This window comes from Budorcas taxicolor, chromosome 1 (assembly GCF_023091745.1).
Source record: "Budorcas taxicolor isolate Tak-1 chromosome 1, Takin1.1, whole genome shotgun sequence".
Lineage (NCBI taxonomy): Eukaryota > Metazoa > Chordata > Mammalia > Artiodactyla > Bovidae > Budorcas > Budorcas taxicolor.
The window spans coordinates 118,949,145-119,093,323 of NC_068910.1; the positions used below are offsets into that span (position 1 = coordinate 118,949,145).

Here is a 144,179-nt window from a genome sequence, read left to right on the forward strand (position 1 = left end):
TACAGCAAGTTTCCCTTGGCTGTCTAATTTTGCCTATGATATGTATATGTTTCAATCTACTCTCTCAATTCACCCCATCCTCTCCTGCCCCCTCTGCATCCACAAGTCTGTTCTCTCTGTCTGCATCTCCTTTGCTGCCCTGCAGATAGGTTCATCAGTTCCATCTTTCTAGATTCTGTATATATGCATTAATATATGATATTTGTCTATCTCTTTCTGATTTACTTCCCAGGTCTCCCACATTGCCGGTGGATTCTTTACCAGCTGAGCCACAAGGGAAGCCCAAGAATACTGGAGTGGGTAGCCATCCCTTTTCCAGTGGATCTTCCCGACCCAGGAATCGAACCAGGGTCTCCTGCATTGCAGGTGGATTCTTTATCAGCTGAGCTATCAGGGAAGCCCCCTGACTTACTTCACTCTGTATAATAGGCTGTAAGTTCATTAGAACTGAGTCAAATGCATTCTTTTTTTTTTAATGGCTGAGTACATATTCCATTATGTTTATATACCACAACTTCTTGGTCCATTTATCTGTTGATGGACATCTAGGTTGCTTCTATGTCCCAGCTATTGTAAATAGTGCTGCAGTGAACATTGGGGTACGTGTGTCTTATTAGCTCAGAACCTGATGCTGGGAAAGATTGAGGGCAAGTGGAGAAGGAGGCGATAGAGAACGAGATGGTTGGATGGCGTCACAGACTCAAAGCACATGAGTTTGAGCAAACTCTGGGAGATGGTGAAGGACAGGGAAGCCTGGCATGCTGCAGTCCATGGGGTCATAAAGAGTCAGACATGACTTAGCAGTTGAACAACAGCAAGCTATATATGCTCATACATGCATGCACCATATAATTCTTGAGAATTATATAAGCTAAAAACATGCGAAGTTTTTGGCACTAGGTAAATGATAAATAAATGCTAATTGCTGCCTTTCCTCCTTCTCTGTTTATATATGCATATATATATATATACTGTTGACAAAATACATATATTTTTATAATATATTTATTTATTTATACATGTATAGATATGATATACAAAGAGATATAAATGTGTGTGTGTTTGTGTGTGTGTATGGTATATCCATGATCAGTAAACTTTTCTGTGAAGAGCCAGATTGTAACTAGTTTAGGATTTGAGGGCCACTCATTCTCTCTCTCTCCTATTCAACTGACAGAGGATGAGATTGTTGGTTGGATGGCATAACTGGCTCAATGGACATGAGTTTGAGCAAGCTCTGGGTGGTGGTAAAGGACAGGGAAGCCTGGTCCTGCAGTCCATAGGGTCACAAAGAGTCAGACGCAACTGAGCAACTGAACAACAACCACATAACTCTTTGCGACTCCATGGACTGTAGACTACCAGGCTCCTCTGTCCATGGAATTCTCCAGGCAAGAATACTGGAGTAGGTTGTTACTCCCTTCTCCAGGGGATCTTCCCAACCTAGGGTTCAAAACCAGGTCTCTTGCACTGCAAGCAGATTCTTTACCATCTGAGCCACCAGGGAAACCCAGTAAGTAGTAGAGTGGTATCTTAAACTCATGCAGTGTAACCTAAAGATCCAGCTGTCTTAGACCAAATGATGGTGCAGCTCCATACAGGCCTTTACTGGATGAAGTCCCATGCGGAAAGGGGGTCTTGGGATTTGTAGCTTCTTAGCCACAAATAGGACTTACAGAAGATGACAGGGTGTTATGCTGTCCAGGTCATTCAGAAAGGTGTATATGAGTGAGTGGGTGTGTGTGTGTGTTCTGGGAAATGTACTGTGATCACTTAGAACTCTAGAAAGGCCATCTTTTGTTTGCTCTAAAAGCAAGGTGAGGCTTATTTCAAGCTTCTCTGGGGTTAGTGTGAGTTTGCGCCAGCACAGGAACATATAAGCATCTGTAGTCACATGGAAATTATTAGTTTACTAAGGTGACACTGAAAATGGCAGAAAGCTAATGACTTTTTATAAGAATCATAGACAGTTCTGGTCTATGGGGTCGCACAGAGTCAGACACGACTGACGTGACTTAGCAGCAGCAGCAACAGCAGCAGCACTGGGCAATTCTGTTCAGTTATGTTCTTATATTTTGAAAATAAGTGTTAGAATTTCTGCCAGCTTGTAGTGTTAACTATGTGTCACCTTTTTGGTAATTTATGATGATCAGAAGTTTACAAATTAAATATTTTACTGAATCTTTCCCAAGGACAAACTTTTGATACAATTTGCTTTCCTATTCCAAAATTTATAGTTAGCCATGGGCAACTGGCTCTTTCAGAATTCTAACATTATACTCATAAGCATTACATCTGAGAAGAAAAAGAATTGAACATTTGTATTCACAATGAAATACATAAGTGGGTGTCTAAAATGAACTAGTATTTTATTAATAGTGCCAAAAGATACTGGATTTGTACATACTACTCTGGGTAAGGATAATTAACTTTTGTAAGTCCCTGTCAGTGGACCGATTTTTTGGTGTGTGTATTTATAAATCTGGTTTCTTCTTTTGTGCAGCCTATTGTATAAACAGCTTAAAAAACTCTGAACCAGGTCAACTCTGTGAGTGTTCCATAGGTGGTTTATTGATCTTTTTAGTTTTAATGATCAGTCAGTAAGTATATATCTTATAGCAATAATTACAACTTAAAAGCATGAGAACAGTTTTATTACAAATGCAATTAAAGAACTGAGGAGATTGTAGCTTAAAAACATCTCTTTGTGGATCCTGAGATTTAAGCTAATTCCTAGTATGAAGTCATACTCAGTGTGGGTGCTTAAACACATTTATACTCTTGCAGTTGGTAAAAAATTCCCAATAAAATGACATATTTAAAAAATGTGTTCATTTTTACTTCAGTGTGCACAGACAAATGTAGGTCCTTCCTTGGATCACCCAGTTTTAGGAAATTCCCAGGGACTTTGTATGTGTGGCGACTGCATCCAGCCAAAAGCAAATTTGTCTTTGAAGCTCATGTTGGGAATCTTAAGTGAAATCTTGATTGCTTCTCAAGCCTAAAATTTATATGTAGATATCCTTTCTATCCTATTGATATTCAAATGTTCATTTTGTATCTTCCAGTCACCCTATGACTGTTTGTAATATCAACAAAGCCTTTTTATGTGCTTTTTGGTTTTGTTCTTAATACCACTAGTGACAAATATACTTTAATACTGGCAAATAACCATCATGGGGGAGTTATTTATACTTTTAGGAATATAATATTTAAAAAATATTTTTCAAGTGTTTATATCTAGGCTTCAGTGTGTCTCAAACTTCAATTTCAAAGAGAGTAAAGAAAAATCAAGTAGAGAAGAAGCGAAAGTTAGCTGATGGTGAACTTATGGATGATATAAATTTATGTGAATCTTAAAATTATAAGGAAGACCAATAAAACTCTCCATGGTTGAACAAACAAGGTGGTAACTGTCTCTTCCCAAAATGTATTTAAATATTTTTCAATTTTTCTGCTGCCTCTTCACATATTAGTGGTTGATAATTATTAATTTCTTTGACATTTATCATGCCAATGTTAATTCATAAATATCTAATATGCCTTAAATAGAGTTGGGAGGAATTTTCTGATATGATGGGCTAAATCTAATGTAGTATTTATTGAGAGAAAATGAATATTTTCACATGAATCCCACTGTTCAGTTCAGTTCAGTTCAGTCGCTCAGTTGTGTCTGATTCTTTGTGACCCCATGGACTGCAGCACGCCAGGCCTCCCTGTCCATCACCAACTCCCGGAGTTTACTCAAACTCATGTCCATGGAGTCAGTGATGCCATCCAACCATCTCATCCTCTGTCATCCCCTTCTCCTCTTGCCCTCAATCTTTCCCAGCATCACGATTTTTTCAAATGAGTCAGCCTTTCACATCAGGTGGCCAAAATATTGGAGTTTCAGCTTCAAATCAGTCCTTTCAATGAACACCCAGGACTGATCTCTTTTAGGATGGACTGATTGGATCTCCTTGTAGTCCAAGGGACTCACAAGAGTCTTCTCCAACACCACAGTTCAAAAGCATCAGTTCTTCAGTGCTCAGCATTCTTTATGGTCCAACTCTCACATCCATACATGACTACTGGAAAAACCATACAGTGGAATCCCACTGTAGTTTATTAATAAACTCTAAGTCTAGGATACACAGAGTGACACTGGAATCTGCACGAAATTAGCAGCAGTTTGTAAGTTGGTCAGTATTTATGTTGGTACTTGATCCCTCTAGGAAGCTGTACGTAAGAACAAACTACCCAGCAACCACCAGGTTTCTTTATAAAATGTATAAAATACATTTTAAAAATGTATTTTTTAATTTTAAAATAATTTTATTTATTTATTTTTGGTTGTGCTGGGTCTTTGTTGTTGTGTGGGGCTTTTTCTAGTTGCAGTGTGTGAGGGCTACTCTTGGTGGTGGTGCCTGGGCTTCTTGTGGTGGTTTCTCTGTTTATGGAGCACAAGCTCCAGGTGCTTGGGGTTCAGTCATTGCAGCATGTGGGCTCAGTAGTTGTGGCACATGGACTTAGTTACTCTGAGGCAAGTGGAATCTTCCTGGACCAGGGATTGAACCTGTGTCCCTTGTGTTGGCAAGCAGATTCCTATCCACTGTGCCACCAGATAAGTCCTTTTATTTATTTTTTATAGTTTCTTTCCTTCTTTCTTTCTTTTTTATTGGAGTATAATTGCTTTACAATGTTGTGTTAGTTTCTGCTGTACAGCAAAGTAAATCGGCAATATGTTTATGTATATCTCTTTCTTCTTGGACCTCCCACCCATCTAGGTCATCACAGAGCATCGAGCTGCGCTCCCTGTGCTACACAGCAGGTTACTACCAGCTATTTATTTTACACATGGTAGTATCTTTGTGTTACTATGTAGATTGGAAATCTTACAAGTTGAGCTAGACTTCAGTTAGTGGCGAGATGATAGTTGAAATGAACGCAAATTCTCTTGGTCATTTTTACATGGACTCTGCTCCTTCCTGTGCCCATCTTCCCTCCACCGTTCCCTGCCTCTTGCTCGTCTTCCACATTAGAATCTCAGTGTTTGGCCTTTCTTCAGTTTGAAATTTAATATATAGTTTAAGAACTCTGCAGAGTCAGAGTTGAGTTTAAAAGAAACTAGTACCCACATTTTTCTGTGATTGTCATACAAAGCTTGATAAAGGCAGTATTTTCTGCCTTTGGTACAAATAATTACTTCCTCTATGCTATTTTTATGAGTTGACTCCATTTTTAATGCTTGGGAAGAATTATTTAGAACTCAGTTTTCCATGACCATGTTTTTAAGCTACATTACGTGTTTCCATCTTTGCTGTTACTAATGAAATTTCTTATTCTATTTGTTCTCTTACAAAAAACATTCTGATCACTTGAACAGGTTTTAGATGTGAGAGTACAGCATCAATTTAAAATCAAGAGTTATATACTGAACATTGTAGTCAAGGGGAACAAAATAAGACAGATCTACATTTATAATTCAGCATTTTATTATTCAAGAAAAGCAGAAATATTTCCAAACTGAATACCTGAATTTTTAAAAACAAATTTATAAAACATCACATAACCATGTGAAAATGTAAATTTACTGCTAAATATGCTATCAGATTATAAACATTTTAAAGGTTGAAACTATGTCTTTTTCACTTCTTTTTTGGGCCAAACCTACAACATAGCATAAAACTATGGATAGAAGTTCATGACATTGTACAGGAGACAGGGATCAAGACCATCCCCATGGAAAAGAAATGCAAAAAAGCAAAATGGCTGTCTGGGGAGGCCTTACAAATAGCTGTGAAAAGAAGAGAAGTGAAAAGCAAAGGAGAAAAGAAAAGATATAAGCATCTGAATGCAGAGTTCCAAAGAATAGCAAGGAGAGTTAACAAAGCCTTCCTCAGCAATCAATGCAAAGAAATAGAGGAAAACAACAGAATGGGAAAGACTAGAGATCTCTTCAAGAAAATTAGAGATACCAAGGGAACATTTCATGCAAAGATGGGCTTGATAAAGGACAGAAATGGTATGGACCTAACAGAAGCAGAAGATATTAAGAAGAGGTGGCAAGAATACACAGAAGAACTGTACAAAAAAGATCTTCACTACCCAGATAATCACGATGGTGTGATCACTCACCTAGAGCCAGACATCCTGGAATGTGAAGTCAAGTGGGCCTTAGAAAGCATCACTATGAACAAAGCTAGTGGAGGTAATGGAATTCTACTGGAGCTATTTCAAATTCTGGAAGATGATGCTGTGAAAGTGCTGCAATCAATATGCCAGCAAATTTGGAAAACTCAGCAGTGGCCACAGGACTGGAAAAGGTCAGTTTTCATTCCAATTCCAAAGAAAGGCAATGCCAAAGAATGCTCAAACTACTGCACAATTGCACTCATCTCACACGCTAGTAAAGTAATGCTCAAAATTCTCCAAGCCAGGCTTCAGCAATACTTGAATCGTGAACTTGCAGATGCTCAAGCTGGTTTTTGAAAAGGCAGAAGAACCAGAGATCAAATTGCTAACATCCGCTGGATCATGGAAAATGTAAGAGAGTTCCAGAAAAACATCTATTTCTGCTTCATTGACTATGCCAAAGCCTTTGACTATGTGGATCACAATAAACTGTAGACAATTCTGAGAGAGATGGGAATAACAGACCACCTGACCTGCCTCTTGAGAAACCTATATGCAGGTCAGGAAGCAAAAGTTAGAACTGGACATGGAACAACAGACTGGTTTCAAATAGGAAAAGGAGTACATCAAGGCTGTATATTGTCACCCTGCTTATTTAACTTATATACAGAGTATATCATGAGAAATGCTGAGCTGGAAGAAGCACAAGCTGGAATCAGATTGCCGGGAGAAATATCAATCACCTCAGATATGCAGGTGACACCACCCTTTATGGCAGAAAATGAAGAGGATCTAAAAAGCCTCTTGATGAGAATGAAAGAGGAGAGAGAAGAAGTTGGCTTAAAGCTCAACATTCAGTAAACGAAGATCATGGCATCTGGTCCCATCACTTCATGGGAAATAGATGGGGAAACAGTAGAAATAGTGTCAGACTTTATTGTTTTGGGCTCCAAAATCACTGCAGATGGTGATTGCAGCCATGAAATTAAAAGGTTCTTACTCCTTGGAAGGAAAGTTATGAGCAACCTAGATAGCATATTCAAAAGCAGAGACATTACTTTGCCAACTAAGGTCCATCTAGTCAAGGCTATGGTTTTTCCTGTGGTCATGTATGGATGTGAGAGTTGGACTGTGAAGAAAGCTGAGTGCTGAAGAATTGATGCTTTTGAACTGTGGTGTTGGAAAAGACTCTTGAGAGTCCCTTGGACTGCAAGGAGATCCAGCCAGTCCATCCTAAAGAAGATCAGTCCTGGGTGTTCTTTGGAAGAACTGATGCTAAGGGTGAAACTCCAATACTTTAGCCACCTCATGTGAAGAGTTGACTCACTGGAAAAGACTCTGATGCTAGGAGGGATTGGGGGCAGGAGGAGAAGGGGACAACAGAGGATGAGATGGTTGGATGGCATCACCAACTCAGTGGACACCAGTCTAAGTGAAATCTGGGAGTTGGTGATGGACAGGGAGGCTTGGCATGGTGCGATTCATGGGGTCGCAAAGAGTCAGACATGACTGAGCGACTGAACTGAACTGAACAACATAGCATGCACTTAGCAAAGTTTTTAAGGCCAATGGGTAACTTTTGAAATTAATTTTTTTGTCAGATTAAAACATGTAAGTAAAACATACATGAATTTGTGATCAATTTTCAACGTATTCCCTACTTTTCTCATTTGAAGACTTTATATCTTCACTGATTTAAAAACATTTAAAAATTATAACAAATCTACCTCTAAAATTTTAGGTAATACTATTTGTTAATAACAAATTAGCTTAAGTCAAGGGTGGAACAGCAAGCAAGCCTATTATTTTAACATTTAAGTAGACTTTTCCAATGGTTTCAAACTAGAAACTATTTTTTCTGAGTATCAGTAAAAAATCACATAGTGCATAAACTTGAACAACTATTATACTATGTTTTCCTTTAACGACACTTATGTAGTGACTTAACAGTACCTAAGGTTATGGAACATAGGAAATAACGTAATTAGCATCTAGATTTTTTAAGATTTCAATCACCATTCTTGTCATTTGTACTTGAAAAACAATTCCTTTTTATTACCCAGAAAATGTTACTCTCATTTTGCTATTCATTGAGAATTAGAGGTTAAATTCAAAGACTGAATCAAATTGTCCTTTCCAAAGGACTTGATTTGGCTTCCAAGGTGGCTCAGTGGTAAAGAATCCGCCTTCCAAGCAGGAGACACAGGTTCTGTCACTGGATAGGAAAGATCTCCTGGAGCAGGAAGTGGCAACCCACTCCAGTGTTCTTACCTGAGAAATCCCATGGATAGAGAGCCTGACGGGCTACTGTCCATGGGGTCGAAAAGAGTCAGACACGACTTAGCAACCAAACAACAAGTAAAACAACAAAGGACTTGAATAGACTGCTGCTGGCAAAATTGTGGCTTTCTCTCCAACCGTAACCTGGCTGACTTAATCAGGCCCATTTCTGGTCACCTGGAATAAGATGTTTATTTCCCTAAAGTAATGAAATTGATAGTATTAGAGGCTACCATTTATTGAGCAGTTATTAGTGCAGGAATCTTTACTAATTATTTTCATATATTATCGCTCCTTCAGCCCTTTCCCAGTCCTAATTTCACATAGAGTAAATCCAAAAGATTTACTGACAAGATGTTCTCTTTTGAAGCTGGTCGCCAATAGCCACCAAGTTTAATTATATCGGAAGTTGCAGGAAAAAGAATGCAACCAGTTGAACTATCAGTATAAAGCTGCCTATCAGACATAATCAAAACGCAGATGTGAATATTTAAATACTTTTTTTGCTATAGCAGAACAAAAAAGAAACAGTTCAATCATATACACTGCAGGAAACTGGGGTGACAAATGTCTTTTCAATTTTCTAAAAGTTGTATAGGAGTAAAAACATACCCTAGTAAATTAGGCTTTTACTATAACAGGCTTGGTTTTTCATTTAGAAAGGCAAAAATAAGATCAGACTTCAAGTGTCTACCTATTTCATCCATTCTGACAACTTTAAATGAAGTAAAGTAGTTTTTTGACTATAACCTTCTGTCATAATAATGTTTTTCTCATACTTCTCTAGCACACATGACTTATTCTTTGCTTTTGTCAATATGTCATAGCATTTCCCTCCTTATTTAACTTGCTTTGTTCTAAACCAACTGTATCAAGTAGATATAATTTCATGAAGCTACTTTTCTAGCAGCATAACCTGACATGTGAGTGGAAACACCAGGTAAACAGAATTTAATTTTCTTAGATTTTGTGGAAATTCAGACTTGCATTTTCTTTAATTTTCCACTGAGTTCTGTGCTCACAAGATAAGTGATCCTTCCTGGGAACTGAGGTTTATTTAGACCACAGGAGCACCTTGGTTTATGAAAACCAGTATAAGAAAATCTACACACAAAAAAGAAGTCGAAGAATTGTTTTTCAAAAGCGATCTTTAGTTTCCTGAATGGATTTGCCAAGGGGTTGCTTCCAAAAGCCAGTTCTAAAAGTACATCTGCTTATTTTACACACCATTAACTATTTGTCAGAGAAAACAGGGCAGAGAAAATTAAAGAATTAGGAATCCACTGCCAATTACAGAGCAATTAAAAATGAAAGCCCTCTGGTGCACGGTGATGACCCAGAGAGATGTTATGGGGAGGGAGGCGGGAGAGGGGTTCATATTTGGGAACGCATGTACACCCATGGTGGATTCATGTCAATGTATGGCAAAACCAATACAGTATTGTAAAATAAAATAAAGTAAAAAAAATAAAATAAAATAAAATTGTGTCTTGCTTCCCACTCAAAAAAATAAAATAAAATATAGAGCTGGAAAATATGAAAAAAAAAAGAAAGCCCTTTTATTTGAAATTATAGTGGAAATAAACATGAAAACATGCTTGCCACACCTAATGATAGAAAAGTCAGCTTAAGATCATGACATTCAGGGTGGGATGATTTGGGAGAATGGCATTCTAACATGTATACTATCATGTAAGAATCGAATCGCCACTCTATGTCTGACGCAGGATATAGCATGCTTGGGGCTGGTGCATGGGGATGACCCAGAGAGATGTTATGGGGAGGGAGGTGGGAGGGGGGTTCATGTTTGGGAACGCATGTAAGAATTAAAGATTTTAAAATTAAAAAAATTAAAAAAATAAAAAAATAAAAACTTTACCCTACAAAAAAAAAAAAAAAGAAGGAACATGACATTCTTGATACCCTCTGAGTTACTGGCTACCCTGAGCTGGGCTGTGTTTGAAGGTCACAGAAGTTGTTATAGTTTAAAGCAGATTTTTGTTCTCAAAGGATTTATAATGTAGTGAGAAGGATCAAATTCATGAATGCTGAGATAGTGGGGAGTAAGCTGCTCTGGAAATGATATTTGATAATATAGTTAGCAATTCTTGGTTAATCAGAGAAATCTTCCAGAAAACAGCTTTTGATTTGTGATCTGACTATTGAAGGGAAATATCGCAAACCGTACAGGACAAACTGAGGTAAGAAAAGCATGCAGTTTGACATCTAGAAATGAGATTTGTCTCTTAACTAGCCATGTGCTTTGGGGGAAGACACTTTACTTCTCTGAGCTATACTTTTCCTCATCTTGAAACAAGACTGATAATCTTTATCTACCTCATAGCACTGTTGGGAAACCAAGTGAGAGAGAGTTGTAAAGTGCTTCACGCAGTCCTCAGCGCAATTTCCCTGAGAATTAGTTGGTATTCTCCAACTTCACATGAAAGGTATCAAGCCTAATCTGATTTAGTCAGATTTAGTGCCTCTAAGCTGAACAGCCCCAATCCACAGGCTGTTCTTCATTAGTGGCAATCATGTTCTCAAAGTCTCTCTTCTCAGCATCCTTTCCACTTCTGGCTGATTTTCCACTAACCTGGATCAGGTACTCCGACTCAGGGTCAGATGTGGATTTATCAGTTCAGTTCAGTCGCTCAGTCATGTCCGACTCTTTGTGACCCCATGAATCGCAGCACACCAGGCCTCCCTGTCCATCACCAACTCCCGGAGTTCACTCAGACTCACGTCCATCGAGTCAGTGATGCCATCCAGCCATCTGGGAAGCCCATTCACTAAGAACTTGATTACTTACTTACTAAGTGCCGAATCGGGCTTCCCAGGTGGTGCTGGTGGTAAAGAACCCACCTACCAGTGCAGGAGACATAAGAGATATGGGTTCGGTCCCTGGGTTTGGAGGATCCCCTCTAGGAGGGCATGGCAACCCACTTCAGTATTCTTGCCTGGAGAATCCCTTGGGCAGAGGAGCCTGGCAGGTTATAGTCCATAAGGTCGCAAAGAGTTGAACACGACTAAAGCGACTTAGCACTCACATGTAAGTGCCCAGCAGCTATAGTGTAAGACCACAAATAGTTTAGTAGTTTATTAGAAGTATAGACAGATGTCAGAGATATTTCAGGTTTCAGTTCCAGACCATAATAAAGCATGAAAGTGAAGTCGCTCAGTCGTGTCCGACTCTTAGTGACCCCATGGACTGCAGCCTACCAGGCTCCTCCGTCCATGGGATTCTCCAGGCAAGAGTACTGGAGTGGGGTGCCATTTCCTTCTCCAGGGGATCTTCCTGACCCAGGGATCGAACCCGGGTCTCCCACATTGGAGACAGACACTTAAAGCATAGATGGCAATAAAGTAATTCTTTGGTTTCCTAGTGCTCATGCAACTTATGTTTATAGTACACTGCAGTCTAAGAAGCGGACAAAAGCATTATGTCTACAAAAATAATGTACTCACCTTGACTATTAATAAAAATATTTTATTGCTAAAAAGTGCTAACCATCATCTGAACCTTTAGTTAGTGGTAATCTTTTTGCTGGTGGAGGGTATTGCCTCAGTGTTGATGGCTGCTGACTGATCAGGGTGATAGTGGTTGAAGATTAGGGTGACTGTGGCCGTTTCTTAAGACAACAATGAAGTTTGCCACATTGACTGACTTCCTTTCATGAATGATTTCTTTGTAGCTTGTAATGTTTGATAGTGTTTTACCTACAGTTGATCTTCTTTCAAAATTGGAGTCTGTCCTCTCAAACCCTGCTGCTGCTTTATCAACTAAGTTTATGTCATATTATAAATCTTTTGTTGTCATTTCAGTGGTCTTTATAACATCCTCAGCAAGAGCAGATTTTATATCAAGAAACCACTTTCTTGGGACTTCCTGGTGGTCTAGCGGTTAACACTGTTCTCTCAATGCAGGGAGCATGGGTTTGATCCCTGGTCAGGGAACTAAGATCCCTCAGGCTGCCTGGCACAGCCATAAATAAATAAATAAATATGGCTTCCATGGGGAAAAAAGAAACCACTTTCTTTGCTCTATAGGAAGCATGTCCTCATCTCTTCCAAGTTTTATCTTGAGATTGCAGAAATTCTGTCACATCTTGCTGTGACTCTGTCTCCACCTCTGAGGCTAGTTCTCTTGCTGTTTCATCTGTAGTTACTTCCTCCACAGAAGTCTTGAACCCTGCAAAGGCACCCATGAGGTTTGGAATCAACTTCTTCCAAACTCCTATTGATTTTGATGCTTTGACCTCTTCCCATGAATCATGCTGCTGCTAAGTCGCTTCAGTCGTGTCTGACTCTGTGTGACCCCATAGACGGCAGCCCACCAGGCTCCCCCATCCCTGGGATTCTCCAGGCAAGAGTACTGGAGTGGGTTGCCATGTCCTTCTCCAATGCATGAAAGTGAAAAGTGAAAGTGAAGTCGTTCAGTCGTGTTTGACTCTTAGCGACCCCATGGACTGTAGCCTACCAGGCTCCTCCATCCATGGGATTTTCCAGGCAAGAGTACTGGAGTGGGGTGACATTGCCTTCTTCGCCCATGAATCATAAGTGTTCTTAATAACGTCTAAAACGGTGACTCCTTTCCAGGAGATTTTCAATTTATTTTCCCAGGCCCATTAGAGGAATCACTATCTATGGCAGTTGCAACCTTACAAAATATATTTATTAAATAGTGAGTCTCTAAAATTGAAATGACTCCTTGACCCATGGACTTCAGATTGGATGCTGTGTTAACAGACATGAAAAACATTAATCTCATTCTACATCTCCATCAGAGCTCTTGGTTAATCAGGTTCATCGTCTATGAGAAGTGATATTTTGAAAGGGCTATTTTCAGAGTAGTAAGTCTCAACAGTCAGCTAAAATATTCAGTAAACCATATTGTAAACTCATGTGCTGTCATCTAAGCTTTCTTGGTATGTTATAGACCACAAGCAGAGTAGATTTAGCATATTTAAGAGACCTAGCAATTCCAGAATGGTGAATGAGCTTTGGCTTTAACTTAAAGTCATGAGCTACATCTTTTTTTTTAAATTAATTAATTTCTTTTTTTATTGAAGGATAATTGCTTTATAGAATTTTGTTGTTTTCTGTCAAACCTCAACATGATTCAGCCATAGGTATACATATGTCCCCTCCCTTTTGAACCTCTCTCCCATCTCCTTCCCCCTTCCACCCCTCTAGTTTGATACAGAGCCCCTGTTTGAGTTTCCTGAGCCATACAGCAAATTCCTGTTGGCTATTTTACATATGGTAATGTAAGTTTCCATATTACTCTCTCCATATATCTCACCCTCTCCTCCCTTCTCCCCATATCCATAAGTCTATTTTCTATGTCCATTTCTCCACTGCTGCCCTGTGAATAAATTCTTCAGTACCATTTTTCTAGATTCCATATATATGCATCAGAATATGGTCTTTATCTTTCTCTTTCTGACTTACTTCCATCTGTATAATAGGTTCTAGGTTCATCCACCTCATTAGAACTGACTCAAGGCATTCCTTTTAATGGCTGAGTAATAATCCATTGTGTATATGTACCACAACTTCTTTATCCATTCATCTGTTGATGTACATCTAGGTTGTTTCCATGTTCTAGTTATTGTAAATAGTGCTGCAATGAACAATGGGATACATGTGTCTTTTTCAGTTTTTGTTTTCTCAGGGTATATGCCTAGGAATGGGATTGCTGGGTCATATGGTGGTTTTATTCCTAGTTTTTTAAGGAATCTCCATACTGTCTTCCATAGTGGCTATATCAATTTAAATTCCCACCACTCTTGGGAATTTAGAGTGTTCCCTTTTCTACACACCCTCTCCAGCATTTATTGTTTGTAGACTTTTTGATGAGGGCCATTCTGACTGGTGTGAGGTGTTGTCTCATTGTAGTTTTGATTTGCATTTCTCTAATAATGAGTGATGTTGAGCATCTTTTCATGTGTTTGTTAGCCATCTGTATGTCTTCTTTGGAGAAATGTCTGTTCAGGTCTTTCTTCCACTTTTTGATTGGGTTGTTTGTTTTTCTGGTATTGAGTTGTATGAGCTGCTTGCCTGTTTTGGAAATTAATGCTTTTTCAGCTGTTTCATTTGCTATTATTTTCTCCAATTCTGAGAGTTGTCTTTTCACCTTGCTTAGAGTTTTCTTTGCTGTGCAAAAGCTTTTAAGTTTAATCAGATCCTACTTGTTTACTTTTTATTTTTGTTACTCTAGGAGGTGGGTCACAGAGGATCTTTCTTTGATTTATGTCATTGAGTATTCTCTTTATGTTTTCCTCTAAGTTTTATGTTTTCTGGTCTTACATCTAGGTCTTTATTCCATTTTGAATTTATCTTTGTGTATGGTGTTAGGAAGTATTCTAACTTCATTCTTTAACATGTAGCTGTCCAGTTTTCCCAGCATCCCTTAAAGAAGAGGCTGTCTTTGCCCCAGTGTATATTGTTGCCTCTTTGCCAAAAATAAGGTACCCATAGATGCATGGATTTATTTCTGGGCTTTCTATCTTGTTTCATTGGTCTATATTTCTGTTTTTGTGCCAGTACCATACTGTCTTGATAACTGTAACTTTGTAATATAATCTGAAGTCAGGAAGGTTGATTCCTCCAGCTCCATTCTTCTTTCTTTTCTTCAGCTATTCAGGGTCTTTTGTGTTTCCATATGAATTGTGAATTTTTTTGTTCTAGTTCTATGAAAAAATTGTCGTTGGTAATTTGATAGGGATCACATTGAATCTGTAGATTGCATTTGGTAGTATAGTCATGTTCACAATATTGATTCTGCCTACCCAGGAACATGGAATATCTCTCCATCTGTTTATGTCATCTTTATTTCTTTCATTAGTGTCTTATAATTTTCTGTGTATAGTTCTTTTGTCTTCTTAGGGAAGTTTATTCCTATTTAATTTTTTTTGTTGCAATGATGGATTGAGTCCTTAGTTTCTCTTTCTGGTTTTTCATTGTTAGTATATAGGTTATTTCTGTGTATTGATTTTGTATCCTGCAACTTTGCTAAATTCACTGATTAGCTCTAGTAATTTTTTGATACTATCTTTATGGTTTTCTATGTGTAGTATCATGTCATCTGAAAACAGTGAGAGCTTTACATCTTTTCCGATCTGGATTCCTTTTATTTCTTTTTCTTCTCTGATTGCTGTAGGTAAGACTTCCAAAACTATGTTGAATAATAGTGGTGAAAGTGGACACCCTTGTTTTGTTCCTGATTTTAGGGGGGCGTGCTTTCAGTTTTTCACTATTGAGAATAATGTTTGCTGTGGGCTTATCATATATGGCCTTTACTATGTTGAGGTAGGTTCCTTCTATGTGCATTTTTTAAAGAGTTTTAATCAGAAACATGTGGTGAATTTTGTCAAAGGCTTTTCCTGCATCTATTGAAATGATCATATGGTTTTTATCTTTCTATTTGTTAATATGGTATATTATTACAGTGATTGATTTGTGTATATTGAAGAATCCTTGCATCCCTATAAAAAACCCAACTCAATCATGGTGTATGAACTTTTGATGTGTTGCTGAATTCTGTTTGCTAAAATCTTGTTGAGGATTTTTCCATCTATGTTCGTCAATGATATTGGCCTGTAGTTTTCTTTTGTGCTGTTTTTGTCTGATTTTGGTATCAGGGTGATGGTGGCCTCATAGAATGAGTTTGGAAGTGTTCCTTCTTCTGCAATTTTTTGAAAGAGTTTTAGAAGGATAGGAATTAGCTCTTCTCTAAATGTTTGGTAGAATTCTCCTGTGAAGCCATCTGGTCCTGGACTTTTGTTTTTTGGGAGATTTTTGATTACAGCTTCAATTTCAGTGCTTGTAGTTGGGTTGTTCATAATTTCTATTTCTTCCTGGTTCAGTCTTGGAAGATTGAACTTCTCTAAGAATCTGTTCCTTTCTTCCAGGTTATCCATTTTACTGCCCTATACTTGTTCATAATAGTCTCTTTTAATCCTTTGTATTTCTGCACTGTCTGTTGTAATCTCTCCTTTTTCACTTCTAATTTTGTTGATTTGATTCTTCTCTCTTTTGTTCTTGATTAGTCTGGCTAAAGTTTTGTCAATTTCTTCTCAAAGAACCAGCTTTTAGTTTTATTAATCTTTACTATTATTTCTTTCATTTATTTCTTCTCTGGTCTTTATGATTCCTTTCCTTCTACTATTTTGTTGTTGTTCTTTTTCCAAGTTGTTTTAGGTGTAAAGTTAGGCTGTCTATTCAATGTTTTTCTTGTTTCTTGAGGTAGGATTGTATTGCTATAAACTTCCCTCTTAGAATGACTTTCGCTGCATCCCATAGGTTTTGAGTTGTCATGTTTTCATTGTCATTTGTTTCTAGAAATTTTTTAATTTCCCTTTTGATTTCTCCAGTAACCTGTTGATTATTTAGAAATGTATTGTTTAATCTTCATGTGTTTGTGTTTCTTACAATTTTTTTCTTGTAATTGATATATAGTTTCATAGCGTTGTTGTTGGAGAAGATGCTTGGTGTGATGTCAATTTTCTTAAATTTACTAAGGTTTGATTTGTGACCCAAGATGTGGTCTAGGCTGGAAAATGTTCCTTGTGCACTTGAGAAGGTGTATTCTTCTGCCTTTGGATGGAATGTCCTGAAGATATCAATGAAATCCATCTCATCTAGTGTATCATTTAAGACCTGTGATTCCTTATTAACTTTCTGTTTTGATGATTTGTCCATTAGTGTGAGTGGAGTGTTAAAGTCTCCTACTATTATTGTGTTACTGTCAATTTTCCTTTTATGTATGTTAGTGTTTATCTTGTGTATTGAGGTGCTCCTGTGTTGGGTGCATAGATATTTACAGTTGTTATGTCTTCCTCTTGGATTGATCCCTTGATCATTATGTAGTGTCCTTCCTTATCTCTTGTAATCTTTATTTTAAGGTCTATTTTGTCTGATATGAGGATTGCTACTCCAGCTTTCTTTTGCTTCCCATTTGCATGGAATATGTTTTTCCATCCTCTCACTTTCAGCCTATATGTGTTTTGAGGTCTGAAGTGGGTTCCTTGTAAATAGCATATATATGGGTCTTGTTTTTGTATCCATTCAGCCAGTCTGTGTCTTTTGGTTGGAGCATTTAATCCATTTACATTTAAAGTAATTATTGATATGTGTGTTCTTATTGCCATTTTCTTAATTGTTTGGGGTTGATTTTGCAGATCTTTTTTCTTTTCTTGTATTTCTTGACTGTATAATTCCTTTTGACATTTGTTGTAAAGCTGGTTTAGTCGTACTGAATTCTCTTAACTTTGCTTGTCTGAAAAGCTTTTTATTTCTCCATCAATTTTGAATGAGATCCTTGCTGGGTACAGTAATCTTGATTGTAGATTTTTCCCTTTCAGTACTTTAAATATATTCTGCCACTCCTTTCTGGCCTGCAGAGTTTCTGCTGAAAGATCAGCTGTTAAATGTATGGGGTTTTCCTTGTGTGTTACTTGTTGCTTCTCCCTTTCTGCTTTTAATACTCTTTCTTTGTGTTTAGTCTTTGTTAGTTTGATTAGTATGTGTCTTGGCATGTTTCTCCTTGGGTTTTTCCTGTATGGGACTCTTTGTGCGTCTTGGAATTGATCGACTATTTCCTTTTCCATGCTGGGGAAATTTTCAACTCTAATCTCTTCAAAGATTTTCTCATACCCTTTCTTTTTCTCTTCTTCTGGGACCCCTATAGTTCGAATATTGGTGCATTTGATATTGTCCCAGAGGTCTCTGAGACTATCCTCCATTCTTTTCATTCTTGTTACTTTATTCTGCTCTTCAGGAGTTACTTCCACCATTTTATGTTCCAGCTCACTGATTCATTCTTCTGCTTCAGATATCCTGCTATTGATTCCTTCCAGAGTATTTTTAATTTCAGTAATTGTGTTGTTAGTTTCTATATGTTTATTCTTTAATTCTTCTATGTTTTTGTTAATTGATTATTGCTTTTTCTCCATTTTGTTTTCAAGGTTTTTGATCATCTTTAATATCTTATTCTAAATTATTTTCAGGTAATTTGTCTATTTCTTCTTCAGTCATTTGGACTTCTGTGTTTTTAATTAGTTCCTTCATTTGTGTAGTATTTCTGTCTTTTTGTTATTTTTTTTTAACTTATTGTGTTTGAAGTCTCCTTTTCCCAGGCCTTAAGGTTGAATTCTTTCTTTCTTCCTTTTGGTTTCTGCTCTCCTAAGGTTGGTCCAGTGTGTTTTTTAAAGCATCATATCGGGTGAGATTTGTGCTGAGTTTTTTGTTTGTTTGTTTGTTTTTCCTCTAATGGGAAAGGCTGAGTGAGGTGGTCATCCTGTCTGCTGATGACTGGGTTTGTATTTTGGTTTTGTTTGTTGTTTAGATGAGGCATCCTGCACAGGGTGCTACTGGAGGTTGGGGTGATGCAGGGACTTGTATTTAAGTGGTTCCCTTTATGTGAGTTCTCATTATTTGATACTCCCTAGGGTTAGTTCTTTGGCCTTGTCTTTCTTTGGGATTGGAATGAAAACTGACTTTTCCCAGTCCTGTGGCCACTGCTGAGTTTTCCAAATTTGCTGGCATATTGAGTGCAACACTTTCACAGCATCATCTTTCAGGATTTGAAACAGCTCTACTGGAATTCCATCACCTCCACTAGCTTTGTTTGTAGTGATGCTTTCTAAGGCCCACTTAACTTCACATTCCAGGATGTCTGATTCTAGGTGAGTGATCACACCATCATGATTATCTGGGTTGTGAAGATCTTTTTTGTACAGTTCTTCTGTGTATTCTTGCCACCTCTTCTTAATATCTTCTGCTTCTGTTAGGTCCAGACCATTTCTGTCCTTTATCGAGCCCATCTTTGCATGAAATGTTCCCTTGGTATCTCTAATTTTCTTGAAGAGATCTCTAGTCTTTCCCATTCTGTTGTTTTCCTCTATTTATTTGCATTGATCGCTGAGGAAAGCTTTCTTATCTCTCCTTGCTATTCTTTGGAACTCTGCATTCAGATGCTTATATCTTTTCTTTTCTCCTTTACTTTTTGCCTCTCTTCTTTTCACAGCTATTTGTAAGGCCTCCCCAGACAGCCATTTTGCTTTTTTGCATTTCTTTTCCATGGGGATGGTCTTGATCCCTGTCTCCTGTACAATGTCAAGAACCTCATTCCATAGTTCATCAGGTACTCTATCTATCAGATCTAGTCCCTTAAAACTATTGGAGAGTGAATAAGTTGGCTTAAAGCTCAACATTCAGAAAACTAATATCATGGCATCTGGTCCCATCACTTCATGGGGAATAGATGGGGAAACAGTGGAAACAGTGTCAGACTTTATTTTGGGGGGCTCCAAAATCACTACAGATGGTGACTACAGCCATGAAATTAAAAGACACTTACTCCTTGGAAGAAAAGTTATGACCAACCTAGATAACATATTCAAAAGCAGAGACATTACTTTGCCAACAATGGTCCATTTAGTCAAGGCTATGGTTTTTCCAGTGGTCATGTATGGATGTGAGAGTTGGACTGTGAAGAAGGCTGAGCACTGAAGAATTGATGCTTTTAATCTGTGGTGTTGGAGAAGACTCTTGAGAGTCCCTTGGACTGCAAGGAGATCCAACCAGTCCATTCGAGAGTAGATCAACCCTGGGATTTCTTTGGAAGGAATGATGCTGAAGCTGAAACTCCAGTACTTTGGCCTCCTCATGCGGAGAGTTGATTCATTGGAAAAGAGTCTGATGGTGGGAGGGATTGGGGGCAGGAGGAGAAGGGGAGGACAGAGGATGAGATGGTTGGATAGCATCACCAACACAATGGACATGAGTGTGGGTAAACTCCTGGAGTTGGTGATGGACAAGGAGGCCTGGTGTGCTGCGATTCATGGGGTCACAAAGAGTCGGACACGACTGAGCGACTGAACTGAACTGAACTGAACTGAGGGTTAGTTCTCTGGTAGGGTCTTAGAGTCAGTTCTCCCACTCCAAAGGCTCAGGGATTGATCTCTGGTCAGGAATGAAGATTCCCCAAGTGATTTTATGGCATTGGGGCCATTTGTTATGGCATTGCTGCTAAGTCACGTCAGTCGTGTCCGACTCTGTGTGACCCCATAGACGGCAGCCCACCAGGCTCCCCCGTCCCTGGGATTCTCCAGGCAAGAACACTGGAGTGGGTTGCCATTTCCTTCTCCAGTGCAGGAAAGTGAAAAGTGAAAATGAAGTTTCTCAATCGTGTCCAACTCTCTGCGACCCCATGGACTGTAGCCTACCAGGCGCCTCCATCCATGGGATTTCCCAGGCAAGAGTACTGGAGTGGGGTGCCATTGCCTTCTCCTGTTATGGCATTAAGTAATATTAAAACACCCCCAAACAAGAAACCAGAGTTGAATCCCAGACAAATGGCTATTACAAAATCAGGTGAATAATGATTAAAGTAATGGAATATGCATATATACATATATACCCATTAGCAAAGTCAAAACAGTCCATCAAAAACAAAGTACACTAGATTCACCTGGCAAACAAAGGAAACCATAAATTATATCTATCAGTTAAGAACAAAACTAAAGCACAAACTGGAAAACAAAATTAAAGCAAGTTGCCAATTGGGGAATAAAGCAATGAAAATACAACTAACAAATATGTTGAGAGGAAAGGAAAGAAAGAAAGAATAGATATGCAAAGTTAAATAGAGGTAGATGAAGATTTATATACATTAAACGCTAACTTCAAGGGGAAAAGATCAGTAGGAACATAAAACAAAGGAATAAATGTAGTAAAAATAATAACAGGTTTAAAAAAATAAAAAAATTAAAAAAAGAGAGAGAAAAAAAGGAAAACTCTACAAAACTGCAAAATCTGAATGTAGAGGCAGAGGTTTATAACAACAATAAAAAATGTGACTGAGGAAAAAAAAATAGCTCAAAATGTTAATTATATTTCATCAGTTCAGTTCAGTTCAGTTCAGTCGCTCAGTCGTGTCCGACTCTTTGTGACCCCATGAATCGCAGCACGTCAGGCCTCCCTGTCCTTCACCAACTCCCAGAGCTCACTCAGACTCATGTCCATTGAGTCAGTGATGCCATCCAGCCATCTCAGCCTCTGTCGTCCCCTTCTCCTCCTGCCCCCAATCCCTCCCAGCATCAGAGTCTTTTCCAATGAGTCAGCTCTTCGCATGAGGTGGCCAAAGTACTGGAGTTTCAGCTTTAGCATCATTCCTTCCAAAGAAATCCCAGGGCTGATCTCCTTCAGAATGGACTGGTTGGATCTCCTTGCAGTCCAAGGGACTCTCAAGAGTCTTCTCCAACACCACAGTTCAAAAGTATCAGTTCTTCGGCGCTCAGCCTTCTTCACAGTGCAACTCTCACATCCATACATGACCACTGGAAAAACCATAGCCTTGACTAGACGGACCTTAGTCGGGAAGGTAATGTCTCTGCTTTTGAATATGCTATCTAGGTTGGTCATAACTTTTCTTCCAAGGAGTAAGCATCTTTTAATTTCATGGCTGTAGTCACCATCTGTAGTGATTTTGGAGACCCTAAAATAAAGTCTGACACTGTTTCCACTGTTTCCCCATCTATTTCCCATGAAGTGATGGGACCAGATGCCATGATCTTCGTTTTCTGAATGCTGAGCTTTAAGCCAAGTTTCTCACTCTCCTCTTTCACTTTCATCAAGAGGCTTTTTAGCTCCTGTTCACTTTCTGCCATAAGGGTGGTGTCATCTGCATATCTGAGGTTATTGATATTTCTCCCGGCAATGTTGATTCCATCTTGTGTTTCTTCCAGTCCAGCGTTTCTCATGATGTACTCTGCATATAAGTTATAGTGCCAATAAAATTGAAAACTACAACAGAGGGGAAGAAAAAGAAAAAAAAAACCCAAAAGAATTTACAGAACAAGTCAAAACATAAAAATAATAAATGTTTTCTTCAATCACTGCTGACTGAGATGTTTCCCTTGCTGGGAGTCACAGTCCACCTCACCTCCCTAGGATGACCTCAAACACTGTGCTCATCTCTGGACCTGTTTAAGGGGCAGCTCAGATTCTAATGTAGTCCTATTCCTGTGTGTTTTTGCCTCCAGAGTCCACAGCTATCAGAACTAGTGCATTTTCTTTTATGGGACCTCTCAATGTCCTTTTATATATTCCATAGACACAGAGTCTGCCTAATTGATTGTGTGAATTTAATCTGCAGGTTGTACAGCTGGTGGGAAGGTTTTGGGTCTTCTTCCTTAGCCGCATTGCCCCTGAGTTTCAATTGTGGTTTCATTTCCACCTCTACGTGTGGATTGTCCACTGGGATTTGCTCCTGAGGCTTTCCTGGAGGACTTGGGTTTGCATCTGTGAGGGCCAGGTGTGGAGGTGGTGCAGCTGCTTGGGTCATAGGGGTTCTGGCAGCACCAGATACCCAAGGATGTTGGTGGCTAGGGCAGCAGGAAATATAGTACCCTTGCATCTGGTCCCATTACTTCATGGGAAATGGATGGGAAAACAGTGGAAACAGTGACAGACTTTATTTTGGGGGGCTCCAAAATCACTGCAGATGGTGATTGTACCCATGAAAATAAAAGACACTTATTCCTTGGAAGGAAAGTTATACCAACCTAGACAGCATATTCAAAAGCAGAGACATTACTTTGCCAACAAAGGTCCATCTAGTCACAGCTATGTTTTTTCCAGTGGTCATGTATGGATGTGAGAGTTGGACTGTTAAAAAAGCTGAGTGCAAAGAATTTGTGCTTTTGAACTGTGGTGCTGGAGAAGACTCTTGAGAGTCCCTTGGACTGCAAGGAGATCCAACCAGTCCATTCTAAAGGAGATCAGTCCTGGGTGTTCATTGGAAGGACTGATGCTGAAGCTGAAACTCCAATATTTTGGCCACCTCATGCAAACAGCTCACTCATTAGAAAAGACCCTGATGCTGAGAAGGACTGAAGGCAGGAGGAGAAGGGAACGACAGAGGATGAGATGGCTGGATGGCTTCACCGACTTGATGGACTAGAGTTTGGGTAAACTCTGGGAGTTGGTGATGGACAGGGAGGCCTGGCGTGCTGCAACTCATGGGGTCGCAAAGAGTCGGACATGACTGAGTGACTGAACTGAACTGAACTAAACTGAGATGCATATGGCAACCAGTATTGGCCAATACACTCCAGTATTCTTGCCTGGAGAACCCCGTGAGAGAGAAGCCTGTCAAGCCACAATCTACAGGGTCACCAAGAGCTGGGCACAACCATAGTGACCCTGCACGCATAGACAGAAGACTTTTTTTGCCTGTGGCAGCTCTGCCCCAGTGAGTTGAATGTGAAGGTGGCACAGCTGCTTGGCTTGTGGGGACCCTGGCGGTGCCAAGTGTGTAGGAACATGGACTGCCTCTGCTGCAGGAGTTATGGCCCTATCAGTCTTTTTTGAGCCTCCTGTAGCTAGAGATCAGAAGGCCTCTTTGGCCAGTCTTTCTCCATAGCTCTGCCCATTCAGGCACAGAGAGGGGGCCCTCTGGCTGGGGTCCTACTCTGTACTTCGGTGCATCAGTCACTTAAAGGAGCACCCTGGGTGGGGTTCTACTCTGTAGTTCTGTGTTTGATGGGCCAGCCTGTCTATTGTTCAGCTGTCCGTGCTGGCGTGTGGGGTGACAGGGATTGTGGTGATGGCACCACCCCCTACGCGTGACTCAACAGTATTGCTTTGCTTCCTTGGCTGCCCGGCTTTCCTCCACAGGCCTTTCCCATGACAGTCTCCTCCCTCACATCCTCTCTCTGTCTCTCTGCAGCCAGCAGCAGCGCTCGCCCTGGGATTGCTCCACAATCCCTAACTCCAGCTCCCAGCCACTGTGCCTTCCAGGAGACCAGCGTCTCTGTCTGGGGTATGTATGGCTGGGGCAAAGACCGTCTGATTCTCATTCTGTTTAGGCTGCCACAGATCAGCTGTTTCAGTCTTAGCCTTAAATGTTTCTCCTCTAACTTAGACAATTGCCCTGATGTGGGGATCGGACCCCGGCTTCAGTTCCCCAACCCGCCGAGGTTTCTTGTTTTTTTTTTTTCTCCTGTTTTTTCCCTTAGTTCTTTCATCCTACCGAGGTTTGCGTGGTTCTATATATTCTTTTACGCTCGTCAGGTACACCTGTCCACTCTCAGCTGGTGTTCTGCATGTACTTCTGTCTGAAGGTGTATTCCTGATATATACATGGAGAGAGAAGAACTTCATGTCCACCTACTCCTCCACCATCTTCTCTCCATGAACTACATCTTGACAAGAGAGTCACCCTGTCCTTTGAATCTTTGAAGCCTGACATTGACTTCTCCTCTTTAGCTATGAAAGTCTTAAATGGGATTGTCTTCCAATATAAGACTGTTTTGTCTGCATTGAATATCGGTTGTTTTGTGTAGCTCATTCATTCATTATCTTAACTATGTCTCTGGATAACTGGCTGCAACTTCTACCTCAGCTCTTGTGCTTCACCGTGCACATCAATGCTGTGGAGATAGCTTCTTTTCTTTAACCTTATGAACCAAACTCTCATAGCTTCAAACTTTTCTGCAGCTTCCACATCTTTCTCAGGCTTCATAGATTTGAAGGGTTAAGGCCTTGCTTTAATTAGGAGATTGGATTAAGAGTATGTTGTGACTGTTTTAATCTTCTCTCCAGACCACTAAAACTTTCTTCATGTCAGCAATAAGACGGCCTCTCTGTCTTACCATTTTTCTGTGCTACTGTAGTAGCACTTTTAATTTCCTTCAAGAACTCTTCCTTTGCAATCACCACTTGGCTTTTTAGCAGAAGAGGCCTAACTTTTGTCATTGCTTGGCTTTTGACATGCCTTTATCATTAAGCATAATCATTTCTAGCTTTTGGTTTAAAGTGAGACCTGTGACTCTTCGTTTCACTTGAATGCTTTGAGGGCATTGTAGGACTATTATTTGGCCTAATCTCAATATTGTGCATCAGGAAATAGGAAGACCCAAGAAGAGGGAGAGAGCTGGAGGAACAGCTGGCCAGTGGAGCAGTCAGAATGCATATAATATTTATTGATTGTTTGTTATATCGGCACAGTGTGTCATCACCCTAAAACAATTCCAATAGTGACATCAAAGATCACTCCTTGTACATCACCATAACAAATTAATAATAATAAAAAGTTGGAAAGAATGTGAGAATTACCAAAATGTGACACAGAGACATAAAGTGAGCAAATGCTGTAGGAAAAATGGTGTCTATAGACTTGCGCAACAAACAGTTGCCACAAATCTTTAGTTTATAGAAAACACAATATCTTCAAAGCAAAATAAAATGAAGCACAATAAAATGAGGTTTAGCTGTAGTTGCTTACATGTCAGTGCATATGTGGGCTTTCATATTAACTTTTCTTGGGTATTACCTTTAGATGTGCAGCATTTGACCCAAGAGAGATGGATGGTGGCTGGAGGTCAAATTTTAATGCATCATGTCAGATTTATTTCTGAGACGTCACTCATTCTGCAGAATCAGAAAATGGTAGAGCTGAAGGGCAGAGTGGAAGGTCACCTACTTTATCCCTCTACCTCTGTGCAGTTCATTGAGTGACCCAAATGTAAATACTTACGTTAATTATACTTACTTTGCTGAGCTTGGTTGTATGCCATTTCCTGCTCTGTCCCTCAGCTGCAAATTCTGTAGCATGACATTTGTTTCACTGATAATTCTGATAACTGCTGTTGTAATGTCATCTCATAAAACATGATCTGGTTTTGTGATTGTAATGGCAGATGCTACAGTTATCTGATTTCTTTCTAAAGATACATTTGGCCTTTGTTTAATCCTCTCTGCTTTGGTTTTCCTGACATCCTAAGGCTGAATGTATCCTGTCAATATATAAAGGATTCTTAGGGACCAGGAAATTGAAACCCTGGACTTCTGGACCTCAAAGCCTCCTTTTTGTTTCCTTTCAGTAAAATTTGCTCTTTAAAAAAAAATTATTTGACTGCTGGGTTTTAGTTGCAGCATGTGAGATTTTTGGTCTTTACCATGGTATGTGGGATCTAGTTTGCTGACCAGGGATCAAAGCCAAGCCCTCTGAATTGGGAGCACAGAGTCTTAGCCATTGGACCATCAAGGAAGTCCCTGTAAAATGTGCTCTTGATAATATTTTTTAAATTGGAGAAAAACAAAGGTGGAGCTGGGAGTCAACTTCATTTTTTCTTTCTATGATAAAGCTTACCTAGACTTAAGATTCCTGGCTTATATTTAAAGTGAACTGAAGAACCAGGCCCTCCAGCATCTCTGTGACCTCCACTGAGATCCAAAAATGCTGGCTGAGCATTCTGCCTCTGACAGACAACTGGCACAATTTTCAGTCTAGTTGCAAATAGACTGCACAAGGCACGGTCTGATGATCAAGTGTGAGTGAGACGTTCCTGTAGCTCCAGGAGCTCCTGAGACCATATATATAATATACATTCTCATAAATATGTATATCCATAAAAATCATTGTTATCATTTGTTCTGTGGAATAATTACAAACAATACAACACAAAGGCATTCAGGAAGCAGTTATTGAGATTCTCATTTATTCTTTCCAAAGTTTAGAATTAGCTGTGTGTAGCTCTATTTGTGTGTGTGTGTGTGTGTGTGTGTGTGTGTATGTAAAAGAGAGAGAGAGAGATTGATTCTTTGTACTCTACCATATAATTTAATAATTAGCATCTTTGCCAGTGATGGAATGGAGAGATTGCTCATTAAGTTTGCAGATGGGACTATACTGGGCAAGCTAACAAGATGTAAAGTTAGTTAATTTTGGAGCTGCACAAAGCAATGGAGAAGTAGATGAGACTGTCACTAAGTGTGGAAATCAGGCTAAATCATGAATGTGAAATAAAGGAACATGGTTTTCTAGGGAGAAGGCTTGGAAATTTAAATGACAAAGTGGAATAAATTTTTTAGAAATGGAGATTGCAGGAAAATGCTCCAGTGAAAATTGAGAAAGGAGCAAGGAAAATTGTTATCCCTTTTAGATATAAGGCTGGAATATAACTGCTAAAAGTTATTAAGAATGTTTGGGGGTTTCCCTTGTGGCTGAGTGCTAAAGAATTCACCTGCCAACTCAGGAGACATGGGTTCAATTCCTAGTCTGGAAAGATCCCACATCCATGGAGCGACTAAGCCTGTGCTCTGGAGCCTGGGAGCCACAACTGCTGAGCCCATGTGCTGCGAATACTGAAGCCTGAATGCTCTAGAACCTGTGCTCCCCAACAAGAGACGCCACTGCAGTGAGAAACCTGCACACTGCAGCTGGAGAATGGCTGCTGATTGTCACAGCTAGAGAAAAGCCTGCACAGCAACGAAGACCCAGCACAGCCAAAAATAAATAAAGTTATGAAAATAAAAAAAAATTGAATAAGGCTTCCTTGGTGGTCCACTGTTAAGAATCTACCTTGCAGTGCAGGGGACACTAGTTAGATTCCTGGTCTGGAAGGATTCACGTGCCTCACTGTGGGCCACAGCTACTGAGCCTGTGTGCTAAACTACTGAAGGCCCTGCACTCTAGAGCCTGTGCTCCCAACAAGATAAGGCATTGCATGAAAAGCCCTCGCACCACAAGTATAGAGTAGACCTACTTTCCATTACTAGAGAAAGTTCATGCATAGCAAAGGCAATGGCACCCCACTCCAGTATTCTTGCCTGGAAAATCCCATGGACGGGGGAGCCTGGTGGGCTGCCGTCTATGGGGTCGCACAGAGTCAGACACGACTGAGCGCCTTCACTTTCAATTTTCATTTTCATGCATTGGAGAAGGAAATGGCAACCCACTCCAGTGTTCTTGCCTGGAGAATCCCAGGGACAGGGGAGCCTGGCGGGCTGCCGTCTCTGGGGTCACACAGAATTGAACATGACTGAGGCGACATAGCAGCAGCAGCAGCAGCAGCAGCATGCATAGCAATGAAGACCCAGTGCAGCCAAAAATAAATAAATAAATATTAAAAAAGAATGTTTCAATAATAAAACATCAGCTAAAAACAGGTGATTACATCATGTCTTGTGCTTGGAAGTTAAAACTCAATTAAATCAGGTGATGCTATGCTTGATTTACATGTCAAATTATATTAATTTATTACCTGGAGATATGCTTTGCTTGTCTACTTTATAACTTCCTCTAAAATATTTCTAATGTTGTAAACAAAGTACTCTGTTTTTAAGGTTTTTATTTTGAAATAATTTTCAGTTCAGTTCATCTTAGTCACTCAGTCTTGTCCAACTCTTTGCCACCCCATGGACTGCAGCACACCAGGCTTCCCAGTCCATCACCAACTCCTGGAGCTTGCTCAAACTCATGTCCATCCAGTCGGTGATGCCATCCAACCATCTCATCCTCTGTCGTCCCCTTCTCCTTCTGCCTTCAGTCTTTCTCAGCATCAGGGTCTTTTCTAATGAGTGAGCTCTTTGCATTGAGGTGGCCAAAATATTGGAGTTTCAGCTTCAGCATCAGTCCTTCCAATGACTATTCAGGACTGATTTCCTTTAGGATTGACTGTCTGGATCTCCTTGCAGTCCAAGAGACTCTCAAGAGTCTTCTCCAATATCACAGTTCATCAGTTCTTCGGTGCTCAACTTTCTTGATGGTTCAACTCTCGCATCCAAACGTGACTACTGGAAAAGCCTTAGGTTTGACTAAATGGACCTTTGTTGGCAAAGCAATGTCTCTACTCTTTAATATGCTGTCTAGGTTGGTCATACCTTTTTTTTTTTTTTTTACCAAGGAGTAAGAGTCTTTTAATTTCATGGCTGCAATCACCATCTGCAGTGATTTTGGAGCCCAAGAAAATAAAGTCTGCCACTCTATTTGACATGCTGCTGCTGCTAAGTTGCTTCAGTCGTGTCTGACTCTGTGTGACCCCATAGATGGCAGCCCACCAGGCTCCCCCATCCATGGGATTCTCCAGGCAAGAACACTGGAGTGGGTTACCTTTTCTTTCTCCAATGCATTTGACAGGAAGTGATGTGATCAGATGCCATGATCTTCATTTTTGAATGTTGAGTTTTAAGCCAGCTTTTTCACTTTCTTCTTTCACCTTCATCAAGAGGTTCTTTGGTACCTCTTTTCTTTCTGCCAAAGAGGGGTGTCATCTGCATATCTGAGATTACTGATATTTCTCCCTGCAGTCTTGATTCCAGCCAGGCATTTCGCATGATGTACTCTACGTATAAGTTAAATAAGCAGGGTGATGATATACAGCCTTGACGTACTCCTTTCCTTATTTGGAACCAGTTCATTGTTCCAAGTCCGGTTCTAACTGTTGCTTCTTGACCTGCATACAGGTTTCTCAGGGGGCAAGTAAGGTGGTCTGCTTTTCCCATCTCTTTAAGAATTTCCCACAATTTGTTATGATTCACACAGTCAAAGGCTTTAGCGTAGTCAATGAAGCAGAAGTAGGTGTTTTTCTGGAATTCTCTTTTTTCTATGATCCAACGGATGGTGGCAATTTGATCTCTGGTTCCTCTGCCTTTTCTAAATTAGTTTCACATAAATTTTCAAAAATAAGTCTCATATAATGTTCATCAAGATTTCCCAAATCTTAACATTTTACCACATTTGTGATTTTCTCTTTTCCTTCTTACTCCCACCTTCCTTCCTTCTTCTGTTTACCTCTTTTTATATTTATACATTTTGAGGGGATCTGTTTGAAAGTAAATCACAAGAATGATATATCTATCCCTCTAAACATCTCAGTGTATATTTCTTAAAAATGAGAAATGATTTAAAATAACCACAGTACTGTAATCAAAATCAAAGTTTAATAATAACATACTACTCTCATCTATTCTGTGTACTTTGATCAAATTTTCCATTTTCCCCACTAATATCTTTAGTACAATAATTTTTTTCTCTGGTTCAGAATCCAATCCATATTCAATAAGTTGTGTTTAGTTGTCATCAGAGTAATACTTTAAAAAACCAAATCTGTTAGTATCACTACCTGGTTAAACATGATGGTTAAACATCATATGATGATTTTGAATTTTTCTTTTTGTTTAAATTCATCTTTTAAATTTACATACAGTCAAAATCACTGTTTTTGTAGTATGGCACTGGCACAGAAATAGAAATACAGATCAATGGAATGGTTAGAAAACCCAGAAATATCCCAACGCACCTATGGTCAATTAATCTATGACAAAAGAGGCAAGGCTACACAATGTGTAATGACAGTCTCTTCAACTAATAATGCTGGAAAAACTGGACAGCTACATGTAAAAATATTAAGTTAGGTCATTTCTTAACACCAAACACAAAAATAAGCTGAAGTGGATTAAAGACCTAAATATGAGATCAGACACTATAAAACTATAGGAAAACATAGGCAGAACATTCTCTGACATAAATCATAGCAATATCTGTTTCAATCCATCCCCCAGAAAAATGGAAATAAAAACAAAAATAAACAACTGGGACCTACTTAAACTCAAAAGCTTTTGCATAGCAAAGGAAACAATAAAACAAAGACAACCCACAGACTGGGAGAAAATGATGTGATTGAAAAGGGATTAGTCTCCAAAATTTACAAACAGCTCATGATGCTTAATAGCACCAAAACAAAAACCCAATCAACAAATGGGCAGAAGACAAATGAACTTACTTACAAAACAGAGACTCACAGACTTAGAGAATGAACTTAAGGTTTCTGGGGGAATGATGGGGAAAGGGATAGGGAGTTTGGGATGATGGACATATACACACTACTATATTTAAAAAGGATAACCAACAAAGACCCACCATACAGCACATGGAACTCTCTTGAATGTTACGTGCCTGCTCGAATGGGAGGGGAGTTTAGGGAGAATCGATCCATATATATGTGTGGCTGAGTCCCTTTTCTGTTCACCTGAAAATGTCAGAACGTTGTTAATTAGACATACCTCAATACAAAATAAAAAGCTTAACCCCCCTTCCTCCAAATCCCTCTTTCTGGTATACACTTCTGTGGGTAAGACAAATGCAGACAGTCGGACCACCATTATAAATATATAGAACTGTTTCCTCACCCCCAGAGATTTCCTTGAGTTACCGTTTTATAGTTAACTTCTCAAGCTACATCCCCACCCTGGCAACCACAGATGTGTTCCTATAATTTAGCATTTTCCATAATGCCATATAATTCAAATCATACAAACCATAGCCTTTTAAGTCTGACTTCTTTCACTGAACACAAGGTGTTTGAGATTTATCCATCTTATGTGAGACAGTACTTTGTTCCCTTTTATTCCATTCTCGATAGCTTTCCAGTATTTGGATGTACTACAGCTTATGTATCAACCAACTGAAAGACATTTGGGTTGTTTCCAGGTTGTGGCATTCATGTACAAGTTTTTATGGGGACAAAAGTTTCCAGTTCACTTGTGTCAATATATGGCAGTGAAATTGCTGGACTATGGGTTAAGTATATGTCTAACTTTATAAAAAATTGCCAGTTTTTTTGTTTTTTCTAAACTGGCTATACCATTTTCATTCCTACCAGCAATAAATGAGAGTTCAAATTACTCTGCATCCTTGAAAGCAATTAACTTTTGTCTCTTTTTTTTCAGATTGAGTTAGTTTTTATTATTGAAAATAAGATAAATATTTTTTTCCAGTTTTATTGAAATACAATAGACATATAGCACCATGTAAGTTTAAGGTGTACAGCATAAAGATTTGACTTTCATCATGGAATCACTGTCACAATAAATTTAGTTGAACATCAATCATCTCATATAGATAAAAATTAAAGCAATAGGAAAAATATTTTTCCTTTGTGATGAGAAGTTTGAAGATTTATTCTCTTAACTTATACACAACATACAGCAGTGTTAGTGATTATTTATCATGTTTTACATTGCACCTCTAGTACTTATTTATCTTATAACTAGAAGTTTACACTTTCTGACTAGCTTTGTCCAATTCCCCTTCCATCCTACTCCCACCTTTGGCAACCACAAATCTGATCTCTTTTTCTATGAGTTTGTTTGTTTGTTGATGTATAATTGACTTACAACATCATGTTTGTTCCTGTTACACAACATAGTGATTTAATATTTCTATACACTTTAAACTGACCATCATGATAAGTTTAGTTACAATCTCTCACCATACAAAGATATTACATAGTTACTGACTAATTTCCCCATGCTGTATACATTTCATATCCATGTCTCATTTATTTTGCACCTGGAAGTTTATACTTCTTCTTAATCTCTTTCACCTACTTTTTTCTTCTCTCTATCCCAATCCTTTCTGGCAAACACCTGTTTTTCCCTCTGTATCTATAACTGTATATATGTTTTGTTATGTTTCTTCATTTGTTTTGTTTTTTAATTTTTCACCCATAAGTGAAACCATAAAGTTTGTGTTTTTCTTGATCTCACTTATTTCACTTAGCTTAATATCTTCTAGATCCCTTTAAGTTGTCCCAGATGGCAAGATTCATTCTTTTTATGGTTGAATAATTCCATTGTGTGTGTATATGTATGTGTGTGTATATATATATGATGGAATATATATACATACACACACATGGTGGAATATTATTCAGCCATAAAAAGAAGATACACACGCCACATCTTATTTATCCATTCACGTATTCATGGGTTCTTAGATTGTTTCCATATCTTGGCTTTTGTAAACAGTGCTACAATGAGCATAGGAGTGTATATATCTTTTCGAATTAGTGGTTTTGTTTTCTTTAGATAAATACTCAGGAGTAGAATTGCTGGATTATATGGTGGTTTTGTTTTTAACTTTTTGAGGAGCCTCCATATATTTTTCCATAGTGGCTGCACCTATTTATTCCTATCAACAGTGCATGAGGGTTGCCTTTTCACCACATGCTTGCCAGCACCTGGTATTTTTTGTCTTGTTGATAGTCGCCATTCTTCTAACAAATGTGAGGTGATACTGATAAAAATAAAATATCCACAGCTATTGCAAGCAGTGCTACAATGAATACAGGGGTGCATATATCTTTTTGAATTAGTATAAACTATAAACCAACTAAATATATGTTGGTTTGTTAATGGCCCTTCTGAGTCTATTGAGTTTATTCAAACTGATCAGTGTCTATACCAGATGGCTGTTAAATATTTGCAATATTTGTCTTGACCATTTCTAATAAGATCCTGCTTTTCTTTCCTGATTCTTATTTTGCCATTTTCTCCCAAACTGTCTGTTTCACTCACTCTTGTCATGAAGCGTGAAGGGGCTTAGAAAGCTAACAATGTAGCCTGCTAACAACATAAACAATGTAGCCTGCTAACAACATAGCTAACGATATAACAGTTTCATAGATGCTGGCAGGAGACACTAAGTTCCTAGTTTAGAGACAAAGGATATCACTGTACATAGCTCAGCAAGCAGATTCATGTTCATGTTGGTTCTTCCTGCTTCCCAAGTCCCACGAGGGTGACGTGGATATAAGCTCAGGTGGATGCCATGCACACAGTGTTTCTCTGAGCTGAAGAAACCCTCAGTCTTATAAGTAAGCTGATAGTAAACTTGTCCATCCTTTGACCTGGAGGAAGATATTACCTTTATGTTTCTCATTAGGGGAAAATATCCTCTTTTGAGAGAGAGAGAGAGAGAGTGAGAGAGAGAGAGAGAGTATTTGTATATTTCAAGATGGTTGGTTGCTATGCAAATATCCCTGGAAAGATGGTCCAGTATAAGAACTCATATGCTGATACAAGATGTCAATAAATGCCGTGGATAATTGTCTCTAAACAACATTGCCCATCTGTCAGTCTATCAAATGGATTATACTTTCTTCAGGTGCCATTGTTTGTACTGTTTTTCTTTTGGAAACATTTCCTTCTCCTTCCTCTGCCTCATCTAATTAACTTTTCATCATTTTGTTGACTATCTTATACTGATCATTTTTCTTTAGTCCCCAGATTAAATTAGCTTTCCCTGTAGATCACTGCACGTTTTATTAAGGGGAACTTAACATACTCTGTGATTGATGTTAGTGTAAGGAGACACAGGTTTGATTCCTGGGTCTGGAAGATCCCCTGGAGGAGGAAACGGCAAGCCACTTCAGTATTCTTGCTTGGAGAATCCCATGGACAGAGGAGCCTGGCTTCCTACAGTCCATGGGGTTCAAAGCGTCAGACACGACTGAGCAACTGAGCATGCACACATGGGCTTAGTTGCTGTGTGGCATGTGGGATCTTCCCAGACAAGGGATTGAACCCATGCCTCCTGCATTGGAGGTGGAAGAGCCCCTGGAGAAGGGAATGGCAACCCACTACAGTATTCTTGGCTGGCGAATCCCATGGACAGAGGAACTTGGTGGGCTACAGAGTCCATGGGGTTGCAAAGAGTCAGACACAACTGAGCAAGTAACACTTCTTTACCACTAGTCACCAGGGAAGCCCCAAAATGGAATGGATGGAAACATTTGATTAAGGTTTATTTACCTCTCATGGTAGATACAGTTTCATAATTGTCAGGGAATGTACTCTTTTGCTTAACTTGAATCTCTGTGGTCTAGCACAGTAACTGGCACATGGTAGATAGTTAATAAATAGTTGTGGAATGAAAAAAAGTATATGTGTTAGGCATGCAGTATTTAAGTTAGCAAGACCTGTGGTTATGCAGTGTCTTAGCAAGTATTCTAGAATTTTCTAAGTATTTGATTTTGTGAAATCACCTGCAAATAATGAGAGTTTGGTCTATTTACTTCTACTGTTTATGCTTCATTTCTTTGGTATGTCTCTGTGTGTGTATGTATGTATGTACAACTAACTGCAGAGTCTAGGATCTCCAGTGTAATGATGCAAGTACTAGTCAGTGGACATTCCTTTTCTGTTTCGACTAAAACAAGTATAGTTCTGATATTTCTTTAAGAATGGCTTTCTAGAAGCTAATGTTAAAGAACTTGAATTTTTAAAAATTAATTTACTTATTTTAATTGGAGGCTAATTACTTTACAGTATTGTGGTTTTTGCCATACATCAACATGAATCAGCCATGGGTGTACATGTGTCCACTCCATCCCTCTGGGTTGTCCCAGAGTACCAGCTTTGGGTGCCCTACTTCATGCATTGAATTTGCACTGGTCATCTATTTTACATATGGTAATATACATGTTTCAATGCTATTCTCTCATACAGTCCCACCCTTGCCTTCTCCCACATAGTCCAAAAGTCTGCTCTTTATCTGTGTCTAAAGAAATTGCTTTTAATTTGTAGTTGGCTAAGATTTTTTTTTTTAATGTATGTTGACTTCTGTCAATCACTTCTTTTCAGTATTTTCTCTTTTAATCTGTTGGTGATTGAGTAGAACAACTCTTACATTCCAAGAAAAAATTATATGTTTAGATATCACTTAGGAAGGTTTTTGTCTGCAAATAACAGAATATCCAATTAAGAGTGAACTTAATAACAAAAACAGACATTACCTCATATTACAAGAAGTCTGGAGTTAATTTTCTCCAAACTGGTTCAGGCTTAGAATGTTCGGACTCAGACCCAAGTCTTGGAGATTCTCAATGTCTTCCTCTTATGATCTTTACATGACTCTAGCAATTCTTAGCCTCATGTTTTCATACAGAAGCCAAAGCCATTATGTACACAACCTTTAAAAGCAAGTCTATATTAAAAAACATCAAACTTAAAATTTGCTTCATTTCAGTATTAATCTACATGCTAATATATTGGTTGAGTAGTATAGAAAAACGTACATCTCAATCATCAAGATATCAATCTAATAGTTGGTGATTACATGTTTAAATGCTCATATTGATGAAGGTTAGGTCTGCATACATTAAAACTCAGTTACATTTTTAACACTTTTAGAGAATCTATGTATATCCTTGAATCATTCATTTAACATCTGAAGTTTTTTCTAAAGCTGTACATAACACTATAATCCGATAAGCCAGATTTCATGAATATAGTTAATATGCTACATGATTATTTCAAACTTCTCGATAAATTTATTTTGTAAGCATCCTTTAAACATGTATTGACATGTAGCTTAATATTTATAAGTTGAAGTTATATCCATTGAAATTTGATATATTTGAATTTATAACTTAATTTTAAAAAGCAGCTTTTTTTGATGGGTTTGGATATATACATCACAACACTAGGACTTAAATTTGAACATTAAATCTATAATTTATAAACATTTATAAATATTGTACTTGAAAAATAGTCTTTTTTTTTTTTTTTTCCTTTGTGAATAGATGTTATTTTGAAGCACGAGTTCAACATATCTCTTAGGATTCTACCTCAAAACTATGTAGAAAATGCTTACCTTTCTTGGAAATATACTTGAATTAATTCTAGCTGAATATTTTAGATATGGCTTATTTTGAAAATATGTAACACTTGGATAATATAGGCAGGACTTCATTATGAATCTTTGTCAAAATATGACATTTTTTGCAAATAAAATCAAGAAGTAAAGAATTAAGTGACAACTAAATGATGAGGATAATAAAAATCTAAAGTGTAAATGATAAAATTGTTATTTATTCAGTGATTTGCATAATGTGGTAACTGCTAGTGAGTATTCTCGAATTTACCAGTAAGTAAAGTTAAATTCAATACTATTTAAGTTTATGTGTCCTTTTGAAATCTGGTATTTTGCCACCCTCTGTTTGGAGGTTTAGATAACCTGAGTGGTTTTCACATAACGACAAAACTTTTTTGAACAAAAAAGTTTAAAGCAGACAAAAATAAACCAAGCAATTTTAGAAATAACCATTTTTAGTGGCCTTATCACCTAAGACGAATTAAATAGCAACTGACACACACATGAGTTAAAAATTAGTGCATGGAAGGTAGACCTGGAGGACTTACGCAGTAAGACACTGAGTGACAGGGATAGAAAATATAAAATACAAGATAGAAAATATAAGAGAGACTAAAATATAGATAGATAAACAGGTCTGTCATAATTGAGGAAAAGAAAGACTGTAAAAGACAGTATCAAAAAAACAATAGCAGAAAGTTTTCTGAAAACAGTCAAAACATTTCACTAATACAGAAAGCTCAAAGTTTGAAAAGAAAGGTAAATAAAAGTAAATCCACATCCACAATAAAGTGGTGATATTTCAGCACACCACAGACAAAGAGAATATCTCAAATACAGTGGAAGGTAAATTCAGATTACCTACTGAGGAATGATGATTAAACTAACATAAAATTGTTTTTAAAACAATGGATGCTAATATGGAAAAGAACAATAACTTTAAAAATCCTGAGGGAAAGTAATTCTCAGCTTGTTTTTTTTTGTTCTTGCTAATAGTTTAACTTTCAAGAATGAGGATCAAGACTTTTTTTTAAACAAACAAAAGCTTAGAGAAGTTACCAGCACAGAGATTCATAAAGGGGGTTAAAAAAATAAAAAAGAACTTCAAGAAGAAAAGTGAACCAGAAAAAAGTCCTATATGTGGGAAGAAGTGATGGGCAAAGACACTGGCAACCATGTAGATGAATGTAACGTGACTTTGTGCCTGTAATGTAAGGAGGGTGCGGCGGCAGTCAAAGTGTATCTTGCAGATCTCTAATGCAGAGGAGTTTAACTGACTGAGACTCTGGTTTCTACACTCTGAAATCCATCACTCAAACTCACTTTTTCCATGCGCTTTTCCCAGCCAATGACAGTGCACAGAGATACTAAGGCAAGCCTGTTCCTGGGAAATAAATACAGGATTCCTTTCAAGAGGATCTTTCACTTGAAGACTCCTACAGCACTTAGAATGCCACTGCCCAAACAACTTCCCCTTTCTCCTTTGTTTAGGGTAATACTTGCTCAGGGCCTGGCTTTTCCAGCCTCTCTCCACTTTTTCCAAGAGAGGTTTCTCCTAATAAAATCCTCACTCATTTAATCCTGCTTTTTGAGGACTTGAACTAACACAATAATATTGTCTAATTTGTTGGGTTAACAACAAAGTCAGTTAAGCCGAGAAAAAAATAAACAAGTCATATATAGAACAAATGCAAAATGATAGATATAAATTTAAGCATATCAATACACTACCCAAAGTAAGTGGATTAAACTTTTTATCAAAAAGCAAAAATCATCAAACCTGATGGCAAAAATTAAATTATATGCCTTCTGAAAGGTACATTTTATTTTATTATTTTTATTATTTTATTTTTCCTTTTTTTTTTTTTTTTCTTATTTTCTTGAAGGAAGTCACCACATAAATAGCAATATGTAAGCCATGGATTCCTTTCCAAAATAAATAAGATTTCATAGAAGACTGACTTTTAATATGCATGATTCTAGAAAACATAGGTTAACACACATTTCAACTATATTAAACAGGTACCTTTACTTTCATAAAGCAATATTCAAATTATGTACTTTTTAGCAACCTATTGTTTTTTTCAGCCATTTATTCTTTTTTATAGTTTTTAATATTATTTTATTTTTTATGTAATTTAATAATATTGTAGAGTAATTAACCTCCAATTAAAATAAAGAAATTTATTTTAAAAATTTACTTTACATTTACAGTTATTACAAAATATTGGCTAGATTCCCCATGTTGTACAACAAAGCATCCTTGAGTCTGTCTTATACCCAGTAGCTTGCACTCTCCATTCCCTTACCTCTGTATTGCTCCTCCTTCCCTTCCCCATGGCAACCACTAGTTTGTTTTTATATCTGTGAGTCTGCTTCTTTTTTGTTAAATTCATGAATTTGTTGTATTTTTTAGATTTCACATATAAATAATATCATACAGTATTTGTCTTTTTCTGTCTGACTTATTTCACTTTAGCATAATACCCTCCAAGTCCATCCATGTTGCTGCAAATGACAAAATTTCATTCTCTTTTTATGGCTAATAGTATTCCACTGTGTATATATACCACACAAAATACATTTTAGATGAAAAGATATACACATATTGAAAATAAAATCATGCAAAATATATACAATGTAAACATTAAGCATATGAGAACTAGAATTGCTGTATTCATACTGGATAAATAAAATTTAACTTAAGGAATATTTCTAGAGACAAAGAGGGACATTTCATAATGCTAAAAAGTCATTACATTAGATGGATATAACAATTAAAAATTAGTATGCATCTGACAATAGAGTGATTGAGAGTACATGAAGCCAAAAGCCAGCTTAAAGAAGAAGTAAGCAGCAGGTCAGAAAGCAACAGTTAGAACTGGACATGGAACAACAGACTGGTTCCAAATAGGAAAAAAGAGTCCGTCAAGGCTGTATATTGTCACCCTGCCTATTTAACTTCTATGCAGAGTACATCATCAGAAATGCTGGACTGGAAGAAACACAAGCTGGAATCAAGATTGCCGGGAGAAATATCAATAACCTCAGATATGCAGATGACACCATCCTTATGACAGAAAGTGAAGAGGAACAAAAAGGCCTCTTGATGAAAGTGAAAGAGGAGAGTGAAAAAGTTGGCTTAAAGCTCAACATTCAGAAAACGAAGATCACAACATCCGGTCCCATCACTTCATGGGAAATAGATGGGGAAACAGTGGAAACAGTGTCAGACTTTATTGTTTTGGGCTCCAAAATCACTGCAGATGGTGACTGCAGCCATGAAATTAAAAGATGCTTACTCCTTGGAAGAAAAGTTATGACCAACCTAGATAGCATATTCAAAAGCAGAGACATTACTTTGCCAACAATGGTCCGTCTAGTCAAGGCTATGGTTTTTCCTGTGGTCATGTATGGATGTGAGAGTTGGACTGTGAAGAAGGCTGAGCGCCGAAGAATTGATGCATTTGAACTGTGGTGTTGGAGAAGACTCTTGAGAGTCCCTTGGACTGCAAGGAGATCCAATCAGTCCATTCTGAAGGAGATCAACCCTGGGATTTCTTTGGAAGGAATGATGCTAAAGCTGAAGCTCCAGTACTTTGGCCACCTCATGCGAAGAGTTGACTCATTGGAAAAAGACTTTGATGCTGGGAGGGACTGGGGGCAGGAGTTGAAGGGGACGACAGAGGCTGAGATGGCTGGATGGCATCATGGACTCGATGGACGTGAATCTGAGTGAACTCCGTGAGTTGGTGATGGACAGAGAGGCCTGGCGTGCTGCGATTCACGGGGTCACAAAGAGTTGGACATGACTGAGCGACTGAACTGAACTGAACTGAAGCAGTTCAGCAGTTATATGTACACCCATCACTTCCCTGATATCTCAGTTGGTAAAGAATCCACCTGCAATGCAGGAGACCCTGGTTCGATTCCTGGGTCGGGAAGATTCCCTGAAGAAGGGATAGGCTACCCATTCCAGTATTCTTGGGCTTCCCTTGTGTCTCAGCTGGTAAAGAACCTACCTGTAATATGGGAGACCTGAGTTTGATCTCTATAATTTTAAAATGTAAAATAATTTCAAATTATTGTCACTATAATTTTAAAATATAAAATCTTTTTTCTTATTTTGTTCAGATTTTTAAAATATAAAGTAATTAAGCTATTCTAAATAAGTTCAAATTCACCCTCTTCAATCTCATCTCCTTTTCTCCCTCCTCAGAGACAACCTCGATGAAGAATTTAGGTTCATAATTTTCCGACATGTGCATGTGGCCTAAAACCTGAGCCTCATTTTTTAGTGCACATAAATATCATACCACGCACATATTTTTGCAGCCATTTATTTTACTTAAATTATCCCCTATGCTATTATGTACAGATCAACTTCATTCATATAACAGCACTGAATAAATATATTTTCTTTGTCTACGGATGAAAAAATAATCTTCTTCACTAGGTGTTACTAAGTGTTACCAAGTAAAACTTAGAGAAGCTTTAGCAAAATGATAAATGCTTGTGTTTTTGGAAAGGCACTCTAATCTCCTTTCAAACATGTCTTACAAGCATATCTTTTAAATAACCTTTTGAAGATTGCTGATATGTGATGAAAAGGTCTGCTTTCCCCTCCCTGTGGAATATTAGGAGATCTACCTGTATGTCACGAGGCTTCTGAGAACCCAAGAAAAGTTTAGGAGGGGTTTTTAAAGGAAGTTGAATGCCATTATTTGTAAATGATAAAGTTTTATTTAAAATTCTAAATCTGTGGTTCTTTTTGTCCAACAGTATCCCGTGGTCAACTGACATTACATTTCCCCCAGCACTTTGCTATTACAAAAATGATGCATAGTGCATATTTTTTTTAAAAATTGTCTATTTATATATGGCTGAGATGAGTCTTCACTGCTGCGTGTGGGCTTTCTCTAGTTGCGGCCGGCGGAGACTCCTCTCTAGTTGCAGCGCGTGGGCTTGCTTCCTGCTGCGGTGGCTTCTAGTTGCAGAGCATGGGCTCTCGGGTGTGCAGGCTTCAGTAGTTGAAGCACACAGGCTTAGTGGCCCTGAACCACGTGAAATCTTCCCAGACCAGTCACTGAATCTGTGTCCCTGAATTAGCAGGTGGATTCTTAACCGCTGGACCACCAGGGAGGTCACATAATGCATATTTTTATGTCTCTTTGGACAGAGTTTCTGTGTAAGAAACTGAAAGTTTCTATAGAAAAACAACTTAGAAGTTGAACTGTTGGGTTAGAAAGTTTAAGTGTTTTGGGGTTCCTTTAAATACTTCCAAGTTGCTCAACTAGTGTGTCTGTTCTAGTTTGTCCTATTTTCAATGTAAGATTTCCTTTTCCTCAACACTCTTGTCAGCAGCTGGTATTGGCAAACATTTAATCTGGTTGCTGAAAGTGGTATCTTTGCTACTTTTTATTTACATTTACATGGTTATTTGTGATATTGTTATCTTTTCTGTACCCTTAATCTGTATAGTCACATGAATAACACACTATTTCAATTTCTTTAACTTTATATAACTTAAATAATACATTTTGATATTGGTAGAAGTCTATGTTCTTTCTATCACGCAACACTGCCTTGATATCCTACTTTTTCCTTTTACTTGGCTCTTTCCACTGTCTTTGTAAAATCTTTTAAGCTTCTGATGGTGAAGGAATGTTTATTAGGCCCCATCTGTATCCTGTATATGGGTTCATTTCTGTAACACCTTTCTTAGCACTTACTAGGGTGTGATACATATAGCAGGTAAATGAATGGATGGATAAACTAGCAGATCTCTGCCTCAGTCTGTCAATGGGTGAGTGAAAGATCTCATTAGGTATGGCCTTATTTGATGCAGTAACTCAAACCATCTATTTCACCAACACCTGGCATCTATGATAATAGGTCCTCTGGTAGCTTTATCAGAGTTCCTGGGAGTAGTGCTATTAAGGCTGGCCGCTGCTTTAGTTTCTAGAACATTATTCCACTGGGTCTTCCTGCCCCAGAGTCAAGAGAGTATCACTGATGAGCTAGGACAGTAAGGCACCATCTCTGAATGATACATAGCACTGGGTATGTGGTCCTTGTACCTTCCCTAATGAACGCAGTTAAAAATGATGAATAATAATAGTGATATGAGCTTAGAGAAAGCTAGACTCAAAAGCAATAACAATAAATAGCAATATTTATTATAATAGTATTATCATTTACCTTGCTTGTTTTTTTACTAGGGGATTTAATCTTTTAGCCTTGAGCATTATCTTTTCTTAACTGCTGAAATGATTTGCCCAAGGATACACAAATGAACTGGTAACTCAATTTTAATGAAATGCAGATCCGTCTACAAATCCTGACCTTCACAGTTTTTTCAGTGCAAACCCCACTTGGAAAGGTACAGCATGCTTTATATAGCTAATTTAAATAGTGGTAAATAGCCCTGAATTTGACACATCGAATTTCTTCATCATCTTTTTAATCATGACAGCCATGTGGCATCACCAAGTTTTTCAAAATACTACCAGGACTCAATGGTTACACCTACATAATTCTAGAAGTTTATAGCTCTTTGTTATATGTTTTACTCTTGCTCCCAAGTCTACTTTGTGAAAGCACTGAATGGATTTACTTCTTGGTATCTTCTTTTGTTAATAATATCTATGGTGAGCTGGAGGCAGAGTTGTACTAACCTAATCAAATCAGTTCAGTTCAGTCGCTCAGTCGTGTCTGACTCTTTGTGACCACCCCATGAACCGCAGCATGCCAGGCCTCCTTGTCCATCACCAACTCCCAGAGTCCACCCAAACCCATGTCCATAGAGTCAGTGATGTCATCCAACCATCTCATCCTCCATTGTTGCCTTCTCCTCCTGCCCTCAATCTTTCCCAGCATCAGGGTCTTTTCCAATGAGTCAGCTCTTTGCATCAGGTAGCCAAAGTATTGGAGTTTCAGCTTCAACATCGGTCCTTCCAATGAAAACCCAGGACTGACCTCCTTTAGGATGGATTGGTTGGATCTCCTTGTAGTCCAAGGGACTTCAAGAGTCTTCTCCAAAACCACAGTTCAAAAGCATCAATTCTTCAGTGCTCAGCTTTCTTTATAGTCCAACTCTCACATCCATACATGACCATAGCCTTGACTAGATGGACCATTGTTGGCAAAGTAATGTCTCTGCTTTTTAATATGCTGTCTAGTTTGGTCATAACTTTCCTTCCAAGGAGTAAGTGTCTTTTAATTTCATGGCTGCAATCACTATCTGCAGTGATTTTGGAACCCAGAAAAATAAAGTCATAGTTCTAGTTTAAAGAATTTTCTAGTTGTATGGACTTTTTTAAAAAAAGAAATGACAACCCATTCCAGTATTCTTGCCTGGAGGAGCCTGGTGGGCTACAGTTCATGGGGTCATGAAGAGTCGGACTCAAATGAGCAAGTAACACACAGAGAGCAAGACAGATGTTGCAGTAAAATTTTTCTTTCTGCCTCAAGTAGTGGTCTGTTAGGAAATAGAGAATTTTGTATTATTGAGCAAAACTGCTGAGGAGGGACTCACAACTCTCATGGGGTAGGTGGAGTCCCTGGTAGTGGAGAAATAACTTTCATCCAGAACAATGAGAAAACAAAAATAGAATACAAAAAGAGTCCAGGGGAAATCTCATTCTGGATTCTGAACTGCAGCCCAATGTGGTGAGACAGTGCAATTTCCAGAGGTACCTCTGAAGTCTAAGATGTGCTTATAGAGAAACTTGCTTTCTTTCTATGAATAACAAAATATTATATAGATGCAATGTGTGTATGTGTTTGTGTGTGTGTGTGTGCTCGGTCACTAGGTCGTGTCTGACTCTTTGTGACCTTATGGACTGTAGCCTGCCAGGCTCCTCTGTCCATGTAGACAAGAACACTGGAGTGGGTTCTCGTTTCCTACTCCAAGGGATCATCCCAGCCCAAGGATCAAACCTGTATCTCCTGTCTCTCCAATATTGACAGTTGGGTTCTTTACCACTGAGCCACCTGGGAAGCCTATATGATGGGATTAGAAGTCATTTTAAATAAATGAATACAAAGAGACTTTCTAGAAGAATGCAAAGATAGTAATAATTCATCCTCAGGAGTATTACCCAGAAGATGGAGCAATCTTCTTACAATGTTTTCATATTCAAAGAGCAGGGATAAGTTTGAATAATCACTTTGCTTGAAACCGTCTCAGAATCACAGATTCCCTATCTGTTGGGACATACGTGATTTTGGATTTCTGTTCTATGATAAAAGGAAGTTAAAATGTAAAAAGAAAGGAAAAGGAAAAGATATCCCCTGTACTAAGATTTATTCTTACATAAATAACCTTAATTATACCAAGAACTCAAGACTCTTAGGCCAATGATAATTAACTTAATAACTACCTTAATTAACTGAACAATTTAAATGTGCCTATACATAAATTTTACAAAGTACACACATCCTATAATTTGGAAGTTAAATTTTATATGAGGCTGATTAGTGTAATTTATTTTCCAGTATCAGCATTCCAGTAGAACATACTTTACAATACATCCAAAGTTCATTTATACCTAATGCTTCATCATTTCTAAATGGTTTTCATTCTGAGTATACCTGTGGCTGGAACATACTGTTTGTGGGAACAAAAAAGAAAACTCCACTTAAAAATCTGTTATCTATACTGTAAGTTTTGTTAGCATTTTAGAATTTATAAAGCACTTCAGTTCAGTTCAGTTCAGTTGCTCAGTTGTGTCCGACTCTTTGCGACCCCGTGAATCACAGCACGCCAGGCCTCCCTGTCCATCACCAACTCCCGGAGTTCACTCAGATTCACATCCATCGAGTCAGTGATGCCATCCAGCCATCTCATCCTGGGTCATCCCCTTCTCCTCCTGCTCCCAATCCCTCCCAGCATCAGAGACTTTTCCAATGAGTCAACTCTTCGCATGAGGTGGCCAAAGTACTAGAGTTTCAGCTTTAGCATCATTTCTTCCAAAGAAATCCCAGGGCTGATCTCCTTCAGAATGGACTGGTTGGATCTCCTTGCAGTCCAAGGGACTCTCAAGAGTCTTCTCCAACACCACAGTTCAGAAACATCAATTCTTCGGCACTCAGCTTTCTTCACAGTCCAACTCTCACATCCATACATGACCACTGGAAAAATCATAGCCTTGACTAGACGGACCTTAGTCAGCAAAGTAATGTCTCTGCTTTTGAATATGCTATCTAGGTTGGTCATAACTTTTCTTCCAAGGAGTAAGCATCTTTTAATTTCATGGCTGTAGTCACCATCTGCAGTGATTTTGGAGCCCAGAAAAATAAAGTCTGACACTGTTTCCACTGTTTTCCCATCTATCTCCCAAGAAGTGATGGGACCAGATGCCATAATCTTCATTTTCTGAATGTTGAGCTTTAGGCCAACTTGTTCACTCTCCTCTTTCACTTTCATCAAGAGGCTTTTTAGTTCCTCTTCACTTTCTGCCATAAGGGTGGTGTCATCTGCATATCTGAGGTTATTGATATTTCTCCCGGCAATCTTGATTCCAGCTTCTGTTTCTTCCAGCCCAGCGTTTCTCATGATGTACTCTGCATAGAAGTTAAATAAGCAGGGTGACAACATACAGCCTTGATGTACTCCTTTTCCTATTTGGAACCAGTCTGTTGTTCCATGTCCAATTCTAGCTGTTGCTTCCTGACCTGCATACAGATTTCTCAAGAGGCAGGTCAGGTGGTCTGGTATTCCTATCTCTCTCAGAATTTTCCACAGTTTATTGTGATCCACACAGTCAAAGGCTTTGGCATAGTCAATAAAGCAGAAATAGATGTTTTTCTGGAACTCTTTTGCTTTTTCCATGATCCAGCGGATGTTGGCAATTTGATCTCTGGTTCCTCTGCTTTTTCTAAAACCAGCTTGAACATCAGGAAGTTCACGGTTCACGTATTGCTGAAGCCTGGCTTGGAGAATTTTGAGCATTACTTTACTAGTGTGTGAGATGAGTGCAATTTTGTGGTAGTTTGAGCATTCTTTGACATTGCCTATCTTTGGGATTGGAATGAAAACTGACCTTTTCCAGTCCTGTGGCCACTGCTGAGTGTTCCAAATTTGCCTGCATATTGAGTGCAGCACTTTCACAGCATCATCTTTCAGGATTTGAAGTAGCTCCACTGGAATTCCATCATGTCCACTAGCTTTGTTCATAGTGATGCTTTCTAAGGCCCACTTGACTTCACTTTCCAAGATGTCTGGCTCTAGAAGAGTGATCACACCATTGTGATTATCCGGGTCATGAAGATCTTTTTTGTACAGTTCTTCTGTGTGTTCTTGCCACCTCTTCTTAATATCTTCTGCTTCTGTTAGGTCCATACCATTTCTGTCCTTTATTGAGCCCATCTTTGCATGAAATGTTCCTTTGGTATCTCTGATTTTCTTGAAGAGATCTCTAGTCTTTCCCATTCTGTTGTTTTCCTCTATTTCTTTGCATTGATCGCTGAAGAAGGCTTTCTTATCTCTTCTTGCTATTCATTGGGACTGTGCATTCAGATGCTTATATCTTTCCTTTTCTCCTTTGCTTTTTGCCTCTCTTCTTTTCACAGTTATTTGTAAAGCCTCCTCAGACAGCCATTTTGCTTTTTTGCATTTCTTTTCCATGGGGATGGTCTTGATCCCTGTCTCCTGTACAATGTCACGAACCTCATTCCATAGTTCATCAGGCACTCTTATCTATCAGATCTAGGCACTTACTATATATCATTTCCAGTGCTTCCAAAGCAGGAGGCATGGGTTCGATCCCCAGTTGGTGAGTTAATATCCCATAGGCCATGTGGTGTGGCCTGAAATAAAGAAACTAATAGTACCATCGTGCATGTGTGTGTGTGCTTAGTCATGTCCAAGTCTTTTACAACCCCATGACCGTAGCCCACCAGGCCCCTCTGTCCATGGGCTTCCCAGGCAAGAATAGTGGAGTGGGTTGCCATTTCCTTCTCCATGAGAGCTTTAAGTTGAAGTCTGGTGATTATTTCATGTAGTCTTATTTGTCAAGGTAGTATTACCTTGAATGTCTTATTTTTTCTATAGATTTGTTTTTCTTTCAATATCCTTGAATTTCTGTGAGTATAATTATAAATTGAAACTAGTGTCAGTGGAAGATTAATTTAGGAGACAATTTTTCAATGTTTAATTAAATTTGTGTACCTTTTTAAATTTACCATGAGGCTGTGATATGATAAGGCCCCAAAGAGAGAGCATTCACTTGTGGTTAAAGACGTGAGGGCAGAGCTGACAGGACTGTAGGGAGAGAGTGCAGGAGGGAGACTATGAGGCATGATCTTCTTGAACGTCTGTCCCTCATCGCCCAGGTGCTCTCTTTTCTGGTTCTAAGTGGCCAGATCTCCATCTTCCCTCTTTAAAGAGAAGAAGGAGAGAAACGAGGGCAACCACAAGAACTCGTTCCTTGGTTCTCACTCCCGGTCCCCAGGTCCCCCCCGGGAAGTGACACGGTCTTAATAAATGCCAACATATGTTTTGTGGCTCGATCCTCTCCCTGCTGGGGAACTCTGTCCAGGACCATCTTCCCCACCAGTGGCCCTTTCTCCCATTTTAGAATTTGAACCCATCCCCTCAACAGAGTGCTGTCTTTTCCAGTAAACTCTGCCAAATGAGCTGCTACATGGTGTGATGAGATCATCCTGGGCTGCCGCCCTGAGGCTATCTGCCTTTTCACTTTTCCTAAGGCTTACGCTTGCCTTAGGCCTTCATGCCTAAGAAATTCTAGGCTTCATGGCAGACATTGCATTTGGAAACAGACTGTTCTCCTGAATTACGAGTCATAAGATCATTTCCACCCATTGTTGGCCTGTAGAACCAAACTTACAGAACCACAAAGCTACAAATAAATGTCAGAAAAAAAAAAAAAAAAAAGACCCAAAAAACTAATAAGTGTGGCCAAGCTGATCTTATGCTTGGTAGTTTTGGGGCCCTCCCTCTTTCCTCCTGAAGGTTGAGTGTAATGCTTGTGATCTTTTCCAGATGGCCAATGGCGATTTCAATGCTTGCATCCAAGTCTGTGAATGTAAAGCCCTTGGTTACCCATCGGTTTCCTCTGGAGAAAGCTCTGGAGGCCTTTGAAACATCCAAAAAGGATTTGGGGTTGAAAGTCATGATCAAGTGTGACCCCAACGACCAGAATCCATGATGTGAATTGAGCTCTGTCGTTGTCCCCACTCTCAGCATGTTGGGGTTCAGTGGTTGACTGGGAGTGGTGGAAGTTTCTTTTGAGTAGTTAGAATAATTAAAATGATTCATTGTAAACAGAGAGCCTTATGCTGGGGAGTTGTACCTTAAAAACACAAGTAAGGAGAATTTGGGGGAACTTGTAGTCAGGATGACCTGTTTATGCTGATCAAAGTTCAAGTAGAGCAGAGCTTGGCAGACAGGTGCTGGGAACTCCCTTTCTTCCTGGAGTGCCTGGAAGTTGAATAAGGAAAGAAATCTGCCCATTGAATTCCTGCTTCTAGTGTGACTGTGGCCAGATGGGAGATGGTAGCTCAGGTAAGAAGAGACCATTTACAACTTTATCAAGACTGAAGTGGCCCCGAAGCTGATTTTCACAAAAATCTGAGCTCCGGGTTGAGGGTGAAAGGGTGTAAACAGTTCTACTTCAGAGCACAGTGCCTCTCCCCCGACATGAGGGCTGTTTGGATTTATGACAAAAGGAAGAATAAGGGATTCACTTTCCTGGATCTAGGATATATACAAATCAAACAAATAAAATCACAGTCTCATGTGAAATCAAAAAAAAAAAAAAAGAAAAAGAAAATAAATTTACCATGAGGCTACAGCTATTGTTTTAAATTTTGCATCTTGTAGCATTGCCTGTACATCTATTTAATATATTTGATGTGGCTAGTGGTTAAGACAAATTTTCTTTATTCTTTCTAAACATCATCTGATTCACAAAAATCTGCAGTTAGAATGACATTAAGTCAATAACTTTTGCATATTTCTATCACTCAGGATGAGTTTTGGCCATGAGTAACAGATACAAAATAACAGTGGATTAATCAAAATAAAAGTTTCCTTCTCTCTTGTGAAAATTAAGAGGTAATCAATTGAAGGCTGGTGGCATATTCCTGGTTCTTGAATTCTAAGGGACTTTGATCTAGGCCATCATCATTTTTACAGGATGCCCTGGTCTTCAGGGTACAAAACTGTGGTGAGAGCTCCCACTGTTGCATCTGTATTCCACACAGCAGAAAAAGGAAAGAACAGAAAAAACAGGAACAAATGATGAATATCAGCTATCATTTCAGAAATTCCCCAAATATTCTGTATGATGCTTGCCATGATATCCAATTTATTCATAATGTGCTCACAAGGTTAAAAACTAGTGACAAGGGAAGCATAAAAAATGTATTTTTAAAATTATGGGCTGCCGTATGTCCAGCCTGGTGGCTCAGACGGTGAAAGCGTCTGCCTACAATGCGGGAGACCCGGGTTCGATCCCTGGGTCAGGAAGATCCCCTGGAGAAGGAAATGGCAACCCACTCCAGTATTCTTGCCTGGAAAAGCCCATGGAAGGAGGATCCTCGTTGCCTACTGTCCACGGGGTCGCAAAGAGTCGGACACGAGTGAGCGAATTCACTATCTATATATCATTTTCATAGAATCCTTTCATTAATATAATTGTTAGAATTTATTCAATCTTTTATCCAGAATAGCTTTTCGCAGGGTCATATGGCCACAAATTGGAGAATTCCAAGAGGAAACAAAATATATCTTTTGGCTCCTGGTTCTTCCAAAATATATTATTTTTAGTAAAGATTCTAGAATTTTTATACAGTAATTCAGCAGGCAAAACTTTTTTGGGAAACATTTTTTGCATTTCCTCTATCTCTTCTTGAGTATTAAAGATTCAGGAGGCATCTACGAATTCAGAGCTAAGAAAGTATATATTTTAAAGATTTAATAGCTTTTAAGAAGTGCAGATTGTTCTTTGCGGCAGAGAAAACAATAATGTAAAAAACTAGCATTTTTCTTTTTAGTTCAGTGAGTGAAATGAAGACTTGGATCACTTTGCAAAATACTATGCCTAAAACTCAGCTGTAGGGCATATTTGCAGACTGTCAGAAAGAACACATTTCACATCTCAAACTTATCATTTTTGCCGTTGTTGAAAATTACAAATACTCAAAACTCTTTGTAGCATTGTAGTCATCATCATTAATATACACTTTGTGCATTTTTGTATACTGTTACCTGTCATGAAAATAAAAACCCAAAAGACTTTAGAAAGTGACCTTGTGTCTATTTCCTATTGCCGAGTAACCAATTGCCCCAAATTAAAACACCAGTGAGTTGTCTCATGGTTTCTGTAGATCAGAAATCTCTGACTGACACAACTCTGCTCAGGAACCCGTGAGGCTGACATGAAGGTGCTGGCCAGTGAATGGGTCTCATTTGCAGTTTGAGAGTGCTCTTCCTGGCTCATTTAGGCATTATCAGACTGCAGCTCCTTGTGATTACAATATGATAGAGGCCCTACTTCTCTTGCTCGCTGTTGACTGGTGTTGCTCATAGCTCTTAGAGGCCACCCTCAGGTTCTACCCTCATCCAAAGGCAATTCAAGACATGGTTATCCAATGAAGAGCTCTCTGATGCTTCTGATAGCTTTTAAAAGTCTCATCTGATTAGTTCACCCTGGGGGCGGGGCCGGGGGGAAGATTCCAATTTGATTCACTTAAAGTCAGCTGAGAATAATTTTATTTGAAAGATATGTTTTGCCACATAATGCAACATAATCATGGAAGTAATATCTTATTGTATTTACAGGTCCTGTTGACATTTCAAGAGGAGGGATTTACATAGCTGTGTACTCCAAGGAGCAGGAATTTTATGGGCCACTTTAGAAACCTGCCCATCACAGACCTATAGTCTCAAGTATATCCATTAAAAAGGATATTATCCTTTATTTAAGCATTTCTATTTTTGAAAAATGGTTGGTGCTGTTCTCCTGGTTAGAGCCTTCTGAGTTTTCTTGGGAATGTTGCCTTCCTTATGGGAAGACACTGATGACACTGACATGTCTGTCAGTCCTGCAATGTTGTTCCCTTCCTCCCTTTATCCCAGGTGTAGGAAGTGTATATAGTAGTGATGGACAATCAGCATTTCATATCCCTTAATAGTGATTTATTTAGAGGCACATGACAAGAGGTTACCAGTTAGAGTGGTTTCTGAAAGTTTGGGTAGAATTAGTAGAAGTAAGTTATCTCTTTCCCCTGAAATTTTTGGATGTGGAATGAGATAATATGTGTGTGAGTAGCGTCTGTGTGCTTGTCTGGTTGGCAGGTGTGGAGTGGGTGGCGGTGGTGACAGTTTTAGCCACTTGCTTCAAGTCTTCTTTAAAATGTTTGTATTTATGGATTTAAAGTACACATTTTATGATGAAAGTATTAATTATCTTTCATATAAAATTTCCATTGTCTTTCTTTTAAATTTATAAGTGTTTAATTTGGCACTTTCTTGGATTGGGTTCCTTGGGAAGCAGTCTGCAGAGACGCACACAGATTTGGAGAGAAGGGTTCTCGGCAACAGTATCTGTGAGTGAATGTTAGTCAGGATTGTCCTTCAGATGTGACCAGAACAGCACCAAGGCATGCTCCAGGGAGTTATCTTGGTGTCAGTTTAAACAATCGCTCACAAGCACGTTCATGAGCAAAACAAAGATTTTTACATATTGTGTCCATTCTTTTATGTCTATCCACATGCCTTTTTCTCAGACTTCTCTGTCTTTTTCATTCCATGCCCCATCCAACCAGCCAAGTCATTTGTTGTTGCTCATGAAACCATGCATATCACAACCTTGGGACACTTTCTACACAAAGCAGATGGCTGGGTGCACACTGAAGCTCTGTCCATTAGGAGGGATTTCACTGTGGTTGTTTGCAAGGTCATTTGTGAGTGACATGCAGGAGCTGGTAATTTTCAGCTTGTACACATATACTGAGCCATGAATCATGAATCCATAAGGGAGGAATTTCTGGTATTTCTAATTCACCTAATGAAGTTGATTACTTTCTTTGTGTTTCCAAGGTCATCTGAGCAGCATGGTAGCACAGTCTCCTAAGGTCCTTGCAGAGCATTAAACCTTGTGTCATAGGATGCATGTGGGCTAAGTTGCTTCAGTCTTGTGTGAGTCTTTGCCACCCCATGGATTGTAGTCTGCAAAGCTTCTCTGTCCATGGGATTCTTCAGGCAAGAACACTGGAGTGGTTTACCATTTCCTTCTCCAGGGAATTTTCCTGACCCAGGAATTGAACCTGTGTCTCTTGAGTCTCCTGCATTGGCAGGCAGGTTCTTTACCACTAGTGCCACTTGGGAACAGTGTCATAGGATAGTGCTCCCACATTAATAGTTTCTTCCTTATCCAACTTTATGTTCCATACCCCCTGGCTCCCTTTTCTAGCATCTGGAGATACAGGTCTCCATGTACTTTCCCAGATTCTGCTAATGCATGTGGTATGTGATCCCCATTTCAGGTGAGGGAGTGAGTGAGTGAAGAGTGAAGTCGCTCAGTCGTGTCCGACTCTTTGCGACCCCATGGACTGTAGCCTAACCAGGTTCCTCTGTCCATGGGATTTTCCAGGTAAGAATACTGGAGTGGATTGCCATTTCCTTCTCCAGGGGATCTTCCCGACCCAGGGATGGAACCCAGGTCTCCCACATTGTAGGCAGAAGCTTTACCATCTGAGCCACCAGGGAAGACCCACATCTCAGGTAGTCTGCTTCAAAAGTGCCTTGGTCCTGAAGGGGATCGGAGTTGTTTACCAGTTACTGCACCTTCAGCAGGCATCCTTTTATGGCAGGGTCATCTTTCACTGGCAATTTTTTTTCTGCTTAATGGAGCACATTTATATAATAATACTAATAACTACCATTTATTTGCCATATGAATGTTTGCCATATGATATGTCCAGCAATTTATGAATTATTAATTTTTATACATAAGCTTCAAGTTATGTTATAATTTTATAAATATAGAAACTAAATTTTAGTGAATTTCAATCCTTTACTCATGGCTATACACATAGCTAGTATTTAAACTAAGGTTAAAATAACTCAAAAACTCATAATTCTTTGTTTTTTTCTTTCAAATTTTATTGAAGTATAATTGATTTATAGTTATATATTCTGGGGTACAGCTAAGTGATTCAGTTATACATATTCTTTTTCATATTCTTTTCCATTATGATTTGTCACAGGATATTAAATATAGTTCCCTGTGCTATACGGTAGAACCTTGCAAAGCTCATACTTTTATGCTATGCATTGCTTAACTTAAAGAACTTCATCTTTTTCTTTTGGCCATGCTGTGCAGCTTGTGAGAGCTTAGTTCCCTGATCAGGGATTGAACCTGAGCCCCTGGCAGGGAAAACGCTGAGTCCTAACCAACTCGACCGCCAGGAAGTTCCTGAAATTCATCTTTTAAAATTTTTATTTACTGATTTAATTTATTTGGCTGTGGTGGGTCTTAGCTGTGGCATGTGAACTCTTATTTGCAGCATGTGGGATCAAGTTCCTTGACCAGGCATTGAACCCAGGCCCACTGCATTGGGAGCTCAGAGTCTTAGCCACTGGATCACAAGTTCAAGTTCCCTGAACTTCTTCTTTTTAAAATAAATTAATTCTGGGCCTGGTTTTCAATTATCAGGGCAGTAAGAAACAATGTAAGTTTTGCTTTGGGGGCTTCTCTCTCTTACGACTCTGTAAGACTTGAACTGGGGCAAGCGGAGATGAGCAAGTGACCTGGTCAACACCCATATTATCTTTGTCATTACCATTTTGTATTCTGTTGCGTGTTGCTTTTACACATGTTGGTCTTCTGTTGTTTTTCTGGCAGGAGTGTGCTGGGCCTGCTCAGAGATCTCTATTGTAGTGGTTCTTCTGGCTCACACAAGACCTGATGCTTCTCTCCAGGTCTAGATCCTAGAGGCCAACCTCAGCGATCCCTCTCCATCTCCCCTTTGGGACCCTGTGCAGCAGGAACATAAATCTCCTCTGCTTGCCAAAAATCCAACCCCATCTAGCTCTAGGTCTGAAGGAGGCTCATCCTCTCATTTCTTCCAGGTTTCTTTCTTTCCCTTCATCTCTCCTCTTCCCTTTTAAATGAAATTCAGCCCTATTGCTTCATTAAAGGTTTTATAAAACAGAAGTCGTTAGTTCTCTCCTGGAGCAAAAGAAATTCTTACATGCTAGGACTGAAAAATCTTGATTATTTTCTTCACGGTGGGGAAAGATAAAAATATACCAAAATCGCTTCCAGTCTTTTGAATTTTGTGCATCAATGAGAACAGAACAGTAAAAAAAGATTAGTATCTCAAATTATCCTGCCACAATTACAATACCTTGAAATTTGGTAAGCATATTAACTGACATCTGTTCAGTGCATAGAAGGTACCAGGCACAGGTGCTTTCTGTTTTGTTTGTTTTTGTTTTTTGACTTTGGCTTTGGTTTATTGACATCAGAGCACCCTTTGAAAGTAGTTAAAAAACAAAAACATACACAATGAGAACGGAACTGGATCCAGGCTGCTGCCACCTGACCCCACGAGAATTCCTCCAATCAAGCTGAATTTGTACAAAATGCAAGAGGAGAAAAATGAGGCAATCTGGTGCTGAGTCAGGGAGGAGTCAACTGGCAGAAGAGCAGTTGAAGGAGTGGGCAGGTCATGCCTCCTTCTTGTAAGTGTGAGTGCAAACTGCACTGCCCTGGGTGGGTGTCAGGATGGGTGTCCCATCAACTATTTTCTGCACCAGGGTTCCCTCCTGTCTGTTCCGCTTCTGCATGTGAACAAGTTTGCCTCCATCCAGCACATCACAGTGGATTTGACCTTCCTGTCATCTGCTGGTGTCTCACCAAACTCCATTCCCAGCTTGAAGCTGATCTCTGTGTTCTTGAAGATGCTGTGTGTTTTCATGGTGATTGTGTCTCCATTCACTTCAGTGATGTGGTAGGTTGGTCATGGTGGCAAAATCCACCCTGAGTGACTTCAGGTAGTCATTGAAATTCTTGCCGTCCACTAACTTCCAGATGCCCATGAAGGTGTCCGCCAGGGGGAGGCTGGGCAAGGCTGAGAAGGAGACAACAGAGTAGGCATGCAAGGATTCTGGGGCTGGCCCAGGGACTGTTCTAAGGTTGTTTGTTTTCTTACTTCAATTTTTCTTACAACAACACATGAGGCAGATACTTCCATTATACCCATTTTATACATGAGGATGCTGAGGTTTGAAAGGTTAGGTAACCTGTGCTAAATTACTGAGCTACTGAATAGTAGATCGAGAGTTAAACCTCAGGCAATTGACTCAAGCATTTCTGCTTGTATGCATTGTGGTATTTGCCTTTCATATTAAACACAGCAACTGGAATCAGATAGTTTGCTGATTTGAAAAAGCTTTTGTTTGGCTTTTGGTTTTTTTAAATTGAAGTATAGTTGGTTTACAATGTTGTATTAATTTCTGGCATACAGCAAAGTCATTGACATATATATAAATTATATAATATTAACTATTCTTTTTCAGATTTTTCCTATTTTAGGTTTCTACAAGATATTGAATATAGTTCCTGTACTATACAGTAGGACCTTGTTGTTAAGAAGTGTTTTTGAGTATAAATATGAAGCATTTTAGATGTGGCTCAAAAATTGAGAATTGAGTCCTTTCTTGCTTAAATTTGGACTAGACACTTAGAAGTGTTCTAATCACTCAGCTAGACAAATATATTTCAACTTTATGTTTTGACCTTCCACTGGTAATTTTGTAAGACAAACTTTGCTTCACCAATATTTGCTAAAAGGTTTATCGAGAAAAAATGGAGGTTATCTATATATGAATCTACATCCATATCTATCTGTCCATCTGTCACTATAAATTATTTCAGTGAAATTATTTTAGCCATTGACAACATGGTTCATTCTCTATTACTGAAATCACCATAAGCTAAGTAAAAGTACTTGATGAAAATCACAGACTCTTGTTCTCAAAATTCTTTTCAGAACTGACCAAAACTACCACATTAAAACAAGCAAAACATTAAAGCAAAAACAAGACCGGGAGCTGATTGTGGCTCAGATCATGAACTCCTTTGCCAAATTCAGACTTAAATTGAAGAAAGTGGGGAAAACCACTAGACCATTCAGATATGACCTAAATCAAATCTCTTATAATTATACAGTGGAAGTGAGAAATAGATTTAAGGGACTAGACCTGATCAACAGAGTGCCTGATGAACTACGGACAGAGGTTCGTGACATTGTACAGGAGACAGGGATCAAGGCCATCCCCAAGAAAAAGAAATGAAAAAGAGCAAAATGGCTGTCTAAGGAGGCCTATAAATAGCTGTGAAAAGAAGGGAAGTGAAAAGCAAAGGAGAAATGGAAAGATATATCCATGTGAATGCAGAGTTCCAAAGAATTGCAAGCAGAGGTAAGAAAGCCTTCTTCAGCGATCAATGCAAAGAAATAGAGGAAAATGATAGAATGGGAAAGACTAGAGATCTCTTCAGGAAAATTAGAGATACCTAGGGAACATTTCATGCAAAGATGGGCTCAATAAAGGACAGAAATGGTATGGACCTAACAGAAGCAGAAGATATTAAGAAGAGGTGGCAAGAATACACAGAAGAACTGTACAAAAAAGATCTTCACAACCCAGATAATCATGATGGTGTGATCACTCACCTAGAGCCAGACAAACTGGAATGTGAAGTCAAGTGGGCCTTAGAAAGCATCACTACGAACAGAGCTAGTGGAGGTGATGGAATTCCAGCTGAGCTATTTCAAATCCTAAAAGATGATGCTGTGAAAGTGCTACACTCAATATGCCAGCAAATTTGGAACACTCAGCAGTGGCCACAGGACTGGAAAAGGTCAGTTTTCATTCCAATCCCAAAGAAAGGCAATGCCAAGGAATGATCAAACTACCACACAACTGCACTCGTTTCACACGCTAGTAAAGTAATGCTCAAAATTCTCCAAGCCAGGCTTCAGCAATACGTGAACGATGAACTTCCAAATATTCAAGCTGGTTTTAGAAAAGGCAGAGGAATCAGAGATCATATTGCCAAGATTCATTGGATCATAGAAAAAGCAAGAGAGTTCCAGAAAAACATCTATTTCTGCTTTATTGACTATGCCAAAGCCTTTGACTGTGTGGATCACAATAAACTGTGGAAAATTCTGAAAGAGATGGGAATAGCAGACCACCTGACCTGCCTCTTGAGAAATCTGTATGCAGGTCAGGAAGCAACAGTTAGAACTGGACATGGAACAACAGACTGGTTCCAAATAGGAAAGGGAGTACGTCAAGGACGTATATTGTCACCCTGCTCATTTAACTTCTTTTTTTTTTTTTTTTTCTCATTTAACTTCTGTGCAGAGCACATCATGAGAAATGCTGAGCTGGAAGAAGCACAAGCTGGAATCAAGATTGCCGGGAGAAATATCAATAACCTCAGATATGCAGACGACACCACCCTTACAGCAGAAAGTGAAGAAGATCTAAAAAGCCTCTTGATGAGAGTGAAAGAGGAGAGTGAAAAAGTTGAGTTTAAGGTCAACATTCAGAAAACTAAGACCATGGTGTCTGGTCCTGTCTCTTCATGGCAAATAGATGGGGAAATAGTGGAAACAGTGGCTGACTTCATTTTTTGGGCTCCAAAATCACTGCAGATGGTGATTGCAGCCATGAAATTAAAAGACACTTACTCCTTGGAAGGAAAGTTATGACCAACCTAGATAGCATATTAAAAAGCAGAGACATTACTTTGTCAACAAAGGTCCATCCAGTCAAGGCTATGGTTTTTCTAGTAGTCATGTATGAATGTGAGTTGGACTATAAAGAAAGCTGAGAGCTGAAGTATTGATGCTTCTGAACTGTGGTATTGGAGGAGACTCTTGAGAGTCCCTTGGACTGCAAGGAGATCCAACCAGTCCATCCTAAATGAGATCAGTCCTGAGTGTTCATTGGAAGGACTGATGTTGAAGCTGAAACTCCAATGCTTTGACCACCTGATGCGAAGGGCTGACTCATTTGAAAGGACCCTGATGCTGGGAAGGATTGAGGGCAGGAGGAGAAGGGAACGACAGAGGATGAGATGGTTGGATGGCATCACCGACTCAATGGACATTAGTTTGGGTAAGTTCTGGGAGTTAGTGATGGACTGGGAGGCCTGGTGTGGTGTGGTTCATGGGGTCACAAATGGTCAGATAAGACTGAGCTACTGAACTGTACTGAACCACATTACAAAATAAAGTCAGAATCAGGAGTGACTTTTGTTGTGTTCTTATTTGCTTACATTTTTGCAGTGGTTCCTTGGATAATTTCTGCTTCCCTTCAGGAAGGATAGATTATGAAGGAATAAAAGCACTAAAAGGTTTTTTGAGAACACGTTTCGACATATACTATATGTAAATTGCCTGGCACAATGCTGGAACTCAATAAACATTAGTTAATTTCCATGCATTTCCTTAAAATGTGCTTCCCACTATGCTGTACACCAGAAAATAACACAATATAGCAAATCAACTATACTTCAATAAAAAAAAAATTGAAAGAAAAGAAATAAAAGGGTTCTTGGGATTCAGAGAATTAAGACTTTGACTTTTATGTTGGATCTTGTCATTTATATTCTTTCTTGCTTTTCTAGTCTTTGTCCAATAAGTGGTTTGCTGTCACCTTGGTAGAGACTGTGTAAGGAGAAACTAATGTCTGTAAAGTGATCTCTAGCACCTATTGGATTTTCTCCCATTATTTACCGCTTCCACAGGTGATTGAAGGTTGTGAAGAATACACAGGGATTCTTCAAGGTTACTGGGATGTCATCCAGTCAGCTGGGAAGGTCTTTGTCTTTGTGTTTCTCTGACTTACTCTGGCTCTTTCTGTCACCTTATAGTTGGAAGCTTGTCTTAGTCTATCCATTAGCATAAAGGTGTGCAGAGTTAATGATAAGTAAACAATATGCATTTTATGTGTTTTACAGGTAATTACCTTTCTTTTTCTTAGGTAGAACAATCTGACTGTACTTATAACTGTTATTTGAATACATTTTAAAAAATTGCTTTAGCCATTATTTCAAGCACTTGTAAAGTTGCCCCCTAAGAATCCAGCTAAAAGGTCTATGCATTTCGATTCATGGCAGTGCTTCTGGGCATTCTCCTGTTTTAGAAAAACATAAATACCTGCCAAGGTGCAATGGGCAGTTTTGGAAAAGTAATGACTACTCTGTTCCAATCAGTCTTATGCAAGTCTACTGTTTAATTCTCTGATCGGAAGCAATTGCGTGCAGAAGACAGAGAAAATCCCTCTGGCATGAAAGGCTGTTTCCCAGTACTGCTGCCCCATTCAGTAGATCACATTTGCACAAAAATAGTTTGACTTTCTCTGCATTGTTCCTCCTTCTCTATAAGAGAAACAATACAGCACTGTGGTTCAGTCCTTACATGAAACTGGGTCAGATCTTGCATTCTATCTTTAAACTGTGTGTGTGTGGGGGTGGGGGGGTGGGTGGGGACGGGGGTTGGGTGGGGGGGTGGGTGGGGATAGGGGTTGGGTGGGGGGGTTGGGGGGTGGGTGCTAAGTTGGTTCAGTCATGTCCAGCTCTTTGCAACCCCATGGACTGTTGCCTGTAATGCTCCTCTGTCCATGTGATTCTCCAGGCAAGAATACTGGAGTGGGTTGCCATACCCTCCTCCAGGGGATCTTCCCAACCCAGGGATTGAAACTGCATCTCTTACGTCTCCTGTGTTGGCAAGTGGGTTCTTTACCACTAGTGCCACCTAGGAAGCCCCTTTAAATTGTGTGATACCAGTCACATTTCTTAAGTGTTTTGAGCTTCAGCTTTCTCATCTATTCAGTTCTTAACTAAGTCATCTTACAAGTTAATTGACCAGCTCTATACACAAATGGACATACAGTAAACCATTGCATGGCCTGATTATTAAGATTATTTTTTCATTTCCATCTGCAAAATTGTTCTACAGTTGTCTCATGAATGCTTTAAGTTCCACATTTGAATGTAAATCCCTATAGCTTCAAGTAGATATTCAATATGGTCTATGTCCTTAGATGGGAAAGTTGATGAAAGCAGGTAGGAAGGAAATTGTAGGTCTTGGGCTACAATTGTTTCTTCTCATAGTTATGATGGAAACAGTGTCAGACTTTATTTTTGGGGGCTCCAAAATCACTGCAGATGGTGACTGCAGCCATGAAATTAAAAGATGCTTACTCCTTGGAAGGAAAGTTATGACCAACCTAGACAGCATATTCAAAAGCAGAGACACTACTTTGCCAACAAAGTTCCGTCTAGTTAAGGCTATGGTTTTTCCAGTGGTCATGTATGGATCTGACAGTTGGATTGTGAAGAAAGCTGAGCACTGAAGAATTGATGCTTTTGAACTGTGATGTTGGAGAAGACTCTTGAGAGTCCCTTGGACTGCAAGGAGATCCAACCAGTCCATTCTGAAAGAGATCAGCCCTGTGTGTTCTTTGGAAGGAATGATGCTAAAGCTGAAACTCCAGTACTTTGGCCACCTTATGTGAAGAGTTGACTCATTGGAAAAGACTTTGATGCTGGGATGGGTTGGGGGCAGGAGGAAAAGGGGACGACAGAGGATGAGATGGCTGGATGGCATCACCAATTCGATGGACGTGAGTTTGAGTGAACTCTGGGAGTTGGTGATGGACAGGGAGGCCTGGTGTGCTGCAATTCATGGGGTCACAAAGAGTCGGACATGACTAAGTGGCTGAACTGAACTGAACTGAACTGATAGTTATGGTGGGTTATTTTGAGACACCCATATTCTCTTACCAGGTTGCTGCTGCAACTAAGGACAAGTATTTGGAAGAATGGCTTTTGAGGTAGCAGTGCTGATCATAGTTATGGAATTTGATATTTTGTTTCTTGAGGCCAAGTTGTCTATGGAGCCAGTTGTTTGAAAGTCGAGCTCTGTTCTCATAACATCCACACTCTGGTTAGTGATTGAACCACTGCTTTCTGAAAGCTGTCGCTTTTGTTACAAGTTGAACTGCATGAAGAAAGAGCCAGAAAAGTCATTAGAGTTCATGAGTTCAGGGAGACCACAGAAGGGTTTTGACTGAGCTTTCTTCATTGTGCATGAATAGCTGCTAAGTTTTGAAGGCTTAGGATATTATGTGGTTTCTCAGACTGACTAAAGTTGGATGAATTATAACTTTAAATTTGCCAGAGGACAGGGTGACATTTTTTTCTTTTTTGATATTTTATTTTCAGTTTCAGTTTTTCTATTTCTAGATGAACTCCTTTAATCAAATGGAAGGACTTGAATATTTTCTTTTTTTTTATACAAGGAGACAAGAAGGGTCCAAAACCAAGAATGGTAAAAATATTTTCATATCTTGCTGATTCTGACCAAAAAGCCAAAAAAATATCAAGCCCCAAATGACCAATAAAAACATGTATGGCAGAAAGTGAAGAGGAACTAAAAAGCCTCTTGATGAAAGTGAAAGAGGAGACTGAATAAGTTGGCCTAAAGCTCAACATTCAGAAAACGAAGATCATGGCAACCGGTCCCATCACTTCATGGGAAATAGATGGGGAAACAGTGGAAACAGTGTCAGATTTTATTGTTTTGGGCTCCAGAATCACTGCAGATGGTGACTGCAGCCATGAAATTAAAAGATGCTTACTCCTTGGAAGGAAAGTTATGACCAACCTAGACAGCATATTCAAAAGCAGAGACATTACTTTGCCGACTAAGGTCCGTCTAGTCAAGGCTATGGTTTTTCCAGTAGTCAAGTATGGATGTGAGAGTTGGACTGTGAAGAAAGCTGAGTGCTGAAGAATTGGTGCTTTTGAACTGTGATGTTGGAGAAGACTCTTGAGAGTCCCTTGGACTGCAAGGAGATCCAACCAGTCCATTCTGAAGGAGATCAGCCCTGGGATTTCTTTGGAAGAAATGATGCTAAAGCTGAAACTCCAGTACTTTGGCCACCTCATGCGAAGAGTTGACTCATTGGAAAAGACTCTGATGCTGGGAAGGATTGGGGGCAGGAGGAGAAGGCGACGACAGAGGATGAGATGGCTGGATGGCATCACTGACTCGATGGACGTGAGTCTGGACGTGAGTTGGTGATGGACAGGGAGGCCTGGCGTACTGTAATTCATGGGGTTGCAAAGAGTTGACACGACTAAGTGACTGAACTGAACTGAACTGATATGACTTAAAGCAATGGTTTGTAAATAATGGATGACCAGTAACTCTTAACTCTTGTTGTTACTTGTCCTTGTACTGAATTCTCTTGGTATATACTATGAGTTTGATTAAATGGAATATTAATTACTCCACTTAACAAATGTGAGCACTGAGAATGAGAGGAGTTAAATAACTTGCATGCTCAAGAACGCTCACTGAGTAAACAGGCAGGATACATTGCAATGCAACCTTATTATGGTTAAATGCATGTTCTTACCTCCTACACTATACTTCCTCTCAGACCAGCATTTGAATTCATGAGTTTGTTCTAATCCAAGGTCTGATCCTCAGTTCTGTACACTTAAAAATGCGATCTGTCAGCATACCAAGAGTGGGTTTACTCTCTAGGTTCACAGAGACCAGTACATAATACAGAGAATTTATTTTTTAATTTGATATGTGTGAGTTAGTTATTTTTTTCTATGGAAAGTTACAAAAGCCCAGACACAATACAAGCTGCCTTATGCCAAGCAGACTAAACCAATATAAAAATTGTTGGCTTCCATAACTGGAAAGAACACTGTTGCCTTCAGAGATAGCTGGATTCAGATATTAGATTAAGTAGTGTAGATATAACCTATCTGTTGGCATTGTTTTCCTCTGCATTAGCTTTGTTCTTAGTCAAGTAAATACGGCAAAGTTGACTATGGAACTCCAGACTTAAGTTCTAGCCATTTAGCAGCTGCCATAAAGAACATGTCTCATTCCAAATATTTGCAAATAGTTCTAGTGGAAGTCTTGGGGCTGATTACTATTAGTCTAGATTTTGTCTCTTACCATCACCCAACCAACCACAGAAACTTGGATTTGTCTAGGCCTAAGTCAAGATCCCCTGGAGAAGGGAATGGCAACCCACTCCAGTATTCTCCTGTGGGAAATCCCCATAGGCAGAGGAGCCTGGCAAGCTACAGTTCATGGGGTCACAAAGAGTCAGACATGACTGAGTTACTAACACAAAAACATACACACAAAGTTACATTCCTAATTTTATGTCTGGAATGTTGAATCATCCAGCATGGACTGAAGGAAATAAAAATGCTTTCATCAAAAGAAGCCTGATAAAATGTCAACTCAGCAAGAAGAACAGGTTCTCATACAGCATGTCACACAATCTTAAATGCTTGGCATGAATAGAGGATTTTTCCAGGTGAGAAGTTGTTCATGGAAAGCTAAATTGCAAACAGAGGTTGTTCAGTGAGTATGGACCTGAACACAAATCCATAGTTGGTTTGAGGTTAAATTGTGTCGAGATATGATAGCTTAAAAATCTCCATAATGAAGTCATGCATGGAATAGATTTCAGAAAGGTGGAGTCTGTGGACCAGGGAAGAAATCCTCCTTGACTGCCATTAGTTGTGGGACTACTACAGGTCTTTCACCTCTTTGTTCCACCAATTTCTGTACTCCACACTGACTGTGTTAGTTAGGGTTCTCCAGAGAAACAGAATGAATAGTTATGTATTTATATTGGCAAATATAAAGAGAATTAATATAAAGAATCGACTCATGCAATTATGGACGCTAAAAAGTCTCAAGCAGTGGCCACAGGACTGGAAAAGGTCTGTTTTCATTCCAATCCCAAAGAAAGGCAATGACAAAGAATGCTCAAACTACTGCACAGTTGCACTCATCTCACACACTAGTAAAGTAATGCTCAAAATTCTCCAAGCCAGGCTTCAGCAATATGTGAACCGTGAACTTCCAGATACTCAAGCTGGTTTTAGAAAAGGCAGAGGAACCAGAGATCAAATTGCCAACATCCACTGGATCATGGAAAAAGCAAGAGAGTTCCAGAAAAACATCTATTTCTGCTTGATTGACTATGCCAAAGCCTTTGACTGTGTGGGTCACAATAAACTGTGGAAAATTCTGAAAGAGATGGGAATACCAGACCACCTGACCTGCCTCTTGAGAAATCTGTATGCAGTTCAGGAAGCAACAGTTAGAACTGGACATGGAACAACAGACTGGTTCCAAATAGGAAAAGGAGTACGTCAAGGCTGTATATTGTCACCCTGCTTATTTAACTTAAATTCAGAGTGCATCATGAGAAACATTGGGCTGGAGGAAGCACAAGCTGGAATCAAGATTGCCAGGAGAAATATCAATAACCTCAGATATGCAGATGACACCACCCTTATGGCAGAAAGTGAAGAAGAACTACAGAACCTCTTGATGAAAATGAAAGAGAGTGAAAAAGTTGGCTTAAAGTTCAGCATTCAGAAAACTAAGATCACGGCACCTGGTCTTGTCTCTTCATGGCAAATAGATGGGGAAACAGTGGCTGACTTTATTTTTCTGGGCTCCAAAATCACTGCAGATGGTAACTGCAGCCACGAAGTTAAAAGATGGTTACTCCTTGGAAGGAAAGTTATGACCAACATAGACAGCATATTCAAAAGCAGAGACATGACTTTGTCAACAAAGGTTCGTCTAGTAAAGGCTATGGTTTTTCCAGTGGTCATGTATGGATGTGAGAGTTGGACTATAAAGAAAGCTGCACGCCAAAAGATTGATGCTTTTTAACTGTGGTGTTGGAGAAGACTCTTAAGAATCCCTTGGACTGCAAGGAGATCCAACCAGTCCATCCTAAAGGAGATTAGTCCTGAGTGTTCATTGGAAGGACTGATGTTGAAGCTGAAACTCCAATACTTTGGCCACCTTATGTGAAGAGCTGACTCATTTGAAAAGACCCTGATGCTGGGAAAGACTGAGGGCAGGAGGAGAAGGGGATGGCAGAGGATGAGACAGTTGGATGGTATCTCTGACTTAATAGACATGGATTTGGGTGGACTCTGGGGGTTGGTGATGGACAGGGAGGCCTAGTGTGCTGTGGTTCATGGGGTCACAAAGAGTTGGAGATGACTGAGTGATTAAACTGAACTGAACTGACACAGTCTCAAGATATGCAGGGTGAGTGGCAAGGTAAGGACCAAGGAGAACCAATGATTTTGTTCCCGTATGAGTCCAAAGACCTGGCGCGTAGGAGAACCTATGGTGTAGTTCCATTTGGAAGGCTGGCAAGTTCAAGACGCAGGATGAGCCAAAGATTCAGTTCAAATCCAAAGACAGGGAAAAGTCAATGTCACATTTTGAAAGCAGTCAAGTAGGAGAATTTTCCCTTGCTTGTGTCAGTGTTTTTGTTCTATCCAAACTTTTAACTAATTGGTTGAGGCCTACTGATATTAAGGAGGGTAATCTGCTTTTCAGTCTACCTATTTAAATATTAATTTTATCCAAAAATATTCTCAGAGAAACACCAAAAATAACATTTGACCAGATGTCTGGATATCTCATGGCTCAGTCAGGTTAACATGTAGGATTAACCATCGGGCTAACCATTCCCCTTTTCTGCAAAGACACAGTGAAGAGCAGTTTTCCACTTTACTAAATGTTGATGATTGCTCACGTCTCTCTTTCTAAGATTAGAAACAAGGCAACTTGTTTAAAATTTTGAATCTGTCTGCTCTTTAATAAAAATTTTACAGGTGAGCTCTTGGCTTACTTCCTCCCGTGGCTCTCTGGTGTTTCTAATATTTAATTCATAGAATGCATTGCTTATTTCCAAGTTTTCAGAAGTCCTCATGGTAAAAACCATATTTAGTTTGTGCTAAATGAGAAGATTACATTCAGAAACCTAAGATCATGGCCTCTGGTCCCATCACTTCATGGGAAATAGATGGGGAAACAGTGGAAACAGCATCAGACTTTATTTTGGGGGGCTCCAAAATCACTACAGTTGGTGACTGCAGCCATGAAATTAGAAGATGCTTACTCCTTGGAAGAAAAGTTATGACCAACATAGACAGCATATTAAAAAGCAAAGACATTACTTTGTCAACAAAGGTCCATCTAGTCAAGGCTATGGTTTTTCCAGTGGTCATGTATGGATGAGAGAGTTGGACTGTGAAGAAAGCTGAGTGCCAAATAATTGATGCTTTTGAGCTGTGGTGCTGGAGAAGACTCTTGAGAGTCCCTTGGACTGCAAGGAGATCCAACCAGTCCATCCTAAAGGAGATCAGCCCTGGGTGTTCATTGGAAGGAATGATGCTGAAGCTGAAACTCCAATACTTTGGCCACTTCATGCGAAGAGTTGACTCATTGGAAAAGACTCTGATGCTGGGAGGGATTGGGGGCAGGAGGAGAAGGGGATGACAGAGGATGAGATAGCTGGAAGGCATCACCAACTCGATGCACATAAGTTTAGGAACCCTGGAAATTGGTGAAGGACAGGGAGGTCTGGCGTGCTGCAATTCATGGGGTCGCAAAGAGTTGGACACGACTGAGTGACTGAACTGGTCAGAAATGAGATGATATGGGCTGGGTGAGCAGGGGCATCATGTACAGTGAAGAGCTTCAAATCCAGTTAGTAGCCGAAATGGCTGCAAGTGGAATTATTAGTAAATGTGATTAAATAAAATCTAACAATATGGTTAAAATTTCATAAGAATAAAAGATGACTTACTAATGATATTAATACATAAGGTCGTTTTTTCATGTCACTAGTGTGTTACATTGAAAAATGTTTGGAAAGACATAACTTTCATTAATTTGGATTTGAAACACCCTATGTTATATTCTTTAGACATATAAAGAGAAAAGATATTTGTTTACTTTTATCAAAACCACAATAATTTCTTGGAATACATAATTATATATAATACATAATAATTATATAATAAAAGCAAAATAATATTTACTTTCTTGGAGGAGGGAAGGAGAAGTTATGGGTTTGAGAAGTCCAACTTGGTAGGGCTCAGAGATGTTTGCTTTATTTTTGTACTTCACGGCTCATATGTCATGTATTTTTTTATACTAAAACTATGTGGCATAAAAATTTATTTATTTTTAATTGGAGGATAATTGCTTTACAATGTTGCATTGGTTTCTGCTATACATCAGCGTGAATCAGCCATAGGTATACATATGTCCTCTCCCTCATTAGCCTCCCTCCAACATCCCACCCCATCGCACTCCTCTAGACTGACCACACTTGATCTCCCTAAGTCATACAGCAAATTCCCACTGGCTGGTGAGCTACAGTCCATGGGGCTGCAGAGTCAGACACAACTGAGCAATGAGTGACTAACACTTCCGTCTAATGTGTATGTTTCAATGCTTCTCTCTTAACGCGTCCCCCTGTCCTCTTCTCCTGCTGTGTCCACACGTCTGTTCTCTGTGTCTCTGTCTGTATTACTGCCCTACAAACAGGTTCATCAGTACCATAAAATTATGTACTTTTAAATAACTTTATTGAATCATAGCAAACTTCAGATATTTAGCATTTTGGTAGGTGTGACATATGTGTACATTTGGTAAAATCACAGCCGCTCTAAAGACAGTGGAGACATCGTCATCCCAGTAGCTCAGTTCTGCTCCCTTTAATCTCTCCTGCTTCTCTCTGTCCTCCACATCTTCATGCAACCACTGATCTGCCTTCTGTCACTGTAGATTAGATTGCACATTTTCCAGAAGGTTATATAAACAGAATCATACATGCATACACATATACTCCTTTTTTCTTTGATAAGGGAATCTGACTTTCTTCATTAGGGGTAATTGTTTTGAAAAAAAATAGTTTCCTTGGGATAAAGAATTATAGGTTGACATGTTTTGTTTTTTCTTTCAGGGGTTTTAAGATATTGCTTTCTGGTCTTTTTTGTATTGTTTTCAGTGTGAAATATGCTGCCATCCAAATATGATGTCAATAGGACTTGTGTGCCCGTGTATATAACATGTATTTTTTTCTGTTTTTTTCCAACAAAAATTAAGCTTTTTATTTATTTATTTTTTAAATTCATGCAGTTAATTTTTATTATTATTATTTTTTACTTTACAATATTATATTGGTTTTGCCACACATCAACATGAATTTGCCACTGGTGTACACGTGTTTCCTATCCTGAACCCCCCCTCCCACCTCCTTCCTCATACCATCCCTCTGGGTCATCCCAGTGCACTACTTTTTTAAATTAATAAAGTAAAAGTGAGAGTCATTCGGTCGTGTCTGACTCTGACCCCATGGACTGTAGCCTGCCAGGCTCTTCTGTCCATGGAATTCTCCAGGCCAGAATACCAGAGTGGGTAGCTATTCCCTTTATCTTTGCAACCAAGGGATTGAACCCAGGTTGCCTACATTGAAGGTGAATGAATTCTTTACCAGCTGAGCCATCAGGAAAGCCCAAGAATACTAGAGTGGGTAGCCTATTCCTTCTCTCGGGGATCTTCCAGATCCAAGAATTGAACTGGAGTCTCCTGCATTTCAGGCAGATTCTTTATCAGAGCAATTTGATTTGATGTGTTTTCACATAATTTTCCACATCTTTTTGTGCTTTTAGTTTTTTGGATCTATGCATTTGTAATTCCTTTTTTCTCTTTTCTTCTAATTGGGATTCTAATTGCATGTATTACAGATTGCTTGAAATTGCCCCACAGCTTATCAATTCTCTTTTTTTTGTTTGTTTATTTGTTTTTTTTTAGTACATACTCACAGTTTTATTGTGGATAGTTTTGATTGCAATGTTTTTGAGTTCATCAATCATTTTCTTTTGCAATGTGTTTTCTCCCATAACACAATGTGTTTTCCTCTCAGACATTGTCTTTTCATCTCTAGAAGTCTGGTTTGTGCCCATTTTTAAAGGCTTTCTATGCCTCTGCTTCACATATTCAGTCTTTCCTCCAGATTCTTAAATTTACAAAATGCAACTAAAATAACATTCTTTTTCTACAAATTCTCTCTTCTGTGTCATTTCTGGGACAGTTTCTTTTTTATTGAAGCATAATTGCTATAAAATATTTTGTTAGGTGTACAATCCAGTGATTCACAATTTTTAAATTTGATTCACAAATTTTGTATTTTTATAAAATATTGTCTATATTTCCTGTTTTGTATGGTGCATCCTTGTAGCTTATTTTATATCTAATAGCTTCTACTTTTTAATCCTCTACCTCTTATTCTGCCTACCTCCCTTCTCTCTCCCCACTGGTAACAACTAGCTTATTCTCTATATCTGGGAGAGTGCTTCTTTTTTTATTATATTTAATAGATTTTTGTATTTTTGGATTCCACATATAAGTGATATCATACAGTATTTTTCTTTCTCTGTCTGACTTACTTCACTTAGTATTCCCTTTAAGTCCATCCACATTGCTGCAAATGGCAATATTTCATTCTCTTTTATGGCTGAGTAGTATTCCATTTGGAGAAGGCAATGGCACCCCACTCTAGTACTCTTGCCTGGAAAATCCCATGGGGGAGGAGCATGGTAGGCTGTAGCCCACGGGGTCGCGAAGAGTCGGACACGACTGAGCGACTTCACTTTCACTTTTCACTTTCATGCATTGGAGAAGGAAATGGCAACCCACTCCAGTGTTCTTGCCTGGAGAATTCCAGGGACGGGGGAGCCTGGTGGGCTGCCGTCTATGGGGTCGAACAGAGTCGGACATGACTGAAGCGACTTAGCAGCAGGAGCAGCAGCAGCAGTATTCCATTGTGTTTGAGTGTGTGTAGTTTATTTTTGATATGTATCCAGGAGTGGAATCGCTGGGTCATATGGTAGGTCTAGTTTTAGCTTTTGAGAAACCTCCATACTGTTTACCACAGTGACTTTACCAATTTACCTTTCTACCAGTGATGTGCAAAAGTTGGGGCAATTTCAGTCGATTGATTCCTCTCATCATGAACCTTTTTTTTTCTTCTTTGCATGCCTGGTAATTTTTTACTAGATGCCAGACATTTAAATTTTTACCTTTTTTGGGTGATAGATATATTTATATTCTTTTACATACTCTTGAGCTTTGTTCTGGGACATGGTTAAGTTACCTGAAAACAGTTTGATCCATTTTGGTCTCACCTTTAATTTCTATTAGGTGGGACCAGCGATACTTTTAATCTGTGGCTAATTTTTTCCAGTGGTGGTGGTTTAGACCCTCAGCCGTGTCCAACCCTTGTGACCCCATGGACTGTAGCCTGCCATGTTCCTCTGGTCATGGGATTTTCCAGGCAAGAATACTGGAATGGGTTGTCATTTCCTTCTCCAAGGGATCTTCCCGAACCAGGGATCAAACCTGCGTCTCCTGCACTGCAGGTGGTCTCCTGCATTGCAGGCATATTCTTTACTGACAGATTCTTTTTTCTAGTACTAAGGCCAAATTGCTCTGACTGCTCTATCCAATGCCCTGTGCATTATGAGCTTTTGGTCTGTAGCTGGTGTGAACTGCTATATTCCTGGCTTTGTATGGAAAAAAGCTAGAACTAGAGTGAGGTGAGCAAATTATCGAGTGCATTAAAAAAAAAAATTCACATGTACTATTAATAGAAGAACATTTAAAATTTTAATCAAACTTTTGAAGTAATAATAAATTCGGGTGTAAGAAACAGTACAAAGAAAACCCACATGCCCTTTCCCTTTATTGAACCTGATAGTACTGGGTTAGTGAAAAAGTTCCTTCGAGTGTTTCCATTACACCTTGTGGAAAGATTTGGCCAACCCAATAATATTTTATGAACAATAGGACAAAATGACAACCAGGATATTGACATTGATGCAGTTAAGATACAGGACGTTTGTACTGCCACAAGTTTTCTTCTTGTCGTCCAGGACCTTTTTTGAGTGTTGGCTCTGGGCAGTGCACCTGTCAAGGGTGAAAAATCTAAGGCGGCACTCTGAGGCTCATCCAAGTGCAGGGTCTGCACCTGAGCTTGTGTGCCTTCTAAAATTTTGTGTCCTAGACACCATGTTCCCTTTACATAGTCCTAGTTTTGGTTTGATGAGGGGTCATTTAAATGCAAGGATCAGCAAATTTTTTAAGGATGTAGATAGTAAATATTTTAGGCTTGGTGAGACATACAGATTCTCTTGCATCCACTCAACTCTGCTAGTTTAGCACGAAGTAGTCATTAGAGCATATGAATGATATGTTTGACTCCAATAAAATTTTATTTACAAAAACAGATGGCTGACCCGCTGGCTGAAGTTTGCTGATTCCTTCTCCAATCCCTTGGGTGCCCTTTCCCCAGCCTTGGGTAGTTTCTTCACATGCATGTGCTAATTGGCACATAACTGGGTAATTGAGAGAGACTATGTAGATTTTCAGAGATTTTCTTTGTTCAACTCTCTTTGCTCCCCCAGTTTCTCTTGCAAACCCTAGTTACCTTGGTTTCCTTTCCTTCCTGCCTCATCTCTCCTAGTCAGGGAGACCACCTGGTTCTAACTGAGCTCTGTGTCTCATGGCCTCTTCATTGACTGACACCCAGGATCTTAGTGGATATCATTTCACATTTTATGTACAATTTTAAATTTATTTCTGGTGAGAGAATAAATTCAGTCCTTATTACTTCTTCTTGACCAAATGTGGAAATCTCTAGTATTGTGTTTTGAAATTAGATTGTGCTATCATCTCCTGTTAGAAATGAGACAGATTATTTGTATAGAATTCAACAGGGTATCCCTCCCTCCTGGCTCAGTGGTAAAGAATCTGCCTGCCCAGCAGGAGACACAGGTTTGATCTCTGGGTTAGAAAAATCCCCTGGAGAAGGAAATGGCAATGCAATTCAGTATTCTTGCCTGGAGAATTCCATGGACAGAGAAGCCTGGTTGCAGAGAGTTAGACATGACTTAGCAATTAAACAATAAAAAATAACAATAAAAATAGAATTTAATATATTCAGAATCCATTATTTAACTAACTTTATGGACTTATCAAGTTATCATAGACTTCCAGAGTTTTGATTTTCTCATTTGTATGAAGAGGATAATAATATCGGTCTCACAAATTTGTTAGAAAGTTTAAATGAATAAATGAGAAAACACCTATGTATGTCTTACTTGTAGTAGGCATAAAAACGTTTAATTCACTTTCCCGAGTTTGATGCATTGATTAACTAAAACTGGAATACAATTTTTTACGACTATGTTCTGAGGTTGGAAGGATGCTGAGGGATGTAAATACACAGAAATTATATTGCTGTTCTTTTAATTGTACTGCCCATGTTTGGGAGTTGAATAGTGATAGGAAACAGCTTTTATTTTACTTTTCTCCCTATGTCCCATAAAAAGGAGTTTAATTAAAGTAGTATCACATTTGACATTATGGATTTTCATTGGTAAAATGTCCGTTTATGTTTCTTCCCCAGTTTTTAATTGAATTAAAACAATTTTTTTGGCTGCACTGCACAGCATGCGGGATCCTAGTTCCCCAACCAGGGACTGAGTCTATGACTCCTGCAGTGGAAGTATAGGGTCTTAACCACTGGACCCCAGGAAAGTCCCTTAATTGAATTTTTTTAACTGGTGATTTTTTGAGAATTCTTTGTATACTCTAAACCTAAGTCCTTTGTCACATATTTTCTCCTATTATACAGCTTGTCTTTCATCTTCTTAACAGAATCTCTCACAGAGCAAACTTTCCTTTTGAACTTTGATGAAGTCCAGTTTATTAAGTTTTTTCTTTTGTGGATCAGACTTTTGATATTATTTCTGAGGACTCTTTACCAAGCCTTAGATCCTCAAAGTCTTCTCCTATGTTATCTATTTTTTATAGTTTTATGTTTTACATTTAAAGCTGTGATCTTTCAGATTTTATATAAGGTTTGAGGTCTGCATTAAGGTTCATTCTTTTACTTATGGATGTCCATTTACTCCAGTACCATTTATGAAAGATATTATACATATTCCATTAAATTTCTTTTATACCTTTGTAGAAAATTAATCAGCCATACTTGTGTTGGTCTATTTCCGGATTCTCTATGACATTCCAGTGATGTACATGTCTATCCATCTGTTAGTACCACACAGTCTTGATTGCTTTAGGTAGGCTATAAAATAAACTTTGAAATCAGGTAGAAGAATTCTTCTCATTCTATTTTAAAAAATCATTTTATATAGAAGAGTCTTGTCTACTAGACATTTCAAAAAGTTTTACTGGAATTTTGATAGTGATTATGATAAACCTTAATCATTCTGGTCATCCCTATATGTTGTCTTCCAATCCATGATTTTTGGTGTCTGTGTGTTCATTGCTAATATATAAAAATACAACTGATCTTTGTATGTTGACTTTATATTATCCTGTGACCTTGCTGAACTCACTAAACAGCTTAAAAAATTTATTTGAATTTCCTTAATAGATGCTCACGTCATCTGCAAACAGGGACAGTTTTACGTCTTGCTTTCTAATCTGTGCTTGCAAGTGCCCCAGGAGATGCAGTAGATGTGGGTTCGATCCCTTTCTTCTCTGTATGCCTTTTCTTCCCTTCACTTGCCATAATGCACTGGCTAAAACTTTCAGAACTATGGTGAATAGAGTGAGGAGAGCAGACATCCTGTCTTGTGATCTTAGGGAAAGCTTTTAGTTTTTCACCATTAAATATGATGTTGCCTTTGTTATTCAGTTGCTACACTGTGTCTGACTCTTTTATGACCCCATGAACTATGGCCTGGCAGCCTCCTCTGTGCATGGGATTTCCCAGGCAAGAATACTGGAGTGGGTTGCCATTTCCTTCTCCAGGGGATCTTCCCACCCCAGGGATGGAACCCATGTCTCCTGCATTGGCATGCAGATTTTTACCACTGAGCCACCAGGGAAGCCCAAATATGATGTTATCTGGAGGCTTCTTGTAGAGGATTTTCATCAAGACGAGAAAGTTCCTCTCTATGTCTAGTTTGAGAGTTTGTAGTTTAAATAGGTAGTGGGTGTGGCCAACTGCTTTTTCTGCATCAGATAATAATGGTCACGTAATTTTTCTTAGCCTATTAATATGGTGTATACATTGATTCACTTTTTAATATTGGACTATTCTAGCCTCCTCAGAGTAAACATACTGTACGGTCATGGTACATAATTTTTAAAATTTATTGCTGAAGTCCATTTGTGTCAGGTGGGGTTCTCACTTGAATTCCATTGACACTGGTGGTAGAGGGGTGCTCTTTGTTGTTCCTGGGTGAGGGTGGGAGCGAAGCTCTCCATTAATAGCTAATTATTACTATTACTCTCCAAGAATGCATTCACTAATAGTGGTCTTGCTGGGAGTGGCATGGTTTTTCATCATTCCCCACATGGCCTCTCTAGCACTGTTGTGCAGTGGTACCGTGTTACTACTGAGTGTTGGCAAAAGACCTGATTCTCCACTAGGCCTCATCTGATACCAGCTCAGCAGGAAGCCACAGAGGCATCAATACCTCTGGGTGGGTGTGGAAGACCAGGTTTCCCACATGGTTTCCACTGATTCCACAGGGAAGGACATTTGACCATTCATAGGGGCAGAAGTCCCTTAACCTTTCTTAGCCTTCGCTGGAACCTCCCTGGTAGAAGAATTGGGGTGGCTTGCTATAACCTGGTGAGGCTAGAATTCTAGATTCCTCACTTGGCTTTTGGCAGAGCTATGGATGGGGTCAGTTTTTTTTTTTTTTTTTAATGTCTGGCTGGAGTAAAATGGTTATTGTGTAATTGTGTAATTCAAAAAATTATCTTGATAATTTACCCCTTTTCTGAGTATTTGGCTGGATTAGGGAGGCATTTTCTTGGGGAAATTATTTGTGCCTGTTGTTGCTTCTAGGTTGCCTATGGTTTCAGCACCCAGTCTGGGATATATGAGGAGAGGGAAAAAACACAGGGAACTCATTGCTCAGAAGTACCCATGCCTCTAGTTGCTGAAATATTTCTTTGGTTCTAATGTGCTTACTTCTGTGCTTTTTCTTCCCTCAGGCTAACGTTTTAGCATTCTCAAGTTTTCTAGGTCAGTTGTCATTTTTCCATCTGCTTCCAATTTTTCATATTTTTCTGTTTAGCATCTCCTGATTATTCCTGTCCTTGTGGATTTATTTCTAAAAAGTATTTTATTTTATTAGATTTCCACAAACACTATGGATTTTATTTTTAAGGTTCTATTATAAGTTGCAATTTTTCAAAAGTATTATTTTGTGCAAGTCTTTTATTGAAAATATTTTAGATCCATTCTCTCTATGCCAGTGGCTCTATAGCATTGTGTCAGCAAGTCAAAGTTCATTAGGAGTTAGAAACCATACAAGTTACTTTAAGAGAGGGAATTCAACATTAAGAATTGTTGGCTAGATATTTAGAACTGAGAAAAACAAAAAAAGAAACACAATCGTATCATGGAAATAGCAATTGTAACAAGTAGCTACCATTTGTAGATTTGGAAGAAGAAAGGAAAAGAGATAGAATGATTAAAACTTGGATGATTACAGAAGGGGCTCCGTGAAGCTTAAATCTGGGCCTCGCAATTGGAGGTGCTTGTCAGATGGCCTTGATGTCTCTAAACTCAGAGACATCAAGGTGAAGTTGGGACTCAGCCCACAGAGGAGAATTATGGCTGGCTCTTCCTAAGTTCATTGAGGGCACATAATAAGGCATATGGTGCAAGTGTTGGTAACACTGCAAAGTAGATTCAGTTGAGGCCATGAAACAAACCACTATTGCTTGGCTGAGGAAGCAAGCCTAGGGTGATGCTGAGAGAAACAAGATGAGCAGATGAGAAAAGGTGGGCCCCTTGTTTATCTTCCATTTTTGAGGTCTTCCTCTAGTATCTCCTATTTGCAGAACTTTCCAGAAATATGATTTGCAGAGTTTCTACTCTGCCCTAGAATGAGAGAGCAAATTATAGAAGTTGGATTTGAATTTAGCTCAAAAATGGCTCCTTCCAGCTGGTTTATAGATTGTGTGATGTCCTTTGAGTTGCTCCCTCTTGACAACTGAACTCACACAGTGTGATACACTGTGATTACACTGTTTTCATCAGTCACATTTTTACAAATAGGTAGACTCATTCATCGGAGAAGGCAATGGCACCCCACTCCAGTACTCTTGCCTGGAAAATCCCATGGGCGGAGGAGCCTGGTGGGCTGCAGTTCATGGGGTCGCGAAGAGTTGGACACGACTGAGCGACTTCCCTTTCCCTAAAAATGAATATAATTGTCTTTATTTTTGTCTTAAAGTATTTACATTCCTGAATTGTTCACATAATTGCTTATGTTTTCTGATTGTTTTGCTCAAAGATACTCTCTTATTCGTTCTTCACAGTACATTTATGATACAGAAGAGGTAAAGTGTTTCTTATTTTACCTATGTGAAGTTACAGCCACAGTGAAATTCTTTTTTTTTTAAATATATAAAATTTTATTACAAAATTTTTTTAAAAAAAACAAAACGCAACATTCTCATTCTAGAAAACCCAAAAGTTGCTATTGATGCTAATTTCTATGAGTTTGCTGTGCTACCATACACAAGTCAAGAAATTAAAGAAACCATTAAATATTTAGAAACATTTAACATCAGAAGCTTGAAACTCTAACTGTATGTAGTAGCCCCTCAAAAGCCACAACTTGCATCTATAAAAAAGTATTTTCTCTACAAAGAATCTTATCAGCTATACAAAAATCCGTACAGTTTTTATACTGAAGCTAATATTGAGCTGCACTTGAATTCACATTCTTAGCAAAACAATTGCCTGAGCACACACGCACACTCCACACACATCATTACAAGATAGCCATTCATTCCTCGTCTTCCTCCTCCTCCTCATCTTCTGGTTCATTTTTCTTCTTGGAGCCTGTCGGCCTGCCAGGGCCCTTTTTCCCCGCTTCACTCTTGCCCTTGGCAGGGTATGCAGCAATATCCTTTTGGTATTTCTCCTTTAGCTTAGCTGCTTTCTGTTCATACGGCTGTTTATCTTTGGCTGACTGCTCAGACCACATTTCACCCAGTTTTTTTGCAGTATCCCCAGTGGATAAGCCAGGGTGTTCACTTTCGATCTTTGGGCGATGTTCGGAGCAAAACAGGAAGAAGGCAGATGGAGGCCTTTTCGGAGCGTTGGGATCTTTTTTCTTTCCCTTCTTGTCACCTCTAGGAGGGACATAATTTTTCATCTCCCTGTCGTAGCGAGCTTTGTCACTTTTTGCCATGTCTTCGAACTTGGACTTTTCCTTGGCCGGCATGGTCTTCCATCTCTCGGAACATTTCTTGGAAAACTCTGCGAAATTGACTGAGGAGTCGGGGCGCTTCTTCTTGTGCTCCTCGCGGCAGGTCTGCACGAAGCAGACGTATGAAGACATCTTGCCGCGCGGCTCGTTGGGGTCGCCCTTCCCCACGATGCTGCTGCTGCGGCGGAGGCTGCCTGTCCACCTGGTGAAAGATTTTCCTCCGAGTTCCGCGCAGCGGCCGCTTCTGACCGCTACGCTGCTGCCCTGGCTCCGGCGTGAACTGGTTCCTGAAATTCTTTTTAAACTTTTTATTTTATTTTGAAGTATAGTCTGTTAACAGTGTTGTGACAGTTGCAGGCGGACAGCAAGGGAACTCAGCCATACATATCCATGTATCCATTCTCCTCCAATCTCCCCTCTCATCCAGGCTGCCACATAATGTTGAACAGACTTTCATGTTCTTTTCAGAAGGAGCTTGTTGGTTATCTATTTTGAATATAGAAGTGAGAGCCACAGTAAAATTATGTGATGTCCAAACCGACGTAGCTGAAACCAAAAATCAGGTCCTCTGGGTCCTATACCAGTGAATTTAGAATATGTTTGTTAATTTCATCTAGTCTAATGGCTTAAATACCTTCTCTCTTGTTAATGTACTCTCTCATATGTGTTTTTTCACCCTAGACTTTGTATTCTCTCAAATGTATGTTTTCACTCTAGACCTCTCCCTAACTGCAGCTCTCATCTTAGTATGTCTAAAAAGAGTTCAGAGCTTTCCTCCTTGAAACTCATTCTTCCAGCAATCTTGCCAACTTCAATCAATGACAGTCTTACTCTTCCAGTCCTCAGGCTACAGACTGGAGCAGTCTTTGACTCTTCTATTTATCTCTCATCTTCTAGTCAATCTAATAGCAGATTTTGAAAAAATATAATCAGGTTCCAATATCTTCTCACAATCTCCAATTCTAACCCTCCCATCTAAGCCATCACCATCTCTTGGCTTGGATTATTTCAATAGCCTCCTATCAGTTCAGTTCAGTTCAGTTCATTTCAGTCACTCAGTCGTGTCTGACTCTTTGCGACCCCATGAATTGCAGCACGCCAGGCCTCCCTGTCCATCACCATCTTCCGGAGTTCACTCAGACTCACGTCCATCGAGTCTGTGATGCCATCCAGCCATCTCATCCTCTGTCGTCCCCTTCTCCTCCTGCCCCCAATCCCTCCCAGCATCAGAGTCTTTTCCAATGAGTCAACTCTTCGCATGAGGTGGCCAAAGTACTGGAGCTTCAGCTTTAGCATCATTCCTTCCAAAGAAATCCCAGGGTTGATCTCCTTCAGAATGGACTGGTTGGATCTCCTTGCAGTCCAAGGGACTCTCAAGAGTCTTCTCCAACACCACTGTTCAGACACTGTTTCTACTGTTTGCCCATCTATTTCCCATGAAGTGATGGGACCAGATGTCATGATCTTCGTTTTCTGAATGTTGAGCTTTAAGCCAACTTTTTTGCTCTCCTCTTTCACTTTTATCAAGAGGCTTTTTAGCTCCTCTTTACTTTTTGCCATAAGGGTGGTGTCATCTGCATATCTGAGGTTATTGATATTTCTCCTGGCAATCTTAATTCCACTTGTGTTTCTTCCAGTCCAGCATTTCTGATGATGTACTCTGCATAGAAGTTAAATAAGCAGGGTGACAATATACAGCCTTGACATACTCCTTTTCCTATTTGGAACCAGTGTGTTGTTCTATGTCCAGTTCTAACTGTTGCTTCCTGACCTGCATACAGATTTCTCAAGAGGCAGGTCAGGTGGTCTGGTATGCCCATCTCTTTAAGAATTTTCCACAGTTTGTAGTGATCCACACAGTCAAAGGCTTTGGCATAGTCAATAAAGCAGAAATAGATGTTTCTCTGGAACTCTCCTTCTTTTTCCATGATCCAGAAGATGTTGGCAATTTCATCTCTAATTTAATCACTAAGGGTGGCCGAGAGGAGCTACCCCACCTCCGAGGTCAGGGGCAGCGGCCTAGAGTGCCAGGCTGTGACGGCCCAGGAATGGTGGAGAGGAGCTACCCTGTGTCGGAGGTCAGGGGTGGCGGCCGAGCGGAGCTACCCTGCGTCTGAGGTCAGTGGCAGTGGCTGGGAGCAGACACCCCACGTCCGAGGTCAGGGGAGGCCAGGAGAAGCCACCTCGTGCCCGAGGCCAGGGGCAGTAACCCTGAGGAGCCACCCCGAGCCTGAGGCCAGGGGCAGCAGCTGGGAGGAGTCACCCACGCCCGAGGCCAGGGCCGGCAGCCGGAAGGAGCAACCCCGAGGAGCGGTGGCTGAGCAGGCACAGGAGGGCCTAGAGGAGCTATCCCAGGTTGAAGGTCAGGAACCACAGCGGTAAGGAGATACCCCTTGTCCAAGGTAAGGAGCAGCAGCTGTGCTTTGCTGGAGCAGCCGTGAAGAGATACCCCACGCCCAAGGTAAGAGAAACCCAAGTAAGATGGTAGGTGTTGCAAGAGGGCATCAGAGGGCAGACACACTGAAACCATACTCACAGAAAACTAGTCCATCTAATCACACTAGGACCACAGCCTTGTCTAACTTAATGAAACCAAGCCTCCTAGTAGGATTCCCAGTTTCCTCTATAGTCCCTTTTTTGTCTATTTTTAAGGAAAGAAGTTAGGCAGCAAGTGTAATCTTACTAAATTTTAAGTCTGAACGTTTTGCTGTGTGGCTCAAAATCTTCCAGTGTCTTTTTGTTTTACTCAGAGTAAAAGACAAAGTCATTTTGGGACCCCACCAAGTCCTAGGCAATCCAGCTCACCTGGAGTTAGCTGCCATGAACAACCACACAACTCCAGAGGGTGTCACCATAGAGAGTACCACTTCCTCCTTTCATCTCTCTGGACTTTCCTTTTTATTGTTTCTCTTTTCATTTATTCTGTCTGGTCCTCTCAACATACTTACTAGTACTCAGACTTGCCAAATGCTCTTCACAGCCATTGCCCTGCTGTTCTTTGTGCTTCCTCTTCAGCGCTATGCATGGCTTCTTCCATGCATTCAACAGGTTTTGATGTAAAAGTGTTGTCTCTGTAAATTCTTACTCTGCCCTTTTTAAAAACGCAACAAGAGTCCTGCTTCTTGTGGACCCTAACCTCTTTCCTGTTTTATGTTTTCATAGCACCTACCCCTATGTGTCTGTGCTCAGTTGCTTTAGACATGTCCGACTCTGCAGTTCCAGGGACTATGGCCTTCCAGGCTCCTCTGTCCATTGGACTTCCCAGGCAAGAATACTGAGTGGGTAGCCATTCCCTTCTCCAGAGGAACTTTCTGACCCAGGGACTGAACCCATGTATCTTGCATTGTAGGCGAATTCTTTACCCACTTTGCCACCTAGGAAGTGCACTTAACCCTATGTATATAACAGCATTGTAGGCAGATTCTTTACCAACTGAGCTATCAGAGAAGCCTATAACATACAACATTGTATGTTAAATGTTACTTATTTATTTTCTGTCCACATTCAAACTAAACTATAATGACTCAAAAGAAGGATTTTTGTCTAGTTTATAAGTGGTGTGCTCCAATACCTAGGACTGAGCATAACACATATTTCACTATAGATGCAGTAATCTTATATCACACACTATCTGCATAACTATAAAAATTGATCTGTCTTAATATAACTGAAAAAGAATATATAACTTGAAGTTCTAAAAAGAATGAGAATCTGTACCAAGTTGCTAATTTAATCTGCTAAGGTATGGCATTTATAAGATGGAAGTTATATTGCATTGAAAATAATATATTTGTGTTAGTAAATCTGCGTCATATTGCCAAATTTGAGTAATATCTAAAAATCTTATGGACAGTTGCCTTATTCATCACCATCACAATTTGGAACTTCCAAGGTTATTTAGTCAATGTGAGTCCAATAAAAAAGAAAAAAATATTGTCCTCTGCTATCTGGGAGACTAGTTTTTCCATGTTTTAAAGAAAGTGTACCTGCATGCAATTTTAGGATTCATTAATAAAAACAAATTAATTAAGAAAGAAAAATGTTTTGAGGCAAAATATGTATGTCACTGGAAAATTTAGCATATTGATAAAGCTGTGGTTTGTTGGCTTCCCTGATAGCTCCGTTGGTAAAGAATCCACCTGCAATGCAGGAGACCCAGTTTGATTCCTGGGTTGGGAAGATCCCCTGGAGAAGGGAAAGGCCACCCACTCCAGTATTCTGGTCTGGAGAATTCCATGGACAGTCCATGGGGTCGCAAAGAATCAGACACAAGTGAGCGACTTTCACTTTCACTTTGGGCTTCCCTGATAGCTCAGTTGGTTAAGCCTGGAATGCTGAGTTGGGAAGATCCTCTGGAGAAGGGATAGGCTACCCACTCCAGTGTTCTTGGGCTTCCCTTGTGGCTCAGCTGGTAAAGAATCCACCTGCAATGCAGGAGACCTGGGTTTGATCCTTGGGTTGGGAAGATCCCCTGGAGAAGGGAAAGGCTACCCGCTTCAGTATTCTGGCCTAGAGAATTCCGTGGACTGTATAGTCAGTCCCTGGGTTGCAAAAAGTCACACGACTGAGCAACTTTCACTTCACTATAGTAGAATGAAGTAAAAAGTTATGCTGCTTACTTTGGCAAAGACACATTTAAAAGGAATGGTAAAATGCAATGCAAACTTCAAGGTGAACTTTGGAATTACAGGATGTTGCCATGATTGATGTGCCAGGCTTGTTAGTATTCCCAGCCCAGTTGCTACATAAACGATGTTCCCTCTTGTTCTTTGGTTCTGGCATTATTAATTGAAGATGTGTGGGCTATCTGTCTTGAATGGATTATAAGAAATAAAGGAAACCATGACCTATAGAATGCATTTTCTGTTGATAATATCAAGCAAATTAAACAGTGCAAAGTGGAAAATATATAAAATTCCATCTTTCATGGGTCAGAAATAGGGAAAATATAATAAGCTCTAGAATGTATTCAGGACATCACAAATAAGGCATCATAAAGCATCCAGCATGTTGAGGTGTGGCACTATTATAGGGCTTGTGCTAGCAATTTATGTCAAGCCAAAAATTAACACTGGAAAATAAATTTCTCTGGACACTATCTTTGTAACTCGACTCATTATATTGCTTGCATTTCTTAAAACTACTACTGGTTTGATAAGGTTAATTTAATTAGAAAGTAATCTGCCAGAAATAAATGTCTAATAACTGAGAAATGAGATTATTAATGCTTTGGGGAAGATAGGAAATGTGTAAAATGACTGCTGAGAGGGTCAGTTGGCCTCAGCAAATGTTCTTTTTTACTGTGTTGTTTCCAGATATGGGTAGTAATGAGTGTGCTAACCATGTCAGTTTTCACTGACCTAACTTAAATTTCACACTGTAAGAGCTTCGTTTTGTTAAGATGGAGATGCTGCTGCATTTCAGAAAACCGGGGGTTTCCTCTGATGGTAGAAAAGGCATAGTTAGCTTGTTTTTCTCATGTTTACAGGATGCTTTAGAAAAGCTTTTGGCAGGGCCAAATGAGACGGAAAAAAAACTTCCTTTGACTATAGATGCTTTTCTTTGTTCAGTTTTGTGATGAATGATATACTTGCTGTACTGATTGCCTTTCATAAATGTGTTAGCATTAGGTGCTGATAAAGTAATCAGTAGAAATTCTGTATCTCAGCATCCCTTTTAAAATTTGTATTCAATTTAATAGCAGGTGAAATTCCTTTTTTTTCCTCAAAAGTTTAGTTCAGCTTTATTCAATTTTTTCAGTAATAGCTCAATTCCCATAATATAAAAAGGAGTCTTTTTCTGTTAATTGATTTTATATTTCACCTTGTGGATTGGAAAGTACATATGTTCTTCCTTCCTAGGGCCACACAGCCATGCATGTGACAATTTACAAGGACCTAGAAGTCAGAGTGCGTTGAGATTATAACTAGGAAACTAACTGGGAGATGGTGGCGGGATAGGGATTGAGATTGAGCATGTGGGTAAAGTTAATTGCCCAGGAAAGGTGGCAGGGGGCAGGGGAAATCTGAAGGTCAAGATGAATGAACCCATTGTCCACAGTATCATGACTACAGGCATGAATCCAGGGTAGGAGTCAAGAAATCAAAGTGAGTCAAATCCAAGGGGCCATCCCAAACTACCACAAAGCAAGGGTGTGGACATGGAGATTGATGAGGGACATGGACTGTAAATCTGGTTGGTGGTTCTTCTCCCTGAACATACATTTTTGTACCTGGAGTGTTAAAAAGATGCCATGTCTTCCCCCACCCCCCCCGCCTTTTTTCTTTTTTTTCGAGTATAGTTACTTTACCCTGCTGTCAGTCTCTGCTGTACAACAAAGTGAAGCAGCCATATGTATACCTGCATCACTTCTTTTTTGGATTTCTTTCCCATTTAGGATACCAGAAGCCATCCAGTAAAGTTCCCGGTGCTGTACAGGAGGTTCTCATTAGTTACCTTTATAAATAGTAATGTATATATATCAGTTCCAATCTCACCCTCTCCCTTCCCCCTTGGTATCCATTCATTTATTCTCTATGTCTGTGTCTCTGTTACTGCTTTGCAAATAAGGTCATCTATACCATTTTTCTAGATTCCACATATATGTGTTAGTAATTTTTACACTGTTAATTAATCAATTCAGTTCAGTTGCTAGGTCATGTCCAAATCTCTGTGACTCCATGGACTGTAGCATGCCAGGCTTCCCCATCCACTACCAATTCCCAGAGCTTACTCAAATTCATGTCCATCGAGTCAGCAATGCCATCCAACCATCTCATCCTCTGTTGTTCCCTTCTCCTACAGCCTTCAGTCTTTCCCAGCATCAAGGTCTTTTCCAATGAGTCAGTTCTTTGCATCAGGTGGCCAAAGTGTTGGAGTTTCAGCTTCAGCATCAGTCCTTCCAATGAATATTCAGAACTTATTTGCTTTAGAATGGACTGGTTGGATCTCCTTGTAGTCCAAGGGACTCTCAAGAGTCTTCTCCAACACCACAGTTCAAAAGCATCAGTTCTTTGGCACTCAGCTTTCTTTATAGTCCAACTCTCACATCAATATGTGACTACTCGAAAAACCATAGCTTTGACTAGATGGACCTTTGTTGGCAAAGTAATGTCTTTGCTTTTTAATATGCTATCTAGGTTGGTCATAGCTTTTCTTCAAAAGAGCAATTGTCTTTTAATTTCATGGCTGCGGTCACCATCTGCAGTGATTTTTCAGCCCAAGAAAATAAAGTCTCACACTGTTTTCATTGTTTCCCCATCTCTTTGCCATGAAGTGATGGGACCAGATGCCATGATCTTCGTTTTCTGAATGTTGAGTTTTAAGCCAGCTTTTTCACTCTCCTCTTTCACTTTCATCGAGAGGCTCTTCAGTTCTTTTTCACTTTCTGCATAAGGGTGGTGTCATTTACATATCAGAGGTTATTGACATTTCTCCCAGAAATCTTGATTCCAGCTTATGCTTCATCCAGGCTGGCATTTTGCATGATGTACTCTGCATATAAGTTAAATAAACAGGGGGACGCTATACAGCATTGACTTACTCCTTTCCTAATTTGGAAGCAGTCTGTGGTTCCATGTCCAGTTTGTTGCTTCCTCACCTGCATACAGATTTCGCAGGAGGCAGGTCAGGTGGTCTGGTATTCCCATCTCTTTCAGAATTTTGTTGTGATCCACACAGTCAAAGGCTTTGGCATAGTCAATAAAGCAGAAATAGATGTTTTTCTGGATGTCTCTTGCTTTTTCTGTGATCCAATGGATCTTGGCAATTTGATCTCTGGTTCCTCTGCCTTTTCTAAATCCAGGTTGAATATCTGGAACTTCATGGTCCATATACTGAAGACTGGCTTGGATAATTTTGAGGATTACTTTACTAGCATCTGAGATGAGTTCAGTTGTGCAGTAGTTCGAACGTTCTTTGGCATTGCCTTTCTTTGGGATTGGAATGAAAACTGACCTTTTCCAGCCTTGTGGCCACTGCTGCTGCTGCTACTAAGTCACTTCAGTCGTGTCCGACTCTGTGCGACCCCATAGACGGCAGCCCACCAAGCTCCCCCATCCCTGAGATTTTCCAAGCAAGAACACTGGAGTGGGTTACCATTTCCTTCTCCAATGCATGAAGGTGAAAAGTGAAAGTGAAGTGTCAGACTCCAAGCTACCCCATGGACTGCAGCCTACAAGGCTCCTCCGTCCATGGGATTTTCCAGGCAAGAGTACTGGAGTGGGTTGCCATTGCCTTCTCCCGTGGCCACTGCTGAGTTTTCCAAATTTGCTAGCATATTGAGTGCATCACTTTCACATCATCATCTTTTAGGATTTGAAATAGTTCTACTGGAACTCCATCACCTCTACTACCTTTGTTTGTAGTGATGCTTCCTAAGGCCCACTTGACTTCACACTCCAGGATGTCTGGCTCTAGGTGAGTGATTACACCATCATGATTATCTGGGTTGTGAAGATCTTTTTTGTATAGTTCTTCTGTGTATTATTGGCCACCTCTTCTTAATATCTTCTGCTTGTTTTAGGTCCATACCATTTCTGTCCTTTATTGAGCCCATCTTTGCATGAAATGTTCCCTTGGTATCTCTAATTTTCTTGAAGAGATCTCTAGTCTTTCCCATTTTATTGTTTTCCTCTATTTCTTTGCACTAATCACTGAGGAAGGCTTTCTTATCTCTTCTTGCTATTCTTTGGAACTTTGCATTCACATGGGTATATCTTTCCTTTTTTCCTTTGCCTTTAGCTTCTCTTCTTTTTTCAGCTATTTGTAACTCCTTGTCAGATAGTCATTTTGCCTTTTTGCATTTCTATTTCTTGGGGATGGTCTTGATCACTGCCTCCTGTACAATGTCACTAGCCTTCATCCATAGTTCTTCAGGCACTCGTCTATCACTAATTTTTGATTAATTTTGATTTTTAAGAAACATTGCAATTAAATATTTATTGATCTTGATTACCGTGTTTTTTGTGTCCTTTTAAAATTTGCATCCATGTCCAGGCCCTCACTTTTCTTATTCCCTCACTCTGATAACTTGGGAAGCACATACATTAAAAATTTTATTTAGGGAAAATGAATATACTTTTGGCTTTGCATTTCTCAATCATGAATATAATCTTTATTCATGATTTCTTTTATGTCCTGTAATAAATATTTTTCTATTTCTTTTATGAAGGCCTTACACATTTAAAAAAAATTCTAGAACTTAATGATTTTTTTTTGCTCTTTTAAGAGTGTTTTTGTTATATTTAAAAATGTTTATTTTGCAGATCATTTTTTTATGATTCTGAAAAATTTAATAGGTCATAACAATTTTTTTTTCTATGAGTGCTTAGGTGACATTGATTTGAACACAGGTTTGCAGCTCATTCTTATATCAGTAATTTTTTTCATTTAATAAACATATCTCAATACCTTCTATGCATCAGACATTGTTCTAATTACTTTGATGTAGTAGTAAACAAAACTAGTGAGGAAAGCCGCAAAATAATCAAAGTCAATAAAAAGCAAAGATCAAGCATAAAAAGGTCATGAAAAAAAACAAAAACAGAGTGAATTGAAAGAAAATGATATGATGTGGGGCTGAGATTGGGTTGAGATTGGGCTGAGTTGCCTGTAATTTGGGGCTTCCCTGGTCACTCAGAAGGTAAAGAATCCACCTGCAATGCAGGAGACCTGGTTTCAATCCCTGGGTTGGGAATATCCTCTAGAGAAGGGAATGGCAATCCACTCTAGTATTCTGGCCTGGAGAATACACATGGACAGAGGAGCCTGGTGGGCTACAGTCCATGGGGTTGCAAAGAGTTGGACACAACTGAGCAACTAAGCACACAGAGCATGTAATTTGAGGCCTGACTGTCAAAAAGAAGGCACATATCTGAAGGTCTCAGAACCATGAGAGCTCCAAGGGATAACTGAATAACATCAGAAGTGTATTTAGGCATCTTTGCCCTTTAATTCGTTAGGTTTGCTCCATTCTCCAGAACATGTCAGACTTTATTTTTGGGGGCTCCAAAGTTACTGCAGACGGTGATTGCAGCCATGAGATTAAAAGATGCTTACTCCTTGGAAGGAAAGTTATAACCAACCTAGATAGTATCTTGAAAAGCAGAGGTATTACTTTACCAACAAAGGTCTGTCTAGTCAAGGCTATGGTTTTCCAGTGGTCATGTATGGATGTGAGAGTTGGACTGTGAAGAAGGCTGAGCACCAAAGGATTGATGCTTTTGAATTGTGGTGTTGGAGAAGACTCTTGAGAGTCCCTTGGACTGCAAGGTGATCCACCAGTCTATCCTAAAGGAGATCAGTCCTGGGTGTTCATTAGAAGGACTGATGCTGAAGCTGAAACTCCAGTACTTTGGCCACCTCATGCGAAGAGTTGACTCGTTGGAAAAGACCCTGATAATGGGAGGGATTGGGAGCAGGAGGAGAAGGGGATGACAGAGGATGAGGTGGCTGGATAGCATCACTGACTCGATGAACATGAGTTTGAGTGAACTCCGGGAGTTGGTGATGGACAGGGAGGCCTGGCGTGCTGCGATTCATGGGGTCACAAAGAGTCGGACCCGACTGAGCAACTGAACTGAACTGAAATGAACTGAACTGAACTAGAACCTGAAGCTCCTTTCTTACTGTGTTTCCCTCATTTTACCTTCTTAGTCACTAAAGCAAAAATACTTATTGAAACTACTTTCTCACTTTCAGCACTAAAACATCTTTGAAAATTAAATTTTTGATATTCTAGCAGTGAAAAGTTTGAAATTTTAGAAATATCATTACAATAGCACCAAAAAGTGTACATTTAGGTATGGATATTACAAAATGTATTCAAGATCTGTATGCTGAGAACAAAAAGATACTGATAAAAGAAGTCAAGGAGTGCTATGTCATACTCATGGACTGGGAGAACTGATTTTGTTCATACCTTAATTGATCTGTAGAATCAGTATAATGACATTCAGAATACCTGCAGGACTTTTTATAGAAATTAACAAGTTGATTTTAGAAAAACAAAGAAATGAGAATGGACAAACAATTTTGAAAAAGAACACGTTTTTAAGATACAAAAAGATGCTCTAAATCATTATTCATTAGTGAAGTACAACTTATAACTGCACTCAGGTCTCATTATCCACTTAGTAGAATGGCGAAGGTTAAAAACAAACTAAACAACTGACAGTCTTAAGTCTTGGTGAGTATGGAACAACTGTGTTGCTGGTGGGAATATGAAATGATGCAGCCATCTTGAATAACAGTTGGGGAGTTTCTTGTATAGTTAGTTCAGCATACCCTTATCATATCATGAATCAATCCCATTCCTAACTGCACACTCAGAAACATGTATGTGAATATTTATAACAGCTTTTAAAATATTTACTCCAACATGGAAAAAACCCAAGGACTTACCAAGTGGCTCTAGTGGTAAAGAACCCACCTGTCAATGCAGGAGACTTGAGAGACTCAAATTCCATCCCTGGGTAGGGAAGATCCTTTGGAAGAGGGCACAGCAACCTACTTCAGTATTTTTGCCTGGAGAATCCCATGGATAGAGCCTGGTGGGCTACCATCCATAGGGTTGCAAAGAGTTGGACACAAGTGAAGCGACCTAGCAGCAGCAGCAGCAGCAGTAGCAGCAAGACACAACACAAATACTCTTCAGTGGGGACTAGTTAAACCAACTGTGATATATCCATACAATGGAATCCAGGTCTCCCTGCTATTTGAGAGTTCCTATGGGACCTTCTGTAAACTAGTCAATATGGTGTAAAGAGTGGTAGCAATTACCTTAAGACACATATTACTAACAGATACACAAAATAAATTGAGATAAAGTCTAGAGACTAATAGTCACAGTTCAAAGCTACAGCAGCTTGCTGCAGAGATGCTGTGTCTAGGTCAGGGGAAGGAGCTTGGTGGGGCCATTCCCAGCTCTGGGTACAAGCTGCCTCTGTAAGATCTTGCTACAAAAAAACACTGAATAGTATTTACTTTTCACCTTTTTTTTTGTAAAAGCAAAATTCTGTTTTGAATTTCTTTTGGTTAGTGAAAACAGATACTGGTGTAGGTTTTTTTGTAAGAGGGAAGAAGTATAAAGCGAACTTTGAGAACCGGGTGTATATCTATATTTCTAGATTGTATACCTGTATACAAATTACACAAAACAAACTAGATGAATCTCAAATCCATTTTACTAAGCAAGAGAAGCCAAACTTAAATGGCTATGGACTGAATGATTCCACTTATGTTACATTCTGTAAAAGGTAAAACTGTAGAAAGAGAAAACAAACTTGTGATAGCTGGGGACTAGTTGTGGGGAAGGGGTTTATTATAATGAAGCACAGGGGCATTCTTTGGAATGAAGAGACTGTTCTATATTTTGATTGTAGTGCTGGTTACATGAATATATATATTTGTTGAAACTTGCAGTGCTAATTTTCTAATATGTAAATTATGTCTTAGTTTAAAAAAATAAGAAAAAACGAATTATACAGATACTAGAATATGTTTTGTTTGTTTTGCTGTGTGTATTTATGTAACAACTCAGTATAATAAAATTTGGTGATCTGTCAAACTTTATTAAATTTTTTGTTTTTACTTCCTTAAATCTAAAAGCCTGGAATCCATTGGTTTAGATGGGCTCAGCAATCTGTTTTAACATTTTTCAGGTGACTCTGATGCACATTAATGTTTGAGGGCCAATAGCATAGTTCCTCTGGAGAAGGCAATGGCACCCCACTCCAGTACTCTTGCCTGGAAAATTGCATGGACAGAGGAGCCTGGTGGGCTGCAGTCGATGGGGTCGCTAAGAGTCAGACACGACTGAGCGACTTCACTTTCACTTTTCACTTTCATGCATTGGAGAAGGAAATGGCAACCCACTCCAGTGTTCTTGCCTGGAGAATCCCAGGGACGGGGGAGCCTGGTGGGCTGCCGTCTATGGGGTCGCACAGAGTCGGACGTGACTGAAGCAACTTAGCAGCAGCAGCAGCAGCAGCAGCAGCAGCAGCATAGTTCCTCTGCTTTATGTGGAGTCACTATAGTACAGATTTAGAAGTAAAACAAAGCTGCTTTTGAATTCTGGGACTTTTACTGTGTAAGGTATCTTAATCCACCAAGTTTTAATTTTTCTCATCTCTAGAATGAGGATTTAAACATCTACTTCTTAACCTTGTTGTGAGATTTAAAAGGAATAATGTCAGTAAAGTTTTAGTACAGAATCTAGGATGTAACACAAAGCTCAATGAAGGGTGTATGTGTGCCCAATTGCTTAGCTGTGTCCGACTCTTTGCGACCCCATGGACGGTAGCCCCCTAGGCTTCTCTGTCCATGGGATTTCCCAGGTAAGAATACTGGAGTGGGTTGCTATTTCATACTCCAGGGATCTTTCCTGCTCCAGGGACTGAGCTTGCCTCTCTTGCACCTCCTGCACTGGTGGGTGGATTCCTAAACACTGTACAACATGGGAAGCCTGTCATCAGTGAAAGGGTTGTGTGTGTATGTGCTTAGTTACTCAGTCGTGTCTGACTCTTTGTGACTCTATGGACTGTACCCACCAGGCTCCTTCATTCATGGGGATTCTCCAGGCAAGAATACTAGAGTGAGTTGCCATGCCTTCCTCCAGGGGATCCTCCCAACCCTAGGGATCAAACCCAGGTCTCTCCCATTGCAGGCGGATTCTTTACTGTCTGAGCCACCAGGGAAGCCTTTGTTTTAAATGTTGCCCGAGTCACTGTCTTGAATTTTTGCTTTTCTTTTTTTTTTGTTGTTGTTGTTGTTGTTGTTGTGTGCACAATCAGATTCATCTTAAGCAGGTATTCCAAACGGCTGTCCTGCTATTTCCATTGCAGTTACACAGGCAAGGGGCTCATAATTCCTAATTGGATTTTTTCTTTTTCCTTAGTGTATTTTATATGTTTTTTTCTTTTTCTTAGATGAAACTATTTGAACAGAGAGACTATGGCTGGTACTTTGGAGGCAGAATACAGAAAGGATATCTTTGTTTAAATATTTACATTTTAGTCAATCATTACTTGAGCTTTTGAGGACACTGAATCAAACTCAATTTAAATGAGAAATTAACTAATGTAAGGTTTCCCTGGTGGCTCAGTGGTAAAGAATCCTCCTGCCAATGCAGGAGACATGGTTTGATCCTTGATCTGGGAAGACCCCACATGCCGTGGAGCAACTAAGCCCATCCAAGTTCTCTGTGCTCAGTCATGTCTGACTCTCTGTGGCCCCATAGACTGTAGCCCGCCAGGCTTGTCTGCCCAAGGAATTTTGCAGGCAAGAATACTAGAATAGGGTGCCATTGCCTACTCCAGGGAACTTCCCAACTCAGGGATTGAACCCACAGCTCCTGCATTAAGTGGGTTCTTTACTACTAGCATCACCTGTGCCACAGCCATTAGGTCTGTGCTCTAGAGCCCAAGCTCCTCAAAAAAGTCACCACAGTGAGAAGCTCAGACATTGCAAGGAAGCGTAGCCCTGGCCCTCCACAACCAGAGAAAAGCTGCTGCAGCAACGAAGACCAGCACAGCTATAAATGAATAAAATTATATTAAAAAAAAAATCCTAAGGCAGAATGGGTGTCCCAGGTGGCACTGGTGGTAAAGAAACCTCCTACCCCTGCAGGAGACATGGGAGACGTGGCTTCGATCCCTAGGTCAGGAAGATCCCCTGGAGGAGGGCATGCAACCCACTTCCAGGGTTATTGCCTGGTGGGCTAAGTCCATAGGGTCCCAAAGAGTCAGACATGACTGAAGCGACAGCATGCATGCACGCAAGGCAGACTATTCAATAGCAGACATGAGTGTCAAACCTGGTTCTTGTGATTCACGGTCTATTTCCATAATCATACTACAAGTAAAAATACAGTGTGTCTGTTGAGGAGAGGGAAGTTGATTGAAAAATAAAATAGAGAACCTAAGGAAGAATGTATAACCATCAAAGGTGGGTAGATAAAGTTTTGAAAAGTGCTATGTCTCAACTTGTAAAACAAAGGGAATTAATTTTGAGCCAGCGTATCCATTTGGAACTACTTTCCAAGGATTTCCAGGGAAAATGATTTTTTTTGCAGTTAGAGTTGAGAGATACTTGATATTATTCTTCACTTTCTGTTTCCTGCAGGTGGCAAGTGCTTGCTTAATTATTTATATGACTCACTAATGCAGCCAGTTTTCAAATAGGAGAGACCTGCCAAGATATTACACCCTGTCATTTTCACTCAGTATTCTGGGGATTTATTTCCTTTTCCTTGATTGGGAAGGTATTAGAGATAGCAGGTCTATTTCCCTTTTGAGCATGTATACTTGCTACTGACTCCATTGAATTTGAAAATAAAAGTGGAATCTTTTGCACTGATGACTTTAGATTCCACCTTGACTCGTTCTGCCTTGCATGGCAACTGCTAAATGCTGTAACAACAGCAACCACAACAATAATAGCTATAATAATAAATGAATACTAGTAGAGGAGTTCTATCTGACATATGGTTATCAAACAAAGTGTAACCTTCTCGAAGATAATTTATTTAGAGGAAGTGGTTGCAATGTCTTCCACACTGTGGACAGGTAGAAAGAAGAAGTTTCTTTTGGAAAAGACTCAGTAATACTTTGGAGAAGAAAATGGCAACCTGCTCCAGCATTCTTGCCTGGAAAATCCCATGGACAGGAGGAGCCTGGCAGGCTACAAGCCATGGGGTCGCAAAGAGTCGGACATGACTGAGTGACTATCACTCACTCACTCAGTAATACTTGGATGTTTGTTTTTTCTTCTCCACAAAGTGGGAGAAAACGTACTAAAGCAGTGAATATTTCTCCAAACCATCTTATTAATAGTTGGAGTAGTTTGTCTAAGAGGTATCTTAGCTCAATTCTAATTCACTGAGATCTGTGATGCTTTATCATCATTTCATCAGTTTTCTCCCAAGCAGTTCTGGGACACACTGTATACCTAAGGACTTTGTAAGAAAATGTGTTCTTCTCATTTGGTGTTGTGGAAGCCAAGGAGGGGAGCTGTTCAGACCTATTTACAGAGAGAACTCTTTGTGATATACAGGGCAGGTGGTTGACAGCCTGTCTGTGCAGCGCCTTCGGGACCCTCTTGGGCTTAAGTTCCAGCTGCGTGCATGTCTGTCTGCTCAGTTGCTCAGTCACGTCCGACTCTTTGCAACTCCATGGACTGAGCCCGACAGGCTCCTCTGTCCATGGGATTTCCCAGGCAAGAATACTGCAGTGGGTTGCCATTTCCTGCCACAGGGGATCTTCCTGACCCAGGGATCGAACCTGTATCTCCTGAGTCTCCTGCACTGGCAAGCTAATTCTTTACCACTGAGCCACCTGGGACACTCTTGCTGGAGCTGAGGGCCCACTTTTCCAGGAGGTCCACAGTCCATGGTCGAACATGCTGGGACTACCAGGGCCTGGCTATTTCTACTTAACATGAGATGAGGTACCTCTAAAGGGAAGTCTTTGCTTCAGAGCTCTCCACTGGGCTGACTTAGATTTAGGCTGATCTGTTTGACAGTTTGAGGTTTTCCCTGCCCAATCTTAATTCCCTTTTATCTTTCATGGGTGTTACCTCCTGGTAAACCATTTGCATTTCTAACTTCTCAGCATCTGTTTCCCAATGGACATGGGACTGGCTGCTCTAAAAATTCAAACAAGATAATAGTATTTACATTAAAGAATAAAATTCCCTTCCAACAGCATTTTTTCATATTTCACTCTCTGTCCCTAAACTACATAACTCAGCATTTACATGCCCAGTTATTTTACACAGTAGGATCTCTCAGTGAAGTGTGGCGGTTAAGAGCACAGACCAGGACCTGACCACTGGATGAAGCAGTCTTCATTCACAAGTTATTAACTATATGATTTGGACAGGCCTCAGCTCCTTCATTTGCAAAAGCATGAAGTAATAATGCTACCTCATATGAATATTAGTAAGAATAAATGAATTATTATACATCAAGTATTTCGAAGAATATCTGTCACAAATAAGTGCTTTGTGAGCTTGCAGTAGTATGGCTCTGAAACCTTGCTTTCACACTTAGCAATATACTGTGGACATCCCATCTTGCTTATCTACTTCTTTTTTTTTAAGGTAAGGAAACAGGTACTTTTCTCAAATAGAATAATGATTTTTTGGTCTGACTTTTTAAAACCATTTTTTAAATTAAATTATGGTTAATTTACAATGTTGTGTTCCATATGTATAGCAAAGTAATTCAGTTATCAGTTCAGTTCAGTTCAGTCGCTAAGTCGTGTTCGACTCTTTGCGACCCGATGAACCGCAGCACATCAGGCCTCCTTGTCCATCATCAATTCCTGGAGTCCGCTCAAACCCATGTTCATAGAGTTGGTGATGCCATCCAACCATCTCATCCTCCGTCATCCCCTTTTCCTCCTGCCTTCAATCTTTCCCAACATCAGGGTCTTTTCAGATGAGTCAACTTTTCGCATCAGGTGGCCAAAGTATTGGAGTTTCAGCTTCAACATCAGTCCTTCCAATGAACACCCAGGACTGATCTCCTTTAGGATGGACTGGTTGGATCTCCTTGCAGTTATACATATATACAAATTATCATTTTTTAGATTATACATATAAGTGATATATGGTATCTGTTTTTGACTTACTTCACTTAATATGAGAATCTTTATTTTTTAAACAGCTTTATTGAAGTATAACTGTCACATAACAAACAACATTTAAAGTATGCAATTTGATGAGTTTTGATATTGTGCACTTGTGAAATGATCATTGTTATCAAGACCATGCACTTCACCCCCAGAGTTCCTCATTATCCTTTCCTTCTACTGTTCCTTATTACCCACTCCCCAGGAAATGGCTGCTCTGTTTTTAGTCATTATAGTTCAGTTTGCATTTCCTTGATTTATATCAGTTCAGGTCAGTGGCTCAGTCGTGTCTGACTCTTTGAGACCCCATGAACTGCATCACGCCAGGCTTCCCTGTCCATCACCAACTTCTGGAGCTTACTTGAACTCATGTCCATTGAGTCAGTGATGCCATCCAGCCATCACATCCTCTGACATCCCCTTCTCCAGCCTTCAGTCTTTCCCAGCATCAGGGTCTTTTTCAGTGAGTCAGTTCTTCACATCAGGGGCCAAAGTACTGGAGTTTCAGCTTCAGCATCAGTCCTTTCAATGAATATTCAGAACTGATTTCCTTTATGATGGACTGGTTGGATCTCCTTGCAGTCCAAGTGTATACCTGTGGTGGATTCATGTTGATGTATGGCAAAACCAATACAACATTGTAAAGTAATTAACCTCCAATTAAAATAAGTAAATTTACATATATATATAAAAGAGTCTTCTCCAACACCACAGTTCAAAAGCATCAATTCTTTGGCGTTCAGCTTTCTTCACAGTCCAACGCTCACATCCATATGTGACTACTGGAAAAACCATAGCTTTGACTAGATGAACCTTTGTTAGCAAAGTAAGTGTTTGCTTTTTAATATTCTATCTAGATTGGTTATAGCTTTTCTTCCAAGATACAAGCATCTTTTAATTTCATGGCTGCAGTCACCATCTACTGTGATTTGGGAGCCTCCAAAAATAAAGTCTCTCACTGTTTCCACTGTTTCCCCATCTATTTGTCATGAAGTGATGGGACCAGATGCCATGATCTTCGTTTTCTGAATGTTGAGCTTTAAACCAACTTTTTCACTCTCCTCTATCACTTTCATCAAGAGGCTCTTTAGTTCTTCGTTTCTGCCATAAGGGTGGTGTCATCTGCGTATCTGAGGTTATTGTTATTTCTTCTGACAATCTTGATTCCAGCTTGTGCTTCATCCCCTGGCATTTCACATGATATACTAGGCATATAAGTTAAATAAGCAGGGTGACAATATACAGCCTTGTCGTACTCCTTTCCTGATTTAGAACCAGTCTGTTGTTCCACATCCAGCTCTAACTGTTGTTTCTTGACCTGCAACAGATTTCTTAGGAGGCAGGTCAGGTGGTCTGGTATTCCCATCTCTTGAAGAATTTTCCACAGTTTGTTGTGATTCACACAGTCAAAGGCTTTGGCACAGTCAATAAAGCAGAAATAGATGTTTTTCTGGAACTCTCTTGTTTTTTTCAGTGATCAAACAGATGTTGACAACTTGATCTCTGGTTACTCTGCCTTTTCTAAATCCAGCTTAACACCTGGAAGTTCACATTTCACTTACTGTTGAAATTACTAGGTTTATATAAATGGAATCATATAGTATATACTATATTTTGCCTATTTATTATACAATATATACACCAAAGTGGGTTTTGTTTTTTTTTTTGGCCCGTGAATATCAGTTATTCTACCACTGCTTGTTGAATAGACTCTTTTTCTCCCTGTGCCTATTTTTATGTGAATATCACACTGTCATGACTAATATACCCTTAGAATAAGTCTTGAAATCAGAATGTGTTCACTCTCTAAACTTGTCCTTCCTTTCCAGACTTGTTTTAGCTTGGGGAGATGACTTTATGGATAAGTGGCAAAGGAAGAATTTCACTTATTGCATTGTATATTAAATATTGCATTATTTTAAGCTTAATTAGAATGTCACTTTTATAACATACACTTAGCCGAAGAAGATATATAGTTGACAAATAAGCATTTTAAAAGATGCTGTATATCATATGTCATCAGGGAAATGCCTATTAAAACAATGCAATATGAGATACACAACAATTAAAGTGGCCTAAATCCAGATTACTGACAACACTAAATGCTGGTGAGGATACACAGCAAGAGCTACTCTCACTTATCACTGATGGGACTGCAAAATGGTATAGCCCCTTTGGGGGACAGTTTGGCAATTTCCTGCAAAACTAAACATATTCCCAGCATAAGATTAAGCAGTTGTGCTCCTTGGTTTTTACTCAAAGGAGTTAAAAATTTATATAAAAACCTGCATATGGATGCTAACAGCAGGTTTATTCACCATTGCCAAAACTTGGAAACAACCAATATGTTCATCATAGGTAAATGGATAAATAAATTATGGTACAACCAGGCAATGGGATATTAGTGCTAAAAAGAAAAGAGCTATCAAGCCATAAAAAGACATAAAAAAGACTTAAATGCATATTACTAAGTAAAATAATCTGAAAAGGCTGTACACTGTAGGATTCCAAGTAGACAATATGAAAAAGGCAGAAGCTATGGAGACAGTGAAAAGATAAGTGGTTGCCAGGAGTTGGGGAATAGGCAGAGTACAGAGGATATTTTTAGGGCTGTGAAAATAATCTGTATAATACTGGATATATGTCACTTTGTATTTGTTCAAACCCATAGAATGCACAACACTAAGAGTGAACTCGAAGACCAGCTGTGGACTTTGGGTGCTTATAATGTCCACGTAGGTTTGTCAGTTAAAACAAACTATCGCTCTGGTGGAAGATGTTTAAAATGGGGAAGATTATGCATCTGTGGGAGCAGGGGTTATGTGGGAAATCTCTGTACCCAAGGACCTTCCTCTAAATTTTGCTCTGATCTTAAACCTGCTCTAAGACATAAGTCTTAAATCAGGGGAGCTTTCTCTGGGTCTTGGCCATGGCATTGTTGAACAGAATTGCTTCATTACAGTGGCATTTGTGATGGTGTCAGGGACTTCTCTGCTTGCTGAGAGAATTTGTTGACATGTGCAGTTCAGTCAGTCATTGCTAACTCAGATCCTCTTAGTATGATATCAGAGACCTCAGCCTTCTGATACACCACCTGTCTCATGGCAGAGTGATGGGGAGCTCAGGCACTGCTGGGGACCACCTTCAGCCCCTTCAACAGAGAACATGCCTCTGTGTCTTCAGTGCCTGGGCTTGCAGTGCTGCTGCTCAGACCATGCCCTGTTGGGAGCCTGTTGTCTCCATGACTCATGGTACTCACTGTTCAAAAGCCAAAGTGCTGCAAATAAAGAAACTCAACCCCAAGTGGATTCCAAGTGTGGAGGATATAAAGTCTCCCAGAGCTTTAGTGGTGGATGGGAGGAAGGGAGATGGCTGAGACTGGAAAGAAGGCTGCGGGTGAGAATGTTGGAATTCCTGCTGTTGGTGTGGTCTTTAAAAAACCAGTTGGAGATAGCAGGCTGGCTAGAGGGAGTAGACCCAGCCTCCAGTTGACTGGGAGAATGTTCTTAGGTTCATTTTCTTTTTTTTTTTCCACTGGTAGGAATCTTTATTTTATTTTATTTTTTTTAAAGTTTTTATTTTTACTTTATTTTACTTTACAATACTGTATTGGTTTTGCCATACATTGACATGCTGTTACCATTTAGGAAGAGAGGATCAAGGATAACCTCAGAGACTGGTTGCTGGAATGTCCTAGGTAAGGCTGAAACTAATCAAAGTGTCTGGACTAGCAAGGACGTCTGCAAGTGAATGATTGACTAGCTAAATATGAGGATAAGCAGCTGAGAAACAGGACTAGATTATAGCAAATACATGTGTATCTGGTGAAGGAGGTTCATGGATCAACAAGGATTAACACAGTCACTGGAATTGACGTAGTTTAATCAGGGAAAAAATATACTTCATAAATAAGTCATTTAAAGGATCATTTAATTTAATATGCTCAAAAACACATAATTATGTTCAAATTGATTCTACAAATACCTAATCCTGGGGAGCTGGGAATACAGCAATGAGTCAAGCCTAGGACCTTGCCTTTAAGGAACTCATAAAAAGTGGGGGATATATCTTGTTCTCTCTCTTCTTCATGCAGCTGTGCTGAGCAACAGATGTGGATTAGGAATCTCAAATCCATCAGGGGCTGTTCTGGAGCAGGCCTTTATTGTTTATTGTAGAGTTAGACAGGAAGCTCATTATGGAAAACCAGCCAAGTGCTTTGAGGTCTTTTTGCCTTCTTTCTCCTCCCTCTTCCTCTGATGGCCTGCCTGAAGTTGACAGAGCATAAAAGCTATCAAAAGTATGCTGTTTAATGTAGCTCTCAGAGCAAACTTTTTTTTTTTTTTTTTTCTGCTTACTATGGGTAATTGTTCCTTTCTTCTTCTTGTTGCATTTAGTGCCTCTGATTTCCCAGCTTTAATGATCTGGCAGTTTTCATTCTTAGGTAGGAAGGAAATGATACAGGAACTATGTAAACAAAGAGATAAATAACTAAATGCAGTTTAATTATTACATTTATTAATACTTATTGCATTTACAAAAGGTAAATTTTGCTCAACACGTAGATTAGAAATACTAGTTGACCAATGTGTTTGTAGATCATAATTAGACGTGGCTTACCTTTCTCACATTTTGAGATAAAAATCGTTATATTTATCACAGGGACTTAAACCTTTCAAGGGACTGTCTAAAAGCATTGGGAGAATTAGAGAGGCTTCCACATCCTACTGAAAGCACTTAATTCAATAGCCCTGGGTACTTTTTTAAAAGATTTTTTTAATGTGGACCATTTCTGTAAAAGTTTTTATTGAACTTGTTACAATATTGCTTCTTCTTTATGTTTTGGTTTTTTGACCTTGAGGCATGTGGGATCTTAGTTCCCTGACCAGGGATGGGAGGAGAAGTCTTAATAACTAGACCACCTGGGAAGTCCCCCAGCTCTGGCTACTTAACAAAGGTCACTTGGTATGTTTTGGACTATTTGCTTCTTCCCATCACTCAGTTCCACTTCCAAACTTGCAAAGCCCATGGAATTCTATTTTGCCTAACTAAACTCCTATAGGAAAACTGAAAATTTCCTTCACAATTATAAATAATAAGAAAAGTAAATATTATAATATGCAATATAAATCCTCTACAAATTTATGATTCCAAGAAATTCTCCCCTTATATTTACAAGGGAGGTGATATGTGTCAGATGGGGAGACTGTCAAGAGACCCCTTGACAAAGCACATGTATGAAGCCTGTGCAGAAAATAAAGCTGCAGTTTGCAAATTCCTATGTTGAAGGCTTAGCTGTTCTATGAATGAAATCGGCATGCTGTGAGGTGTCTCTTTCCCATCATAACTCTTCAGGTTTGGCATTACTAGCCCTATTTTGCCAATGAGGAAATTGAGACTTTGAGCAAGGAAATAACTTGCCCAAGGTCCTGTGTTCACTAAGTTGTAGGGAGAACTTCAAACCCGTGACTCTCTTGAGCATCCTGTCTATCTCCCCGTATTCCCGGCCATCTGCTAAATTTCAAGAACTCTGTCTGTATTGGGCAGATTTTATGAAAAACCTTTGTTTATTTCAATGAAGGATTCTGTTGTGTGTTCTCTGGAACATTTTGAAGGATCCGTCATTCAGACTGGCATGGCCATGACAGTCACTGAATCTTTCAATCAGGCAAGGTCATAGATTTTCAAGAGAATGTCTATATCCTCTTTATTCTTGTTTTTGAGGGCTAATATATTCATAATATTTAATTTATTAAGGTCAGTCCAAATCCCACAAATAATGCAGAGGGAATATAAATAGATTTTATTGACCATATTCTTTGTGCCTCAATTACTGGTTAATAAAATTCAAATACAGATGATCTAGTACTATATTACACTTAATATTTGATTTGTCTCTGCTTAGATTTAATATAAATATTTAAAAATTAAACTCCTGTAGAAATAAAATGCATATATGATTTGTTTTATATTAAAAATATCTATATATCATGATATATAGCTGTCAGTTCACAGTGTGACAGTACATTAAAAATAGGAGTAATCAATACAATTTTCAGTTTTTAGGAAATATATACTGATATTGAAGCAAGTTGCTTTCTGTTTATGTTTTCCTCATTTGATTCAGCATCTTGGTCAATCGCAAGTTTTCCCTATTGTAATTTCTCCGGCTCCAATATGAAAATATCAATGATTATTTGTCACCAATTAAACTGATTCTTAGAGTTGACGACAGTATAATTTTGAGGGAAGATAGTGTACTATATAGGTATAGCTATAGAAATGAAAGAAGAAAATATGTCAAATTTATTTCCAATAAAAGAAAATAAAGTGTGTATAATTGTACATTATTGGTAATTTACATTCTGAAATTTTCAAGGTAGAAAAAACTGTAGAGGCCAAATGTCAGGGTTCCTTGTCTCATCATACATGTGTATACATATATAAGTGTATACATATATAATCTTTCTTCTTATATACTTATGTCTCCTCTCCATAATTTTCCATCATTAAAAATTAATTCAATACACTTATACATTATTTACTTCTGAGTTTGCCATGATAATAATTATCAAGTTAAGTAATATTTTTAGTGGCTTACTCTGTCTCCTTCAGAGGACCTCACAATTGTGTGTGTGCAAATCCACAACAACAGAAGGTCAGGCAACTGCATTTTTAACTACTCAGTTATGCATGTAGAATGATGCATTTGTATTATCTCTATGCTTGCAATTCAGAAGAGTCTTTCAAATGCCCAGTTTAAGGACATTCAAATTACAAAAAACAAAGTCAATTTTTTATATGCTATATTCAATGCAGAATCATCAGATTTCTTTTGCCTGGTGAGGGGCAGCTCAGCACAGAGAAAAATACTTAGCCACTATTTGTTAGCTATTTGACCTGATTTACTCACATGGAAAGTGGAGATAATAAAAGCTACATGCAGATTTTTTTGGTGATGGTAAAAAATAAGATGTTAAATTAACCAATACTTAGAAACTGCAGTGTACTAAAACACAGAGCAAAGCAATTAACACAGTATCTGTCATAGAGTAGGCACTTAGTGAATGGGAACTTCTATTAATCACTTAAAGTTTCCGAAATGATTTTTTTTTTATACCTTTTGGTTCATTTGTTTTCAGCAGTGCACTGGTACTATAGTGAAGTCTGCCTTGTAACCTATTTCTGCCATGGTTTGACTGTGTAGACTCATGAAAATTTACTTGGTAGTTTTAGTTCTTAGCTAAGCCATTTACTTTCTTCTGAAATCATGTCTTCTTTAAAATACCCATTCAAATACCCAGTCATGTCCAACTCTTTGCTGAGACCCCATGGACTGTAGCCCACCAGGTTCCTCTGTCCATGGGATTCCCCAGGCAGGAATACTGGAGTGGGTAGTCATTCCTTCTCCAGGGGATCTTCCCCATCCAGGGATCAAACCTGGGTTTCCTGCACTTCAGGTGAATTCTTTACCTGCAATGTGTCTGAGCCACATGGGAAGCCCCAAATACCCATAAACTAAATGAAAGCCAAGCAGCCCTTTCCCTTTTGGAATTTAAAAAAATTTGATATTTCATTTTTTTAAGGGCAGGAAAGAAGATATGAGTATTCTTTTTCTGGCCAAACATTGTATTTATGATTGAAGAAGTGGAAAAAGGAAGTGAGTTGATTGGAGAAATAGTGACGTATAGAGCTGATAGATGACTTGAGATGAGACATCAGTGGCCTGGATGGTTTGATTTAAACTAATTGCAAGACTGATCCAAGCTTTGCTTAAGATGATCTTTCTTTAACTCTGGCACTTTAAAGAAAACAAGGAAAGGAAGGAAAATTAGATCCTAGTTTATGCTCTTATAATTGGTTATTCCTGGGAAGCAAAGATGCCTACTCAGCTTAGTGTGTTCAGTAAATATTACTAAATGAAGCTGGGCAGGTATGTTTGCATTACGTATGATGTTAGACACTGGGGAATCAAATGGATCAGATGCATTCATGGACCTTGTCATATTGTTAGCTGTTTATAAGTGTGCACAGTTTGGTGCATTGGGCCATATAATAGCTCCCTAGCCATAAGCTCCTTGAGGACAGACTGTGTTTTATGTATTTTTATGTTCTTCGTAGCTTTCAGTGATCCTCACAGAGAGCAAACTCTTCATAAATATTTGTTAACCAACAGCCTGCCTGCTTGGCTGAATACATTAAATAAAACCTAATTTCCAGACATTTTACAGCCCTTATTTTCTGTTTTCCAGCTTTCCTTTATTCATGGTTCAGGAAGAAAGCATCTTGATTTAAAAGCTGCCTGTGATGTTACATCAGTAAAAGTCCCACAAGCGTTAAGGCTCTGCCCTCTCCACGGTGCAGCCCATCTTCACAGCGGGGTGTTCTCTAACTCTGAGCAGTTAAGTCTGATTTCTTTCCAATACCTTAACTATCTTTCTGTCCTGCATGCTTGCTCCTAATTAACCGAAGGTGAAGGACTGTGGCAGTGTTGCCTCTTCTGTCAAATCTACTTATTTATTCTTCCTCACACAACTTGCAAACCAGAGGATCAAGGACAACTCCTAGTGGGGGTCCACAGGAGGCGGGGGGGGGGGGGATACATCTAAGAGGCAATAGTTGCAGCATGGGGATATTAAGGTAGCATGTGTTTTATCTATTGGCTGGAAACATGAGACCTGCAATCGAAAGAACTAGATTTGAATTCTGCCTCTGCCTTTTGCTGTTTTGTGTGACCATAGGGAAATGACTTATCTATTCATCCCTCCTCCCTTTAATCTTTGTTCTTGGTTGAAAAACTTGCAGAAAATGCTTAAACTCTTGAACTTCAGTTTATTTACTGTCAAAAAAATGCAGATGGCCAACAGGCATGTGAAAAGGTGCTCAACATCACTAATCAGGGAAATGCAGATCAGAACCACAATGAGATACCACCTCACATCTGTCAGATGACTAGCATCAAGAAGAATGCAAATAATAAGTGTAGGTGATGATATGGAGAAAAGAGAATCCTCGAACACTGATGGTAGGAATGTACATTGGTACAGCCACTGTGGAAAACAGTATGGAGATTTCTCAATAAAACTAAAAAAAGATCTACCATATGACCCAGCAATTCCACTTGTGGGTATATATCCAAAACAAAAACAAAAGCACTAGTGTGAAAAGATATGGGCACCCCAGTGTTCACTGCAGCATCGTTTAGAATTGCCAAAATATGGAAGCAATCTAAATGTCCATATGTTGACACTTTGGTTTCTTTAATTATTAGGATCAGCCAGGACTACATGTGGCATTAAACATCATGCACTTTGTACAGAAGAGAAAAAGGATGAAGAAAAGGACAAAGGAGGAGGAATAAGAGCAACAGTGAAAACTTGTAATAAAAACTCTTTTCTTAATTTATAGGTAAATTTCCGCATTGTTACAGTCAGCTGCCCCTCCCAGCCCTCGAAGTTCCAACCAAAGTGAGGGGGTCACCAGATGACTCAGCCAGGTGTTCTGAGCTCCCTCAGAGGCTGCTAATAGAGGAAGCTCATGGGTTTAATTCTTTTGTAAGTATGGAATACTACTCATCCATAAAAAATAATGAAAAATTTGCCATTTGCAGCAACACAGTTGGACTTGGAGAGCATTATGCTAAGTGAAATAAATCAGACAAAGCCAAATACTGCATAATATCACTTATATATGGAATCTAAAGAAATACAACAAACTAGTGAATATAACAAAAAACAAGCAGTCTCACAGATATAGAGAACAAGCTGGTGGTCACCAGTGGGGAGAGAAGGAGGTGTAACCTAGGGATGGGATAATGGGTGGTACAAACTATTGAGTATAGGATGGGCTACAAGGATGTGTTGTACACACAGAATGTAGCCAACATTTTATAATAACTGTAAATGGAGTATATCCTTTAAAATGTATATGAAATTTAGAACATTAAATTCAGAAAAATAGCAGCATCTCTCATATAGATTTGTTTTAAAGATTAAACAAATCTATGTGCTGTTGTTTCTACCTATATCATTTCTGTGTTATAATCCGTTGTGAAGTGAGTGAGTGAAAGTCACTCAGTTGTGTCTGACTCTTTGCGACCCCGTGGACTGTAATTCTCCAGGCCAGAATACTGGAGTGGGTAGCGTTTCCCTCTCCAGGGGTTCTTCCCAACCCAGGGATCAAACCCAGGTCTCCCACATTGCAGACAGGTCCTTTACTAGCTGAGCCACCAGGGAAGCCCATTGTATGATCTTTATATGGTTCTTTATAATTCATTGTATGGCTCTTTATATGTCTTCATGACTATTTTACAACTCAGTATCAATATCTATTTTTCTACCTCATTCACCCCAATATCATCTGAAGTGAATCTCCCTCACTTCCTTTCTGTCTCTGTCTCTCTTTCCTTTCTTGTTATTCTTGTTCTTGTAGGTGCTGGGAGTTTTAGGTTTAAGCTCATCTAGACCCCAATTTCCTTGTTGCTTTGCCTCTGTTTTTGTTCACCACTCATAGTGTCCTTTCTTTTTGATTTTCTGAATTGGAAACTGAATATTTGAATTTGATGGAAAGTAAATCTACTATAATTCAGAAAGTGCCATCTGTGTGAAACTCCATCAATAACTACAGAAAATATACAGGAATATAAATCAGCAGAGTTCTCCTTTCTGTTCTAATTTAAACTTATTTTGGATACTTCTTGGATCACACAGCTTCTGAGGTCTTAAACTATTAATCTGATGGTTTTGATACTGAATCCAAGCTCACACTGCTTGCTGCATGACAGGCCAGTAAACCAACAGATTACTTTCTGGGGAAAGGAATAGTAACTTTATGTGGAAAGCCAGCAAACCAAGATGATAGTAGACTCTTGTCCTAAAGAATCATCTTCCCCAGTAAAAATTTGGGCTCTTTTATATTAATACTAAAACTAAAATTATATTAATACTAATACTCTTTTATATTAATACAGTTCTCATTCTGACCAGACTCTGGAGGGGCTGTGTTAATTTCTTCCTTCTTGCTGCCAATAACAGGTAACCCTGGTCAGGATGTTTCCTGTGAGCTAAGCACAGCTATTTTAGCCTAAGATCCATCACCTAGGAGGCCGGTTCCCTGGGAAGGACCATCATGTATAATTTAAGCTGATAGGCAACATTCCTTTAGCAGTTAGGCTATAAGAGAATACCAAGGTTCTTCTCTATTACATATTGAATTGTGTAACAAGACCATGCCCATTTTGCTGCTAAAAAACCTTCTGATACCAGTACTCTTCATTTATACAGCATCCTGCTTAGACGTGAGTTTGATTCAGGGGCAGCAGTTGCACCAAGTCTATTCTCTAGGAGAGCAGAGCCCTTCATGTTGCTCTTTTCTTATAGAGCAAATGTGAGAGGAGCCCTGTAAGGCAGATAGCCTGAGTCTGAGTGTGAAACCTCTTGAGCTTGAGTGAGATTGCTCTGAGAGATTCTAGAAATGCCTGCATTCCAGCTTCTGGAAACCTTGGGGGAAGTAGAGCTTACTGGGAGTAGGAGCTATTGGTCCCATCTTGCTCATTGCCAGGAAGCTCAGAATCACCTATGATCACTTAATGGACAATCTTGTGTGCCATCCACAAGTAGTTAATTATGATATCTAAGATTAGTACCTAGTAAAGTAAGAGTCCCTTGGATCGCAAGGAGAACAAACCAGTCAATCCTAAAGGAAATCAGTCCTGAGTATTCATTGGAACATCTGCTGCTGAAGCTGGAGCTCCAATACTTTGGCCACCTGATGAGAACTGACTCCTTAGAAAGACCCTGATGCTGGGAAAGATTGAAGGAAGGAGGAAAAGGGGGTGACAGAGGATGAGATGGTTGGATGGCATCACCATCTCAATGAACTTGAGTTTGATCAAGCTCTGAGAGTTGGTGATGGACAGGGAAGCCTGCTGTGCTGCAGTCCATATGCTAAAGCTGAAACTCCAATACTTTGGCCACCTCATGCGAAGAATTGACTCATTGGAAAAGACTCTGATGCTGGGAGGGATTGGGGGCAGGAGGAGAAGGGGACGACAGAGGATGAGATGGCTGGATGGCATCACTGACTCGATGGACGTGAGTTTGGGTGAACTCTGGGAGTTGGTGATGGACAGGGAAGCCTGGCGTGCTGCAATTCATGGGGTCGCAAAGAGTCAGACATGACTGAGTGAGTGAACTGAACTGAACGGACTGAATAACTGGTAATTCACTAATGATCATATCTAACAATGGCCAATTAATAACATCTAATGACAACTTATAAGATCTTAATAAAATTGAAATTAAATTGAATATGAAATGAAAATCATGTTAATAATGTGGGGAAATAATATGAGATGCACTGAAAGCCAGATTCAAAGGTTTAGCATTGCTGTGGTAGGAAATGAGGATCCAAAGAGGGTTTTTGAGTCAGAAGGCAACATTCGGGGATTACGGGTCTAGTGGCAATAATTGCCTGGGCAGGAGATGGTGAGAGTGAGGGGAAGCTGTTTTAGTGAAAGTAGCTCAGTCGTGTCTGACTCTTGCGACCCCATGGATTATACAGTCCATGGAAATCTCTAGACCAGAATACTGGAGTGGGTAGCCTTTCCCTTCTCCAGAGGATCTTCCCAACCCTGGGATCGAACCCAAGTCTCCCACATTGCAAGTAGATTTTTTACCAGCTGAGCCACAAAGGAAGCCCAAGAATACTGGAGTGGGTAGCCTATCCATTCTCCAGTGGATCTTTATGACCCAGGAATCGAACTGGGATTTTCTGCATTGCAGGCAGGTTCTTTACCAACTGAGCTATCAGGGAAGCCCAGCTGTTCTACAGCCTGGACTAAAAGCAGTAATGGAAGAAATAGAATCAATATCAAAAGGAAAAGATAGACAGGAATTGTGACCAGCTGGAATCCAGGGATCTGAAGGATTGCAACATGGTTCCTTTCTAGAGTGTAACAGGTTAAATTTAGCCAGTTTGTGAGGGTCTGATAGAAGAGAATATTAAACGAGCTTCTTTTCTTTAAAACTTTCTATTTTGTATTGGGGTATAGCTGATTGAGAAACAGTATTTTGATGTAATATTTTCAGGTGAACAGTGAAGGGACTCAGCCATATATATACATGTATCCATTCTCCCCTAAACTCTCCTCCCATCCAGGCTGCCCCAATATTGAGCAGAGTTCCCTGAACTGTACAGCAGGTCCTTGTTGGTTATCCACTTTAAATATAGCAGTGTGTACATGTCCATCCCAAACTCGCTAACTATCCCAAAGGAGCTTCTTTGGAAGGTGAGGAGGCTAAGTTTCAGACACAGGATGGATCATTGTAGTAGAGAGAATTCACTGAAGGAGTACTTAGGAAGATATAAGAAAGCCCAAAGGTAAACTTCAACAATTTCTACAGGATTTTCATTTTGTTTTTAGGTTTCTGGAGTCAGACAGACTTGGGCTTTAATCCTGTTCTTCTCTGTTATATCTTGTACTAGTTCCCACGTTTCTTAGAGCCTTAGTTTTCTTATCCATAACCTGGGGAGGGGATCATAACCTACTGCTGTTCAATCGCTAAGTTTTGTCTGACTCTTTGTGACCCCATGGGCTGCAGCACACCAGGCTTCCCTGTCCTTCACTGTCTCCCCTAGCTTGCTCAAACTCACGCCCATTGAGTCTTTGATGCCATCTAACCATCTCACCCTCTGTCATCCCCTTCTCCTCCTGCCCTTGTAACCACTACCCAGGACACAATTTGAGAGTAAATGTGTTACAGTATGGGCTTCCCAGGTGGCGCTTGTGGTAAAGAATCCGCCTGCCAATGCAGGAGATGTAAGAGAAGTGGGTTCGATCTCTGGCTCGGGAAGATCCCTTGGAGGAGAACATGGCAACCCACTCCAGTATTCTTGCCTGGAAAATACCGTGGACAAAGGAATCTGGTGGGCTACAGTCCATAGGGTGGCAAAGAGTCGGACATGTCTGAAGCGACTCAGTATGCATGAACGCATGTTTCATGGTATATAAAGGTGTATAGCAGTGTTAGGCGTGGAAAGTACTCAGTAATTGGAATATGATAAAAATAATACATGTTCAGCCCCTTGTGGTTAGAAGTGAGTATTGGGGAGTATTGAAATTGAATTGGAAGTGGGAAAACTGAAGGAATTTCCTATCTTCCTCTACCAGGTCTGGAACTTTAAAAATTACGCTATCTGCTTTTTTGAGTATAACATTTGAATTATTGTTTAGGTGAAAAGATTTTGGCTTTTCACCCTGATCATGGAGACTTCTTAAATCCCTTAGAGATTTAAGATTCAGGTAGTGGACCCTGAAAGGGAAAGTAGACCATAATGATGAACTAGTCATAAAATCCATCATTAATTTGTCCACTTTGATAGAGGTTATTTATTGAGATCAGTGCAAGTTTCACTGTTTCCGAGTCCCTTCTGTAAAGGGAAGCTACAAGCTTCATCATTCACTGAAGGATTTAAAAATTACAACTCCTGAGACCTGACAAAATACTTTTCTGCCCAATGACTGAAATAAAGTGCAAATAATAATGCTGCATTACTTCCCCAGGACATCATATGGAATAACTAGTCAATAAATGTCAAGAGTATAAAAAATAATGATTGAACATGAAATAAATGCTAAGCATTATTGTTATTTATTTTTTGCCATCATGACTCTGTCATTTTGGTGGCCTAGACCTTCTTTTCCTACAGCTGCACAAATGCATTTGGTAATTATGAGAATTAATCAAGCCCCAAACTAGATCGTGGTGGTGGCAGACATCCTTAATTACAGGCAATGGAAAGCGAAGGTCACTGCTGGTTTGAATCCAGCATAGGTCAGTGCAGCAAAAAAAGCCAGTAACAGCTGATTATGATTTTGTGCTTTGAACAGAATGAATTGCTGCCTCAACCCAATTTTTTAGTAAACAGGCATCCTGCATCCAAGCTAACAATCACTAAAAGGACCAACTGGCTCCTTTATGGTGGCCTCAATAAACAAGGGTTCTTCACCCTGGCTACCCCCAAAGAGCTCTGTAAGTGCCAGTACCCAGACAGCACCTGGGCCAATTATGTCAGGGTCTCCAGGAGCAGGAACTTGGCATTGTTTTTTTTTTTTTGGCTGTTCTGGGTCTTCATGATGCTCTTGGGATTTCTGTAGTTGTGGGAAATGGGGGCTACTCTCTAGCTGCAGTACGTGGGCGTCTCTTTGCAAGGGCTTCTCTTGGTTCGGAACACAGGCTCTAGGGTGCATGGGCTCAGTCGTTGCAGTTCGCAGGCTCCAGAGCACAGGCTCAGTAGTTGTGGCTTAGTTGCTCCACAGCATGTGGGATCTTCCCAGACCAGGGATTGAACTTATGTCTCCTGAATTGCAAGCAGGTTCTCAACCACTGGACCACCAGGAAAGTCCGGTATTGGGGGTTTAAAAAATAATTCTTCAGGTGATTCCAGTGTGTACTGATATTTGTATACCACTGCTCTGTGGGAAGGGAAAGCCAAAATCAGCTCCTTTTCCTTCCTCAGTACATGTTTCCTTACAACAGCTTTTCAACGAACCACAGCCTATGGCAGAAGGGTTTATTTCAATGATGCCCAAGTAAGGTAAGGCCTGAAGTTAAAAGGTAGGCATCAGTTTATTTGGATACCTAGTTGATAGCTCTGAGGACCATTATGTTACTTTAAAAAAAAAAAAGATTTGTGATCCCAGCCCCAGCCACCACTTTGATATTTGATGCTGGAAGCTGCCTGCAGACTTGGACGTCTGAGGCCTATAAAAGCTTTCTGAGGTTTCTATACTTATATCTATTTATCACCCTGTTGATGCACAATTTAGTTCTTTGCCTGAGGACAGGAAAGCTTTCTCACTTACTGACTTTATATGAGCAAGACAAATGCTTGATTTTTCACCTGCCATCCTCAATTCAGGTCAATGAACAAGAGGTATTATGCCTCCTCACCTCGGAGAACTGAATGATAAGTGACAAGAAAGCATGGGCTACAAGCCACCACAGATACTGAGTGTCCTTGGAAAGGAAGCTAGGTGAATCATGGAGAATACTTCGTATCGCAGGTGCTCTAGAATTATTCCAGATTTTGCCAGTTCAATAGTGTCTTCTCTCTCCATTTTGTCTACAGTGCTGTTATTTTTTATTCAAGAGACAGTCAGGTGACTGACAAGGATGAGCAAGCACAGGCACACTTCTGTCTGGCTCCCTAGAAGAGCTCTGTGTCCGACCACAGTGATTGCATCCAGTGTCTGAAGTTCAAGCGCTCCTGAACTGCTAAACCTGGAAAAGGATCTTCTGTACAACTAGATTTAACTTACTGTCCAGGAATAAATTTTAGTATTATTCTGAAAGCAGGCATCTGATCTTTTCTCTAGACTCTGAAAAACTCATAGAATTTCAGAAGAAGAAGAAATTCAGCTTTTTTATTTTTGGGGTGAGAAAACTGAGGCCCAGAATCACCCAGCTGGTTAGCGGGGAGCCAGAGTTCAAGCCCAGGTCTCCTAACCCCCACCAAGCACTTTTCCCACCACTGTCACCCACCTTTAAGAACCACCCCACCTGTGCTGCCTACACTGCTTCAGAGCACTTACCTGACAGTGACCACAGGCTGAGTGACTGACTTATGAGGGGCCTTGCTCAGGGAATGAGATGATGCCGTAACACCTTTCCTGTGTTTGGGGGCAGGGGTTTGCCTTTTTTACATTAAAATTTTGCAATTAAGAATTTTTCTTTTGGTAAAATATCTGAGCTCTTCAGAAAAATATGAGGTTGGTACAGTTACATAAGAAACCGATCTAGGATGCTCAAGAGGAAGGGGATACATGTATACTCATGGCTGACTCACGTCGTTCTACGGCAGAAACCAACGAAACATTGTAAAGCAATTGTCCTTCATTTAAAAATAAATTAAAATAAACAAACAAAAAAGAGCTTCAGGCTGTCAAGGCAATGGAGGTGATGAGATTCCTGATACCCAGTGGGTTCATCTCTCTTTTCATCACCCATTCATTTTTCACACACCATCAACGTGGTGGCTCAGAGCCATATTCTTCAACCCTAAAAGAATGCAATTTAGGGAACCAGCAAAGTATTACTCAGCCTAATTATCAAGAAAGTTTTTTTCAAACTGTGAAAGAGAGCAAAATGTTAAAACATGAAGGATGATGCATCACACAGCAAAAGAATTGTTTTGTTTTGTTTCCATATCACTTTCCCATCAACTCTGCTTTCTTAAATGACCAGAAAAGCTACTTTATGGGGGAAAATGTATTTTCTTCAAGTAAGTCCATGCTCCTATTAAAAAAAAAAAAAAAGAAGCTGATCTAATAATGAGCTTGTAGAATTGCAGCATACTAGGTGGGCTGCCGTCTATGGGGTCGCACAGAGTCAGACATGACTGAAGCGACTTAGCAGCAGCAGCAGCAACAGCCTGAATTTACACTGGATAGAAACGTCTTTTCACTAAAACTATTGCGCTGCTACTAATATCCTTTAATGTGTAAAATTAAACACTTTGACGTAAGATGCCAACAGTAGTGTTTTTGCTTTTGTAATTCAGCTTATACTTTAAATTTTGTACATACATTACAAATGACTCCAAACTAATGGAGAGTAAAGGCAAGCATTTATATTGTCCTTTGGACTTCTCTGGTGGCTCAGTTGGTAAAGCGTCTGTCTACATGCGGGAGACCCGGTTTTCATCCCTGGGTCGGGAAGATTCCCTGGAGAAGGAAATGGCAACCCACTCCAGTACTCTTGCCTAGAAAATCCCATGGACGGAGGAGCCTGGTGTCCATGGGGACGCAAAGAGTCAGACACGACTGAGCGATTACACTTTCACTTTTCTAAAGAAACATGGATTAAGTCTATATATAAACATTTAGTATTCCAGCAGTACATCATCATTAAATTTTCTGATTTTTTTGATTATGTCAAATTGCTTCCATAATGCTTAATTTCCCAACATCTGATGTTGGTTTGTAAGGAAATTACAAATTACAACAGCTACTTGAGTGGCGTATACAAGTGCATCACCATACACTTGTATATTAGGATGTAATTGCCTTTCTTCCAAGTTCTAATTTTAAAGTATAAAAAAAGGGCTGCAGTAAAGGATAGACAGAGAACTCATATCAAACCTACGTTCTCATGGATCTTATATACTGGTGGGGAAATATGACAATAAACAATATAATGTGGGGTCAGAGATAAGGGATATCAAGAAAACCTCAGCAGGGCCTGAAGGGGTGGAATTGACGGAAATACTTTTTAGAAAAGTCTGATATGGTGACTCTTGGCAGGTATTTTAATAAAGAGACTAAGAGAGTTACATTGATGTCTGGTGGAAGGGCATGTACAGCTTCAGTTCAGTTCAGTTCAGTCACTCAGTCGTGTCCGACTCTTTGCGACCCCGTGAATCGCAGCACGCCAGGCCTCCCTGCCCATCACAAACTCCCGGAGTTCACTCAGATTCACATCCATCGAGTCAGTGATGCCATCCAGCCATCTCACCCTCTGTCGTCCCCTTCTCCTCCTGCCCCCAATCCCTCCCAGCGTCAAAGTCTTTTCCAATGAGTCAACTCTTCACATGAGGTGGCCAAAGTACTTAATAAACAATAAATAATAGTTTAATGTTTTTTGAACAATTTCAGTGAGGCTTCTTCACTCCCAAGTTTACTAATTGGAGTTCCTTGTTGCAAGTGACAAAAATTTAATTTAGTTAAAGCAAATTGGATAATTTACAGATGCTCAAAGAGGGATGGAAAATTTGGTGCAGACTTGTATAGAAAAAGTGCTGTCAGTAAGAACTAGAACCCAAACAGCTAGAACTCCTAACCATGTTGAATAGGGGATCTGAGCTTTTGCAGCAGCTGTCTTAGCCAGCAGAGAACATGCTCTGGTCTCTACTTCTTCATATCATCTTGCTAGTGGAAATATAGAACCACCAAATCTGATTAGTGAAGTTTAGGTGGTATGCTCTGGTCTTCATTACAAAGCTATTCCCTTCTCCAGGGGATTTTTCCAAACCAGGGATCAAACCCAGGTCTCCTGCATTGCAGGTGGACTTTTTACCATCTGAGCCACCAGGGAAGCCCCATTACAAAGATGCAGGATGGCGAATGGTGAGCATTTTCAACTTCTATGATAAAGGAATTCCCTTACCACAGGAAGGGCTTTATTTGCTGAGTACTCATAAAGGACTGCAAATACTGCTACAGCAGGGTCTCCAACAAGTCCAAACACTTTAACAGTAATCATCTTTTCTTATATTGTCCCCAGTCTCAAAGAGGTTAATATTGCTTTGATATTTATAAAGATGACCTGTTTATTTAAAATAATTTTCAGAGTAATCACTATGTTTGCATAAACTTCAATACTCAGATGACCTAAGTGGGGTCTGATGTGATATGAAAAGAATTTCACTTCAGCTAAAGAGATTTAGACTGTACATATGATTGGGGATGTGTAGTTTATCATTGAAATAGATTATTGGTTTGTTGCTGAATAAATAGGGCTTCCCTGATGGCTCCATGGTAAAGACTTTGCCTGCAATTCAGGAGACAAAGATTCGATCCCTTGGTCAGGGAGGTCCCCCAGAGGAGGAAATGGCAACCCACTCCAATATTCTTGACTGAAAAATCTGGTGGACAGAGGATCATGGCAGGCTTCAGTCCCTGGGGCCCCAAAGAGTCAACAGGACTGAGTAACTGAGCACACACACACATGCTGGATAAATAAGAGAAGATTGGAATAGATGCAGTTTGTGTATGTAAATATGTTGGGTATATGTAACTGGTTTCACTTTTCTGGGAGAAGCGATTCAATACCATCCAAGTTAACATTTAAATCTCAATCGTTCTAATACCTAAACCATTCTTTGGGGCCTCAGTCTACTCCCATATATTGAAGTCTTCTACGTACAAATACTTTGCTATTTCCTCCTTTAATTCTCAATTGGATCTCAAAACAACACTGAATAAGCTGAGTCTCATAAAATCATTTATGAACTTAACTGTAAGTTTCTACTTTTAAGCCTTATACAGAGATTTGGAGCTGTTTAATCAGTTCAGGTCAGGGGAAAACACCATGTCTATACTTTCACGGTGCTTATCAAGACTTCCTCCATGGGTCTTTGTCTTCCTAGAATCATCACCATAAACAACAATGAAATCTCCCTCTTTTGCCTTCAATCAAAAAGTTAAAACCCCTCCCTCACATCCATAGACACAAATAGACATTTGCAGGTGACACTGCACAAAAAGAAGTCCAGTATAAATTCAGCTAAGACATTCTGATACTTCCACACTGACAAACAATAGAAAACGGACCTTGTGATGATTTAGCTGTACAAATTGGATATGTTTGTTTCATTCAGTAACTTAGTTATCTTTTACTCAAGGCTGCGCAGATGATCAGGTGGTGTCCAAACTCCCCAAGATCCCTGTTCCAGAAGTTATTTTCAAGTAAAATTGGAAATTAATGGGCTTTTGATTTCAGTTCAGTTCAGTTCAGTTCAGTTGCTCAGCAGTGTCCAACTCTTTGTGACCTCATGAATCGCAGGACGCCAGGCCTCCTTGTCCATCACCATCTCCCGGAGTTCATTCAAACTCATGTCCATTGAGTAAGGGACGCCATCCAGCCATCTCATTCTCTGTTGTCCCCTTCTCCTCCTGCCTCCAATCCCTCCCAGCATCAGAGTCTTTTCCAATGAGTCAACTCTTCGCATGAGGTGGCCAAAGTACTGGAGTTTCAGCTTTAGCATTATTCCTTCCAAAGAACACCCAGGGCTGATCTCCTTCAGAATGGACTGGTTGGATCTCCTTGCAGTCCAAGGCACTCTCAAGAGTCTTCTCCAACACCACAGCTCAAAAGCATCAATTCTTCGGCACTCAGCTTTCTTGACAGTCCAACTCTCACATCCATATATGATCACTGGAAAAACCACAGCCTTGACTAGATGGACCTTTGTTGGCAAAGTAATATCTCTGCTTTTGAATATGCTATCTAGGTTGGTCATAACTTTTCTTCCAAAGAGTAAGCGTCTTTTAATTTCATGGCTATAGTCACCATCTGCAGTGATTTTGGACCCACAAAAGATAAAGTCTGACACTGTTTCCACTGGTTCCCCATCTATTTCCCATGAAGTGATGGGACCAGATGCCATGATCTTCATTTTCTGAATGTTGAACTTTAAGCCAACTTTTTCACTCTCCTCTTTCACTTTTTTCAAGAGGCTTTTTAGATCCTCTTCACTTTCTGCCATAAGGGTGGTGTCATCTGCATATCTGAGGTTATTGATATTTCTCCAGGCAATCTTGATTCCAGCTTGTGCTTCATCCAGCCCAGCGTTTCTCATGATGTACTCTGCATAGAAGTTAAATAAGCAGGGTGACAATATACAGCCTTGACGTACTCCTTTTCCTATTTGGAACCAGTCTATTGTTCCATGTCCAGTTCTAACTGTTGCTTCCTGACCTGCATATAGGTTTCTCGAGAGGCAGGTCAGGTGGTCTGGTATTCCCATCTCTTTCAGAATTTTCCACAGTTTATTGTGACCCACACAGTCAAAGGCTTTGGCATAGTCAATAAAACAGCAATAGATGTTTTTCTGAAAGTCTCTTGCTTTTTCCATGATCCAGCATATGTTGGCAATTTGATCTCTGGTTCTTCTGCCTTTTCTAAAACCAGCTTGAGTATCTGGAAGTTCACAGTTCATGTATTGCTGAAGCCTGGCTTAGTGAATTTTGAGCATTTCTTTACTAGCGTGTGAGATGAGTGCAATTGTGCAGTAGTTTGAGCATTCTTTGGCATTGCTTTTCTTTGGGATTGGAATGAAAACTGACCTTTTCCAGTCCTGTAGCCACTGCTGAGTTTTCCAAATTTTCTGGCATGTTGAGTGCAGCACTTTCACAGCATCATCTTTCAGGATTTGAAATAGCTCAACTGGAATTCCGCCACTTCCACTAGCTTTGTCTGTTAAAATGTGCCATTAACAACAGGAATGTAACTTCTTGATTCAGATCAGAAACAGATAAATAAAGCAGAAAAGTCATCTCTTTCCTAACTGAACAGCTTTGCTTAGCTGTTTTTAAACTATTAGTAGCTTGAGGGAAAGTGAAATAAATTCTCAGCCACATATCATTTAATATTTTAATTAAAATTTTTGCTTTTATTGAAGTATAGTTGATTTACAATGTTTTAATTACTGCTGTACAGCAAAGTGACTCAGTTATATATATATATATATATAATATATTCTTTCTCATATTCTTTTCCATTATGTTTATCACAGGATATTGGATATAGTTTTCTCTGTTATACAGTAGGGTCTTGTTGTTTATCTGTTCTATACATACCAGTTTGCATCTGCTAATCCCAAACTCCCAGTCCATTTCCCTCTCACTTGCCTCCCCCTTGGCACCAGCAGTCTATTCTCGCTCCCTGATTCTATTTCTGCTTCATAGATAGGTTCATTTGTGTCATGTTTTAGATTCCACATATAAATGGTATCGTATGATTTTTGTCCTTCTCTTTCTGACTAACTTCACTTAGTATAATAGTATCTAGTTGCATACATGTTGCTGTAAATAGCATTATTTTGCTGTCTTTAATGGTTGAGTAGTGTTCCGCTGTGTATACATACCACATCTTCTTTATCCGTTCATCTGTCTGCGGACATTTAGGTTGTTAACATGACTTGACTATTGTGAATAGTGCTGTTATGAACACAAAGGTGCGTGTATCTTTTTGAATTATAGTTCTGTCTGGATATATGCCCAGGAATGAGATTGCTGGATCATATAGTAATTCTATTTTTAGTTCTGGGGAACCTCCATACTGTTTTCCATAGTGGCTTTACCAACTTACATTCCCACCAACAATATAGAAGGGTTTCCTTTTCTCCACACTCTCTCCAGCATTTGGTATTTGTAGACTTTTTAATAATGGCTGTTATTACTGACATGAGGTGGTACCTCATTATAGCTTTGATTTGTGTTTCTTGAGTAATTAGCATACTGAGCACCTTTTCATGTGCCTATTGGAATGTGTTGTACTTATATGTGTAGGTTTTTCAAAGAAATCAAACTACATTAAAAAACTTAAAATTAAAAAAAAATTAATTTGATTTTTCCATTTTAACAGTGTATCAGAAGAAAGAAGGTTTTGTACCAACATTTCATAGAAGAGATTGAGTTGCTGGGAGAGTGTGACATAGTAAAAGATGACCAAACTGCTTCTAAACTGTAAGTCTCTGGCTTAAACTCTTCTTTCAGTCTATACAAAATTTAAAATATGGATCTCTGATATATATGTTCCTATCCTTTACATGTTAGTAATCTGATAACATCTTATATATGTGCTTTCCATTTTGATTTCTTATTATTTAAATCACTTGAAAAATGCTTTTCCATATCTAAATGTCTTACTCATTTGAATCTTGAATATAGTATTTTGTGTAGCATGAATGCATCTTGGGGTTTACAGGAAACACAGATTCACATAGTATGAAATTCAGTGTAGCAGTTCTATCTTAGACTCTGAATGTTATACATCTCGCATTTATCTTGCTCCTAGAGAGTGTCATGTGCCAGCTTAATTGACAGTTTACTGTTTGCTTTGAACTAGAAGCAGATATTGTTGTTTATGCTATATGCAGAGTCATCAGTAAGTATTTCAAGCTCCCCTTGTAAAACCTACCTGGTCCTGGTATTTCTCAGTTTTTTTAGCTAACGAATATGATTTGTCTTCTCCAAATAATTATACAAATCATACCGAGTTAACAAATTTTAAAGACCCCCCAAATTTTGCCTTTGAGACAATGGCAGCTTCATATTGCTATACTTTCTCCTCAAAATCTAATACTGCATAGTTTTTTAAAAAAATAAACATTTTTTCCCTCTACTATATGTTATGTATATCAGAGGAATTTGTGTCGCTTTAAAGATACTATATTTTCACAACAATACTCCTGTGATGTAAATGGGAAAATATTTTAATATTATTTATATTATCATCAACAAATATTGTTTGGGGTTTTATTATGCTAGGGAAGTAGGAAGCAAAGATGTTTAAGGCTGGATAAGCCTCTCAATTATATGCTGGATGGAACAGAGAAGACTTACTAAAAGTTAAATAATAATGCAGAATATACGCTAAGTATATTGAGTGAAGCTCATGTTACAGAAACACCTCCTCTTACAAACTTTCAAAGTAGGAAACATCATTGATAAGAACTATGCTATTGGCCAGAGCAAAGGAATGCTAGCCCAGGATGCCAACAGCAGATGGTGTTGATGGCCTCTTATTCCTCAGTTTGGCCTCATAAGTAGTAGGGATTTCAAACAGCCTTTCAGAACTTGATTGTAAGTATTACAAATGTCAAAATAATTCAGAAACAAATACCAAAGACTGAACCAGTTGGAGAATGTGGGTCTTAGATAAAATTTAATGGAAGAGACGTATTAGTAAACAGCAGGAAAATGGAATGAATAGGAAATGAGAGATTAAAAATGTGAATGATCATTTGGGGAATGGTGGCTCAGATGGTAAAGACTCTGTCTGCAATGCAGAGACACAGGTTTGTTCCCTGCACTGGGAAGATCCCCTGGAGAAGGGAATGACAACCTACTCCAGTATTCTTGCCTGGAGAATTCCATGGACAGAGGAGCCTCGTGGGTTGCAGTCCATGGGGTTGCAAAGGGTTGGACATGACAGCAAAAAAAAAGAAAAGGCAAACTTGGTAAGATTAAGTTTAGTGTGTCTTTAGATGTTTAATGTATCACAGATTGGGAGAGATAGATAGAGGGCAAGCTTTTAAACTTTTTATTTTATATAAAGTATAGCCAATTAACAGTGTTGTGATAATTTTAGGTGAACAGCCAAGGGGCTGGGCCATGCATATGCATGTATCCATTCTGATAGAGGGCAGTTTGAGAGATTGAAAGCAGAGACTGATATATGAGAAAAAAAATGTGTTAAATGTTTGGGATCCTTTTCTGAGAGTCTGTTGAAATCAAGGAGACCAGTTAGAGATGAGAAAGGAAGGGAATGACATTTATTAAATATCTGCTATATTCTGGTTATTGTGGGATGTGCTTAGCATATGGCTCTTCATTCGACTTCGGAAACTGCTGTCAGAATCTAAGTAGAATGGCACAAGCTCACAGACAAGGATAGTATTAATGGAACTGGAATGAAACAATTTTAAATTGACAGAATCTGAAGCCTGATTCTAGGGGACAAAAGAAATATAGGCCAAGAACATCTCAAAGTCTATGAACTGAGTTTGAGGCACAAACGTTGGGGTGCTGGGAGGAGGAAGGAAAATAGTAGAGATGACAGAGATAAAGAGTTTGAACTGAAGAAACTGGGACATGCAGAGGAATAGATACCCAGGGATGACACATTTTTAGTACTAAAGGTAAAACTTTCACCAAAGAGCCCTGTTTATAATTCATATCCCCCAGATTCTAGTTTTATAATTTAGGTCCCCCAGCTTCCAGGGGGGCTTCCCTGGTGGTAAAGAACCTGCCTGCAATGTGGGGGGCCCAGGTTCGATCCCTGGGTCAGGAAGATCCCCTGGAGAAGGGAATGGCTACCTGCTCCAGTATTTTTGCCTAAAGAATCCCGTGGACAGAGGGGCCTGGTGGGCTATAGCCCCTGGGATAGCAGAGTTGGATATGACTAACACTTTTTTCTTTTTCAGCTTCCAGGACTGTCATCCAAGGACTAATTTGGCAGCTAGGTAATAAGGATAAGAGAATTTTCTAGGTTGGTGGAAAAATGAGGAGAGACATGGATTTATGAATACCATACATGCAGGGGTCAATGTAGAAATGAATATGAAATTAGAGTTTGGGTTGGGCAACTGAAAAACTGGGTTGGAATGATGACACAATTTTTGGAGTGTCTTAGTCTGTTCAGGATGCTGCAGCAATATACCATACACTGAGTGGTTAAACACCAGACGTTCTTTTCAGGTAGTTCTGGAGCCTGGGAAGTCCAGTAATGTTGCTGGCATGTCTGAGATCTGGTGAGATCCTGCTTTCTGGTTTGCAGAGAGCTGTTTTTTCACTGTATCCTCATATGGCACAGAACAGAGACAGAAGGAACTTCTTTTGGGTCTTTTCTTATAAGGTCACTAATCCTATTTATAAGGGAATCGACCCTCAAGACCTAATTACCTTGCAGAGTCCTCATCCATACTATACAATGGAATTAGGCTTCAACATTTGAATTTTTAAAAGGGAACACAAACATGCAGTCCCTAATAGAAGGCCTTTAATCTAGGTTATAGAGTCTATGCTCTATTTTGAAATTGTGTTTTTGAGAAAACAAAGTAGTAGAGGGTAGGGAGTGGCAGGGCGACAGCAGTGCTGTAGCAGGATTAATGCACTATTGGGTATAAGACAGGGTGGTACTAGGACTTCCCTGGTGGTCCAGTGGCTAAGATTGTGCACTTCTAATGTAGGAGCCCCAGGTTGGATCCCTGGCCCTAGTGACTCAGATGGTAAAGAAACTGCCTACAATGCGGGAGACCTGAGTTTGATTCCTGAGTCTGGAAGATCCCCTGGAGAAGGGAATAGCAACCCATCCCAGTATTTTTGCCTGGAGAATTCCATGGACAGAGAAGCCTGGTGGGCTACAGTTCATGGGGTCACAAAGAGTTGGACACGATTGAGTGACTAACACTTTCACTTTGAGGGAACTAGATTCCACATGCCGCAACAAAGACCAGGTGCAGCTAAATAAAATAAACAGAAAATTTAGTATTAAAGAAGAAGGTGTTGCCATAATTTAAGAACAGGTTAATGTATACCCAAATTGAGCAATGAGAGTAAAAATGAGGACAGAGAGAATCAGGAATATATTTGATGGCCGAATCCAGTCACTTGCATTTGGCCATAGGTTAGAAAGCTTATTGAGAGTTTTTGCTGAATATTTTCTGAGGTATAAAAACAACTGTGTAATGTGGCAGTGAAATATGGTGGCTGCAGGACCCAGATTGTTCAGTTTGTTGCATCTGTAAATCACTGTGTAAACACCTTGCAATGGAAAACTCTCTGAAGTCAGACACAAATTGTGTACAACAGAGACAGAAGATATACGTTACTCTTTAAAAATGAACAATTTCGTAGTAAAAGTATTGGGCACAAAAATATTAATTAGAAATGAGACAATTCACCCACAAGGATCATCAACTGTATCCATGTCTAATTATGCTGCCACAGATTAACAATCACTTTGAAAAACCAATCACAACATTTTACATGTGTCAGAGATATATTTTATTCAATGTCTGGTTTTTATACACGTTATAATTTAAAATGTTACAAATTGCTGTAATTAGAAAAACTATACTCCCATACATTTTTTTTTCCAGAAAAAAAATGGTTACTGGTAATTTTAAGGTGTTATAACCATTCCATTTTAACTGAGATGAATATCACAGGATAGCAGAAGGTGGCAAACTTTTCCAAGGGAAATATCTTGGTACCTTGAAATTCAGCAAATGCTGTAAATGCATAGGTGTCAAAGTGTGTGGTACATATTTTTTTTTTTTTTACTGTATAATTTAGCTAATGTCTTTACTGCTATCAGTAGAAGTGCATATTTCAACTTTTTTACTAAGTTAGAATCCAAAGCAATAGAATTTCTGAAGAGTTTTTGTTGAAAATTAAGGGATGATATTTGTCCTACAGGATAAATAGGTGAGAGAACAGTGAAGTGTCCTAAATCTGTGGGCTTAAGGATGAGCACAGCACTATGTCATTTTGATCTCCTGCACAATTTCTCTTCATGAATAGTCCTGGAGGATCCCCAGGGCCAGCTTATGGGGCTGGTGGGAAAAAAAAAAGGCCTCTCCCATGATGTGTCCTATAGAAGAACTGAAAGGTTTAGAGGTAAAGGCTAGTTTCTGTGACCCATCCATGTTGCTGCAGATGGCATTATTTCATTCTTGTTTTTATGGTTGAGTGATATTCCATTGTATAAATATACCACATCTTCTTTATTCATTCATGTGTAAATGGACATATAGATTGTTTCCATGTCTTGGCTATTGTAAATGGTGCTACATTAGGGTGCATGGGGACTTCCTTGGTGGTCCAGTGATTGAAAATCCACCTTCTGGTGTAAAGGACGCAGGTTCCATCCATGATCAGGAGACTAAGATCCCATGTGCTTCTGGGCAACTAAGCCCACATGCCATAACTAGAGAAGTCCATGAGCCACAGCTATTGAGCTCAAGTGCTCTAGAGCCCATGATCTGCAACAAAAGCGTGCCCAGCTAGAGAAGCCCATGTGCCACAGTGAAGAATTAGCACAGCCAAAATTTAAAAAAAAAATTAAGGTGCATGTATCTTTTCAAGTTAAAGTTTTCTTCTTTTCTGGATAAATGCCCAGGAATCATGTACTTTATAAATGGCAGATCTGGGATGAGAATCTGGATTTAAAAAATCTTATTCCTAAGCACTTTTCACCACACGTTCTTCCTCTTATGAAAGACCATCAAAGAATGGTGAATTGGACACGAGTCACTTTGGCTGTTCATAGTATTACCTGTACTAACCTGTCCTTTGGTATTTGCTATGAAATAACTCATTGAAATTCACTGTTGTATTTGTTGTAGGAGTTTCATATAAAGTTGTTGTTCTTAGAATCCCATAAAGTTTCCTTGAGGAGGACCAGCAGTAATATTAAAGAATCTGATGAATTGCATTTGGGTGTCCCTGGCTTCCTTTATTTTTCCAGACATTCTTTTTTTTTTTTAATGTATAAGTAATTCATTTGTTTCTGTTTACATATATAAAGAAATATATAGTTTATTAATTTAGAAATATCAATTTATTCTAATAAAGCTTTTGTTTTTTCAGTTGTTTTATTTTTTAGATTCTACATGTTTTAAGAAGAAATTTAGTTCAAAGTATTCACATGCATCTTTGCCATCAATACCTTTATAATCAAAAGACAGTTTTCCAGAAAATGTCCATAGAATGTAAGTATAAATTATAACCCTAATCCACTTCTAATCACAGCACAGCATCTTTTTCAACCTATAGATCTGGCAATACTTAGTGCCTCATCCTGTCAGGATCAATGTTAACAGTCTCTTAATTTATAAGAATATGAAAAACAGGTTGGTGAGGGTGGAAGAGATGAAATATGCAGAAATAATATTAAGACCATCATACAAAAGAAAGTTCACTAAATATAAGCATCCTGAGCTTTGAAGCTCAGTGTCAGTGGTTGTCCTTATGGAAGATAGATATGCTCTTTCTTCATTCTCCTGATACCTGGGGGTTGAGAATCTATCCAGAGCCTCTGGAATAATCTTTGGAGAACTTTTATACCAGATGCAATGCACAAACATCATTAGCAACCCCTTAGAAAAGCAAAATCATTTATTCCCACAATGGTTCATCACAGATACCCTCCTGTGTGGCCTTACACTCCTACTTAAAGCAATATGTGTGATTGTAGTGAGTTCATTAGTAGGAAAGATTACTTTAGATTGATTGGGTAGCTTTTAAAAATTTTATTGGAATATAATTGATTTACAATATTGTGTTAGTTTCAAGTATACAACAAAGTGAATCAGTTACACATATACATATATCTAGTCTTTCATAATTTTTTTTAGATTCTTTTCCTTTTTAGGCCATTCCAGAGAATTGAGTAGAGCTGTCCATGCTACACAGAAGGTTCTTATTAGTTATCTATTTTGTATATAGTGGTTTGTATATGTCAATCCCAATATATCTCTCCTCCATTTATCTGCTTATAACCATGTTTGTTTTCTATACCTGTGACTCTACTTCTGTTTTGTAAATATATTAATTTGTACCCTTTTTAGATTCCACATATAAGCGATAGTATATATTTGTCTTTCCGAATCTGACTTACTTCACTCAGTATGACAATCTGTAGGCTTGTCCATGTTGCTGCAAATGGCGTTATTTTGTTCTTTTTTACGGCTGAGTAATGTTCCATTGTGTACATGTACCACATCTTGTTTTACATTCCTCTGTTCGATCCACATCCTTTAGTCGCCAAGTTGTGTCTGACTCTTGTGACCCCATGGACTGTAGCCTGCCAGGTTCCTCTGTTCATGGGATTTTCCAGGCAAAAATCATGTAGTGGATTGCCATTTTCTTGTCCAAGGATCTTCCTGACCCAGGAATCGAACCCAGATCTCCTGCATTGCAGGCAGTTTCTTTACCGACTAAGCTACGAGGGAAACCCTGATCTACATCCTACAGTAATGAAAATAAGAACAAAAATAAACAAACGGGATCTAATTGAACTCAAAAGCTTTTGCACAGTGAAGAAAACCATAAACAAAATGAAAGGAAATCCTCAAAATGGGAGAAGGTATTTGCAAATGAAGCAACCGACAAGGGATTAATCTCCAAAATATGCAAACAGCTCATGCAGCTCAATGTAAAAAAAACAAAAAACAAAAAAACCACTAAACAACCCAATCAAAAAATAAGCATCTAAATAGACTTTTCTCCAAAGAAGACGTTGTTGTTCAGTGACTAAGTCATGTCTGACTTTGCGATGCCATGAACTGCAGCAAGCCAGGCTCTCTGTCCATCACCATCTTCTGGAATTTGCTCAAAGTCATGTCCATTTAGTCAGAGATGCTACCCAGCTATCTCATCCTCTGTCGTCCCTTTCTCCTCCTGCCTTCAATCTTTCCCAGCATCAGGGTCTTTTCAAATGAATCAGCTCTTTACATCAGGTGGCCAAAGTATTGGACTTTTAGCTTTAGCATCAGTCCTTCCAATGAATATTCAGGGTTGATTTCCTTTAGGATTGACTGGTTTGATCTTGCAGTCCAAGGGACTCTCAAGCGTCTTCTCCAATAGCACAGTTCAAAAGCATCAATCCTTTGGTGCTCAGCCTTCTTTATGGTCCAACTCTCACATCCATACACAACTACTGGAAAAACATACAGAAGACATCAGTTCAGTTCAGTTCAGTTCAGTCGCTCAGTCCTGTCCGACTCTTTGTGACCCCATGAATGGCAGCACTCCAGGCCTCCCTGTCCATCACCAACTCCCAGAGTTCACTCAGATTCACATCCATCGAGTCAGTGATGCCATCCAGCCATCTCATCCTCTGTCGTCCTCTTCTCCTCTTGCCCCCAGTCCCTCCCAACATCAGAGTCTTTTCTAATGAGTCAACTCTTCACATGAGGTGGCCAAAGTACTGGAGTTTCAGCTTTAGCATCAGTCCTTCCAAAGAAATCCCAGGGTTGATCTCCTTCAGAATGGATTGGTTGGATTTCCTTGCAGTCCAAGGGACTCTCAAGAGTCTTCTCCAACACCACAGTTCAAAAGCATCAATTCTTCGGTGCTCAGCCTTCTTCACAGTCCATTTCTCACATCCATACATGACTACTGGAAAAACCACAGCCTTGACTAGAAGGACCTTAGTTGGCAAAGTAATGTCTCTGCTTTTGAATATGCTAACTAGGTTGGTCATAAATTTTCTTCCAAGGAGTAAGCGTCTTTTAATTTTATGGCTGCAGTCACCATCTGCAGTGATTTTGGAGCCCCCAGAAAATAACTGTTTCCACAGTTTCCCCATCTATTTCCCATGAAGTGATGGGACCGGATGCCGTGATCTTCGTTTTCTGAATGTTGAGCTTTAAGTCAACTTTTTCACTCTCCTCTTTCGCTTTCATCAAGAGGCTTTTTAGTTCCTCTTCACTTTCTGCCATAAGGGTGGTGTCATCTGCATATCTGAGGTTATTCATATTTCTCCTGGCAATCTTGATTCCAGCTTGTGCTTCATCCAGCCCAGTGTTTCTCATGATGTACTCTGCATATAAGTTAAATAAGCAGGGTGACCATATACAGCCTTGATGTACTCCTTTTCCTATTTGGAGCCAGTCTGTTGTTCCATGTCTAGTTCTAACTGTTGCTTCCTGACTTGCATACAGATTTCTCAAGAGGCAGGTCAGGTGGTCTGGTATTCCCATCTCTCTCAGAATTTTCCACAGTTTCTTGTGATCCACACAGTCAAAGGCTTTGGCATAGTCACTAAAGCAGAAATACATACACATGGTTAAAAAACACACGAAAAGATGGTTAACATCAGTAATTATTAGAGAAATGCAAATCAAAACTACAATGAGGTATCACCTCACACCAGTCAAAATGGCCATTATAAAAAAAAATCTACAAAAAAATAAAAGCTGGAGAGGATGTGGAGAAAAGGAGACGTTGCTGCACTATTGGTGAGAATGTGAATTGAAACAGCCGCTACGAAGAACAGTGTGGCTATTCCTTAAAAACTGAAAATAAGAGTTGACCCAACAATCCCACTACAGGGCATATACTTGGAGAAAATTATAATTGAAAATGATACATGCACCCCAGTGTTGCAGCCCTTCTTAACAGTAGCCAGGGTATGACTGGGTAGTTTTAAACCTGAATCTTTTTTGTTGCATTGTGTAATTCTATTATAAATAGAAGTATTTGAAAAAGGCTTACCTCTGGTCAGTTTCCATGCTATTATGTCAAAGGAGTGGAGTGTAACAGACGTCACTTTAAGTGTTGGGCTGCTGGTGATTTGACAACATCCTCTTCAGTTCTGTCTAAATTTTGTGAGATATGCACTTGCCAATTTTATATATTATATATAATGTATATATATAGGTAACTCTATATATGATGTCAGTGAAAATTCATCCTCTGTTATTGTTACTCGGATCACACCTGGAAGTTGGTGCTCTTATATGTTCTGTTGGTGTACATTCATAATCTCCACGTGTAATCACTTGCTATGTTGCTTTTAGTTTTAATTTCTGTCAAAGTTATATATACACAAAGTTTAAAGAGACCATTAGTTCTTACAAGGTTTGTTATGAAAACCAGTAGTGTTTTCTTCATAAAGCAAGTTGCCTTGCTTTATGTGGATTATTTCGGGATATATTTCTATGTCACTGAGTATCACACTTTATTGCCACGTATTGGTTTGTTAATTTTCGGCATGACTTACTGACTTCAAACGAGGAAATTTTCAGCTTTGCTCTTTTTAACCACTCCTGGTCTCCACAGCACAAATGCCACTTCCCAGGCCATGTCCTTTTGATAAATACAGTTGACAATTGAGCCAGGTAGTGAATCTTGATAATTTTGCTTTCTTTGCACAACTTTATGTATTCTCTCACAGTCCTATTGTCTGAATAGCCTCTCAAGATGTTGAACTATGTGAGGTGTTCTATCAGTTTCATCATCTTAAGGAAATCTCTCCCTGGAGAACTTTCTGCTGTGTTCCTATCTGGATTGTTTTCCTTCTTTGCTTGGGGGACAGCTGTTACTATAGAAACTTCCTTCACCATCACTTTAGAATTCCTTTTGACTCTAGTGAGTATGTACCTTTTCCTTAGTTTCTTGTTTTCCTCTTTCTTGGTTTCTTGTTTTCCAGTTTCCTGGCTTACTCCTTTATTTTAATGAAGAGCATACTCTCATAGAAAGGAGACGGGGTTGGGGGGTAAACTTCAAAAATCCTACTTATTCAAAATGGTTTTTATTTTCTGTCTTAATTTTGAGCCTGGCTGGGTAAAGTTACTGCTCTATATATTTAAGGTTCTAATTGTGGCTCTTGAAGTGTGTTGATAGTGTTTAGGTGTGACCTGATTTCTATTGTTCTCTTTGTCACTAGGGAACTGAAATTTTTGTGATAAAATACCTTAGTGTAGGTATATTTTAATCCACTGTTCTGGGTGTTTCAATCTGAAAAAAGCAAATCCTGTAGTTTGGGACACTTTCTTGAAAACTTTATTATTTTTTCTATTTTTTGTGTTATTTTTTTCTCTGTAATTTTTTCAGAGATTAGACCTCCTGAACTAGTTATTTTTGTCATTTCTCTTAATTTTTATTCTCTTAATATTTCTGTTCTTCTTTCTGAGAAATTTACTGAATTTTATCTTTCAGTACTTTGACTGTGTTTTTCACTTCTATGATCATATGTTTGATTTCACAGAGCTCTTTTTGGGAGCTTGTTTTTGGAATGCTCCTAACAGCACTGTTTCTGTCTGTGCAACAGTTTATCTTATCGCTTTGAGTATATTAATGACTTTTCTTCTCTTTGTATAGTCTTTCCTCCAAATTGTCATTTTCTTCATCAGAGGCTTTATTCAGATGTTGGTAATTTTTGTTTGCTGCTCCCATTTAATAGTAGAAGTCTGAAAAGCCATTTCAAAGGTCTGAGGGTGAAGGTAGGGCTGGTATACCATGAGTTTTACTATAGCATGATATGGCTAGGCCTTTTTTTGGGTCAGCCTCTAATGTTGGTATCTTTTAGGTCTTTCCTCTTAACTAGTAAGGGTCTCTGAAGAAGACTCATCATATCTACTGGATGGAAAGGTCCATCAGCTGCCAGCATTCTGAGATCTGAGTAGAGAAAGTAGACTGGGGTCCAAGAATCCAGGAGGATGTGATACTTCATCTCTCTGGATTTGGTGTCATACTTCTACCCTCACCTGTATCACCCTCTCTTAAATCCAGAAGCTCTTTTTTTTTTTTTTTTAAACTTCTCTAATACATAAAATCTCAGTGATTTGCTGACTTAGGAAAGAGGATCTGAAGAGCTGCTCCTTCAAGTCACCCTTCTCATTTTAGGATTCTCTTTATCATCATTTCCACAGTGAAATGGTGCTATCAGCTTTTGAGCCTTTTGAGGATTCTGTTGAATAAATAAGATTTATTTTTGGCTTTTTCCTCCCCTTCTGCTTTAGGATTCAGTTTCTCATGTAGTTTATGTTATTACCACTAGCCCATCTCTTTCAGAATTTTGCCACTCTTACCTCTTATTCGTCCATCTTTTGCTCTTAGGCCCTAAAGTCTCTATTCTATTATTTTTGTGGGGTTTGAGAAGAAAGCAAAAGTAGATTTGTGTGCTCAAGTCTCCATTCTAACACCTAGAGGTATCAACATTAATATTTATCTATAACCCTCTTGTTATATTGTATATATTTCTGTGTGCTACCTTAAATTCTTTTTTAAGGAGGAAAAATGAATAAAATAAATTGATTACCCTGATTAGAGTTCTAATGTGTCTAAATTCTTCATCTATACCAGATAATCTTTTGCTTTACTACTGCATATGAAAATGTGAATTATATTCATTTAATTATTTAAAATTCACCTTATTTTTAAGGTTTTGAAGCACACCCCAATATCTCCACTTATGTGCCCTTAATGGGAACATTTCCTACTTCATCACTGATCCTAGAGCTGACTTTTTCCAAAGCCTGTGTGCCTAGTGTCACCTCATCACTTTTAGTCAGGCAAATTGACTTTCCTCCTGGAAGAAATCCAGGAAGTGGAGCCTGAAAGTGTACTCTAGGTTTAGCTGTGCCAAATATGTTTCACTTTGAGATATTAGCTGTTCACTAACAGTAGGAACTTGGTTGTATTAGGAAATGACAAGAGTTTAATTGATTTTTAAAAACTCCCTTTTAAGTGTATTCTCACTAACAACCACAGAGGTCTGGTCCTTTTCCTTGCAGTTCATGTGTGGAAGTGGTAAATGTGTTAGTTGCTCAGTTGTGTCTGACCCTTTGTGACTCCATGGACTGTAGTCCACCAGGTTCCATGGAATTCTCCAGACGAGAATATGGAGTGGGTTGCCCTTTCCTTCTCCAGGGGATCTTCCTGATCCTGGGATTGAACCAGGTCTCCCACATTGCAGGAAGATCCATTACCATCTGAGCTACCAGGGAAGCCTCTGGAAGTGGTATGCACAGCTTATAAGTGAAGGATGTGTGTCATCCAGTGAAAAGTGTATGTACTGAGCTGTCTCAGGGTAGTCTGGTGTTAGGAAACTTCCTAGAAATGTTCTGTATTCAAAGAAAAAATATTTCTGAGGAGTTAATGTTAAATCATGGCTGATCCCCTGAAACTTTGCTTTGATTTGAGATAATGCAGAAAAAGGCATTTTTAAGCTGGAGAAGACTCCTGAGAGTCCCTTGGACAACAAGGAGATCAAATCCAGTTAATCCTAAAGGAAATGAATATTCATTGGCAGGACTGATGCTGAAGATGAGGCTCCAATACTTTGGTCACCTGATGCAAAGAGCTGATTTATTGGAAAAGACTCTGATGCTGGGAAAGATTGAGGACAAGAGGAGAAGGGAGCAACAGAGGTTGGGATGGTTGGGTGGTATCTCTGACTTGATGGACATGAGTTTGAGCAAACTCAAGGGGATGATGATGGACAGAGAAGCCTGGTGTGCTGCAGTCAATGGGGTCTCAAAGAGTTGGACACAACTTAGTCACTGAGCAACAACAACGAAGCAGAGAACACAACACAAAGTTTAAAATGTTCTTACATTTATTATTTTCTATGCTGAACTTTGAAACATTTTTTATTTTATCTACATTACTTTAAAAAGCTACATTTGGAAAAGGTAATGAGAGTAATTTTGTTTAAGTTTGGGGTTCAATCAGTTCTGTGAAAGTCCATTTTAAAGAGAGGCTGGAGGTTCAGACTACTTTGACATTTACATATGTGTGGGCCTGGATGAGGAAACAAGAAACAAGAAGCAGGAAGCAAGTATGTGGGCTTTCAGACCTTCCCTCATCTGAAATGTGTGTTTGGAAGAAAGGAATTTAACAGGCAAAATTTTATTCATAAACATTAAAGAATGATTCAAGATGAATCATAAGCACTTAAGATTTTGCTAAAATATTTTTGGTGTTAAAAAAAAAAAAGATTTTACAAAATTCATCTGGGCAGCAGCCACGTGGATAAAAAATCACAAGTGGAGGTCCTGAAAGGATAGAATGACTTCAATATCTTATACACGGAAATCAAGAAGCTCTTGGACTCAATAAACTGATTAAATGCTGGCAGTGCAAAAAGACATTTCATCTTTACAAAATCTAGTATCTCTGATTTAATGAGATATTTGTTTCAAGGGCTTCCCTGGTGACTCAGTGATAAAGAATCTGCTTGCCAATGCAAGAGATGCAAATTTAATCCCTGGGTTGGGAAGATCCCCTGGAGAATGAAATGGCCATGCACTCCAGTATTCTTGCCTAGAAAATCCCACAGACAGAAGAGCCTGGTGGGCTACAGTCCCTGGTGTTGCAAAAGAGCCTGAGATAACTTAGCGACTAAACAACAACAATGTGTTTCAAAGCAAAAGTGTTTAATCAGAAAACACTTGGTATGTAATTTGTGTTTTTTCTTTTTAATGTTTAAAATTCATTTGCTTTTTACTTGAAGCATAATTGCTTTACAGTATTGCATTGGTTTCAGTGGAACTGGAAGCAATAAATGGACAAGAAATTACCCTGTCAAAATTACAGATAAATGAAAACAATGCAAATATAATTTTATTTATGTTCACAGCTTTGAATGGTGTAAGTGTTTAACAGATCTGCTATGTTATGATTACTAAAAAAGCTTTTTTTGGTCAGTTTTTTTGAGGCATAATTTGCATAAATTAACATTTAAGTGTACAATTTAATGATTTTTAGCAAATATGTTCAGTGTGTAGTCGCCACAGTCATAATGTAGAACATTTCCATTGTCCCAAAGAATACTTTTAAGATCCACTTCAGTCAATCCTTTCCTTCAGCCTCTGGCCATCACTCATCTACTTTCCATATCTATAGTCTGCCTCTTAAGACATTTTATGTAAATAAGAGTATAAAGTCTTTTGTATATGGCTTCTTTCATTTAATAATGCCTTTGAGATTAAGCTGTGCTTGTGTCTGTATTAGTAGTTTATTTTTATTGCTGAGTAATACTCCTTTGTATGGATGTACCATAATTTATTTATGCATTCACAAGTTGATGGATATTTCAGTTCTTTCCAGTTTTTGGCAATTATAAATAAATCTGTTATGAGTTAGTCTTTGTGTGTGCACGTATTTTTGTTTCTCTTGGGTACATTTCTAGAAGTAGAATTATTGAGTCATATAATAAGTATATGCTTAATGCAACCAAGCAACTGCTAAACTGTTTTCTAAAATGACTAAAAGGAAAAATGTCTATTTTGCTTTTCCAGTGGCAATATATAAGAATTCCAGTTGCTCTACATCCTCATCAAAACTTGATATTGGACAGTCTTAACCATTCTAGTGAGGGTCTGGTGGTTCTTCATTTAAGTTTTAATTTCTATTTTCCAGGTGCTAATGATATTGATCATCCTTCATGTGCTCACATACCATTTATATCTTTTCTTTCGTGACGTGTCAGTTCTAATATTTTGCCCGTTATTTTCTGATGATCTGTTATCTTCTAATTATTGAGCTTAAGAGTTCTTTATATACTGTAGACCCCAAGCCCTTTAAAATATACATATTTATAGTTTCTCCTAGTTTGTGGCTTGTCTTTTCATTTTTTTATCAATGTCTTTTAAAGAGTAAGATATTTTAATTTTGATAAAATCCAGTTTATCAAGTCTCTTTCTTTTAGAGGTTGACCTATTTAAGACATTTTTCTTCTTTAAGAAATCTTTGTCTAACCCAAGGGCCTACCCAGTTTTTTTTTTTTTTTTTCCTAGAAGTTTCATAGTTTTAGATGTTACGTTTAAGTCATTACACATTTTGAGCTTATTTTTTGTGTATGATATAAGGTAAAGTTTTAGCTTCACATTTTTTTATATGTAAAGAGCTCTTAAGCTCAATAATTAGAAGATAAATAAATCATCAAAAAATAATGGGCAAAATATTAGACCTGACATTTCACCAAAGAAAAGACCTCACACTGGTCAGAATGACTATCATTAAAAAGTCTACAAACAAATGCTAGAGAAAGTGTGAAGAAAAGCTAACCCTCCTACACTCTTGGTGAGAATGTAAATTGGTATAATCATTATAGAGAACAGTATGGAGGTTCCATAAAAAACTAAAAAGAGTTACCATAAGACCCAGAAATCCCATTCTTCAACATATATCCAAATATGATAAAAACTGAAATTCAAAAAGATGTATTCACCAAATGTTCAAAGCAGCACTATTTATAATAGCCAAGACATGGAAGCAACATAAGTGTCCATAGACAGATGGATAAAGACGTGTTATCAACGAAGGAAACTATAAGCAATGTGAAAAGACAACCTTCAGAATGGGGGAAAATAATAGCAAACAAAACAACTGACAATCAATCTCAAAAATATACAAGCAGCTCCTGCAGCTCAATTCCAGAAAAATAAATGACCCAATCAAAAAATGGGCCAAAGAATGAAACAGACATTTCTCCAAAGAAGACTTACAGATGGCTAACAAACACATGAAAAGATGCTCAACATCACTCATTATCAGAGAAATGCAAATCAAAACCACAATAAGGTACCATCTCACGCCAGTCAGAATGGCTGCTCTCTAAAAGTCTATAAGCGATAAACGCTGGAGAGGGTGTGGAGAAAAGGGAACCACTGTTGGTGGGAATGCAAACTAGTACAGCCACTATGGAGAACAGTGTGGAGAGTCCTTAAAAAACTGGAAATAGAATGGCCATATGACCCAGCAACCCCACTGCTGGGCATACACACTGAGGAAACCAGAATTGGAAGAGATGTGTGTACCCCAATGTTCATCGCAGCACTGTTTATAATAGCCAGGACATGGAAGCAACCTAGATGTCCATCAGCAGATGAAAGGATAAGAAAGCTGTGGTACATATACACAATGGAATATTGCTCACCCATTAAAAAAAGAATACATTTGAATCAGTTCTAATGAGATGGATGAAACTGGAACCTATTATACAGAGTGAAGTAAGTCAGAAAGAAAAACACCAATACAGTATACTAACACATATATACGGAATTTAGAAAGATGGTAGCGATGACCCTATATGCGAGATAGCAAAAGAGACACAGATGTAAAGAATAGTCTTTTGGACTCTGGGAGAAGGCAAGGGGGGGATGATTTGAGAGAATAGCATTGAAACATGTATATTATCATATGTGAAACAGATTGCTAGTCCAGGTTCAATGCATGAGACAGGGAGCTCAGGGCTGGTGCACTGGGATGACCCTGAGACATGGGATGGGGAGGGAGGTAGGGGGGTGGTTCAGGATGGGGGACACATGTACACCCATGGCTGATTGATGTCAACGTATGGCAGAAACCACTACAATATTATAAAGTAATTAGCCTCCAATTAAAATAAATTAATTTTTTAAAAGCTGTGTTTTACATAATAGAATACTACTCAGCCATTAAAAAAATGGAATAATGCAATTTGCAGCAACATAGATGGATCAAGAGATTATCATACTAAGTGAAGTAAATCAGACAGAGAAAGACAAGTAACATTTGATATCACTTATATGAGAAATCTAAAAAATGGTATAAATGCATTTATTTACAAGACAAATAGACTCATAGACACAGAAAAGAAACTTATGGTTGCCAAAGGGAAAGGAGGATAGGGATACATTGGGGATTTGAGATTAATAGATACATACTACAATGTATGAAATAGATAAACAACAAGAGAACTCTAGAGAGAATGGCACAGAGAACTATATTCAATGTTTTGTAATAAGCTATAATGGAAAAGAAGGACTTCCCAGGTGGTTCAGTGGTAAAGAATCTGCCTGCCAATGCAGGAAACACAAGAGATGTTGGTTCAGTCTCTGGGTTGGGAAGATCCCCTTGAAGAGGAAATAGCAACCCACTCCAGTATTACTGCTTTGAGAATCCCATGGACAGTGGAGCCTGGCAGGCTACAGTCCATGGAGTTGAAGAGAGTCAGACCTAACTGAGCAACTAAGCACACATATACATACACATAATGGAAAAGAATCTGAAAATTATATGTATGAAAATTATATATATGACTGAGTCACCTTGCTCTACACTTGAAATGTTATAAATCAACTATACTTATATAAAAATAAATAAATGAAATAAAATCAATGAATGAAAAAAATATGGGGATCAAAATACTTTCTACCTCACAGAGTGTTCATAAAGGGGTTAACATAATCATCCACAAAAAATCCTCAAATATTGGACATTTTTATGAGTACCTGTTCCCTCCCAGTGAATGTCCTAAGCAACTAACTTACTTAAACAGAAAGTCTTGAGTTTTCATGTGTCTGCTCTGCTAAGTCATGACCAACTCTTGCAATGCTATGGACTATAGTCCACCAGGCTCCTCAGCCCATGGAATTTTCCAGGCAAGAATACTGGAGTGGGTTGCCATTTCCTTCTCCAGGGTATCTTCCTGACCCAGGGATAGAACTTGTGTTTCTTTCATCTCCTGTATTGGCAGGCAGATTCTTTACCACTAGCACCACTATGTTCTTGCTTCATTTGTTCCTTTTGAGTAATAAGAATGTCAGCACAAGTATCCAGTTATTTTCCTGTGATTAATAATTCTGGAAGAGAATCTTATAACTCAGCGGTTTACAAAGACATCAAAAGTGATTAATTGAAATGACTGAATTCACATCATGAAATTAAATTATATACAGATTACTAAGCAGTTCACTTAAGCATAACACAGTTGAAAATGGTATCCAGATAAATGAATGCCCTCCCTCACATTTATTACCAATTTATTTTTCAAGAGGTTTTGAAAAAACACTCTGCCACTACTGCTAAGGATATTTGTCCTTCTAATTTTCATCCATGTCTGTTTTTACACTGTCCTTGACTTGTTGTTGTCCATTGATCCATTTCTGTAGTCCATGCTGGGCTGATACCTGCTGATCTAATCTGGTTCATGTCAGCTTTGTCGCTTCTTTGATTTAAGGTTGATATGCTGATTACAGGATTTTTAAGACTGTGTTTCTAGTAGTCTAACAATTCTCTTCTTGTTTATTATTACAGATATTTACCCAATTTCTGCCATTTTTGTAAACATATTGATGGTAGCTGCCTATTACAAAATGCCTCCTTTACACATTGCTGTACAGTGAGGGCCTTTTTAGGATTTCATGGATAGGCTGCTGTTGTTCAGTTGCTAAGTCGTGTCTTGACTCTGTAACCCTGTGGATTGCAGCATGCCTGGCTTCCCTGTCCCTCACTGTCTCCTAGAGTTTGCTCAGATTCATGTCCATTGCGTCAGTGATGCTCATCTCACCATCTGCTGCCCCCTTCTCCTGGACAGGACTGACTACAAAGTTGATGGGGCTAAGTGTAAATTGAAAGTGGGTGGATTGTTGTTCAAAATTTATTAAAACTTTCAGGATAGTGACAGCAGAAGAGTTTGCCTTCTAACCATGGGTCCTGTGCAACTGCACAAGTTGTGCCCTGTAAGTTGGCCCTGGTATTGGATTTTGTGAGAAGGAAAAAGCACACATCTGAATGTCCCTTGAAAGGGTCTCACCTGTTACCTAGAAAATATTTTACTCAATTCAGTCACTTTTTCTGCTGTATTGCTTCTTGTTCCATCTTTTGCCATCTTGCTACACCCAGAGGTAGCACTGTAGCTGAATATATACTTATTACCTTGATACTTGTTTTTGTGGTTTAATCATTTTATATGCACTAGCATGTTTTCTGACTATGAAAGGAGACTATTCTGACTATTTTTCATTATTTACCAATAAATATGTATTCAACATCAGTCTGTGCACAGTTTTGTATATAAAAGTATACAGAGAATCTAATGGGACACAGGCCCTAAGCTGCTGTGGTTGTTTTTTGTGTACCAGGCTCTATCCGCACCTTGCTGAATTACTTATTCTTTCCGTATCATTCCTCAACTTCTTTATCAGTAAAAATGGAGACAGTAAGATACTATTGTTGCCATTACAGTGAGAATAAAGTATATTGAAGACATTGGAACACTGCTTGACAGGTAATGAATGCCAAGGGGAAAAAAAAAAAATAGCTGGCTCCCTTGGTTTCCATATCTGAATCAGGAGAAACATATGGTATTTCTACCCTTGGATTTCATGCCCAACACTAAAAAAATTTAATTTAATTAAAAAAATCTTTTTATTAGAGTATATCTGCTTTACAAAGATGTGTTAGTTTCTGCTGTACAGCAAAGTGAATCAGATATATATATGTGTGTGTGTGTATGTATGTATGTATATCGATGTATACATAGATTCCCCTCTGTTTTGGATTTCCTTCACACTTAGGTCACTACAGAACACTGAGTAGAGTTCTCTGTGCTATACAGTAATGTCTCATTAATTATCTGTTTTTTACACAGTATCAATAGTGTATATACGTCAGATCTTAACATTTGGATCAGTATGCCAGTAAAAGCTGACTTTTTGCATATCAAACATAAAGCAATAAATATCAACCCTGACTATACATCAGGAATAAAACCTATAAAAATATGTATCCATTGATTTAGAATCTCTTGGCAAATGGCCAAGATATAAATGTGTATTCATATGTTTATTGGAAATGGTAGAAAAGAACTGGGTATGTGATCTTCCTCCCTCCTTCCCTTCCTTCCTGTTTTTATTCCCCTCTCCCTCCTTCCATCTTTTCCTCTTTCCTCTCTTTCTTCCTTCATTTCTTACATCCATTTGAAAGGTTGTTGCTGAACCGCGAAAGATTGCCAGGATTCTTGGCCGCTGGAGGAGAAGAATTCAATCCGGGGCCAGAGACGAGGATTGATCGCTCAGGGCTTTTGTGCAATAGTTTTATTAGAGTATAAAAGGGATAGAGAAAGCTTCTGACATAGACATCAGAAGGGGGCAGAAAGAGTACCCCCTTGCTAGTGTAAGCAATGGAGTTATATACTTATTACAACGAATCAAAAGCATGTCTCAAGTTTGTGAAAATTTTATCAGACCCACTCCCACAATTTACCTTTTAGGATAACAAGATTAGAATTTAACGATAGAAAGATCCTACCATATGCACTCCCATAATATACATTCTAAGATATCAGGATTGGTCAGAAGATTTTCAGGAAGGAGAAACTGTCCTCCAGCAGGATACATTGTTATATAATCCCTAGTACGGAGTTTAAACTGAGTTGTGTAATTTACTAAGACTAAGGAACGTAGAGGGCAAAAACGTTTGTCCTTTTCTCCTCTTTGAGAATTCCAGACCGCTATCTCCACTTCGAGAGCCCCAGACCCTTTTCTCCTCCTTGGGAACCCTGGACTTCTTATCAATCTGCCTAGGAATTGACTCTCTCACATTATCTAGCTATCATCTGTCTTGGAGGTAGAAGGTTAGTGGCATTGTGTTAGACCTTATAAATTCACTAGCTTTATAGTATGCTGAAGAAGAGAAACAAGAAAACAGGACATGCTAAGTGCTATAATCTTTGGGAAAACAAGGGAATATACAAACTCTAACCTAAGTTGAGGGGGTCTCTGGGGAGCCCTTTGGGAGATAGGACTACTGAGTGAGACTTAAAATAAAAAAAGAAGGATTGTAATTAACCAGGAGAAAAGTATACTCCAGGTGGAGAAATAGTGTATACAATGTGGACTTAGGCTTTTTTAAGTTTCACAGACAGTTCTGGTGTAGAACTAGAGTTGAAATTTTTAAATTTAGAATTGCTTATTAATTCAGAATATCTGGATAAAAATGCAGAGAAACCAGGGTTATGCTAATCTCTGCCTGTTGTCTGACCTGTGCCTGCACCCCTGTTCCTTGGTCCGTTCTGGTAAGGTTTTGCTTTTTGTCTTTGACCTTTCTTGAGATCTGACCCATCCATGAGGCTTTTATGTTTTGTGGTTATGGCAACGATCAGAGGAGCCTGACTATGTTGAGACACTGAGTTTGTCTCCCAAAGTCTGATTATCTCTTTGAAAGTTACATGTTGGCCATTTATCAGTTATTTTCCTTTCCTTCCCAGGATCAGTTTCTTACCCATTTTCTCTCCATCTGTTCATGTAGGAGAATAATCTAAGATATTTAGTTTAAATGAATTGTTCTAGGTCACATTTAGCTTACAAATTATAGAGCCTGGACTCGAACCCCAGTATTCTGATTACAAGACCACATTTCTTTCTATTGAATTTCAATGCAATTTAAAGACATAATTTGTAACTTATTTTGTATTTTGAGCTACTATCTTTTTAATTAAAAAAAAACTGAAGTATAGTTGATCTACAATGTATTTGTTTCAGGTGTGCAGCAAAGAAGTGATCCAGTTATACATACATATTTATCCTTTTTCAAATTCTGTTCCATTATAGGTTATTACAAGATACTGAATATAGTTCCCTGTGCTATACAGTAGACTACATTAGGAGTTTTGGATTAACAGATGCACTACTTTATACAAAATAAACAACAATGACCTATTGAACTACTTTGTCAATTCTTATTCCATTTGTTGTCTATCAACAGACAGGAGGAATCTGTGGGGAAGAGGACGGTTTTGGTTACTATGGTAGCCAGTCTCCAAAGATGGCCCTTGGCAGTCCCTCCCTTCTCTGCACTGTATGCCACTCCCCACAGGAAAAGACTATATTCCATCCCTTTGAATCTGGGCTACACTGTGATGGTTTTGACCAATAGAATGTCCTGGATCTTCTGAGTTCAGGTCTTAAAAGGAGTAATAGCTTCTCTTCCTTTCCTCTTGGAACACTCACTCTTGTGATATTCCTTCAGAAACTCCAGCTGTCATGCCATAAGCCCCATGAGACCAGAAGTGCCTTGATCTACAACCCAAGGTATGTTGCTGGTGGACATCCAGTAGCAATTGCCAGCCTGAGAGTCAGCCATCTTGCCTGTCTCAGTGCAGTTGAGCCTGTAGACAACTATAGACCCAGCCAATATCCTATAGCACAGAAGGACTATCCAAATGATGCTTTAGGAAATGTGAGAGATAGTAATATGGCTATTATCATAAGCCACTAAATTTTGAAGTGATTTATTACACAGCAATGGATAGCTGAAAATGTTACCTCTATAACAAGAGGTAACATTATATCTTCCTTAAATATTTTGAAAAATGAAAGCAATATGTGAAAAGTAATAAAGCCCATGTAACTTACTGGATAGACTAGCTTATTAAACTAACAATGATCTTTGATACAATGGAGTTTTTCTGAAAATTATTTTTAGTGACCAGAAGTCTAGTTATCCTGAAGAGAGAAAAAATGAAAATGACAGTGGAATTAAAAATGCCTCATTAATTTGGAATAAGTACACAATCTAGAATCAAAGGAACTTGGATCAGCTTGCTGAATATCCTTTTGTGACTTAAAAAAAAAATGTACTCATCGTTTGACATTTGAGATTTGATTTGGAGCAAAAGTGTCTAAAGAAATTACCTCTTTATGGACCAAGACACAGAAAAGGGACAGAGTACTAGGGACTAAGACATCAAGAGATATTTCCTGCTGGGGGCCTCTGCAGCTGGCATTTAAGGATGGGAAAACTGAATGGCAGTACTATTTTAGAAATAAATATTCTTTAGTTACGATGAGCATATTTTCTGAACCAGAAATTCGGACATCTGCTTGACAAATATGTATGAAATTATGAAGGCAATGGGATAGAATCATCAGGAAATAATTACAAAGACACAGCTGCAGAGATAGTAATGTAGGTGATAATTTAAAATAGTTAAATATAATGACTATAGTGCTTATCATATGCCAGATACTATCCTAAATATCAGATATTAACTCATTGAATAATTAAAAACCCTCTATGACATATATCCTATGTTAATACATTTTTGAGAAATGAAGAAACTAAGGCACAAGACTTTTAGGTGCCAGAACAAACTGTGAAGACAGTTTTATTTTGGAATCCATATCATTATATTATACTGTGTCTGAGTATAGTTTTCAAGGTTTTAAGTACAAAGTGGGGGAAGGCTATATAGTTCTTAATTAATGGGACAGAATAATTGGAGCTATATTATTATTACCTATAATAATGTCTTCTAGGTAAAGATTATAGATAAAAGATTTTTGGAGCTTTATTAAAGCCAACTGAGATACCTCCTGCCTATCTGACTCTCATCTCTGGAGGCACTGGTAGGAAAATTGGAGCTGCTGCTGTCTGGCAAGTGGTGCCCATGACATACTTCTTGGTGCCTAAGCAAGGAGAATGGGAAAGCATTGTCACTCCCCCTGAACTACTAGCTCATGACTACCAGTTCAGCATCTCATAGGGAACATGGTTTCTCCTGTTTGAAAGTCAAATGATTTGTTCCCTATGTTATATGCACATTTTGTGTGTCAAGAATGAGGAAAAATTGAGGCAGTAATTCAGGTGCAATGCGGGAGACCCAGGTTCAATCCCTTGGTTGGGAAGATCCCCTGGAGAAGGAAGAGGCAACCCACTCCAGTACTCTTGACTTGAAAATCCCATGGATGGAGGAGCCATGGACAGATGATACAGTCCATGGGGTCGCAAAGAGTCGGACACGACTGAGCCACTTCACTTCACTTCAATGTGATCAATGTGACTAGTGATGGAAGTAAAGTCCAATGCTGTAAAGAGCAACATTGCATAGGAACCTGGAACTTTAGGTCAATGAATCAAGGCAAATTGGAAGTGATTAAACAGGAGATGACAAGAGTGAACATCGACATTTTAGAAATCAGCAAACTAAGATGGACCAGAATGGGTGAATTTAACTCAGATGACCATTATATATACTACTGTGGGCAATAGTCTCTTAGAAGACATGAAGTAGCCATCATAGTTAACAAAAGAGTCAGAAATGCAGTACTTGGATGCAGTTTCAAGAACTACAGAATGATCTCTGTTTATTTCCAAGGCAAGCCATTCAATATCATAGTAATCCAAGTCTATGCCCCAAACAGTAAGGCTGAAGAAGCTGAAGTTGAACGGTTCTCTGAAGACCTACAACACCTTATACAACTAAACTCCAAAAAGATGTCCTTTTCATCATAGGGGACTGGGATGCAAAAGTAGGAAGTCAAGAGATACCTGGAATAACAGGCAAATTTGGCCTTGGAGTACAGAATGAAGCAGGGTAAAGGCTAATAGAGTTTTGCAAAGAGAACACACTGGCCATAGCAAACACCCTTTTCCAACAACACAAGAGAAGAATACACATGGACATCATCAGATGGTCAATACCAAAATCAGATAGATTATATTCCTTGCAGCCAAAGATGGAGAAGTTCTATATAGTCAGCAAAAACAAGACTGGGAGCTGACTAGGGCACAGACCATGAACTCCTTATTGCCAAATTCAGACTTAAATTGAAGAAAGTAGGGAAAACCACTAGACCATTCAGGTATGACGTAAATCAAATCCCTTACGATTATACAGTGGAAGTGAGAAATAGATTCAAGGGATTATAACTGATAGAGTGCCTGAAAGACTATGGACAGAGATTTGTGACATTGTACAGGAGGCAATAATAGGTCATCAATGCAAAGAAATAGAATAAAACAATAGAATGGGAAAGTCTAGAGATTTCTTCAAGAAAATTAGAGATACCAAGGGAATAGTTCATGCAAAGATGGGCACAGAAAAGGACAGAAATGGTATGGACCTAACAGAAGCAGAAGATATTAAGAAATGGTGGCAAGAATACACAGAAGAACTATATAAAAAAGATCTTCATCACCCAGATAATCACGATGGTGTGATCACCAACATAAAGCCAGACATCCTGGAATGTAAAGTCAAGTGGGCATTAGGAAGCATCACTACAAACAAAGCTAGAACAGACTTTAAAACAAAGGCTTGAAAAGAGACAAAGAAGGACACTACATAATGATGAAAGGATCAATCCAAGAAAAAGATATAACAATTATAAATATATATGCACCAAACATAGGAGCACCGCAGTATGTAAGAAAAA

General features: G+C 39.1%; 1 protein-coding gene and 1 pseudogene across 1 annotated transcript; both read right to left on the reverse strand.

The window, feature by feature from the left end:
• Positions 1 to 55,328: 55,328 nt before the first annotated feature.
• Positions 55,329 to 66,473, reverse strand: LOC128052424 (fatty acid-binding protein, heart-like; annotated as a pseudogene).
• Positions 66,474 to 68,137: 1,664 nt separating this feature from the next.
• Positions 68,138 to 94,216, reverse strand: LOC128052434 (high mobility group protein B2-like). Its single transcript, XM_052644997.1, has 3 exons — positions 94,150 to 94,216; positions 77,404 to 78,113; positions 68,138 to 68,305 (listed from the first exon to the last, which is right to left on the reverse strand). Exons 1-3 carry the CDS (start codon positions 94,214 to 94,216, stop codon positions 68,138 to 68,140), a joined length of 945 nt encoding a protein of 314 aa, XP_052500957.1.
• Between the last annotated feature and the right edge of the window lie 49,963 nt (positions 94,217 to 144,179).

Excerpts from the sequence above, each read along its gene's own strand:
- LOC128052434 (XM_052644997.1), bottom strand. The coding sequence starts at position 94,216 with ATGGACTGTGGACCTCCTGGAAAAGTGGGCCCTCAGCTCCAGCAAGAG. Across the intron at positions 78,114-94,149 it reads GTGTCCCAGGTGGCTCAGTG|GAACCAGTTCACGCCGGAGC; the intron begins GTAAAGAATTAG and ends AAAGAATTTCAG. Across the intron at positions 68,306-77,403 it reads AGGAGGAGGAAGACGAGGAA|GAAGATGTGGAGGACAGAGA; the intron begins TGAATGGCTATC and ends CAGTGGTTGCAT.